The sequence below is a fragment of the Coffea arabica genome, chromosome 6e (genome assembly GCF_036785885.1).
Source record: "Coffea arabica cultivar ET-39 chromosome 6e, Coffea Arabica ET-39 HiFi, whole genome shotgun sequence".
NCBI classification, from domain to species: Eukaryota; Viridiplantae; Streptophyta; class Magnoliopsida; order Gentianales; family Rubiaceae; genus Coffea; species Coffea arabica.
The window spans coordinates 12,895,525-13,037,392 of record NC_092321.1 but is presented as its reverse complement, the minus strand read 5'-3'; the positions used below and the strand labels follow the sequence as shown (position 1 = coordinate 13,037,392).

General features: G+C 34.9%; 12 protein-coding genes, 1 long non-coding RNA gene and 1 pseudogene across 28 annotated transcripts; 8 read left to right on the top strand and 6 right to left on the bottom strand.

Annotated features, from left to right (window-relative positions):
- Positions 1-9,325: 9,325 nt before the first annotated feature.
- On the top strand, positions 9,326-16,772 carry LOC113697202 (uncharacterized). 5 transcript variants are annotated; one of them, XR_003449807.2, is made up of 8 exons: positions 9,326-9,657; positions 10,816-11,914; positions 13,101-13,274; positions 13,367-13,468; positions 13,604-13,642; positions 13,772-13,971; positions 15,262-15,316; positions 16,134-16,201. XR_003449807.2 is itself a non-coding variant. In XM_027216711.2 (8 exons), exons 2-8 carry the CDS (start codon positions 10,823-10,825, stop codon positions 16,230-16,232), a joined length of 1,626 nt encoding a protein of 541 aa, XP_027072512.1. In that variant the 5' UTR covers positions 9,326-9,657; positions 10,816-10,822; the 3' UTR covers positions 16,233-16,772. The 5 variants fall into 5 exon arrangements, 3 of the variants coding, with proteins under 3 accessions (XP_027072512.1, XP_027072513.1, XP_027072514.1); XR_011816955.1 differs by having other exon boundaries at positions 13,772-14,942; XM_027216711.2 differs by having other exon boundaries at positions 13,772-13,836; positions 16,134-16,772.
- Positions 16,773-20,378: 3,606 nt separating this feature from the next.
- Positions 20,379-23,239, bottom strand: LOC113695399 (protein WHAT'S THIS FACTOR 9, mitochondrial-like). The gene is made up of 2 exons (XM_027214484.2): positions 22,540-23,239; positions 20,379-21,591 (listed from the first exon to the last, which is right to left on the bottom strand). The coding sequence occupies exons 1-2, from the start codon at positions 22,933-22,935 to the stop codon at positions 20,950-20,952; spliced, it is 1,038 nt and encodes a 345-aa protein (XP_027070285.1). The 5' UTR covers positions 22,936-23,239; the 3' UTR covers positions 20,379-20,949.
- A 1,894-nt stretch (positions 23,240-25,133) lies between these two features.
- LOC113695839 (uncharacterized) lies at positions 25,134-26,643 on the top strand. Of its 2 annotated transcripts, none has more exons than XR_011816953.1 (2): positions 25,134-25,275; positions 25,489-26,643. It is a non-coding gene; the product is annotated as an uncharacterized lncRNA (long non-coding RNA). The 2 variants fall into 2 exon arrangements; XR_011816954.1 differs by lacking the exon at positions 25,134-25,275 and adding an exon at positions 25,311-25,362.
- A 10,911-nt stretch (positions 26,644-37,554) lies between these two features.
- LOC113695161 (probable LRR receptor-like serine/threonine-protein kinase At2g24230) lies at positions 37,555-39,848 on the top strand. The gene is made up of 2 exons (XM_072055326.1): positions 37,555-38,046; positions 38,156-39,848. The coding sequence occupies exon 2, from the start codon at positions 38,931-38,933 to the stop codon at positions 39,630-39,632; it is 702 nt and encodes a 233-aa protein (XP_071911427.1). The 5' UTR covers positions 37,555-38,046; positions 38,156-38,930; the 3' UTR covers positions 39,633-39,848.
- Positions 39,849-48,996: 9,148 nt separating this feature from the next.
- On the top strand, positions 48,997-52,178 carry LOC113697475 (eukaryotic translation initiation factor 5A-4). The gene is made up of 5 exons (XM_027217113.2): positions 48,997-49,228; positions 50,684-50,806; positions 50,914-50,970; positions 51,660-51,734; positions 51,821-52,178. The coding sequence occupies exons 1-5, from the start codon at positions 49,106-49,108 to the stop codon at positions 51,920-51,922; spliced, it is 480 nt and encodes a 159-aa protein (XP_027072914.1). The 5' UTR covers positions 48,997-49,105; the 3' UTR covers positions 51,923-52,178.
- Positions 52,179-52,957: 779 nt separating this feature from the next.
- LOC140004370 (probable purine permease 5) lies at positions 52,958-56,012 on the bottom strand. Of its 2 annotated transcripts, XM_072055324.1 has the most exons (3): positions 55,771-56,012; positions 55,618-55,655; positions 52,958-54,236 (listed from the first exon to the last, which is right to left on the bottom strand). In XM_072055324.1, exons 1-3 carry the CDS (start codon positions 55,851-55,853, stop codon positions 53,164-53,166), a joined length of 1,194 nt encoding a protein of 397 aa, XP_071911425.1. In that variant the 5' UTR covers positions 55,854-56,012; the 3' UTR covers positions 52,958-53,163. The 2 variants fall into 2 exon arrangements, with proteins under 2 accessions (XP_071911425.1, XP_071911426.1); XM_072055325.1 differs by lacking the exons at positions 55,618-55,655; positions 55,771-56,012 and adding an exon at positions 54,792-54,941.
- An 11,020-nt stretch (positions 56,013-67,032) lies between these two features.
- On the top strand, positions 67,033-72,548 carry LOC113697473 (probable WRKY transcription factor 32). 3 transcript variants are annotated; one of them, XM_027217108.2, is made up of 5 exons: positions 67,033-67,456; positions 67,728-67,780; positions 69,426-70,132; positions 70,242-70,400; positions 71,865-71,983. In XM_027217108.2, the coding sequence occupies exons 1-5, from the start codon at positions 67,063-67,065 to the stop codon at positions 71,902-71,904; spliced, it is 1,353 nt and encodes a 450-aa protein (XP_027072909.2). In that variant the 5' UTR covers positions 67,033-67,062; the 3' UTR covers positions 71,905-71,983. The 3 variants fall into 3 exon arrangements, with proteins under 3 accessions (XP_027072909.2, XP_027072908.2, XP_027072907.2); XM_027217107.2 differs by having other exon boundaries at positions 67,035-67,456; positions 71,924-72,548; XM_027217106.2 differs by having other exon boundaries at positions 67,040-67,456; positions 71,912-72,548.
- Positions 72,549-73,792: 1,244 nt separating this feature from the next.
- On the bottom strand, positions 73,793-78,419 carry LOC113697471 (uncharacterized). Its single transcript, XM_027217102.2, has 5 exons — positions 76,882-78,419; positions 75,545-75,602; positions 75,344-75,427; positions 74,986-75,127; positions 73,793-74,398 (listed from the first exon to the last, which is right to left on the bottom strand). Exons 1-5 carry the CDS (start codon positions 77,465-77,467, stop codon positions 74,033-74,035), a joined length of 1,236 nt encoding a protein of 411 aa, XP_027072903.1. The 5' UTR covers positions 77,468-78,419; the 3' UTR covers positions 73,793-74,032.
- Positions 78,420-83,936: 5,517 nt separating this feature from the next.
- On the bottom strand, positions 83,937-88,119 carry LOC113697472 (uncharacterized). 2 transcript variants are annotated; one of them, XM_027217104.2, is made up of 5 exons: positions 87,459-88,119; positions 87,302-87,362; positions 86,072-86,170; positions 85,379-85,700; positions 83,937-84,209 (listed from the first exon to the last, which is right to left on the bottom strand). In XM_027217104.2, the coding sequence occupies exons 1-5, from the start codon at positions 87,597-87,599 to the stop codon at positions 84,188-84,190; spliced, it is 645 nt and encodes a 214-aa protein (XP_027072905.1). In that variant the 5' UTR covers positions 87,600-88,119; the 3' UTR covers positions 83,937-84,187. The 2 variants fall into 2 exon arrangements, with proteins under 2 accessions (XP_027072905.1, XP_027072904.1); XM_027217103.2 differs by having other exon boundaries at positions 85,379-85,709; positions 87,459-88,112.
- Positions 88,120-89,754: 1,635 nt separating this feature from the next.
- Positions 89,755-96,972, top strand: LOC113694950 (leucine aminopeptidase 1). The gene is made up of 10 exons (XM_027213876.2): positions 89,755-90,127; positions 92,264-92,678; positions 92,783-92,977; positions 93,199-93,424; positions 93,554-93,680; positions 93,825-93,920; positions 94,653-94,730; positions 95,409-95,469; positions 95,793-95,980; positions 96,610-96,972. The coding sequence occupies exons 1-10, from the start codon at positions 89,879-89,881 to the stop codon at positions 96,736-96,738; spliced, it is 1,764 nt and encodes a 587-aa protein (XP_027069677.1). The 5' UTR covers positions 89,755-89,878; the 3' UTR covers positions 96,739-96,972.
- A 1,671-nt stretch (positions 96,973-98,643) lies between these two features.
- On the top strand, positions 98,644-103,580 carry LOC113697613 (uncharacterized). 6 transcript variants are annotated; one of them, XR_011816952.1, is made up of 7 exons: positions 98,644-99,108; positions 99,396-99,472; positions 100,832-100,914; positions 101,066-101,476; positions 102,850-102,972; positions 103,065-103,113; positions 103,240-103,311. XR_011816952.1 is itself a non-coding variant. In XM_072055320.1 (7 exons), the coding sequence occupies exons 1-7, from the start codon at positions 98,967-98,969 to the stop codon at positions 103,491-103,493; spliced, it is 933 nt and encodes a 310-aa protein (XP_071911421.1). In that variant the 5' UTR covers positions 98,653-98,966; the 3' UTR covers positions 103,494-103,580. The 6 variants fall into 6 exon arrangements, 4 of the variants coding, with proteins under 4 accessions (XP_071911422.1, XP_071911420.1, XP_071911421.1 ...); XR_011816951.1 differs by having other exon boundaries at positions 103,065-103,159; XM_072055320.1 differs by lacking the exon at positions 102,850-102,972 and having other exon boundaries at positions 98,653-99,108; positions 99,396-99,437; positions 101,062-101,164; ... (1 more) ...; positions 103,065-103,159; positions 103,240-103,580.
- A 4,801-nt stretch (positions 103,581-108,381) lies between these two features.
- LOC113695248 (transmembrane 9 superfamily member 9-like) lies at positions 108,382-112,879 on the top strand. The gene is made up of 7 exons (XM_027214267.2): positions 108,382-108,784; positions 110,395-110,559; positions 110,659-110,768; positions 110,891-110,996; positions 111,110-111,222; positions 111,306-111,456; positions 111,541-112,879. Exons 1-7 carry the CDS (start codon positions 108,659-108,661, stop codon positions 112,696-112,698), a joined length of 1,929 nt encoding a protein of 642 aa, XP_027070068.1. The 5' UTR covers positions 108,382-108,658; the 3' UTR covers positions 112,699-112,879.
- A 3,445-nt stretch (positions 112,880-116,324) lies between these two features.
- On the bottom strand, positions 116,325-128,786 carry LOC113697432 (probable cyclic nucleotide-gated ion channel 5). Of its 2 annotated transcripts, XM_027217039.2 has the most exons (9): positions 128,569-128,786; positions 127,505-127,719; positions 127,045-127,131; positions 125,941-126,526; positions 124,760-124,972; positions 124,313-124,623; positions 122,991-123,102; positions 117,956-118,192; positions 116,325-117,208 (listed from the first exon to the last, which is right to left on the bottom strand). In XM_027217039.2, exons 3-9 carry the CDS (start codon positions 127,101-127,103, stop codon positions 116,501-116,503), a joined length of 2,226 nt encoding a protein of 741 aa, XP_027072840.1. In that variant the 5' UTR covers positions 127,104-127,131; positions 127,505-127,719; positions 128,569-128,786; the 3' UTR covers positions 116,325-116,500. The 2 variants fall into 2 exon arrangements, with proteins under 2 accessions (XP_027072840.1, XP_027072839.1); XM_027217038.2 differs by lacking the exon at positions 127,505-127,719.
- Positions 128,787-133,760: 4,974 nt separating this feature from the next.
- Positions 133,761-139,575, bottom strand: LOC113696398 (acetylornithine deacetylase-like; annotated as a pseudogene).
- Between the last annotated feature and the right edge of the window lie 2,293 nt (positions 139,576-141,868).

Here is a 141,868-nt window from a genome sequence, read left to right as displayed (position 1 = left end):
CAACCGCTTGTCCCTCAACTGGGAACAACGTGCACAAATCATTGAGGGAGTGACTCAATGGCTCTTGTATCTCCAAGAATACTCGAGACTAACAGTAATTCATAGGGACCTAAAAGCTAGCAATATTCTATTGGATGATCAAATGAAACCCAAAATATCAGATTTTGGAATTGCCAAAATATTCCAAAAGGACAAGGTTGAAGCAAACACCGATCGAGTAGTTGGCACCTAGTAAGTGAAATGATTCTACAACCAACCTAAAGAATGCTGTCATGAGTTGCTAAGCTTATGATGTATGCTGCAGTGGTTATGTTCCACCTGAATATGTACGAGAAGGGATATATTCCACAAAATCGGATGTTTTCAGCTTTGGAGTTCTACTTCTTCAAATAATCAGTGGAAGAAAAAATACATGCTTTTATGGACCTCGTTCAAATATAAACCTCCTAGAATATGTAAGTTATTGCAGAGGCGCTGGTAGAATTACTAGAACTTGCAAACAATTTGCTCAAAGTATAACTGGATTGCAGTTATTTGACTTTTGAACTTTTATACAGGCATATAAGCTATGGAAAAATGGAGAAGGCAAAGAGTTTCTAGATGAAACACTGGATGACACACATTCATCTTGCAAACTAATGAGATGCCTTCAAATTGCTCTTCAGTGTGTTCAAGAAGATCCAAATGATAGACCTAACATGCTAGAAATTTCTCATTTGCTTAGGAACGAAAATTTGGATATGAAGCATCCAGAAAGACCAGCCTTCTCTATTAAAAAAGATGAAGATGGAGATAAGTCCTCCACACTGTCAGAAGGAACAGGACAAGTTGATACTGCAACCATCACAAGACTAGTTGCTCGATGATGCTCATTTGCTAGCAACACAGTATAATATATTAGCCATCCCATACAATAGAGTTTTGAATATGTAATTAACTACTAAAGTCAAATACATGATATTTAGATACTTGTTTGTTTCTTAAAAATATTGAGATAGTTCTAGGACTTCAGAAATAGAACCAGACCTTATTGTGTTGAGCACATCACATTAATCCTTTTATCCCATTAAATTTTATTCAAGACCTGCTTTATGTGAGTGGAGAGAGTTGTGTCCTTATCTATTCTTCAACTAACTACAAGTAATACCATCATTTTCAAGTTACTCTCTGTCATTGTGGCATCTAACATCCCTCTTTGAAGATATCCTAAACTTTTATCTTATTCTGTTCTTCTATCATCCCATGGAAGTTACCTTAACATTTTCAAGTTCAAAACTTTCCATGATGTCTTAGTTTCATTTCACCATGCATCCATTTAAATTCTTGCTAGCATAAAGCTAATATGGTCCTTTGAATTCATTAGTATTTAGTATAAGAATATATACTACTCTCTCTTTAAAAAAAATAATAAAGAATTAAAAAAGACGAAGAAAAGGCAGGTACCACTGAGAGTTGAATTGATTATCCAAAAGAAATATATCATTTCCCCAATTTTCATATTCTTTTGCTTGTTTCGACTAACATGACAGAGAGAGAGAGAGAGAGAGACTATTTTTTACCAAAAGATGAAAATCTTGAGGAGGTATTTTGTATTTAAAAATTTTTAAAATGTAAAACCTGTTGCAAAACATATGATCGGTGACACACATCTAGTCCGAAATCCCAATGCAGTGTAGATAATAGGCAAGACCAAGAAAAATGGCAGAAATTGAAGCACTCCCAAGATTTACTCAAACCAGGCAACTGACATTTCTCAGATGGTTAGAGATATTCGTTCGATGCTGATTTGCATCTTTATTTGCAACACAGAATGACTTGAATAAATACTTGATAAAATACTGTGTGTGCACCAGAGGTGCAAGAGCTCATAGCTGTTGGACCAAAACAAGTGCATGTAGCACTGCAATGTAGATCTCAACAAACAGAATATTGCACCTCATCCCCAAGGAGAGACATCTCTTTCATCATCAAATAAACCATTCTCCTGCATGCTTAGTAAGAGAATAAACGCTTCTGGAACTTTAACATCAGCAACAAGAAGTAAAAAGGGTCAAGTCCCAATCAGGCATGATTCATGAAGATGCAGAAGGGTTTAATCAATATGAGCATAATAGAAAAGCAAACGTAAGATCTTTAGTCGACTCAAAGAACATATGCTCCAGAGACAGACAGATTAGACAGAGAGAACAAAAAGTGAGATAGAATTAATCTGTTTATCTTTAATTATATTATCCTGGTTTAATATAATTGCTCTTCATGCTTTATTTAAGTTGCAGTGATCATATAGTGTCAAGACAGAGAGGGGGATAGAGACAGATAGTCAGAAATCGTTCGTTGCTGCAACTTATATCGCCAAATTCACTTGGTACAAATATGCTTAGTGACTGCAGGTGAAAAGTTGCTAACGTGGAAAGTTTCATTAGAGTAGATTTGGACTCAAGTTTTTTTCTTCTCCCCCTATAGCTCCAATTTCTGCAACATTGGAACAGCACTAGGATTTTAGAATCTCATATTAGATTAAGCAGATGAAAGAGGTGAAACATAATGCCACACAATGAACAAGGTCTTGTCATGTATGTTTCCATGAAACTGTGGAATACTTATTTGTAATTGGGATGCCAATACAAGAGTGAAAAATTGAGATGCAGGAGCAAAGTTCTTTAAAGATTCTATATAGATATACATATTATATTTGTTTCTGGTTTCAAAACACCATAACCTGACTTTTATTGAGAATAATAATCGAAAATCCTCAGTAATACATCACAAAGGCTCGAGCTCCCATGCTTGAACTTCAAACAAACATGTATTGAGTGATTATGTCCACTTATATTAGTATTGTTTTGTTATTACCATGGCTTCTACTTTTGATTGATTCTGGGGATTGGTGCGGGTTTTTTTGACTCTTGAGGGCAAACGTGGAGGCTTGATCGAAGTAGCCAAGTACTTTTGAGTGACGGAACCTAAAGAAGCAAATTCCAGCCACTGAGAGTTCTTACTTCGCCAAATTTCAGATCATTCGACAGCTGAAAGATTATGGTCTAACCTTGCCTTGCTACGCACCATAGTGAGTTAAATTTGTTTTTAGATTCTATTACTTGATGATAGGGATAATATGTAGTAATATTTCCTGTCGAATATGTACTTATTTTTTTTTTTTTTTGCCCCCCAGTTTCAACACCAAAGCATATGTGTGTTGGTTGCCTGGAAACGCCATTAATTCACACCGTTAGCTGGCTAAAAGTTTGTACATTCCTTTAAAAAAAAAAAAGAAAAGTTTGTACATTCCTCCATTTCACTCTTGGGGTGTTTCATCTATTTCTTGAAGAAGAAACTAGATTGATTCCAGTATAACATTACAACACTTCATAATGTCAAGGTACCTGTACCATTCTGGAAATTGTAAGGGAACTGAAATCGACACATTGTAAGTATGAATATCCTAGAACAACTATCCGAGACATTTTATAATTAACCAAAATTGACGAGGAGCTAGGGTAAAATTTTCACTCTTTTGTCTCGATGTTGAAAAGGTTTAACTACATGTGCGCACCATTTTCCATTGTTTCTTTAATCTTTTTCTCGGAGAATTTGCCCACTTCAAATACTAAATATCCCAATATTGGCATTCCTAAGGTTCAATGCTCACCTAGGCCCTCTGATGCTGACTCACAGAATTAAGTGTAATACATTCGTAAATATACTAACTAGTTTTGTACCCGTTTGTTGAACGGGAATCATCGAAAAATAATAAACTATTTAGTCAATTTTATAAAAATGTCGATATAAAATACAAATTTAATGTATAATCTATTATAACTTGTCTTAAATATATTACTATGTGCATATTGTAATATAAAGTATTCTTATAATATAAATTTGAACATCTAATTCAGTGAATAATAATTCAAAAATGGAAAAAATAACATTCAACAATACCATAACAATTCAAAAACTTTAAAATAAATAAAAAAGTGCAGTAAATAGTATCAAATAATATTCTACTCTTCAAAAACTTTTTTTTTTTATTTTTCTTCTGTTTGAACATTCTTCTCGATTTGCCCGTGCAAATAAGCATTTATTGATTTTCCATTATCACTGCATGATAGCAAAGCAGGATAACTAAGTATAAAAAAATAAATAATTTATCGCATTCAAGGTTGTATATAACAATACGTAAAGATTAAAATTTAAAAAAGTAAAATAGTATATTAAATCTACCTTCTCATACAAATCTTTTTATGAGGATTCCCTTCCTCTGTGATTTTTGTTGAACCCTCTGATGAATGATTCATATGAAGTGTATTGAAATGTTGTTGATTAGAATTATCTGTTTTACTAATTGGGGTCTGGGAAGAAGATGTTTCAGGTTGGTATTGGTTGTCGGTTCCATCAATCTGATAATGATTTATCAAAATTAAAGGAAAAAAAATTATGTGAGATATAATATGTGAAATATAAGAGAAATTTATTGCACATTACCTGTGAAAGCATGCAATGCGTTTCTCTCCCGAAATCACAGTGGAACCATCTAGTCACTGTAAATCTATTACTACCTTGTTCCAGATTGTAATTGTTCAACTTGATTTAGAACACAAAAGGTTTTCACGTGATCTTATTTATAATTGATGACACGATTTCCTCTAGCAAACTTCAGCCATAGGGGCCACAAAACTCAAATGACAGCATCCTTTTAGATGTCTCATTTGCTCGTAAATGCATCTCAAATAGGAATTTATATTTGATCGTACGGGTTTATAGGAATTTACAAACCCGTGCTCAAATAGGAATTTATATTTGACCGTACGGGTCAAATACATAAAGTTAATTGGATTCAATTAACTTTTTCTTTTCCATAAATTTCGTGCTATGCACTATGTCTTGATAACGCACTTAATAATAAAATTTATTAAGAATCCTATTTCCAACATCAGATATTGACTTATGTTATTAATGGTTCCTTTTGAAATTAGTTACTTTTCTACTTCTTGTAGTGATAACAATTCTTATTTACTTTAGTTCCCTATACAGAACACAAATTATTGGCATGAATTTGGAGATATATCTAATAGAGATATTTATGTCTCTTTTATGTATATCGCATTACTTTCCGGTTCCTTTTTTGGTAGGGAATAAAAATCATATAATATTAAGAATTCTTATAGGAAATAAGAATTGATATACATCCAAACAAAAAATGAGCAAGCCACGTAGAAAACTACTTGCCGTCTCGTTAAGCCACGTAGGAAAGAGAAACATGAAGGGATAAAAATTAGATTGTAGAGAAAAGAAAAACATGAAATAAAATACAGAAAATTAAGAGTCTCAATTAGATTGTATAGATAATATTTGGGAATATTCATAGAGAACGTAACATACTTGTGCAAAATATCAACTAGGAATTTGGCATCTCCAAATCAATGTCCAAATGTGACGCCCCGAAAAAAAAAAGAGTTTGAGAACCTGAAAATTTTCTAATTTTCTAGGGTTTATTTTTTTAAACGCTCGCCTTTTCTACATTTTTTTGATTAGAAAAATTCCCCAGATAAAGTTTATGAGCAAAGATAGTTTTAAAATGATTTTTCTAGTCTCAGTTAATTTTTCAGAAATTAAAAGCGTATTTTGAACGTGGGACCCACGCACTACCGGTTAAATGCACCACTTGATTCCACTTTCTTGCCATACAAGTTTATCATTAATGGAGCAAAATATCTTCCCTCTCTTGGCCATCCTATTGGCCGAAATTTAAGGCAAAGAAAAAACAAGGAAAGAGAAAATTTGTATGGTTGAAATTAGACCAAGTGTTAGCCAAACTTGTGGTGGAAATTAATCCTTATTTTTCCTACCTTCTTACCTTATAAACTAACTTAATCTTCTTCATTTTCTGGTTCTTCTTGGCCGAGCAACATAAGGAGAAAAGAAAGAAAATCCCTCAACTTTTGCCTTCCATTTTCTTGCTCAATCTCTTGATCCAACCGTTAAAACTTCAAATTTCTCCATAAAACCTCTTCACTTAGTGTTTGTGAGTTGTTTAGTGAAGTTGATTTGAAGAGCTAAGGTGTCCACAATCCCTATCTCTCTTGATTTCTTGGTATGTGATGCTTGAACACCCTACTACATCTAATGATGCTTATGTTTGGCTTAGAAGTGGCTAAAGTGATGGATTATATGATTTATTTCTTGATTTGAAGAGTTTTGGTGAAGTTTTCCATTTTATGATGAATTTGCTGGTTTAATATGAATGGGATGTTGTGGTCTTGTATGATGAATGGTAATGGTTTAAAATGACTCTTGTAGGTGTGAATTGTTGTTAAATGCAATCAATTTTGAATTTGGAAGAATTTCTGGAAAATTAGGGTTCTTGAAACTACATTCTGTCCGAAATTTTAGGTCATAGATAGAGGCCGAATTGGACTTTGCTCAAAACATAAAGGTTGTAGGTATTGATGAGGTTGAAGTGCCTGCAAAATTTCAGGGCATTTGGAGCAGTATAGAGTGAGTTATGCCATTTTTACTGTTGCTGTTTTTGGTGATCAGAATGTGCGAACTGCGATTGTAATCGTCTGTTTTGACTGGAATTGGTTTGGATTTTGTTGTTGGTGTCTTCTGATGAAATGTATCTTGATGTCTTAGCTATCATATGCCTTTGGAATCAATGCATTTGGACCTGTGTAGGCTGAGTTGGACGAATTACAGCATTGTGTGATTTGGGAACCTGCAATTACGGTTCTGGTTTGGTATTCTGCATTTTTGACCTAGTTGTGCTAGGATTTGGACTGAGTGGCCTTCTACATTGTTGTAGCCCTGTCTTTTAGCTTCGAGATGGTGGGTCTTACACCCTAATCCGATAATCGTAGTGCAAGTTGTGCCATTACCGCAAAGTGACGTCCAAAACTGTTTTTCTGGTTTGAGCTTACCTTCATTTTCAGACTTTTCCCTAGCTTGACTTGTACTAGTACTACTTGAAGCTTGCTGAATGGCTATTGGATGAGCTTGTTGTTGTGTGTGTACCTTTGGGACTGGCTGAGGATATAATGAAGCCATGATGGCTGGAAAAGTTAGCAAATTCAGGGGAAGTGCTGTCCGAACTTTTAAAGGACTTGGTTGCTTTGAGTTTGTGATCTAAGGTTTGGATTTGAGCAAGGCAATGCTATATGATGGATGGTTTCAGAGCCGTGGAGGTGAGTGACCTCAAACTACTTCTAAAGTTATTTATGATCCGTTTCTTACATTATTTACTTTTGAACTGTTTCCAAAGTTACTTTTGAAATGTTTTCTTGCATATCATGCGTGCTGGCATGTGAGTGTGCCATGTTTGCTATATTTCTTGACTTCATGACTTGTATTTTGGTTGATAACGTGTTAAGCGCTTATAATGATTTCCAAAACGAGTTTTCGAGACGAGTGTGTACTTTATCGCACTCGACCTCGATAAATGTGAAATTTTCGATTGAAATGTTACTTGCGCATGAATGTAAGCCTTTTGGGCTGAACTGGCCATTGCCCCTTGTTACCGGTCGTCTTGAGCCAGAAGCGGACTCGGTCAGGCGATTAGGAACTTGGGTGAACGTTTGGTATACTCGAGTATTACCTATGTAGGTTGGTGGAGCCTGGCCAAAAGCCAGGGACGGGGTGAATGAAATGAAATAAATGATCAAATGAGCGAGGAAATGTCAGGAGAATGAATGTATCCTTTCATGAATGTTACTATCGCTTTCCATTGTACATGTTTCTTGAATTATTGATACTCCATATTTAATGTTTTGTAAATGCTGTAATCGTTTCTGGACTTATCATTTGATTTATGACATCATTGAAAAGAAATATTGTGAAACCGATTTGATTACTGATTTTAATGGTTACTCGCTGAGCTTCTAGCTCACCCCAAAAATGTTTTATTTCCCCCCCCCACAGGGCTCAAGGCGAAGAAAAGCTTGGAGTGCTTATTCACGTGACTGGATGGCTTATATCGTGTACAGTTTAAGTTTGGATCTATTTTATGTACGAGTTGGTCTTGTATAAATATTTGAAATTGATATGGATGTAAGTATACGTTCTACGATTGGAATCAGTTTCCGCTGCATTTGTAATATGTAATCATTGGAGAATTTGATGAAATTTTGAGATTTATATTGTAATTGGGTTGAGGACTGTAGTGAGCGACTGAGTCCCGGCGAGAGCTGGGCAGGCGGCCCGCCGAACCCTCTGGTTCGCCTTAGGGGGAGGTGGGGCCGTTACACCAAACATCTTTATTTCATAATTTGAATGGTGAATTGCTTGTAAAGAAGTTGGAGTCTAGGAATTTGCCCTCCAGGTATGGGAATTCTAGACTTCTTAATAAGGCAAGAAAGGTTTTTGATAAAATGTTTGTGAAGGATATTGTTGGTGAAGGTAATATTTAGTTGCCAAATATTTTAAGTATGTTATTATTAGATTATATAATATATTACATTTATTTATATTAATAAATTAAAGCTGGGAATGGGGCGGGGGTATCGTTCCTCGCCTCCCGTCCCATTTAAAATGGGTTTCCGCCCCGGTTGCCATCCCTATGCAAGGCATTTTTATGGCAATTAAAAGTTTGGGTGGGTTCGGTTCCGATCATCACCACGAGACCGACAAGCTTTCGGAGCCATAGGTTTAGGTCACTTGCAGAGATACTTTCAGATTACTAACCAACATAGCCTTCACATTGGCAGAAAATTCGAACATACGATCTTTTGTGAGTAAGTGTTCCGTTTTTACCACTGAGCCAACTTGTGTTAGTGGTTGTATGAATCTTAGCAAGTTCTCTAGTTCTCTAAAAATAGTACCCAAACATTGAGCCAACTTGTGTTGGCGGCTGTATGGACCTTAGCAAGTTCCCTTGTTCGCTAAAAGTGGCACCCGAACACACAGCCCAAACAAGAGGTTGTGGCGGTGGCAAGGCTTATCAACAGATCTAAATCCGGACTAGATCCATCAAATTATTTTGGATACGGATAGGGATATAATTCCGAGACTCTGACTCGGACTCGGATCCGTTTTGTCAAACAAAAAACAGAAGGGATACGAAATGTGGTATTCCGACCCATATTCGACTTTCACACTCGAATATAAATTGATTAATAATTTAAAAAATTATATATTTATTAATGTAATATCCCAAATTTACTTTTCTGACTATTATCCAAATAGTCAAACACACCAAACCCTAAAACAGGCTTTTGACGGGCCTTTTTCAGGATAGGCCCGACTCGGATCCAAGATCCATCTAATCCGATTACGGGAGAAAAAGATCTTTCCGATATCCAGGCCAAATCTGGAGCGGGTATAGTATAACAGCTCCGAATCTGAATTTATTAATTCCAATGTGGATCCGGGGCCTAGACGGTGGCGGTGACGGTGGCGGTGGATTAAACGATTAAATCAAAAGAAGGCTCTCGGCCAGCGCAAAATTAGGGCGTCATCAAATCTTAGAATCAGCAATCGTCTCCCTCTTCTGCTGTCCAATTCCAGCAAAGGCTTTGCAAGAGATATTTTCAGATCTAGCCGTCGCCCTTTTTTCTTCTGTTCTAACTCGAGCGCTTTTGCTAGAGATATTTTCATATCTAACATCCTCTTACTGCTTACATAGCTCCTAATAAGCTTCTGTTTTAGAAGATCACAGAGCAAACGGTGAATGCTTGGTTATTCGCTTTTGTTCGCTTCTTTTTTTTGGCCTTTCTGTCTTCCTATTTGATCTTTTACAGGCGAAGTAGTCTACTTTATTCTGTTTTATTTTGTTATAATTATTATTGTTTACTTTTGGTTGAAGTCTGGGCTGGCCTGATGAAGAAAACCAAAGTGTATCCCTTTGTTTTTATGTTCTTTCATTGATGGTTATTTTGATTGCAGTTTTGTTTTTGGTTATTTATTCCGTTTTTATTTTTTTTCCTTTTTATTTGAGATCTTACCGGACTTTAAGATCCTTATCTTGCAAATCGCAACTGCTAAATGATAAATGATATTTTCGTCCAAGAGGGAGTTATTAGAGTTAGGGAGAGTTGTTTCATCTAGATCTGTCATGGGGCCAGACTGAGCTATAAGGAATTGCCAATGTGATAACAGAAATTGGTAAACAAACTTGATAAACAATCAATTAAACAATGGGGGTAAGCTGGAAGATAACTCAGAAGTTATTTTATTGATGAATGAAGAATTACAGAAAAGGGCGGGAAAGTTGAGAAGATGAACAGAAATGAAGGAATTTGGGAAAAAAGGGAATCAGAATGAGGTTCAGCTCAATTCTGTTGAAATTACACAAGAATTCTGCCCCCTATTACATTCACCCGATCCCTATATAAACTATCAGCTAATAACTAACTTCCAAACCTTCCAATCATATTCGCCCACGTGGCCAAGTGGCTGAGAATCTGTTTCATCCATTTGAAAGTTTGCTGCTGAGCTTCTGTTGTGTTCTTGTGCGTTTGTTGCAGAACTAATTCCCAGCAAAAGCGTGGTTTTTGGAATCACGCTTTGCTTGTTTCTTCTTCCGATTTCACGCCTACCCTCCTTCTGACTTCACGCCTTTAATTGACTTCATGACAAGATCTTCTTAGATTTGTGCAACTGCTGGCCTTCCTGTGTGAGCATATTTGTTCGATGCCTTGACCTGGATGACATTCATTTTTTCTTTTTGGGGTTGAAATTTGGGCGTGTCTGATGCAGAAAGTGAAAGAACAAATTGTATTATTCGTTTTTTGGTTTTTCATTCACGGTTATTCTTTTGTACAGCTTCAATTTGGCTGTTGCGTCACTCATTCTTCTGTTGCTAAATTGATTTCTTTTGCTCAGATTAAGCATGTCGCGAACAACAGAGAAAGGGAGAATTGGGAGACTGTCCTTCAGCTGTATTTTTGGAAAGCATGAAAGGAAAACAACAGGAAACCTCGTGGTGTGCTTAACGCAAGTGGATGGTTATGCGGATCCAATGGTTTATTCTTTCAAGTCTTTTCCAATTCGGAAATTGATTCACCATTCTTCAAGCAGGCTTAAACCGAAAGAGGAGTTTGTCTGGCATGAGATAAAGGATGCATTTGATGCATGCACTCCACATTACTTTGCTATGAGTTTGATTCATACTGGAGGTTTGGTTTATGTTGTTGGTGGTGTGAAGGCCGATGAGGAAGAGAGGCACTTGTATGAGCCAGGCAGGTTGCCCCGAGAGTTCAGTTGCATCTCTCTCTCAACTCCTCTAGGAAACTCTCGAGCAGAGATTAAGTGCCCAATGCATGGGGCAAAGTATTTCCCGCTTATAGAGGAAATTGATGGTTGCATCTATGTTCTATCTGGCCCCCTGCCCAGCTATGGATCTCCTGATATAATTGACATCGGCTTTGAGGTTTATTATCCTTCAGAGGATAGGTGGGCTGATCTGCCGATTCCTCCTTTTCTCAAAAAAGGTAGTTACTCCATTATGTTTAGGGGCTTCTTTTCATATGTAGTGATTGGTTCAAGGTTGTGTGTTTCGACTGGGGAATACGCGTGTGCTTTTGACACTGTGCAGTGGGAGTGGGAGGCTTGTGAGTTATTTTCTGATTTCCCGATTCAACCTGCCGAACATTTTGTGCGACACCTAGATGGTTGCGGTCCTCCATTTCCTTTTGAGAAAAAAGCCATCCTATATAAAGACAATATCTTCTTGTGCATTATGCCTGCCGTCCATCTTCCTGTCTGTCTCTTTCAAATTTGCGATGGGAAAGCGGTAAAAATGCCACTTTTATTGGATGGCATACCAAATGGAGGTGCTGTTGATCTTGTTGATTTAGGAAATGATTACTTTGCTGTAATGCTTTTTGAATACGAAACAGAGGGACAGGCCGAAGATCTGACAATTGTCACTTTCAAGCTGCTTTCAGAAAGAGGGGGAGATGGAGCTCTGAGTTGTGCATTGGTAAGTACAAGGACTTGTAATGCAACAAAGAATGGCTCTATTGTGCGTCCCATCTGTTCCTTCATATTGTAAGTTAAGAAAGATTAGTATGAAGGCCTAGCATAGCTAGAGCTGAAGCTGATGATCATGGAAAAGAGACAAGTGCAAAAAATGCTACTACTAGCAGCTTTCATGGTAGCTGATCCCATTTTGTTTTTGTTTCTGGCTAATTCTCGTGTTTTCCAATATATAGAAAATGGAGCTTTTGATGAAACTGCTATAGCCAACGGTTTCTTGTTTTTGTGGGGTTTTATTTCCTTTGGATTGTGTCATATATATAGTCTTGGAGTTTGCTTCATGATCCAGAAGGATTGAGGTTGGATCCTGAACTTGCGCTATTGATTGAATTTTTGGTATTACACTATTACGCTGATCCAGTTAAGGTTGAGAAGGGAAGCCTCCCTTTGACAATTTCAGTTTTGTTCTGGTCAGCGCCTGACAAAACAGAGCCTTCCTAGGTGACTCGTTCAAAAGCAGATATAGTGGGCTGATACATTGATCAGTTCACCTTTGCGCGTTAATCGTTGTGTTATTTGATACTTCAACTCGACATCTTGTGCTTGAGCCATTTCACAATCTCACCTCCTTGTATATTACCTACATTTATTGGCGTATAAAATATGCTGCATTATATATATATATATATATATATATATAACAGAAGCCCTAGAGAATAGGCTGAGTTATTCGGTTGTAGCCCTCTGCTCTCATGGGGTAAACCTATATCTTGAGTGCCTAAGTGGTGCTAATGTTGTTGTCTGCTGGGTCTAGTTCTACACTTACATCATTACACTGGCATTCAGAGATTGTATGTCTCTAGTGTCTGTGTGTGTTTGAGGTAGCAGTTCTTAACTGCAGGGCTTGTATGTTTTTGTTTTCAAGATGATTTTGTTGAAATACTCTCTGACAGGATTGCAAAAATTCTTGCAGTTTGTAGCGTGTTCAAACTGATTACATAGACTTGTATCAAATCCACTGGCCTGATCGGTTTGTACATTGACCTGACCTTTTCTGTATAGATACTATGTGGCAAATGGGTAACCATTAGAACAAATTCTGTTTCCAGAATAATAAGCTGACGTACTAAAAATGTGTAACTGTCCTTTGCAAATCTAACTGAAGTAATCCCACATATTGTCCCCTGCAGAAAAAAACAGAACAAAAAAAAAAAAGTTTGTTTTCGTGGATGATGTCCACTGGGATTTCTTGCAGTTATGTTCCAATGTTTGGAGAAACTGACTATGATCCTGGCCGTTATATTTCACATATAAGTTTTGATGAACAACTTGATGCTTTAGGCAGAGCTGTTGATGCTGGTAAGGTTAGTAAAGATGACCTAAAAGTTCAGCTCGTATTCAACTTATTGCTTTAGGGTGATATATTCCTGTTACAGAATGTTGACTGTTATTGTAGATCAGATACATCGGACTAAGCAATGAGACTCCGTATGGAGTCATGAAGTTTCTGGAAATTGCCCAAAAGCAACCTCACTATCCAAGGATAGTATCTTTGCAGGTGTTGTATGGGTAGCTTCCTTTTGACAATTGAGTAATATGAGTTTGTTTTGTTGTCTATGCTTGCATGTGTTTGCTTGTCTCTGTATTTTAGTGCACTCTATGCTTGTGGTATGATTCACCTCCCTACTTTCAGAACTTGTGCAACTTGCTCTGGCGGGGCTTTTTTTTCAAGGTGGCTTCTTTAGATAATTGAGTAATTTGAGTTTGTTTTGCTGTCTATTCTTGCATGTGTGTTCATCTCTGTACTTTAGTTGGCCCTATGTATGTGAAGCTAATATATGATTCACTTCCCTATTTTCAGAATGCGTACAACTTGCTTTGCCGGAACTTTGATTTTGGGATGGCTGAATGCTGTCACCATGAGAGGTACCCCTTAGTACTGAATGTGTGTATGATCTGCACAACTGAGTTAAGCCTCACTTATACTGGGAATACTCCTTCCATCCACTAGGAAGCTCCAAAAATTATTGAGAAAGTGATTGCTCACTAATATCCTATGAAGTATGTATTTCAATATTCAGTTATATACTGTACTGTCAACATGTTTAACTGCCTTCTGCTACGAGTTCATTACATTTTTGTTGTGATAAATATGTATGTCACTCTTCATTCTTGGTTTAGCCACACATCAATGGTTGTTTCTTTTTTTGTCTAAATTCCAAACCTGAAGCCTCTTGTCTTTCAAGCCGCATTTATTTGCTTCATTTTACCTCTTTCACTTAGTGTATCTTCTGGCAAGTTATCATTCGTCATACTCATTCCTTTTGACCATCTTGTTTCCATGAACCGCACTTATTCATGCTGTACTTGACTTTTTCATGGTCTTAATTTTTGTCTGTTGTATTCACAATTACTGGCTTCGTGCATCTTCTTGAGGTTTTGGGTACATGGCAGTTATAGAGATTTTGTGAATTTTTAAGTGGAATGAGAACATAACCTGTAAAAGAGTTTATACTTCAAATATATGAAAGGAGTTAAGTTTCTTGGCTTAAATGTGATGGTCTTTGTGAAAACATCTTCTTTGAAGTTTTCATCAGATATGCACTACACCAACCAGAAATAGAACAGAGGAAACTACTCTTATCTAGTTTTCTGTTGGCCTTCTTATTCTGTATTCCAGTGGAAGAACTTTCCTTCATGCTTATATATGCATATGATCGTCTAATAAATTATTCTGATGCTGGCATTTTCCTGCACTGACCCCCCCCCCCCAACACACAAAAACAAAACAAAATTTTATATTTAGGGTTTGTCTGTTAGTACACAGTCCTTTAGCTATGGGCATTCTCTCCGGCAAGTATTTCTCACTTGACAAGGGTCGGCCAGATGCTCGTTTTAATCTTTCAGAGGTTACATTGGTTTCTTCTATCAAATCTTGGTCAAACAGTTGTCTCTTCCTTTTGTCCGGAAGATATGCTGAAGGAGAGTCGAGATACAGCCTGTCAAAGACCAATATAAAGGCAGCCACTGAAGTAAGCCAATTATTTTCATAGGAGGAGAAGCAAGCTGGTTTTGTGAGATCTTTGGTTGATTGTAAAGGAAACAGGAAATAACTCATGCCTAGATATTTTGCAGGCATTGCTAAATTCATTTTCTTTCTGCAGCTTGATTCATTGTTTGATATTATTTGGCAGTTTTATTATGCTTGCAACTGTTTTTATTGAACATTCTGGAGGATTCTGTGGCCAAACAAGTTATAATGTTATCAACTGCTCTTTTAAACATATAGGGTGATTGTGCATAGAAGCACATTTTCTTGTCTACTTATCAAGATTTTACTTTATTGTGCAGTCATATCTTGAAATTGCTGAAGAATACGACGTCCACCCGGTGTCTCTTGCAATTGGTATAACTCTCTCTCTCTCTCTCTCTCTCTTGTCTATATATTGGGATGCCTAGCCTTGCATGGGTTGATTCCAGCTTACATATCAAATTTTCCTGAATTTTGCGTCATTTTATTTTCTTCATAGTGGTTAAATGTCTCTTTAAGTGCATTCTCTCTCTCTCTCTCTCTCTCTTAATTTCTATTCACCCTTTCTAACCTGATCCACTGACTGATATATGGAAATTGACTGAAATTCTTTTCTTTGAACTCTCAAAAAGAGTTCTTAACATCGAAAACCACCAATAGTTGATTTTGCTTTTTATATTATTTTATTTTGTTTTTGTGGTCCAGGACCATTAGTCCTTCGAAAGGTGCAAATAAAGATGCTTTTCCCCTGAGAATATAGAAAAAAGAAAAAGTCAACAACCAGTTATATTCAACCATCAGGCCTTTTGCAGTGATACTGCATATTGTATTTGCAAGCTTATTTTGGAGGTGTTTCTTATAAACAAGCTATACATTTTAAAAGTGCTAGTTGCTGGATGAGTTGTTATTATGCTAATAGTTGGTGTCTCGGAGTCTCTGAACATAATGATACTGAAGAAATTTCCGAGTTATAAACTTCCCCTATGAGTTGTTTATTCGTGTAATGAGTAGGAGATTTTCGGATTATCTGCATTTGGCTTCACTCAAGGTGAGGTACCTCCTGCTGATGGTTTGGCTCAAGTGTTGGTGGTTCTAAAAAAAACTATTATGCTCATACTATAGTATTCTATATAAGATAATGCTTCTTTAAAGATATCCTCAGCTTTGTAATCGTGAAGTTTTCTCTGTGCAGCCTTTGTTCTTCGACACCCTCTTGTTGCAAGTGCCATTTTTGGAGCTACAACAGTGTGACAAATCCAAGAGGTTCTCAATGCCTGCAGTGTCAATCTGAGTGATGACATTATTGGAGATGTTAACAAGGTGCATTCAAGGTTCCCAAATCCCTGCCCCTGATAAGTGCCTTTTGTTTTGTAGTATAACCATTGGAAGGTTAAAGATATTGGTGTCTCTTTGTACATTATGGAGGAACTGATCTGGCTTAGAGATTGTTAGCATGGTAATTTGAATCTTGAAAATCTGGCTGGGATTTTCTGTCACCGATCAATGTATTTTTTTCAAGTTTTGGAATTTTATGGAACTTGGCGAGGAGCTAATTACATGGACTTTGTTGGGGGAAACTTTTGGCTCCTTACAAGGCCTGTGATGTGCTGCGGAAGAGTCAAAAATGATTCAAGGGTCTTTTAGGGACCAAAGGGATGTCTGGAACTCAAGATCAGTGCAATATGTGGCTTCTAGATGATGTTGCGGGCGTACAAGTCCCCACTGTACACATATATTACTCTATGATTTGTGAAGATTTTATTTATTGCATATATATATTTATTTATTAGCGGACAGTATCTCCCTTAAATTGGCTGCCGCCTGCTGGAAACTGAATCCCTCCTGCGCATGTTTTGGCCTTGTTTGGAAGTTAAGTTTTTTTGCCAAGTTTGTCGCTATAAGTTTTTTTTATCTCCCTTAAATTGGCTGCCGCCTGCTGGAAACTGAATCCCTCCTGCGCATGTTTTGGCCTTGTTTGGAAGTTAAGTTTTTTTGCCAAGTTTGTCGCTATAAGTTTTTTTTAAAAACTTTAGTTATAATAATCTCAAAAAATTTCTCAAAATTTTTAAATTATACACTTCAAAATATTTAAAAATCTACACATTTCAAAAAATTTTAAAAAAACTTCTACAGCAAGTCACAGTAAAATTTTAGATAAACTCTAAAAAAACTCACCTTTCAAACAAGGCTTGCTAGAGGAATTTGTGTGTCGAACTAAATTTACAAAGTTAACCAAATCCCTCCGGAGGAGTTGGCCACCACATTAATTGTGAGGTAGAAGGTCAAGGGTTCAAATCTTACCTCCTATTAATATGCCTCTCTACGAGGCTTGTTATAAATTCATACGAGAGTGGGGTGCATCCGTCTGGTCTGATAGTAATTTAGTTCCTATCAAATTTCTCCGATTTAGTTGAGCCACTCTCTGGAGTAGGCTCCCCCCAGTAGGAGTAGGCTAGTTTAGGCTAGATATGCCTACAAAAACTTTACAAAGTTAAGAAATTCATATATAAGCCTAAAAAAAAAAACTGGATGGAATAAAGAAGATAAGAAAAGAAAGATAACATCAGGAGCTTTTTTTTTTTTGGTATACTAATTAATGCTTACTATAACATTTCTCTACCAAAATTGTTCCATTATTTGCAGTCCTATTCATATTAGTAAAGAACGTTGACAACAGTCACAACACCTGTGAGCCAAATGATTTATTTCGCCAAACCTTCTGTAATTAAAGGACTTGAAATGTTGCCTTGATTGGCAACTAACATTTATTGACAGCTATAAGAGTAAATGCGCCATATTTATGTGATTAATCAACATCAACAGTCAATCCTTGGCGAGAACGTAGGAGGAGGAAGCTTGGCATGTATCATTTCGATCAAAATCAAGATAAGTTATACCATGAATGATGGACAGTTCTTTTTTTTTTTTTTTTATGTTTGCCTAAAAAAAATGATGGAGGGTTTTTTCTAGTGTACATGTCTTACTATCTAGAGTTAATTCCACTTTGCACTCTTTCAATTATACTTGTATTTTTATTTCGTTTTCTAAACTTCAAAATAGGATATTTCAGTGCCCAAAATATGAAAATTTTTTTGACAAGTAAAATTGTTAGCAGAAGTCAAATAAAATTTATAATTAAGCGGGATATATTTTGTACCTAGGAATTAAAGTAGGATAAATTTTATACATTGGAGATAAAAGTGAGACTGGTTTTTAATATTTTAGAGATTAAATAGGACAAATTTTGTACCTTAGGGATTAAAGTAAGACAGATTTTAAAGGAGGACTATTTTCGTACTTTGATGACTAAATTGTCCTACTTTAAAATTTAGTGACTAAAATAAAAATTAATGCTATAGTTTATTACACCACCTTACTTTTTTCCGAAATTGGCCTTGTAGATGTTTGGAGCCAAAATTAATTAGCTCGGCCAATCATAGGCTTCTCAACAAATCTATTCCATTAGTAGTGGTTGTCAATCGAAAACCGAGGATCTTGTTTATGATAATGACCTTCTGCAACCGTTCCTGACAGTTATATGCATTTTGCACACGACATAGCTTTGTTTGCACATGGTGTAACTTATTTTTAACAACATATAATTTTAGAACAAAATTTTGTAGGTCCCACACATGTTGTTAAAATCGAGATACAAGATGAAATCTGGACTGTATAATTTTTTTTGGCCAAACCTTGGTCGTGAACTGTCCAGGGACGGTCCCCTGCCCTGTATCCCACTTGGAATAACGAGTTTTCATTTTGATATTCTTTTAATCATATTAATTAATTAGTGTGCATCGTACGATTTTTCTAACGGGTGTCCAATAAGCACTCGTTAACACATTTAAATTTCACCGAATCCATTACACACATACACATACTAACAACTATTATCCTCTCTCATATTTATAGACTTTTCCTAATTAATTTTACCTTTTCAAAAATTCTAACATCTAAAACATATCCTAATGAGTTTGAGCACCCATTAGACAGACCAGCATCATATTGTTTCCTTCAATAGACACTTTTGCTTTAATTTTCAAAGAAACAAGATCCCAGAAGAAGAGGGGAAGAAAATAATAAGAGTGAGAGAGGGATGTTGTTGAAGTTGAATAAAGAGATAAAAGATAATTGGTTAATTATTATGTGAACTACTTCCCATATTTGCACAAAATGGACATTTATTTACCATGCGGCTGGAATCAATGCATGCTCATTAGCGATTACCCAAAATTTTGAGTGATTCCAAATCCTTTATCCGCATTCATATTAAAATTAGCGTTAACCAACAAAAGTTAAAATTTCAACCCCAGTGAACCACTCCAACGTTTTTTCTCTAAGCGAAAAGGAAAAAAAAAGGAACAACATTACCATCTTGCATGTAGCTCCAGGGCGTTTTCTGATTCAAAGAGTTAAATTTCACTGAGCAAAATGACATAGACCAAACTGAAAAACCTTCTATATCTAGTCATCTTATCATTTTACTTTTTCGAAACTATCCATGTAATAGCTTCGATCGAGGGGCATTACGTTCGTGTAGTCAACAACCTTCCAAACAATTCCATTCCATTAGTAATGTGTTGCCAATCCAAAGATGAGGAGCTTGGATGTCACACTCTTCGTTTCAACGATGATTTTCGTTGAAAATTTCGTCTAGATTATTTCGAGACAACGAACTTCATATGTCTATCATTTCCAGAAGAGTAAAAAACACAGAAATTTCACAATTTTTAACTTGGATTTGGCTTGTTATATACAGGCTCAACAAATGCACTTGGTTCGGGAAAAGGTTTTTTCTTATTTTTATAATAGGCTGATAAAAATGAAAGCGTGGTTGTAAGTCACAAATTGTATTTTTGTTTTGTTAGTAGAAAAGATGAACAAGACAATTACATACAATTGCATCAAAGATACTTTACCATTCATTTTCTTGCAATTCTTATTAAAGTAGGTATAATTTTATGTGATTATTAAAATATGTACAACTATAGTACTTTTTTAGCAAGTCCTTACCACAACTTTGGTAATGCTGGGTGCAACTATTTGTCCATTTTCGCATCACTATTGAACAATTATGCTGGAGAACGTTTTGTCAAACCAGTGCTTTTCTTTCTTTTTGTCAAAGTGAAAGAAAAATAATTAAGCCATCAAACTGCCAGGTTGATACCATCCGATCTATGACAGCCACAACTAGCGAGGTAGAACCTGGAGTTTTGATAAGATACAGAAGGGAGAAACAGCTTCCCTGGCTCTTAATGCAAGGCACCATGAATACACAGAAATAAATGTATTTTCACGAGAAAGCTCCATTGCAAGTGAGATGTATGTCTGGTAATTGGGAGACTGCAGCATAGTCTTGGAGCTCCTCAAGGAAAGGATGAAACTGTCTGGGAATCCGGGTGAAAGTCTAACACATCACATGCACACATGACGAAAATCTCAAAACAACACATTTCCATGTTTTTTCATTTCCTCAGGTAAAATGTTATACAGCATCAAGTCTTTAGTTCAAGTAAGCCAAGCAATTGCTGCATCCCAGTTGCTGGCTCTCTACTAAATGGCAATGCTAAACATGAAAATCTTAGCAAACATATCTGTAAGCCAATTACAAAAATAAATACTATTCTCGCTTTGAATGAGCAATGAAGCCATCTGTAACACTTGTATACCAGACCATGCATCAAGCAAGAATACTGAAATACAGATCTAGAATGTTACACAGCAGGACCTATCTACCTATAGAGCTCAATATCTCTTAGCCCAACCCGACAAAAAAAAGGGGTCATTCAGACAACTCAATGCTAATCCTCATCAGACGCACTCTCCACCTCCGAAGTACCAGCTTCATAGCATTCATCACTTGTTTCAATCTCTTCTTCTTCGCTTTGACCTTCAACTTTGTCCTCTTCGGCTTCATCAATCAAACTGTCCAGCTGAGGTAGAACTTCAATCCCTTTACATCGGTATACCAACCCAGTTCTCATTACATGATGAAACTTATCCCTGTGTCAAGCAATAGGATGTCGTTCCGCTAGTCTTCCCCTGCGGTACCCCTCTCTCAGTGCAACAGTAGTTGTCTTACATTTTAGCGATAAGTAAAATATCCCTGGGTACCTAGTAAATAGTCGAGTAAACCTGTGGGGAAGAATTAACTCCTCTCTCAAGGACCTCAAGTAATTCCTCTTTGTCTTCTTGTAAATAGTCAAGCTCAAAAATTCATGGAGCACTCCAACAACTCTCTTCTCCACAAGTTCACTATTTGGGTCAATCCTCCTGGAATCCTCATAAGGAGAGATGTAGGGTAGCTTTTGAAATTCCTCCATCCATGCCTTCACCTTCTTTTGAGCTCCATAGCCTCTGGGAAAACTCATTGCGAACTCTAAAGCTGATTTTCCCCTCTTGAATTCCCGATACTTATAAGCATTTCTTCCATCAGCACCATTATCACTTTCTAATCCTCTCTTCTCATTGCTCTTTTGCAGCTCAGATACAGCAAATTCTTCTCGCCACTGAACAAGCTTCAAACAAGCCAATCCATTTGTTCCTTTAACAATCTGAAAATGATCTGGGAACCTTTTGACTAAATTCTTGTCAAAATCATCTGGCAAACCAAAATCCCATTTCAACGGATGTATTGATTGCAGAGGTATCTGCATATAAAACAAACAAAACTCATAATCCATGAAGATATAAAGCATCCAAACTTGCACATTAATTTGATGGTGCAACATCACCGCATCATACTAGAATTCGACTAATACAAGAAAAGTGATCATATTTATTCATGTGTTGTCCTCTATAAGTATTGACACAAGATCAAATCAGCTAAACAAGGGCAGATCTCGTCTATTCTAGCTCACAGAATTCCATGATATATATATGCATAGGATGCAAAAGCGAAGACAAATATCACCATTGACACCACTTCACATCATTGTTGATTCTTAGGACAAAATCCATAAAGGTAGCACGAGAAATAATTCATCAGCTCTTCAAACAGTAACAGCTGACCGTCAACAAATTTTTATACAGGAAGACACATCTCAACACAAATAGACCTCCAAACTATTCACATCAACTCCTTGGCATTGGCAGACGAACAAAAGCATAACAACCAAATTGCACAGGAACAATCAAATTGTTTGGTTCATATGTTTCTCCTTCACCAAAGATAGTCCGACGTCCGCAAAGTTTAAAAATCCAATATTTATCATTTTGATGCCCAATTTAATTAACGGAAGAATAAAAACCAATAAAAAGAACAAAAAAAACTATTAGGAAATACAAATCACATTTTTATTCAATCTTGATACCTGATTAAACCTTTTTGAAAAAAAATGTCATAAACAACCTCAATTACCCAATAACGATAACAACTTTAGTAAAATTGATTTCCCAAACGACAAGCCCCACAATTACTTTATACATAAGCAAAATTACTTACAGAAATAGCAGCAAGCTTGACGTCTAATTAAATTAAAAACGGCAAAAGCATAAAACATAAAGCATATTTACCCAACTAAAACAAGACATAAACCAAAAAAAAAAAAACCCACACAAAATTTCAGTAAGTAAAAGTGAAAGCAAAATGAGCATACCATTTGGGACTTGGACATCGTGAGGAGGAGGCAAAGCCTTTCAACCAAATCAGTCTGGCATTCATCAAAGACCTTCATTTCTTGCTGACGAAGCAATTTGGCAACATGGGTCAGCTCAAAACGGGCCAAAGAAGGCCATTTGGGGTGAGGGAACTCATGGAATAAAGTCGGGAATCTGCGAATGAAACGCAGCGTCGGGACAGTGATGCCCAATAGCTTCTGGGTATTTTCCAGTGATTTGGAGGGCAAATAGCCTGTGGAGAAGCGTGCTATAGCGTCCTTGAGAAGGCAGGCGGCTTTAAGGTCTGTTTGGACGTCGATTAATGGTCTAAGGAGCTGTTCTTCACCCATTTCAGCCGGACTTTTACTATTGTTCTGATTTGTTGGAAATTGCATACAAGAAATTGGCCCTTGCTTCTTCCGTTCATGAGTGAGTCAAAAAGAGAAAAAAAAAGGCGGGAAGAAGAACGAAACGCCGCCGTAAGGAGGCGGGAGGGGTACCTGTCCTCTATTTGAGTGTGTGTGAACCGGAGGAGGAAGAAGAAAGGTGGAAACAGCCAACGACGTCGTTTATTTTTTTCTCCGAATGTAAAACTTAATTGGACCTTTGTTTTGTTTCGCGTAATGATTTTTTTTTTTTGTCGAAACGATAGTTTTATAATTCGTCGTAAAAACTTTATTGTAATTAGACAAGGATCCAAACAAAAGGAACAACAGTCTCGTCCTATTCATTGATGCGCTAGCATTTAAAATTGAGATTTATCCATTCTTCATCTACTCAAATGTTAAGAGCATAAATGCTCAGCTTAATACTATCTAATTTCCCAGCATTAGCAAAAGAGAAAGAGCACTGGTGAAACAAATTACAAATAGACTGAATATCCTTAATTAGTGTTGCAACCCGCCAGTTGTTTCACTTTATGATGTTAAGTCTAGTTTGGGCCAACTCACGATTCCAAACCTGAGCAAGTACCTTTTAAAAAAAAAATGGTTTATGACGTTATAGTAATTTACGTATATGAATTTTTTTTTACAATGTTAATCAGGAACACTACCCTATTCGTGTGCTAATATATTATATATAGTAGGAGAAACTCGAACTAAGTCAAGGGAACTAAAGATAAAAAAGAAACACTTTCAGATTGCACCCTTTAGATTTAATTACAGTTGTCAAGAAGTTTGAACTTAATTCTTTCTAGATTTAATTGCAATTGTAAGGAATTCTGAATTTAACTCCTTCAAGATTTAATTACAGTTGTAAGGAATTTTAAATTTAGTTGTTAACGTACGAGTTTTATGTAGTCATAATTATACATTTCTTAATTGTGAGAGTATATGAATTTTTTAAAAATTGAATATTGTCAAGCACCGGTACTACTTGAGTACATGGTAAGAAGGCACACTTGATTGGACGAGGAGCAGGAACGGTCATCAGATGGATCGCTTCTGAGCTATTTACGGCCAAAAAAATTGTACGGTCCAAATCATTTCTTGTACATCGTTTTTAATAACGTGTGTGGGATCCATAAAAATTTGTTCTAAAGTTATATGTTGTGCAAATAAAATTACGCCGTATACAAACAAAACTAAACGGTATGCAAAATGCATAAAATCACTAGAAACGGTTGCAAGGTGCAACAATTCCTATTGCACCTGCAACCATTCCTGCCCGTGGCCCTGCTTGATTGAAACGAGCCAATCTTTATTTTGGCCAAAGATTAATTGCCAAAAAACTGAAGGGTTTGGTTGGATAGGGAACTTATCCCAAAGAATATTTTACTTGCATCATAAACACATTTTTCAACCCACCTTTTTATATTCTCAATCACCTTTTTATCTCACATACATCACATCACAAAAAGTGCTACAGTAATTATGTAAGAAATTAGATACACATGCATGTGATTTTTTTGTAACTTATCTCTAGGGGCATCATCTCATGCTTTGGAGAAATTTGGAAGATGAAAATTGGCCACGGCGACATAACGGGGAACAAAATTTTTGTGGCCGGAGAAAAAGTAAAGCTGTTCTTGATTAAATTTGATTGCAGAAACAAGGGAAAAAAGGAGTGGGAAAGCTGCAGTCTGCTTGATATGAACTCTCTACATCAAATGTTCAACGACTTACTTCCACAACCTCATCCTAGCCTTTTACGAGCGGAGTATGATTCATTTTGTAGTGAGAGAGAATTTCTGCAGTGAGTTTCTAACTTTCTGTAATGTTTCTGGAGTTTAGTGTAGTGTTTCGCTCTTCCACTAAATTTGTTTTATTTCATTTTGAGCAGTGGAAAGAGATTTATTTCTGACTTTTGGTCCTGTTTTTGAAGTTTAGTGTGCTTTATTCTTTTACTAAATTTGTTTTATTTCATTTCTCTATGCCAAAACTGAAGTACCATCATTTCCTCTTGACGCAAGTAGAGCGTGAGGAAATTGTCATTCGTGCTGAGCGAAGGATGAAAAAGAGAGCAAAGAATTTAAGAGTTAGTTTCGGATCTTGGACATCTCGAATTCGACAAGCTAACCGACCTAGCATCTATACCGCTGTATTTAATTATCCTTCAATTCAGCGGCAAAAAAAGCAGCGGAACTAAAATTGGAAAGTGTGTCTAAGCCAAAAGATTACATTGATAACTTCTGGTCTTATGTAGAATATCTAAGAAATTTTGGTGCTCACACTGAGGATGCGGACACACTCGCTAACTATCAGCAGATAATACAAGACTTTAATGCAGATATAGTAATACTTCTAACTTTATTTCTCTATTAAGTGAACCACCACCTCCTCACATCCTCACATGTCGTAATTGATCTTTCTTTGTTACACGTAACAGCCATCTTTATCGTATAATTAATGTTTCTTTTATTGTTTTTGGATATGTAACAGCCATGTTTATCGTATGATTAATCTTTCATTTATTGTTTTTTCTTTTGCTCTTTTTGTCTATAATAGCCATCATTGCCAGAAAGGAATTTAGCTCTTGCACGTCATTTTGGGGGTTCTTATCTCCTAAGGCTTTACAACATTGCTACGTTTGAGGAGTTAAGTCCTGAAACCCGGCATTGAAGTCGTATTTTGTGGTAAGTTTTTCTTTTCTTTTCTGTCAAAGCTATTCTCTGATCAAATGTTTGTTCTTGACGACTTTAACGCTGTTTTGTTTAGCACAATGAATGCATTTTTTATTTTCTGTCCCTAGAAATGTTTGCTATCATTACTTATTGTTGTCCATTTGATCGATTCTGGTAAATTGCAAGTCTTGGAGTTTAGAGTCTTACTTCATGGTCAAACCCTGGTTTCTTGATTTGGCAGCTATCTTAGGAAGCTTTGCAGATCAAGTTTGAAGTAATATGTTGTACCTTCAAAGTATGGGCAACAATCCTTAATATATTCTTAAATTTAAAGTTTCTTTCAAATGGTTTGGGAACTTCTCAAATGCAGAATTGACATGTTACGTGGCCAAAAGAAGAGGCTTAAAACTGGTAAATTCTTTAGGCTGTTGCTTCTTGACCATGGACAGCAAGTTTTATCGTCACACTGACTTGCCTATGTTTGATAGGTGAGGTATTGGTTGGTCCGTCTAAAGTGCTATTCATGGATGAAATATTAAATGGACTTGATATTTTGGTTTTTCTTTTGTTGTTTGTATTTGTACAAGTCAATAACTGATGGCCCCTGTTTATTGCATTCCTGATTTCCAAACTTAAATTTCGTGGTGGGTGCCGTGGGATAAAGAAAGCTCTTGACAAATCAGCTGATCAACTTGACAAAGAACTGGAGAAGTATCATGCTATGCAATCTTAATTGACCCATGTGCTCTGTTATGCAATGAAAACTGTTAGTGAGAAATTGGTTGTACGAAGTTTGAGAAGCTGAGTGCTTGTTAGGTATTTTGATGTATTAGGACAACTTTATGCTTGGTATCATGTACTTTGCAGTGACTCAATGAAGTTGGCTAGTGTTTAGATTTTAAGCGGTTAAGTTTCTAGTGCCTTTAATCACCTTCTTCCACTTTTAGAATGTTGTGTTGAAGTGGTTATATCCTGCACAATTTTTCACTTTTAGAATCTACAATATATAAAAGGGGGAAGAGGGTTTAGCTACAGTGCAGCCATGGGCCGGTTTTGATGGTAATTCTGATGAATTCGTGGGGTATTTTGGTCTTTCCAACGTGGCATAAAGGTGAAATTTGTGGCTCCTGAATTTTCTGATATTGACTTTGCATTTTCTTTCTCTATAATGCCCTTGGTGGTCAGGTTTTTGCCCGTAAATTTGGAGATTTGTGTGTCCGTTTATTAATGTTTGGATAGGTTTTCTTGTAATTTTGACCATGTTTGTGCCCTTTTATTGTTCTTTACCTTAACCTTATCGGGATTAGAGATACTATCGAGTCGAGTTCGAGTAGCACCATGCTCGAGATCGAACTCGATCAGAATCAGTGCTACTCGAGCTCGAGCTCGAACTAGTAAACAAATTTGGACTCGAGCTCGACTCAATAAAATAAAATTAAACTCTAACTCGACTCGTTTGAACTCGAGTAAGCTCGAGTAAATATCAAGCCTGATCTACTCGAGTTCGAACTCGAGTTTTGAAATAAACATATAAATTTTTTTAAAAATATATAATATAAATATAATATGAAAACTCGATTAAACTCGTTGAGCATTTGAGTATTTATTTTTGGAGGTCGAACTCGACTCATTGAATGTAACGAGTAGCTCGAGCTTGAGCCAAGCTTTTTACCAGTGTTTTTAAACTCGGACCGGACCGGCCGGTCCGACCGGTTCAACCGGGAACCGGTCAAGTGTCCGGTCCGAGCTGCTCTAAAAACTCGGATGACAGAAACTCGGTCAAGCCCGGGTTTGACCGGAAACCGGTAAAACCGATGAGAACCCGGTTTTTTTTTTTTTTTGCCATTTTTGTTGCTTTTTTTTTTCTTTGCCTATCTAAATTCCTCCTGATCTCTCACCTCTCTAAAACCCATTTTCACCTCCTCAGCTCCTTCAATTTAGCCACCACAATCAGTGCTTGATATCTTTTTCTAAATAAGATTTAATCTTAGATATGGGGAAAAGACCAAAAAAAAAAAAAGAAAGAGAGATGAAGAAAAGAGCAGATTGAAGAAAAAAGATAAAAGTTTGATTATTTGTTAGTTTTGAAAATAAATACCTAAGGATATAAGAATGGAAATCCTGAAAAGAAATAAGAAATAAGAATGGAAATAAAACTAAAAAAAAACAACGAAAAGCAGAAAGAATGGACAAGACTAGCTTGTCCACTTTGTTCTTGAAGTTGCAGTTAGAACCCAGAACAGACAAGACTTCAATGTCTATTGTAAAGCTTACTCTTGCAATGAATCCATGTCAAGAGAACTAAAAAATCAAGAGCATCGTCAAAAATTCGCTGGAAAAACTTAAAGATTGCTCAACCTCTTCGAATTCGTCCATCTCAAAACACAGGGGAAATGTTTCTCAAAACATTCGGAGTGGCTGCCTAAGAGCTTTTGCCACCGATGGGCTTGAGACTTGAGAGCTTATGCGGCCTTCCATGTTCTATCCTTCTTTGGATTTTTTTTTTTTAGAAAAAAAAAAAAAGAAAAAGGAAGAGAGGAATGAACGGAGAACAGGAACAAGAAAAGGTAGCATTAGTTTAGAAAAGCCTTTGTCGGCGGTTAGAGGTAAAGGAGGAAGGAATTGGGGGAATATTAATGTAGGGTTCAAAAAGCTTTTTCAATATTGTATTCTAACCCCTTGGATATTGAAAAACTATTAACATACCTAGAAATGTTTCATAGTCTATAAATATTCTCCACAAATTTAACTTTGAACTTGTAAATATGCATTAAATTATATGAATTACTATTTGATTGTTCTAATTTCTTTGCACTTTCTTGTTAAACGGCTTTGAAACATCAAACACATATGTATACACCTTTATTGATATTAACATGCTTTTAGATATTTTACATAATATTTTAATTTCTAAATAATTTTTATTAATAACATTGAAGTTATGACAAATCTAAACTTATGAAGTTGTAAACCACCAATTTAAAGATAAATTTTATATCTTATTTTGATTAAATATTATTAATAAATATTTATGACATATTTATAATGTCATTTAATTTGACCCCGGTTGAATCCGGTCGAACCCATTGACCCCTGACCCCTGAGCTCAGCCGAGTCAATACCCGGTCCGAGTCTGAAAACATAGCTTTTCACCAAGCCGCTCGCGAGTGGCTTGACTTGTTTGCTTACCTGATGGGGTGGAGACCGAGGAGTCAGAAATGCCCATTTTTCGTCTCCTTTCTTCATCGTTGTCTCACTCTTCAGCTCATTTTTCCATCAATCATCCTCTTATTTGTCTCATCTTCTTCCTCTTTTCTTTTCTTGGGCTTTTTTTTTTTTTATTCTAACCGAGAGCAACAACAAGAACAACAATGGTCTGGACTTGTAAGACTCTTTTTCTTTCTCATCATCAAGACTTCTCTAGCCTTTTGGATTTTTTGGAGGGTTTACGAGTCGAATTTTAACATATAATATGTATATATTTGTGATGTTGCAAGTCCAAAAATTTGGAAATGTCTTCCAACATTCAGCATCCTGATGAGAGTGAGATTGTGTAAATTTTTTTCCCCGGTGTAGAAGAAATTAGAGTATTACGGGTCTCCTCCGGCCTCAAGAGGGTTAAGGTTGGACTTGCATTTTTTCTCTCTCGACTTTGTTCTCTATATTTTTTTTGATTGTTTTCTTTCCTGTCATTTTGGCCATGTTTGTGGCTCTTATATGGTTCCTTTCATTTTCTTTATTGTAATAATACATCCAACCAACTTGATCTGAAAATGGCAAACAAAAGCACGAGAACGGAAAGCCAGCAATCCAAGCATAAAAGATTTTTTTTTTTTAAAGAGAGGATGGGAGGTTATGATTTCACTTTGAAAGTGTGAGAGCATTATAATTCATAGCATCAGTGGTGCAGAAGAAATCAGAGTATCAAGAGTCTCCTCCGGCCTCAAGATCCTTAAGGTTGGAGCTAGATTTTCTGTTTCTTAGCTTTCGCCTCTATATTTTTTTTTCCCGCTTTTTCCTGTTAGAAGTATCAATCTATGTTGTTTGCTTTCATCAGAAAGGTGGAGCATCAAAGTTTTTTCCCTTTAATAATCAGTTCCTAAATTTTTCCTTGAATTCTTTCCTCGCCATCTTTTTTTTTTTTTAATAAATATCTTTTTGTATATATTGGCTTTCTGGATTTATTTTTAGATGTGTAGTTGAAAATTTAGATAGATGTTCCCTTCAAGTGCAATCTTGGAAATTTTTTTGTACATGGTGGTCTTTTGCTTTCTTTTTTATCGTTAGTATTTCTGTGTATTTCTATGTAGATTATAGTTCATGTCGATTATCGTTAGTATTTTTATGGTGGTGATTTTTTTCTGTTTTCGTGTATGTTGTCTTCTCTGCAGTTCTCTTTTACTGTAATTGGTCTTGCTCCTGATTTTTTTTTTTTTTGGTTTCTATGTTTTGCGGGTCATAGATTCTATAACAAATTGTTCATATTTTAGGTTTAAATAGTTTGGTGGACGATTTGCATGTATTTCATCTGCATTGCCTTGCATTAAAGCTCTTGCCTTTGCCGTCTTTTGGCAGATAGCTTTCTAATTTAGTGCCAGGTGGCCTATGTTTGCTTATTTGTTTTAATCTTTCCCACGTATGGAATGTTTTAGAAGAAGTATTATGAAATTAGGTTCTCATGTACCACTAAGTTGTCTTTGCATTAAACTTACTCTTCGATTTTGCTTTTCAGGACCAACTGGTTATTCAATATTGAAAGACTGCATAGGGTTCATATAGAGTGATTAATTTTTGAGGTAACCCTTTTTTGATCTGTCTCCACTGTTTAATTATCCACTTTTTTGTGTTTTTATATTTTGATTTTCCCCAACTCTTCTATTCCTGACACACCTACTCTTAATGAATAAGTTACTTGCGATGGCTTTTTTTTACATGTTTCCAAAAATTGACTTTGTCTTATGGGCCTAGGTGGTTAGATGAAAAGTCTGAGCTTTAGGAGGTTGAGCAAGGCAAATGTCCCATGACCTTAGATCACTATTATTTTTTACAGTGAACGTTATAGGTTTGTATATTGTGTTCTCGAGTCAATTATGAAATCATGACCTCAATTTCAATGGTAATTTTGTTGATAGCCCTTGGTTATTTGGGTTTTTCACAAACATTGTGTGGACTGATGGTGTGTTTTCTGCGCTGAGATTGTGATATGTTATTTTCAAAAGACTGAGGCGATCCTTTATGGTTTGTGTTTTCTAGTGAATTAAGTGGATTAGGTAGGTTTTTTCATTAGTACTTATTGTTGGCTGCATGCATGTGTTGTACATTGTACAAAAGTTTTAGTGAACCTTGATTGGTTGCCTGCTTTTTTGCCTATGTTATTAAATGAAAAGCATGTGCTAATGGTAGACAGACATTATTACGATGTATTGGGGATGATGACAGCCTAATTTTTCGTTTGACGAATGTTTAAAGATTGTAGCAATTTGATATATGTGAAATAAAAAAATAATTAAAAAAAATGTACTCATTTTTTAATTAAACGATATGTAAAGTATATAGATGGATTGAGTTGCAAAAACTATTAGCATCATGATAACCAGTTAACCCTAGAACATTTGCATACACTATTGTTGACTGATTACACTGCAAGAACATTTTTTTTTCATATATATCCTAGAAGAACATTGATAATTATTTCTTTGCCAAATACAAGATTGAGAGATTTGAAACATCACAAGCACAAAATTTGAACTTACTTAGTTCAAACTACAAATCTCAGGAATGGACAATTAGCATAAAAGGTAAATGCAATCGATTGAACAAGATTGAAAGAGCATGATTTGTTTCAAGGAGGACAGTAGTGTCTTTTGGTGAATTATAACAAAATTTCAAATTACTCATATTTTAATTTATGAGCCAATATGACAATTGATAAAGTTCCGTTTGGATTAGTTATTTTTTAGGATGTTTTAAAAAAAATTTACTGTAACAATGTAAATGAAATTTTTTTATTATAAATGAGGTTATTTTTAAAATATTTTACTGTAGTAATGTAAGTGAAAAATTTTTACTATAGATGAGGTTGTTTTTTGTGGTTTTGGTATTTTTGAAGTTATTTTTGGTGTTTTTGTAATTGTTTTTGTTTATATATTACTGTAGTATTGTATATGAATATCTTGTTTTTCAAAAACTGACCAATCAAAATTTCCTTGCATTTCTAAATGGTTTCTTAACTTGCATGATGGTGCGACATATAAAACACAAAGTAGAACTTTCGATCAAACATGGTCCACAAAGCAAACGGTTCTGATGGGGCGACCCCAATGCATCTGGTCCCCTGATCTGATCTGCTGGCGCAATTTCCATCAAATGCTGATGATGGAAGAGGGTAAAAATCCAAGTTGGAAAACAGAAGCAAATTACTTCCACTTTCTCAAAAAATGGTTATGAACAATTGCAAAAGGGTGTATTTCCTGATCTAGGAACTAACCTGAATTGGGAATTTATTCACATTTCCAAGAAACATATCTTCTTTTAGACTTTAGTCCATCAGGGCCAACCTTGCCATAAATTATATAATACATATCTTGAGGAAAAATATCACGGGCAGAACAATGTTCTCTGCCTTTCATTCAAGTATTGTACCAAAAATCAAGTAAAGAAGAACAAGCACATTTTGATACGTAATGGTTCATGTACAAAAGGACCAACCAAACATGCTGTACAGTACAGACAATGTCTGCTAATAATTCCCATAATTCAATGAATTGAATATCTTCTTCTTATTGGGGGCTAAAGTAATCAGCACTCACATGGCGAATGGTACATGCTAATATGCTCTACACTCACTAATAATAATAAGAGATCAAATTCTTGACTTTTTATGATGGTGAACCAATTTCTCCCTGTCATGATATGTGTTGGCCAATTTGTTGTCTTTTACAAGCCGCTAATATTAAGTGTCAAAAATGCCTTTCCACTTAACTTACTTACCACTATTATTATTATTATTTAAGGACTAACAAGAATAAAATTAAATATGACAATAAATTAACTATTGTGTCCAAATTTTCATGGATTATTACTAGTCCAAAGCCTCTGGATTTTTCTCTATAAACACTCAATCGCTTCAAGTTCATGTCTGCATCTAAATACTGAAGTTTGCATTGTAACGATATCCTTGAGAGTTGGAATTCCAACTAAATATTACAAAAAAAGGGTAAGTTAAAATTGGAAACAGATTTTTTGTGATTAACTTTCCCTATTATATCCATAAAAAATGGGAAATTTTGGGGAATTATTTTGGAAGGTAATTGAGTTGATTCAGCAGTCAAAAGCAGCACTTTTTTTTTTTTTTGGTGGAGGGTTGGATTGAGAGGGGCTGGACAAAGAAAACAACCCAAAATTTTGTACTTGTTATCTAATTAGATAATACAGTGGTATTTGCCATTTGTCTAAAAAATATCTACAATTCTAAAATTATGCTTGCCTAACATAAATTGTAGAGAATTCTAACCGGTAGATATAGCAATGAAAAGTAGTTTTATTTTGTTCTTTTTGCCACATCTTTATTGACTCCCCAAAATTACTTCACCAAAAGGTACTAATTGATGGGATTTATTTTGGAAACAGATGCCACTATCTTAAATGCAGAATCAATGCATTGTTCTTATCTGAAATGTGGAAAAAAAATAATAATTGAATCATTTGCCAACAGCCCTTTGATAAATTCCACCAACCAGAAAGACATTTCTTTCAATCCTTTGTCATTTATTAAGCCCACTTCGCACCACTCCATACAGCCGTACAGCACTGTCAATTTTCTCCTCCCAACAAACAGCACCCCATTTCACGGACAAGGTCCCGGACAGTTTTGGTCATTTTTAATTGTGCATAACTTTCTTTGTATATCGTATAACTTTTTTTGCACGCCGCATAATTTTAGAGCAAATTTTTATGGGACCCACATATGACGTGAAAATCGAGTTATAACTTGTAATCTCAACCGCATAAATTTTTGAGGCCAGATCATAGCCATTAACCGTTCAGGGACGGTTCACTGACTTCACTCTCGCTTGTTTTAAGGTAGTCTGGCAAATTTCTTTCAGTGTTTGATATTTGTTTCTTGGGATAATTGTAGAAACCTCCCCTGAGGTTTTCGAGATTTGCACTGACCTCCCCTGTGGTTTAAAAAATTACACTGACCTCTCCTGAGGTTACTAATCCTTTGCAAATTTAGTCCAAACTCCCTAAATATTATTTTAGGGAGTGAAATTAGAATTTTGTACAAAATTTGTCCTTTGTACTACATGTCCAATGAATGACAAAATACTACAAATCAATTAACAATTAATAAACTTTAAGGAGTATAGTTTATAGGCAAATAAGTATTACATATTTAAAGTACCGGCTCTTTACGGGTATTTTACTTTCAAACATTTAATTTAATACAAATATTTACGCTCAAATACAGATTTGTATTTACTTTCAAATATTTAATTTTTATTAAATATAAGAACTATCAATCTCTCTTCCGTAAAAATATTAATATAACACTTTTTCAATTTTAGTTACAAACATTTATGTATTTAACATAAATTAAAGGGATAATTGCAGAAATCTCCCCTGAGTTTTCTGACATTTGCACTGACCTCCCCTGTGGTTTGAAAAATTACACTGATCTCCCCTGAGGTTACTAATCCTTTGCAAATTCAGTCCAAACGATTAAAATATTATTTTAGGGAGTGAAATTAGAATTTTGTACCAAATTTGTCCTTTGTACTACATGTCCAATGAATGACAAAATACTACAAATCAATTAACAATTAATAAACTTTAAGGAGTACAGTTTATAGGCAAATAAGTATTACCTATTTAAAGTACCGGCTCTTTACGGGTATTTTACTTTCAAACATTTAATTTAATACAAATATTTACGCTCAAATACAGATTTGTATTTACTTTCAAATATTTAATTTTTATTAAATATAAAAACTACCAATCTCTCTTCCGTAAAAATATTAATATAACACTTTTTCAATTTTAGTTACAAACATTTATCTATTTAATATAAATTAAATGATACAAAATAAAATACCCATAAAAGGCAAATACTTTACTCATGTAATGGATGAAAGCCATAAAGAATTAAAACTTTATGAATCATTTCTTTTTTTAAAAAAAATTAATTTATATTAAATAAATAACCTACCGATTTCCTTTTTGTAAGAATATTACTGTAACACTTTTTAAATTTTACTTACAAACATTGATATATTTATCATAAATTAAATGTTTGAAAGTAAAATATCCATAAAGAGCTGGCACTTTAAATGAATAATGCGTGTTTGCCCATAAAGGGCCGGTAACTATTTAAAGTATCGGTTCTTTACAGGTATTTTACTTTCAAACATTTAATTTAATACAAATATTTACGCTCAAATACAGATTTGTATTTACTTTCAAATATTTAATTTTTGTTAAATACAAAACTTACCAATCTCTCTTCCGTAAAAATATTAATATAATACTTTTTCAATTTTAGTTACGAACATTTATGTATTTAATATAAATTAAATGATTCAGAATAGAATGCACATAAAGAGTAAATACTTTACTTATGTAATGGATGAAAACCATAAAGAATTAATACTTTATGGGCTATTTCTTTTTTTTTAAAAAAATATTTAATTTATATTAAATAAATAACCTACCGATTTCTTTTTTGCAAAAATATTACTGTAACACTTTTTGAATTTTACTTACAAACATTGATATATTTATCATAAATTAAATGTTTGAAAGTAAAATACCCGTAAAGAACCGGTACTTTAAATGAGTAATGCGTGTTTGCCTATAAATTATATTCCTTAAAGTTTATTAATTGTTAATTGATTTATAATACTTTGTCATTCATTGGACATGTAGCACAAAGGACAAATCTGGTACAAAATTTTAATTTCACTATCTAAAACAATATTTTAATCATTTGAACTAAATTTGCAAAGGATTAGTAATCTCAGGGGAGGTCAGTGTAATTTTTTAAACTACAGGGGAGGTCAGTGCAAATGTCAGAAATCTCAGGGGAGGTTTCTGCAATTATCCCTTGTTTCTTTTGGGATAATTGTATGCGTCAGTCTTGATTTTGACTTAAACAAAACCGCTTTTAGTGGTGGTTTTCTGTGTCCCCCTTGTAATTGAGTGAAACTGCAAGCCCAGAAGAAACAAGGGATAATTATAGAAATCTCCCCTGAAATTTTTGACATTTGCACTGACCTCCCCTCTAGGTTTAGAAATTGCATTCATCTCCTCTGAATAGTAACAATTCGTTGCAGAAACCTCCTTGACAGCTTTTGTAGAAGTGAGATAAGAATTTTCTTCCAATTTTGCCCTTACTTGCTTGACAATTATTATTTGTTTGACAATTGCTTAACTAATTATCTAATTAGTTAATAGTTAAACTAATTAACTATTAACTAATTATCTAATTAACTAATTAACTAATTAACTAATTATCTAATTATCTAATTAACTAATTAACTAATTAACTAATTAACTAAAGCTGTTGTCTGTCCGAAACTAACAAACTATTTGCATGTTAAACTAATTAACTAATTAACTGCTTAACTAATTAACTAACTAACTAATTAACAAACTATTTGCATATTAAACTACATGCAGTACGCATTACCTATTTAAAGTATCGGCTCTTTATAGGTATTTTACTTTCAAACATTTAATTTATGATAAAAACATCAATGTTTGTAAGTAAAATTCAAAAAGTGTTACAGTAATATTCTTACAAAAAGGGAGGGGCATAGGGCCATAAATTAAATGTTTGAAAGTAAGAATATTGATATTACTGTAACATTTTTTGAATTTTACTTACAAACATTGATGTTCTTATCATAAATTAAATGTTTGAAAGTAAAATACCCATAAAGAGCCGATACTTTAAATAGATAATGCGTACTGCATATAGTTTAACATGCAAATAGTCTGTTAATTAGTTAGTTAGTTAATTAGTTTAACATGCAAATAGTTTGTTAGTTTCGGATAGACAACAGTTTTAGTTAATTAGTTAATTAGATAATTAGATAAACAGAAATTAGTTAATTAGTTAATTAATTAATTAGATAATTAGTTAGTTAATTAGTTTAATATGCAAATAGTTTGTTAGTTTCGGATAGACAACAACTTTAGTTAATTAGTTAAGCAGTTAATTAGTTTAACATGCAAATAGTTTGTTAGTTTCAGATAGACAACAACTTTAGCTAATTAGATAATTAGTTAATTAGATAAACAAAAATTAGTTAATTAGTTAATTAATTAATTAGATAATTAGGTAGTTAATTAGTTAATTAATTAAGTAGTTAATTAGTTAATTAGTTTAACATGCAAATAGTTTGTTAGTTTCGGATAGACAACAGCTTTAGTTAATTAGTTAATTAGATAAATAGAAATTAGTTAATTAGTTAATTAATTAATTAGATAATTAGTTAATTAGTTAGTAGTTAATTAGATAATTAGTTAATAGTTAATTAGTTTAACTATGTAGAAATAGTTTGATTAGTTAATAACTATTAACAATTAGATAATTAGTTATTAATTAATTAAATTATTAGTTATTTAGTTAATTAGTTAAACTATGCAGAAATAGTTAATTTAGTGTAATTTTTATTAACAAATGTTTTGTTGGGTTTGATGAAAGTACTCATCATATTCATTTGGTAAAATTAAATCATGTCAGGGGTACTTTAGTAAATTGACCCACTTTTACCTATTAAATTGCCTCCAACTTTTGATAGGGGAGGTCAGTGCTATTCAAAATTGATAGGGGAGGTCAATGCTATTACTATAAAAGTCAGGGGAGGTTTCTGCAATTATCCCAAGAAACAATGCTCACGTTCGTTCTCTCAAGACCATCCCCCATATACTTACAACTTTTGTTCCCTCTCGCAGGAAAAACAATAAAATCCCATTTTTGTTCTTGATAAAGAGTCTCCAGTCATGTGCTGCTCACTGCACTTTCTGGGGTTATGGGCACAAAAAGACCACCACAAAGTTGAGGCAAAAGTGGTTGCTTCCTTTTGCCCAATGGTAAGATTCCCTTGAAAGCTGAATACCACTTCCTCACTGGAGTTTCTGTTGAGAGGTTGGGGGGTGGCTATGGAATTAATGTTGGTGTTCCAGAAGTCAGAAAAAAAAAAGTGATCTTTCACTGCCCTTTATGCAGCAGAAAGGCTAAAAAAGATTAGTCGTTTGAAGTGACTTTGGGGGTGTTCTGCTGGTGTTTTTTACCATTTTTTCTGTCCCTTGGTTTATGTGGATTTATCTGAGAATCAGCTTAGTGGAGAGTTTTTCAACGACTTAAATGAAGCTCAGAATCTCAGACACCTTAATCTTGCACACAACAGATATTCCAAAGAACAGTTGCTGCACATTGGTATGCTTTCTGGTTTAGAGTATCTGAATTTGTCTGCAAGTAATTTGATTGGCGAAATGCCTGGTGAAATTTCGATGTTGAGTAATCTGAAGACACTTGATCTCTCTAGGAACCATCTTAATGGCCATATTCCTCTTTTAAGCATCCAAAAACTCCAAGTACTAGATCTTTCCTATTACAATTTAAGTGGTGACATCCCAATGAAGCTCATAGACAAGCTACCATGGATGGAGAGGTTTAATTTCTCTTACAACAACCTTACCCTTTGTGCATCAGAATTCTCCCCTGAAACCCTCAATTCAGCTTTCATCGGCTCATTGAACAGCTGTCCAATTGCTGCAAATCCTGATCTTTTCAAGAGAAGAACTCAAAAGCATCGGGGCCTCAAGCTTGCCGTGGTGTTAACCATCTCCATGGTCTTTTTGCTTTTGGGATTGCTGTTTTTAGCCTTTGGTTATCGAAGGAAAACCAGAATGTGGGAAGTGAAACAGAATTCTTACAAAGAAGAACAGAATATATCTGGCCGCTTTTCATTCCAGACGGATTCAACCACTTGGGTTGCCGATGTTAAGCAAGCAACATCTGTCCCAGTAGTTATATTTGAAAAGCCTCTGTTGAATTTCACATTTGCAGACCTCTTGTCTGCAACTTCTCATTTTGACCGTGGCACATTGTTGGCTGAAGGTAAGTTTGGACCAGTGTATAGAGGATTCTTGTCTGGTGGGATTCATGTAGCTGTCAAAGTTTTGGTTCATGGATCCACCATGACTGACCAAGAAGCTGCTTGAGAGCTTGAGTATCTTGGTCGAATAAAACATCCCAATCTTGTCCCATTGACTGGATACTGCTTGGCTGGAGAGCAAAGGATTGCTATATATGACTATATGGAGAATGGAAACTTGCAAAATTTGCTTCATGACCTCCCACTTGGGGTTCAAGCTACAGAAGACTGGAGCACAGACACGTGGGAAGAAGATGATAACAATTCCATTCAAAACATTGGCTCCGAAGGATTGTTAACAACTTGGAGATTTAGGTACAAAATTGCACTTGGCACAGCGCGTGCGCTTGCATTTCTCCACCATGGCTGTTCTCCTCCTATTATACATCGAGATGTCAAAGCAAGCAGTGTCTATCTTGATCTGAATTTGGAACCAAGATTATCTGATTTCGGACTAGCTAAAATTTTTGGCAACGGTCTGGAGGATGAGATTGCTCGTGGGTCTGCAGGATATGTGCCACCAGAATTTCTTGACCCACAGATTGGGCCCCCTAAGAATCCAACACCTAAGTCTGATGTCTTTGGATTTGGAGTCATTCTTTTTGAGCTGATCACTGGGAAGAAGCCTGCAGACGATGATTATCCAGATGAAAAGGAAGCAACTTTAGTTAGTTGGGTGAGAGGATTAGTGAGGAAGAATGTAGGGTCAAGAGCTATTGATCCAAAAATCCATGGTACTGGACTAGAGACTCAAATGGTGGAAGCTCTGAAGATTGGATATTTGTGCACTGCTGACCTTCCCTCAAAGCGACCAACTATGCAACAAGTAGTAGGGCTCCTGAAGGATATTGAACCTGTTTCATAGAGATTGAGCCAAAAATTTAGAAAAAATGAAAAGTCCACTTCTTGGCAAATTTACCTATCTGTTAATTTTTGTTATGAGCTCTGTGCTTGCTTCCATTAAGAGGTTGTACAGTAGTATGGATTCCATTGAAATGTTTCCGCGTTTCTTATTGCCTTCTCATTTTAGTGGGAGGAGGACCTAATTTATGTGCACAGGTTTTTCTTTTTGAGTTCAAAATTCTCTTCATACCACCCTCACTTGAAGAACTCGTTTCTCTTCATTTTCTGAGTTAAAAGGCACTAATGCACGTTCTGTTGTACAGTAGCATGGTTTCCATTCTGTTTCTTCACAAACTTTTTGATGATTTGGAAGCATTCTCATAGATGATTGAAGCACAATGGCGGACAATAAATAAGAACTCGCAAGATTATGAATAGAATTGGCAATGTCTCTCATCCTCACTTTTTATGCATTCGTCCTTCTTTCTTCTGTAACAAAGTATTCACTTCTAGATTCTGGTCCCTGGTGCAAGTTAGTAGCGGGCAGCATGACACTTCTGGGAGACATAATCTGCAGCGCACTGCAGTGGACCATTTGGACCATCGTCGTTTACATTTGCAGCCATACATGTAAGACAAGGAATGATAAATTGATACCTTGCTTTCCTTCAAATTTGCTTTGTCCATATGCCAATGCTAGTCCACTGGGTCCTGGATTCGTGCAACTTCGTTTGGCTATTTCTGTAACTTGTTCTGTCTTTTGTGCCTTACCTGTTGCGCAGGGAAATCAGATTTCAATTTCTTTGATATTTCAATTTCTTTGATATCAAAATCTTTGATATTTCAATTTCTCAAGTCATTGCACGCTTTTTGTTGTACTTGCTTACTTTGACGCTACTTGTGCCTTGTGTAACTTTTAAATGGTGAAAATCGAACACAAGTTGAACTGCAGCCAAAGGTTATTCACTCTTCCCTGTCCTTACCTCAGCCAGCCCCTCTCCCTGAAGAAGTAAAAGAAGAAAAAAAAAAAGAATGCTCAGGCAAAATGAAGAACATATCAACATAAACCTTAATTAATGGCTCCGGATCTTCCATACTCGACATCTATATCAAGCAAATCATGATTAACTAGCTTCAAATACTATGTTCCTCCTCCATACTTGCTACATGCTATACACTAAGCCAACAAATGTTTGCTTTCCAAGTTTGCAGCCCAACATGGTTAAAAGGCTATGTTCTTGATTTCAAATGGTTTATTCTAATTTGCTCGGTTAATCATAGAAGTATGTACTAATTAATAAGTATGTACTAATTAATAGGGTAAAATACCAAAAACTCTCTGCGGTTTGACAAATATTTAATTTAATTCCCTCTGATTTGAAAACCTACACTATAATTCCCTGTGATTTTGACTTTTGACTAAATTGAAAATTAGACAGAAAACATCAAATTTAATGGTTGTGTGTGAAATGTCAATACTACCCCTACTATACGTGAGATGTTTTCCATTCAATTTTCAATTTAGTCGAAATCGTAAGGAGTCATAGTGTAATTTTTCAAATCAGAGAGGGTTAAATTGAACATTCAACAAACCATAGGGAGTTCATTTATATAAGGGCAATGTTGGCATTTTACGTATAACCGTTAGATTAGATACTTTCTGTCCAATTTCAATTTAGTTGAAACCACATGGAGTTATAGTGTGGGTTTTCAAACTAGAGGGAGTTAAATTGAACATTTAGCAAACTACAAGGAATTTTTGGGTATTTTACCCTAACTAATATATAATCTCGAAAGAGGTTCTTCTTGTGACCAATGATGTACTCTGGCCAGAACTCCCCTCGCTATAAATATAATGTGATCATAAAGTGCATGCATGGCAGATGGGCTAGTGGTTAAGCTCATGTTGACTACATTTTTTGAATAGAGTTCCACTGGTTTGGCTGTTGATCTAGCATGTCGGATGCTTCTTTGCTCAGTCAGTCTTACTGGCACGCATTCTATATTCAATTCTGTACAAGTTAAGGGAGGGAGCTTCAAGGTTCAAAGCCTGCCTGCACAATTGCAGGCTCTAGTAAATTACACATTTAGGCAGTCGTGGAAGACATAGTGTAAATTTGCAATGTTGTAAGAAACAAGAATTAGCATAGTTGATGATACGTTACTTTTACCCCTTTTTTCAGTCACCAATGATGCAAGAATTACTTGTGTTTTGGGAAAATCATTGCTCAGCTGGTCGAATGATGAAAAGTAGAAAGAAAAAAAAAAGTGCCAAAAAAGTTATCTAATCCACAAAATACAACTAAAATCCTGAAGGCAAAAGTGCAAAGTTGGGCTTTTCTTCAACAACAATTTTTCAAGTACAGTAAACGGTTGCCCCCTCCAAGTTTCACTGAAGTGAAGTAGTTGTCTTGCAAATGTGAATGAATTATGGTGCATCAGGTGGATGATGGAATGATGACTAACTGCGGCAATCATTTTGTCCAGGGGTGCATAGGAGTGTGGCACACTTATAATAAACTCACTTAAGAAGTAGATATTACCCTTGCGGAAGAATCGAATTATATAATGTTGTTTGGAAAGCCATTTTCCATCAAAAGAAAAAATTTCTACGTTTGCGTGAATATATTTTTCAATCACCATTTTATCTCACATATATCAAATCGCTACAATACATTTTTTATAAAAACTCCAGAAAATTGCAATCGAAACTCCTCAACCGAAATTTCTAAGTTAATATTGTTGTCATTTGTTTAAGGAAGAAAAGGAAAGAAAGAAAAAAGACTAACAATTGGAATTCTATTCTGTTGGAATAAATGCTAGACAACTTCAAAGGAATTAGTGGTAGTTCACTGCGTAGAAAACTAGCCTTCTTAAATAGTAATTGGTTAGAGGGGTTCAAACTTCTCCTTCAACAAACTATACAACTGAATAAAAATTAATTGGTTATTTTCACTGGCATAAATTTAGTTTTGATAAAGCAAATAAAATTTGTTAATCTTATATATACTGACGGTGCATACACTATCACGATTAGATATACGACACATATGTAAAATTTGAATTTCAAATTCAAATTTGGATTATGTATCATGCATCTAATGGTGAAAGCGTATACACTATCAGTGTATAGAAAATTAATCCATAAAATTTTCTTGTCACATTATTTCTCCTAATTTCATCACAAATCTTTCGGTTCGACTGGGATGTATTCTCGCAGCAGCAAAGAGGGAACGTGATTTCAAAGCCCACGAATAGGTCCAAACAAATTGTATTTGGCCCAGACAGAAAAGAAATTTAAAAAAAATTGATAATGGATGGCCTTGGGTAGATGAGGAATGGTCACTCGAGTCCAATATTTAGAAAGGGTTTCCTCGAGCGAAAACTTTTCGAAACTCAAAACTCTAGAAAATAAAAATTCGAGCAGTTGCTTGCCTGGTTTTGTCTAGGCCCTGTATCATAAAATTGTTCAAAACTCCCTTACATTTCGCTAAATAAGTTTATTCATCCTCACCTGATAATAGATTGAGCAAGTTCTATTAAACAAAAAAGAAACAAAGGGTTGATAAGATGGTGACCAAGATCCATTAATCCCTTCTAGTGATTTCAATAGAATTGTAAACGAATCGAATTGAACTTTTAAATTGTCAAATTTGATTCAAACTTTTGGGTATGAATCCAAATTCAAATTTGAATTTTATACGAGTTTAAAATTTAAAATTTTGTTTGATGCAAAGGCATGATGTACTATTTAAATTTTTATATGCATTTAACATCTATAAAATAAAATAACAAATGCATAATTAATGAGCGAAATATGTACAAATTTGAATTACATTCGACGCCTTAATCGAATTCTAGTTTGAACTTGAATCGAACCAGAACATTTGTTTAGGACTTTGATTTATTTACTCGCTAAAAGCACAGTCTACTTTACTAAGCACAACCCTATATCTTATGAACTTTCGTAAAATAACAAATTCTCTAACCATATTTTTTCTCTTTTCCATATATTCCTCTTGAATACATGTTTTTCAATAAAACATCATGTAGTAGCATATTTCAAAAAATTCTCCAAAAATTTACAATCCAAATGAGACTCTCCATAAAGGTAATTAAATTCTCTGCAACTATGATAGTAATTACAGAGTACATTAGATGGTTAAAAACAGCAACTATGATAGTAAGTGAAGAGTACACTAGATGTTTAGAAATAGACGAAATTATAACTAGATGGATGAAAATAAATGCAAATTTATGTATAAGTAGAGCTGGCAATTTGTCCCAAGTCCCAATGGGCTACCCATGCCCAAAGGAACTTTGGGCGGGATGGGTATTATAATTTGGTATTGGGTTTAAGTTGGGACACATCCCAACTATACCCATTAATGAATGGGAAAGGATGGGAAATACTTGGGTACCCATTGGGCTCAAATGGCAAGGGCTCCGTTTGGATTAGGTGTTTTTGGTAGGTGTTTTTGAAATATTTTATTGTAGCAGTGTATATGAAAAATTTTTACTATAAAATTTTTTTGAAATATTTGATATATTAATATGGATGGGATGTTTCTTGATTGTATATTACTGTAACATTGTATTTGAAAAACTTATTTTTTGAAAAAAAAAGTCAATCCAAACGGAATCTTAGATTCAAAAATAATCTTTAACAATTTTTATAGTCATACCAGCGAATATAATCTAGTAGTCTTCCTAGTCATTATCCACAAGAATTTCCAGCATTTCAGTTAGTTTAGACCTGTCATCCTTGGACAATGATAAGGATAAATATTCAACATCCTAAGGATCTTGGCCATCTTGATATATGTTGGAATATGGCTGTATATCTATCTTTTCCTTTATTTTTTAATCCAATTTTTGGTGGGAATCTTGAGTATAAAGCACTTGCATGTTTATTTAATAAAACTAAAAGAAATTTAATAAATCAAAAATATTAAAATTATATTAAAAAAAATTGAATTAAAGGAAAAAAAATATGTAGAAAATGGATTTGGGTATTGGGCGGGATCAATCTAAACCCATCCCAAAATGATCCCGCCCAAATTAGTCCCAAAACACATATGGGTAAGGTTGGGCCCAAACCCATATGACTCGGTTCCATCTCAAACCCAAGCAAATCCCGCCCATCCCGCCCATTTTGCCACCTCTACGTATAAGGAAATATATGTGCTTTTACACATTAATCTTTTCGCGTATGATTTAATATTTATAATTATATTTTGTTTATTGAATTTGGTGATAATGTGGGAGAGATTATAAGTACGAAGTTTCAGATTGAAAATCTTCAACCCACTTATACATCCATACATATATATATATATTTTGTTGGAACTACTTCATAAGCTGCGAGGCAATTGCAGAAGCCTAAGGGTTTCCAAGTTGAGTGAGTCCAGGTAAATCATTTTTTGAGTTATTATCTGCACCGTCCAACGAGGATAAGACTCAAAGATGGCGGTTAACGCCGACTGAAGTAGCACTCCATCGGTCCAAGTCCAACTAGGCATGGAAAAAAGCTGGTCGGCTGGCTCAGGCGTACGTGCCAGACATTCTGCTATCCAGCTGGTAATTCCAAAATGTTGATGATTTGAGCTCCATTTTTTGTGGCGCGTGGTTAACGAGTGCTCTGTCGTTAAGAGAGGCTTAACTGTTAATTCTCTCTCTCTCTCTCTCTTTTTTATAAAAGTAATACTCCCTCCGTCCCATTTTGATAGTCCTATTTTTTTTTCACATAATTTAAGAAAAAATAGTTAACTTTATTGGAAAAGTAAATTTAGATTGCTATTTTTCTAAAATACCCTCACATTAAATATGGTACAACTTTATGGGAACTTGAATTGATGGTAAAAAAAGAATTAACTCTCATTAAATGGAGTAGGTTTATAGTAACAACTACTTACATTGAATAAGGGTATTTTAGGAAAATTAAAATACAACTACATTCTTTAATTGGAAAATGGACTACAATTTACGACAGATGAAAAAGGAATACAGGACTATCAAAGTGGGACGAAGGGAGTACTTACTTAAGATAGTGTTTAAATAATATAATGGTGTGCAAAAAAAAGAACAAACGCCCTCTAAAAAAATGAAAGAATGTAAGATCTATTCACAAAGTTTTAATGAGCACAAATAGTCATAAGAGTTGACATATAAAAAGTGATTAAAAATCATGATATGTCTAAATCACATATATATAAATGAGAATCTCTAAAATAAAATAAGGTGAGATATCACTTAATTTGTGTCTATCATATAGTAAATTGAATGTTGTTTAGAGTAAAATTTTCTTAGCCATAAATTGTCCCTCTATGCATTTAAGTAGCCACTTTTTTTTTCTTGTGACCCAGTCACTAATAAGAACTGTTATAATACTAATGTTTATAAAAAAGTGCACGAGTTGTAAATTTTCCAGGGAGGCAAGGAATCCTTTATAGAATGTACAGTTGTAATTGAGAGAGCAGAATAAACAATAAAAAGCAAGAGATCAAGTGTAAGGGCTTCCCACCACATATAAGTCTTTAGGATTTGGTGGGATGGGAGGTTTTTTTTTTTTTTTTTTTTCTGTCAATCGGTACTTGTATACCCTCCTTCTATTTTAGCCTACACTAAAATGGAGGGCTCAACTAGGTCATGATTGGGACGAAAAATCAAGAGTTCAAGTCTTGCCTCTCATTACTTGTCATTATAATGATTTGCCATTTTAACTGACTTAAATTCATACAGATGCGTAGTGCACCCGTCTGATTTGATAATGGCTCAGTTTCCATGAATACTCCAATAGTTAGTTCTCCAATAAGTCTAGTTAAATCCAACTCTTTTGAATAGGCTAGAATAGGTGTAGGGTAGACAATTGACCATTGGCGATTGATAAAATAAAGTGTAGGGGCTTCGCGGTCGTGCACCCAAAGGTGGAATAATTCCTGAATTTGGCTGTCTTTATCTGATGGCATCTTGCTCCTCCACGGCTACCAATAAGAAATTCTATAAGGTTGGCCTAGCTTGACTAACAAATAACAATATAGATGATAAGTTAATCTTTATTGTTTCATTGAAAATTCCAAAATTTCTGGCTTCACACACCAAAATTAAAAAGTTCCCACAGTACCTGAATACCCTTTCCAAAGAGTAAAAATGATACCCAACTTTTTTTTAATGAGAAAAAATTTAGATAGACTTAATTTCGATCATCTCCATAGATTAAAACATACTTTCAATATCATAGATTCTTTATCTGAGATCGTATAAATTATTTATCGACACAATTTTCACATCAATAATAGGATTCGAATGCAGTCATGCACGGCCTTTTTACGAGAAAGTGATCCATTCCTATCAATTAAATCAATTAGTATTTGTTGATATCCTCCCTTTCCTCTTTGTGACGGTGCGGTGCATTATTGAATCTTTGTTGATGTTATTACAAGACAAATTCCGGAGATGATTCACAAGATAATTTGAGCCTTGATATTAATGTAACATATTGTTCTCAGTTTGACTTTGCAATGGAACACCATAGGTGCATTGAAAGAAGATATTAATATAACTGCCACCATGGCTCGAGTTTGAAACTTTTGAACGGGCTACTTTGTCATGCTAGAAATTATCATCAAGATTCCTTTATCAACCAGTAGTGTTTATTGATATTTCAGTGATAGCTGCTTGTTAAAGGGGAGTGTACTATAGATATCACCATCCAATACCTGGGCCATAAAATAATCATTGACCTTAACCCATTTTTTTTCGATAATTTATATGTTTTTTTTAATCAGCTTTAAGCCATGAAAATAACTATATCTCTTTTATCTTGATTATTTTTCTTTTTTTTTTCTCTCTTCTTTTTCTTATTTTTTCTTTCATTTCCTTCTTTATTTCCTATGTCTCTTACGTTGAGAGCCAATTTAAGGGATTAAAATGCCAATAAAAAGGCTTCAGGAGATAAACTGCAAATCGGTGTAGAATTAAAGAGGGTTTAGTACATTTAACCTAATAAATAAAAACCTCGTGATTGCTTATCCAATGACTATTTATCACTCGATTAGTAGACAGCACCATCAGCTTAAATTACGTATCCTATCCTAACTTCTAAGACTCCAAATCCAAATCCATAATTATCAAATAGAAACAAAATTGAACTCGAAGAATTTAGGACTTCCCAATAGGGAAGAAAAATGGAAAAACCAGAGATTTACAAATTAGGGATTTTTTTTAAGGGATAATTTCAGAAACCTCCTATGAGGTTTGTTATAATATCACTCAACTCTCCTGAAGTTTTTAAAATCTCACTTACCTCCTTTGTCAATTTGACAAGACTAAATATTTCTATCAAATGTCACAAATTGACAACATTATCTTTGCTCTTAATAACTATTTAACCAAAAATCCAAAACACAATAAAATTTTAAAACCAAAAAATGTAAATTAAAAAAATATAAATTACTAGCTAATAATGGTTCATCTTTCTTTACATTGGGATCGTGGCAGGTTAGCAAAGGACGTGGATAAATTAAATCTAATCAAGATCAAACACTTAGGTGGATTTTGGTGAGTAATTAATACTTAAAAAAATTTCGTGCACAGTTAAGTTACAATTAAGGAAATCAATATATTTTTTTGGAAAAATATGTTTTAATTCATAGTGTAGCTTAAGTTGTATTGAAAACTAAAATAATCTCTTTATACACGTGAATTTTTCAAGATATAAATTTTGCTTTTGTTCCAATACAACTAAAATAAATAGTTTATGTCAAGATATTTACATCTTATAAAAATTTAATCTTATTTTATTTTTTATTCTTGTTATAAATTTCATAAGTAGGATAACATAAGGATAGTATTGGAACAACAATTTTATCTTTCTTGTATTTCTTCCAAAGGGGTTATAAATTTCATAAGTATGATAACATAAAGGTAGTATTAGAACAAAATTTTTATCTTTCTTGTATTTCTTCCAAAGGGGTTAAAACCTTAAAATATTATAAGAAATGTCAATTCAAGAGAGGTAAGTAAGATTTTAAAAACTTCAAAAGAGTTGAGTGATATTATAAGAAATTTTAGGAGAGGTTTTTTAAATTATCCTTATTCTTAAAATCTGAGGGGGTATTAAGTGATATTAAGAAAGACCCAAGGGAAGGTTTCTAATATTATCCCTTATATAAAACTTGGAAAACGAATTACTTTATTTTAGATATTAGTAAAAATCAACTTTTTTCAGAATAAAAAAAAAAAGAGAAAGAGATAAAGACAAGTAATATAGGGATTTCGTGTACCCCTAGAGTAGGAAAAGTTTAATTGCCTTCCGAAAAAGACAAAAAAATTTAAAAAAAAAAAGAAAAAGGTGCGAAAATGGATTCCCTAACCATTTTTTTTTTTGTGAGTCACATTTTCGCCCCTTAACTCATATCTTCCTCCTTAGGCTTTGGAGAGAGACAACAAAAGAGAGAAAAAAGAGACTGTTCGATACAGAGAGAAAGAGAGAAGATGTCGGACGACGAGCACCACTTCGAGTCCAAGGCCGACGCCGGAGCCTCCAAGACCTTCCCCCAGCAAGCTGGTACCATTCGTAAGAATGGCTACATCGTCATCAAGGCCAGGCCTTGCAAGGTCTAATTGCATCCTCTTTACTTTTTCTTATTGGAATTCCATATCTAGATTGGGTTTTTTGCTGTATTCATGGGTTTTCCCAAGTTTGTCGTGTTGAATTTGAACTGGGTTTTTGTTCTTATGCCCGGATCTTGATGGGTTTTTACCCTATCAAATCCTACCATCGATTATGTTATTTATTTTCGTGTGTGTCTTTCTGTGTGTGGATACGAGGAAATATGTTGGCAACAAGTAAAACTTCGTGTATATGTTATTTGTTGAAAATTCCGTTTTGATGCTACCAGATCCAGTTGACCATCTTTTCGTTATTACAGTATTAATTAAAAGAACATCACAATTAGTAGCTTGGCCTCTTTTCAAATTTTGAACCGAAAGGGTGCCCTGATATCATAAATTATACACTTAGAAATACGTGGTCATGAATTTGTTAATTAGTGCTGATTGGACATCATTAAACTGGGCTTTTCATTCTTTTGCAGTTCAGGTCTTCAATTTGTATTTATTGATACTTATGTTTTAGTTTACTTTTTTTTTTGGGTCAGTGGCACATTAATTGGTTTTAATTCATCCACTGGTCTATGGTGCAATCTGAGAAGCCAGTAAAGTAGTTGAAATATCTGTAATAACAGAAGTTCAGAAGCACCAAGAAACTTCGTTGGTCCTAAGTGTCTGTTAATTAGTTGGTTGTAACTTTTCATAGCCAAGAATGTTGTGAGGCCCTTTCATTTGCTTTTGAAATTGCTTTTAGGCATCATAAGCTGAATTTGAAAAGCTGACTACCATAAAGAGCTCTTGTGGGTGCTTTTTATAAGCTGTTTTGGCTTTTCAATGTTTTAAACAGCTTTCGAAAATGTTGATATGGACATCATTCCTTAGCCTTATTGAGACTATGATACACTTAACACAGCAGTTCAGCAAAACAGGTCATTCCAAATATTAGGGTTTGACCTTTTTTTTTATTTTTGTGTTTGTGCTGCTATACGGTGTTCTTAGGTTAAGTGATGCTGTCTTCTCTATCTGTTTTATTATATGGTGTATGTCGGAAGTGCTCAAATTGGAAAACCGGTTAATCTTATCTGATTAGATCTAGTGTCTTGCTTTGGCTTGTTCACTTGTGTATGTCTCTGAGGGCCTCTTCTTGGTTGCTTGATCAGCTTATTGTGGCTATCTTGGAGCTAAAAGCTGTTTGGAGCTATTCCCCATTGCATTTGACTTAAGCAATAAATATGTAATTTGTTAGCACTCCTCTCTACTCTTGATACAATTTAATGTGAAATCATGTATTCCTTGTAACATTGTATAGTTGTTCTACCGATCTAATCTGGTCTTTCCACATCATCCTGTCATTTTATTAGAAACCTGGGTTCAAGAGTAGAGTTAAGGGGCTAGGAGAATATTTGTTTCTTTTCTTGTGCATCATTATTTGTCCTTTTACCTGTTTTGTTTTGTTAACAGGTTGTTGAAGTCTCCACTTCAAAAACCGGGAAGCATGGACATGCAAAGTGCCACTTTGTGGGAATTGATATTTTCAGCGGCAAGAAGCTTGAAGATATTGTTCCGTCATCCCACAACTGTGATGTAATGAAATTGATTTATTTTTTCTTTCTATCACTTTATTCTGATGCATGCATGACAAGCGACTTGTTGAACGTGAAGGTTTTAATTTTTCTCGTGACATGTTTCAGGTGCCCCATGTTAATCGTAGTGATTATCAGCTCATTGACATCTCTGAAGATGGTTTTGTAAGACATTTATCTTTTACCGCTGAACACTGAATTATACTGATTTTGTTTGAATGAAATGTTAGCAGCTAATGACATAAGTAGCAAAACATGACAATACTTCAATATGGGTGATCGTCTCATCTTGAAATCCTGTGGTTTCTTTGGTCATCATCCATCTGATAAACAGCACTTGTTGAGACTAAAGCACATGATATCTTCAGTTTTTTCAGTTCTAAATTTCTTTTATTCAATGATGTGAATTTCCCTGTTTCCCTACTAATAGTTGGCAATGGGTGTTTAAAATTGTCATCTGTTGGTAGAAAAATTTATAACATAAGCTAGGAGATTTGAAATTCAAGGTAATATTAAGCATTGAAATTTTGCAAAATCTAGAATACTGATCTCTGTTTTTAAGTTTGTTTTACTAAAGCTGCTGCTCAGTTTTAGAGGAAACTTAACTTGAACTGTTTCAATGAAAGTCAAAGGAAAATATTTAGTGGAAAATTCTCTTTATCGCATCTTCTGATATCTATTATTGCTTTAGACACTAGTGCCCTGTGGGTTTTTGCTTGTTTAACTGGACAAGTTGGTTTCATGTTATATTGAGCATTGAAGTTGACATCGTGATTTGCGTGGCTTTGTTGCCAATAGCCATTCTATCTTCCCAGTTTCTGTTAAAACCTGTAAGTGAATATTTTGTTTTGCAGGTGTCTCTTCTCACTGAAAGTGGAGGTACTAAAGATGACCTGAGGCTTCCTACCGACGATACTCTGCTTGCACAGGTACGTAGCGTACAGTATTATGTACATTTTTTTAGTTTCTTTCATATTGGAATGGTTAAGAGTAATGTGGTTTCCATTATATGCAGATTAAAGGTGGGTTTGAGGAAGGAAAAGATCTTGTTGTTAGTGTCATGTCTGCAATGGGGGAGGAGCAAATCTGTGCTGTGAAGGACATTGGCAAAAATTAATAAGTGCTATAGCATACCCAGTAGCTGTAGCAAAGGCAACTATGTGTTTAACAGGGAATCTATATACTCTCTGGATGCTCTTTAGAACTACAACTGTTTAGATGGTCTTGGAAGTGTTTTATTTGAACTTTTCTTGGACTTGTAACATACATAAAAGATGCAAAACGGCTGCCTTGATCCTTCTAGGGTGGAAACTTCAACTTTCATCATAGCTTTTATATCTATATACATGGTACCATCTGCTGGTTTGCCTTAATATAGTTTCAAGATTTTGCGTGCCTGCTCTATCGTGCTGCTCTTTCTTCAGCGGCCACCAATTCTCTGACAAGAAATATCTGTTTTGTTCCAAGATCTGGCTGGTTTGTATTCCACTTTCGGCCTAACATCTCCTCAGCTCAACTAGGATAATAAGAAAATGAGATATGGTCCGTTACCGGTCATTGTTCTTGTGATTTGCGGAGATGCAGATGTGCGGTGCCTGCTCGAGTAGCTTGCTTTTATTCACTTGGTGAAGCTTCTAGTATTGCAATTTTCCTCGGGTTTTCTTCTGTGTTTCGTTTTTAACTCTCTTCGTGCTTTCCGGGTCGGTCACTCTTTTATAATTTCCCGTGTCCGCTAAACGCGATCGATCAGATGCAAGCAAACGCCAGTGTGAAATGCGTTAACCAGCAAAATCACTCAGGAGATCCTCTTTATTTCTTCCTCCTCGTACATTTGGACCATTTCCTATAATAGTTGCTGATTGAGGTAGGTTTGGTTGGCATTGGTACAGTCGGATTGGTGTTATTGTATTTCTTTCAGATTCCGTGAACAATTGTATTCGTCTGTCGAATTGGTGTGCGTGTAAAAGTATAACAACAGCACCAAAGTCACAATTGCACTTGCCCCAAACCTTAAAATGAAGACAGCCAGACATCTCCGCTAGATAAAGCTGTTCGAGCTCTATGAGCAGCAGTTCAAGTTCCAAAAAAATTACCAGCTCCTTGAGACATTGATGTTGAATGGGAATGAAAAGGGTTAAGAGGCAACTGCATATAAGCCAAATTTAGCATACTTTTAAGAAACTGAAGCTCATCGTTGGCGTTTCAATGGTAAAAACGATTATAAGGTATAGTTTTATACATTACGAGTTCCCAGTACTAGTAAGGCAATCCTAGAGCTGAATCTTCTCAAGGAAATGGATCATGCTATAATTGCTTGGCACAAACTATTCGGATCTATGTGCAAAACTTGGCAATCGATCATGATGGTTCTTTACTGGCAGGACGATTCCCGTAAATGTAGCAAGCAAATCCCCAGAAGGTAATAATCAGAGACAGAATCTTGAAGCCGCTCATGGGGTCCTTCAACAATATAACTGCTGCAATGCTTGTGAGTGGCACTCTTATTGAGTTCAGAACTCCAGCAAACACAGTGGAGGCCAGAAATAAAATAGCAGTGCTTCCCAGAATCCCCAACTGAAAAGTGATTACACCCCAAGTAAGAACCAAGTAATAAGCACTTTTACCACCCTTGAATCTTCGTGCCTCAGATGCCATTGCTGGGAAGTCTTTGTTCGCAATGCAACCAATTGTAGTGAAGATGAAACCGAATAGGGAAACCATCACTTGTTGCTCTAAAACAACATGGAATGATCTTCTCCCTAGAAGTTTTATGAAAACCAACTCCGACAGTGCAAAAATAAGCCCATGAAGAGCAGATCCCAGAATGTCCCACACGTATCCCATAATGTACTGAGAATCAGTGATATATCCGTACCTGTCCGAATCTGAATCCAGCGCAATGATGACCATTCCAGCAGTAATGATCACTATGGCATTTATGATTGAAGCATTCATTTTGTTTTTCACAAGCAAATACCCGAAGAGTGAAGAAAACACCAGGACTGTTGAAGCCAATAGGGATGCGGTTGATGCAGGCAGATAGGCATAGGCATATGCATACATAAGATTGTCAGCACCAGTCAAGAAGCCCAGCACAATATAAGACACAACAAGTTTTAAATTTAAAGGAGTAGGATAGACTCCTAAAATGAAGTAGGTAGGAATTAAGATTAGTGCTGGAATAGGCCACCCTGCAACAGCCACCCACGAAATTAGCCATTTGCTCTTGCCTCCATTGGAAAAATAAAGACGGGAAAGGAGACTAGAAGCAGGGAAGGCCACAAGCATAGCAGCACTACTCAAAACCAGTAGAATCCAATGTGAGATCGGTTTGCTTCTGTATGCTTCCCAAGCCATGGCTTTGTATGCAGAAATTCTGTCCCTTAAGGATTTTGGCAGTGTTTTTGGAGGCGACTCTTCCATTCCTTCCCCTAGAAAGGATCAATTTGCTTGATCAGTAATGTCCCATAATCATGTCACATAAGCAGATATTTCTAAAGAATGAAGCGACATGTTAAAACAAGGGCAGGATCAGATTCAATAAGAAAAAAGGGAAATGAAAGGAATCAAATTATGGCACACATTGAACACTGAAGGCAAATTAATAATGATTCCGAGTATTATCTTCACTGAGAATGATAAGCCATAGTATGATGCCTTAATCACTGCTTCAGGGCCACAAAAGCTAAATTGCCTCAAATACTACTGATAGCACTTTAAAGTTCTCTTCTTGGGTTGAGAGGATCGGAATTCAAATTTTTCTGGATTTTCAAGAATGACTTTTACATGTAAGCAGAGGTGCGGCAGTGGAGTGCAACAGTATTCAAGCTGACAGATGATAAAAAAAAATCAATTAAAAATCATTGAGCCTGTTGTAGTTGTAAAATCAAGCAACCTGAGAGACAATGAAATAGTGTAACTTATTACAGAATTTGGAAGCTTAAGGAAACAGTAGAGACTAATTACCGCTCCCTTTTCAGAATTACCTCTCATGACCACTGAATGAAGAACAAACCTTCAAGAAATGGTAGTTCTCCTTTTTATTCGATATTTTCTTGCTTTATCCTTTTCTGCTTTGCACTTATGCATTATTGAGGCCCAAAAACTATAAAGAAGAGTATGTGGAATTCCAAATTGGATAGACATAATAAAGGCACAAATTGACTAAACATGAAAAGGCATGAGTCGTTAGTCAACAATCAATTCATTTTCGCGTTTTATGGGCAATTACGTTATCAAAACGTTGTTTACCATCTTAGACTTCTATCCCTCAGGTTTAAGAAACAACAGCCTGATCCGCTAACCAATGTCCACCAAATGTTAATTCCATCTCGCTAAGTACATGCATTTCAACAAACATCAGCGCCTGTAATACCACCTCCTAGGCTCCCATACAACCCATGAAAACCTAATATGCTGACTGATCCCAATCCCATTGGTGTTTTTTTTTTTTAAGTGAAGTCTAAATAGTTAACTGAGTCAAAGTTAAAAGATACAACAATCTGAAAAAGTTTCAACTTTTCACGATAATCAAGTCAAAATCCAATTACTATCATAGTGTCTCTGTTTCTAGAGAAAAGCTTTTAATTTCAAGATTAAGTCAACATCCAGCTCTTGAATAATCTTCTACAACCCTTAAAAGTATCTTTGTAAATTGAGCATTAGAACACAACCGACAAACCAGAATCCACACAATACACCACAAAATACACACTCAAACACCCTTCATCAACTTTTTGTTCAAGGAAAGAACACATAACATGTATCAATCACAATAAAATACCAAGTTTGTATGCGTTGAATTGAGCTAACCTGGAACAAGAAGTGGCTGCTGCATGAACCCAACTTTTCTGCAATGTATTTTTCAAGAATTAAAAGGTGAGAATTTTGGGCAAGACCTCCGGGCGTATACCAGACTACCAGTTAATACAACTAGTTCATTTGGTACGACTTAAGACATCTTACTTTGAAAGAGGAAGGATGCATAATAGTAGAAGTTTCCCTGTAAAAGGACGAGACTTAACAAACAACGAGGGGCCGGGCATCATTTTACAAGGACAATGATTCGCGATAATTGTCTAAGCGCTGCGAGCTAGTTGACCTGACGTTTGTGGCGCCCGGCGTACCACGAGAACTTATAACAAAACCAACAAATGATGGTAAAACCTCGCCTTCGGGAAGCTCGAGTCTGAAAAGTAGTCCGTGGCCCATTCTAATCAAGGGTTGTCGACGAATCAGCTTTTAAAAAGGGCAAATAACCAGATTCAACCCTCACATTTTACAAAAAAAAATATTTTTTTTAATTCCTCACTTTTAAAACGAAATAAATTCATTTTTAATATTTAAAAATTGAACCTATTGCATTCTGAAATCAACTTTCAATATGAATTGAATCACCTAACAATCCAATTACAAATTTCAGGAGTATAATTGGAAGATCACTTGGTTAATTCAACTTGATATTCATGTAACATTTAATTAATCCAAAAAGGAAAAATAAAAAATTATAACATAAAAAAGAAGGATCAATCTTTCTTGCATTATCATTATATACACTGACAGGTCTAAATACATGTTACATCTTTTTAATTTTAATTTAAATACCAAACTTTGTATGTATGGTATACACTTAGACTCACAAGTGTATATATTAATGGTGTATAAAAAGATTTATCCAAAAAAGAAACCCTACTATTCTAAGAAAAAAATGGCCTTTTATGTTATAATTTTTCAATTTTTTCCTTTTTTAGTTCAATAAATGTAATGTGAATGTGATCAAGTTGATCGAGTGATTTATCAATTTTATCTTTGAAATTTATTACTGAGTTATTAGATGGTTTGATTCAGATTGAAAGTTGGGTTCAGGAATGTAATAGTTTCAAATTTTAAATGTCATGGACAAATTTGCTTCGTTTTAAAAGTGAGAAATGCAAAGAATATTTTTTGCGAAATATGAAGGAGGAAACATGTCATTTTCTCTTTTAAAAAATACTTTGCCTTCGAATTTGAGAAGTTCGACCTCAAATTCGAATAAAAAGTAAAATTCGATTGAAATGTTGAATCGAATTCAAAATTTGTATAGATTCGACTCCTTAAGGCTTAATAATGCTAAAATAAATTTAATATTTTATATAAGATTATACATTTATTATTGGATTTCATTATATATATTATTGGTAAAGTAATTTTAGAAATTAAAATATAATTTTGAGTTCTGGAATCGGAGCTTATCGAGTATTAGATTCAATCCAACTCAATCTTAATTTTTAATCTCGTACACAAACTCGAACCCAAAAGTTTGAATTGAATCTGACAAATTAAAAGTTTCAATTTGATTCGTTTGGAACCCTACTGGCCTTAGAATGGAGTAACTTTCTTTTCCTTCTAAGCTTTTCTTTACCCAAAATTTTTTTTAAAAAAATAGAGAAAGAAAATTCTCAACTTCCCAATTAATTGGTTGTTTTGGCGCTTCGCGTTGGTTTGTAATCGTCAATTTGATAAAGTTAGGATACAGAAAACTTCTCTTACCATCGTTCTTAGTGAATGGAATTTTCATTTTATTGCATATAGTCTTTAAATCTAGTTAAGAAAATTTAGTTTTGAGGATTGATCCTTTATAAGTTGACAACGCCAAAAATGTGCTTATTATAACGTATGGGACATAAATCTAAAGATATAAAAAGATTCAAGTTGTTTAAAGAAATACAGCTAATTTCCATTTGTTTGAATTGTATTTTTCTGGGTTTTTTATAGAAAAATTACTGTAGCGATTTGATATATATGAAATAAAAATGTCATTAAAAAATGTATCCACGGAAAACGTAACAATTTTTCTTTGACACACTAAGGGTCTGTTTGAATTAGCTGTTATTGGAGTTGTTTTTTTGTTTTTAAAAAACAACACTGTAGCATTTCGTTTTTGAAATACAAGTTCGTTTGGATTAGTTGTTTTTCAAAAACTATATGAAAAATTTTTACTGTAGATGTTTTTTGGATTATCTTTAGAGGTATTTTTAAAACATATTTTTGAATATTTTATAATTTATAATTTTTATAATTTTATATTTATATACATTTATGCATTTATAATACATTTATAAATATTTATAAATAAATATATTTATATATTTATATAAAAATATAAAAATATATTATAAATGTATTATATTACATATAATACATAATATAAATATATTTATAAATGTATAAATGTATATTATTATAAATGTATAAATTATAAATGAATATTATATAAATGTATAAATTATAATAAATAATTTTTATATTTTTATATAAATATATATTTATTGTGAGACCCGAAATTTTTTTTTTTTACTTTTTAGGCTTTATTTTATTTAATTGCACGCTTTTCTACATTTTCTTTATTAGAAACATTTTCTAGATAATTTTTATGAGTAAATATAGTTTTTAAATTATTTTTCTAGTAGCAGTTAGTTTTTGAGAAATTAAGAATGTATACCGGATGTGGGACCCGTTAGTGCAGTAAGTGCGGTAAAATTCGGCCAATTAGGTTAAGTTTTGTATACCGAGAGTAATTTACTAGGTGCTAAGAGATAATTAGAGGTTACCTAGATGGATTAATATTTGAGAGACAAGAGGATAAGTTTAAGTTTAAAAGGTGACAAGTGTCACCATCCTATTCAATCTTGGACTTTGACCATTTAACTTTACCTTTACCATATATCAAAATTTACCCAAAAATCTTTGGCCGGCTCTCTCTAGAAAGAAAAGAAAAGAAACCTTCAACTCTTTTACTCTCAATCTTCCTTAAGCTTGCAATCCAACCGATTAAACTTGAAATTTCTCCATAAAACCTCTTAGTTTAGTTGTAGTAAGGTTGTTACTGAAGTGGTTTGGAAGAAAGTGGTACTAAGTTGGCTCTTTTCTTGAGATTGCAAGGTGAGTAGTTAAGGAATTCCTTCTTTGGTTTTGATAATGTGAAATTAATTACTTGTGTTAGTCATACAGTTGGTTTTGTGTAAGATTTTGTGACTTTTGGTAGAGATTGGTGAATTTTTATAATTATTCATGATTTTTCTGATTTTATATGTTTAGTGTTGGTTAATCATGGATTGATGGTTTATTATAGTGAAAAATAGAGTTGGTATATGTTGGAAATGATTAGTTGTGTAGAATCATTGGTTTGAAGCAAAAATTCCAGATTAGGGTTTCAACCAACCCTGTTCTGCCTGGTACTGTTTGGATAGGATGAAGGCTAAATTAGCCTTAGGTTAAAACATGAAAGTTGTAGGAAATAATGTTTTATAGTTGCCTGTAAAATTTCAGCTCAATCCGAGTTCGGTAGCTTGTGAAAAGACTGAAATACCCAGACTGCCATAGGTAAGAGTTTGGTGACAGTATTGACAGTTCACCCAATCTGACCGCGACCGTTCACTCTGATGTGTACTAAATTAGATTTTGGTCAAAACACAAAAGTTGTAGTGCTGTGTCTTAGCTTTCTAACGGCCCTGGAAACACCTTAATTGGATTTTGGTAGCCTGAGTTATGGTCGTTTAACCAGAATGCGGTTAGTTGACCTGTTTGTGCGATTCTGGTTTAGTACGTTGAAATTTTGACCTAGCTACGCATCGAACTGGACTGAGTAATCCTCATAAAAATTGTATCCCTTTATCTTAATTTCGAAATGGTATAAATTTCACCCCAATCCGATAATCGTAGGTCCGGTTGTGTCCAATACGCTAAATAACGTCAAATCTGCATTTTGGATTTAGGGCTTAAACTTTATTTCCGAACTCTCCCTAGTTTGATTTTGCACTTATACGTTCTATTTGGTCTTGCTCTCGTAGTATGTGGATTCGGTTTATGATTCGTATTCGAATCTCATTGTGTTTACTTGAATGTTTTAAGGCGTGCCGGTGACCCAAGGCGCTCATTGGACGGAAATTTGTGAAATTCCTTTTGTTTGATTGGTGAGTGTACTACTCACATGATTGATACTTCTTGGCTTTGTTATACTTGAGATTTATGATTGGAATGTTTGTGTTTACTGATGATACTGGTTGAGATGAGGGTGTACTTTATCACTCTCATACTCTATGGCCTAATTGACTGTTTACTGTATCACTTGAATTGTATTGATTATACTTGAATTGGTGTCGTTTGGACGTGTATCCAACGACTTATACTGTTGATTCTGAGTTCAACCCCATTGGTGGTCAATTGAATCGAGTCAGTAAGGGTTTGGTCGAGAAAATTGATAAGCCATAGGGGACTGTTTCTAAGGAATCGATGGGTACGAGACTCTTGATTCCGGTATACTCGAGTATTACCATTACTGAACTGGTTGGAGTTCGGGTCTGGTAGGGGTATGTGAGGTAGAAGTAATTGGAGAAAGTGGAGTTTACGGTATTGGTTACTCCTTAAACGTTGACGGAGGGTCAATGGGGCGAGATCAAGTACGGCAAGCGAGGAAAAGGACTCTTGAGAGCCGACCGTATCTTTTTAGAAATCTTTATTGAAATGTGGTGCTAGTTGATTCATTTATTGAACGTATTTGGATTGAGCAACTTTGTCTTATGTGAATTTTGTTTACTTGCGTGATGGTACCTTATTGGGCGAAAGCTCACCTTGTTGACTTTGTTTTCCTTACAGGGAGTATCTTTTGAAGGTTATGAAACTTTAAAGTATGAGTTGAGTTAGTTTAAATATTCTTTTATATAGCTCCTCAATGGGTCAAAAACCTTAAATGTATCTTGATCGAACATTTTCTTTTGATCTGTAAAGTTGTAACCTTGTGTATATTGAAGTATTTAGTAATGTTCATGTGTTGTTTTGGCTTGGAATTGTTCTTTCCCTATGGTGGTAGAATCGTTAAGTGCAGTGTTACACTTTGGAATGTTTAGATTGTGTTAATTTTGTCCTAATAGTCTTGGCGAGAGTTGGGCAGGCAGTCCGCTAACCCCTTTGGTCCGCCTTAGGGGAAGGTGGGGCTGTCACATTTATGCATTTATAATACATTAATAAATATTTATAAATAAATATATTTATATAAAAATATATAAATGTATTATAAATGTATTATATTATATATAATACATAATATAAATATATTTAGAAATGTATGTGTATATTATTATAAATGTATAAATTAATATATTATAAATATATATTAATATTATGTATATTAATATAAATGTATTATATTATATATAATACATAATATAAATGTATATTATAAATATACATAAATATATATATTATGTATAAATGTACATTTATATAAATGTATAATATATAATATATAATATATAATTTATATAATATATAATATTTATATAAATATATTATAAATATATAAAAATATATTTTAAATAAAATAAAATATTTGTAATATGAATAAATAAATAAATAATATATAAATATTTAATATATATAATATACATTAATATTAATTATAAATATTATAATATTATAAATATGGTGTTTATATAATATTTCAATTTGTAATATTTATTGTATATTTCATTATATAAACATTTATGTAATATATAATATAAAATTTTTAATTTGTATAATATACATAATATTGTATATATATAATACAATATACATAATATAATATATTATACATAATATACATTTATACCTTATTACATATTATGTATATTATATATTATACATAATATTATTATAAATTATTATACACAATAATGTACATAATAATGAAAGTACATTAATAATGTATATATTATAATATAATGTACGTAATATATTATGTATAAATATTTATACATTTATGTATACAATATTACATATTATGTATATTATATTATGTATAATATACAATATTATGTATAATATTAATGTATATAAATATTTATATAATATATAAATATATAAATGTATAATATATAAATATATAATTTTCAATTTGTATATTTCAATTTATATTAATATAATATATATAATATACATAATTGAAATATACATATTATGTATATTTGGAGTTGTTTTTGATATAATGTTTGGATATGGGTGTTTTTGGAATTGTTTTTGAAATACACATTTACTGTAGCATTTGGAATGTGAAAAACAGTTTTTCAAAAACAGAGACAAAAACAAGGAATCCAAACTAGGAATAAGATTTTTAGTACATCTGTACAAGTGATGTAGATCTATATCACTTCCAAAAAAAAAAAAATCTTTGCATCCTAGAGAATTAACTTTTAGGTTAAGTATTAAGTGAGATTAAGATGGTCTTATTTTATTTGTTTAATCAAAAGAGGTGAAGAAACTTGGGATATTTTATTTCTTTAGGTACTTTGTTTGGTCAGCATAATTGTGAAAAGCAAGCATTTCTTTCCACGTTGACAACTGGGCCTCTCATAAGTCATAAGCCATGCATGTGACCTACTCGGGCCAGTATAATTTATCATCGGAACTAGGTTATTTTATTTTATTTTATTTTTTAAGTGTAAATAAAAGGGTTAAAATTTGAGATTTTTCACTCATATTCTTTTTCTCTCAAACCACCTAACCCAGCCCCCCTTATCATCGGAATTAGGTTGATAAATTAATTAGACACAGTTTTATTAAAGTTTCAAAACTCAATTACAGGTTAAGGCACCAAAACAATTATGAGGAGAACAATGATGCAATTCAAGTCAATAGGGGCCGACTGGGTACAGGAAAAAGTACAAGGGGTTATAAGGAATTAACCCAAAGAAGGATGAACGATGTAGACCGGTTCACTTCCCGCAGACTGCGCCATTCCCTGCCGGGAAAAGTTCCAACAAATAGCACACATTTCACGAAGATTTTGCTTGACCAACTGAACCATCTCATGCTGCAGCGATCAAACAAACACTGTGCAAGGCTAGGGAGAAGCTCTGGCAAGAAGAAATGAATGTGCAAGTTTCATCACCTCAGTTGATACGTTGTTTGAGGACGAACAAAGCACAAGACATAATACTTTTTGCTCATCTGGAAGACATTCAAATGCTAAGATCTTTGCTTATGAAATGCTCATTTAGCTTGATAGACCACCAATGTAATATGATAAGTAGAAGGATCAGTGCTTATGCTGCTAAGTTAGTACAAGATAAGGAATTCTCAGCGTCTAAGGACACTCTTGTAAAGCTCAATATGGGTCTTTGATCAAGTTGTATAGTTTGTTTTTTATACCCAATTTTATTTATTTACATCATCATTACAATTTCCAATACACCTTTTTATCTTTCCAATTACCTTTTTATCTCACATACATCACATCACAAAAAGTGCTACAGTAGAAATATCCCAAATAACTTACAATCCAAACAAACATATTTCTAACGTTTCCATAAAAAAAAAAGCTGAACCATCTCATGCACCATTCATGACCTCAACCTTATGTGCTACTTATAGCTATAAAAGATTAGAAAATTCTTACTTTCGTTATTATTTCAATTTTTTTTTTCCAAATAAACTTATATCCAAATAGAGCTATATGCGAGTTGAACCACTCGTACTCATAAGCCGATCACGAGAAGTTCGAGTCAAAACTTAATTCGAGTTCAAGTTGATCAAATTAAGTTCAAACTCAAAGATATTCAATTCGTTAGTTCGTGAGCCAACTCAATCATATATATATATTTTTTTATTTATTTTTTATCTTAATAACAAAATTACGTATATGTATCCCTATGTTTTATTATTTATTAAAAAATTTACTATTTTATTTGTTAAAAAAAATAAAAATAATTATTTCTATTTTTTTAAGATTGAATTCGAGTTCAATTCAACTTGACTTGAATTTGAGATTGAATTCGAGCTCGAGTTTTACATTGAGAGTTCATCGAACTCGAGTTTGGTAAAATTAAGTCGAGACTTGGCTCAATTAGACAAAAAATTGGACTCACTCGACTCATTTGTAACTCTATATCCAAACACATCACTGCATAGTATTTTGGTTTATCATTGATTTTTATATAATTATGTTGATATTTCAATATAATCATAGTAATGATTTACAGTAGATTTTTAGTATAAGATTATGTTTGTATTTCCTTAACTTGTTTCCCAATATGATAATTAACCGTGAAATGTGATGGTTTTGTGCTAGTATATTGACGTTAAATTATTGCTTTATCGACCACTTCAAAGAGATCAGGACAGAAGACTGATAAATAAAAGAGAAAGAAGGACATGAATAACTTCCTTAACCAAAGGAAATAAATTTTAATAACGTGATGACAAAGCGGTCCAAAAAGGCCAGATTGGGCTGATATAAAATATGGGTTTTTCTAACTGGTTCCTAAGCCTCCCATTAACATATCTAACATTTACCTAACATATAATATATATATATATATATATATATATAGACACACACACATATATTAATAATTATTGTCTTTTCTTGCAGTTATATACTTTCTCTATTTAATCTTACCTACTCTCTCTTATATTTATTTACTTTTTTTTAATTAATATTATATTTTTAAGAACATAACACCTGAATTATATTTTAACGATACACCCGTTAGACAAACCAACAAAATATATATACTTGTTGTATAATCATTGAAAATAAAAATGTAGTACATGCGAAGTGATTACACCCGAGCCGAGACATATTGTAGAAGAAATTTGATATTTTTTTGTGATGCTTTGATGTTGTGATGTAATGTTCTATGTATCAAGACGACTATTAGTTTGTCTTTAACCAAAGTGTTAACACTAAATCCATTTGTGAGATAATAAGTTAATAATTGGTGCATTAATGGAATTTGACCCAATAATGTTTATTTTGGAACCAACTGACCTGAGTCTTTTTCTATAACGGAACCTAAAGCATCAGATCACCATCCTACTTACATTGTACGAATCCCTTTATTAATTAACATTAAATTGTTGAACATGTATCAGAAATTTATGACGATGGACTAGGGATGCAAGCGAGCCGAGCCACTATTGAGTAGCTCGATCAACGACTTGACTTGAACTCGGTCAAATCGAGTTCAATCCGAGTCTCGAGCTACTCGAATATATTTTCGAGTCGAGTTCGAGTCAGGAATTTGCGGTTTGTGGCTCGACGAGCTACTCGTCGAGCCGGATATATTTAATTAATATATATATAATTTAAATAATATATATGTATTATAATTATAAAATGATCATTATGAGTATAATTTATACTGAATTTATAAGTATACATTTTTCGAGTTGAGTCAAAAAGCTTAATTAGACTCGACTTGATAAGGCTTGATCAAAGCCTTATCGAGTCGAGTCTCGAGTTTAAAAGAATTTCCTCAAATCAAGCCTCGAGTTGCGATTTTTAGGCTCGATCGAACTCGAGTCTAGTTACATATAGGTCGAGTCGAGCTCGAGTATACATCTCTACAAGGACTATGACAACAGAAGATAAAATAAATAGTAAAACAAAATTTTTGCTGCTTAAACTTTCAAGATGGTAGTTAGAACTAATTAATCAATTTCTTCAAGTTGATCCAAGAGGGATTTCTTACGCGTTTTAGACATCTCGTTTGTTTTGTAGAATGAAGAAATGGACAAATTGTAGTTAAAATTTTAGATTTTTTGCTTAAATGGAAAAAAAATTCCCTTGCAAGTTTTCTCTTTTTGCCGGAGGGGATGGAGAACTTCACTTGACTTCTTGTTTATCCAGCACGTTAATGAACCCTTTTATGAGTATTAACCGCCGAGTTTGCTTCTCCACCTCAAAATACTCTAACTGAATTTTCTATAAATTATGATAAACTAATTTTAGATACAATAAATAGAAAAAAGAGAGCAAATTTCATTCCAATTGTCTTAATGGTCGCCAAGATCCAAATTGTTGATCTGATAATAGGAAAAGTTCTAAAAATCCTTCCTGACTACTTGAAATGATAGTTTGTTGGAATGTTTTTAAATTATTTTTTCCTATATCAATCAGTGCAATTTTTTTTTTCACACAAACAAATGTAGACACATAAGACATGTAAAAATAAATAAATAAATTTGAACACATATCATATATCATGCATTCAGACCTAATATTACCAAAGTTAGTACATGCTCTTCTATTTTTATTTACTCCACAAAAATATAATAAAAAGATCGGTAAGTCTAGGATGCAGTACTTGTTTATAATATCATTAATTTAATTACTGGAAGATATAATATAAACTCATGTGATATATATTTCAGATATTTAGATTAGTCATATTTAGAAAAGAAAATGAAATTAGTTTGTAAAAACAAAAAGGAAAAAAATGTGAAGAGACGAATTTGATGAAATCGTGAATTTTTCAGGTGCTAGTAGAACGAAAACGTCAACGCGCCGGTCATAGATAGTCCTGATTGAGCCACCCACCAATCTAACGCCTAACGGAGAATCTAACGCCCGTTTAGAAGATGCCGGCATAAGTAATACAGAAAGCACCTGAGTCAACACCAGTCAACAACACACTTCATTAATTCCCCTTCCTCGGATCTTTTGTCCGGTTCATTTTTATATTAGGCCTTTAACAGTTAACACCGGTTACTATTCTCATTTCTGGCCGCTCCGGTCCACTCATCCTCTTTCTTCCCTCTCGAATGACTATTGTACCCTCATGCCTTTGTATTGCACATTTCTACTCGCAAAGTCTCTCCTAAAAAGGAAAATGACAATATTACTAATTCAAGTTTCAATTGAATCAGTTGCAACTTTTAGAGTAAATCCTACTTGAATCCATGAGGCTTCATATATTGAAACAACGTTAATATCTGCAATTAGCAGTGTACTTTCGTAATAATTTATTATTCATCATAAATTTTCGAATATTGCAAAATAATTCTGTTCCAATTGAGTGATAAGTGATAACACGACAAAAAGATATAATAGACAAAATTTGACTATCTCTTAATAGAGGTAAGGAAAGATTCTATTTTAGAGAGCATCTAAATGTGTCTTATTTGACTTAACAGTTTAACTAAATATATTGCGTGCACAATTTAGTTTTATTAAAACTTTTTAAAGATTAATTTTAAGGACCAAAATTTTAAACCAACTTAGTTATTTTCAGCCATCTATGATCCTTTTCATTTTCAACTATTGGAATTTGCCCTTTTCTATTTTTACTTTATTTGTCTCCTAAATTTAGCAATATTTTTTCTTGATTACACATTTTTACTTTGTTTTAAAGGACAATAATGTCACTATAGCACGACAATGGGCGCGCCCCCACAACAATACTAATCAGAACCCATGTTTGTACCCGAATTGCTAACCACGACCGCTAAACCAAAACTATGCGGTTAGATGCAAAAATTAAAATAACGTTCCAAAAAAGAAATTTTATTACCTTTCCTTTCTCTCTCTATATTACACGCACTAACTGTGTGCTGCAGCTGCTGCACTCGGGCGCCATGGACGCCAAAAATTTCAATTCTGATAATAATAGTAGCAACAAAAGCCCGAGCTGCGAAGAAGAAGATGAAGCAGCAGCTCAGAATTCAAAGTCCAGGGAAGAATTTGACGAAAATTCTCGAGGTGGCGGTGGTGATGGTTATGAGCAAGTGAATTCTAAAACTGTTGACAACAGTTCAATTCCAGTAGTAGTAGCTCAGATGAGTAATAACAGAGCTTCGTCTACTCCCGAAACCCTAGCTACCGCCGCCTCGAGTGATCTCCACTGCAAATTCGGTGCTTAACTCTCCCTCCGTTTTTTCTCCTCGAACATTACATTTTTTTTTCCTGTCTAATCTACCGTTTGTTTCTGTGCGGTTTGTGTATATTGTGTGTGTGTGAGTGAGAGTTTTTCTTTTTCCCTTTTTTCTTCCGGTCATTCTTTAATGCTAATTTCCTGTTTCCTGTTTTTAAGTGTGATGTGTGTGCCATGAGTGTCTGCATGTTGTAAGGTTAGTGGTTTGAAATTGTGCGGAAAAAATATTAAGTTTAGTGAGTTGTAAAACAGAGGTGGCGGTGGACAATGAAATGCAACGGTTGGAGCCGGCCGAGGAATTGAAGGTTAGAATAAACCTTTGTTTTAGTTACTTTTGATTTTAAATTTACTAGTAATATGTTTCATGATTAATTGGATGTTCGTGAAATTTTTTTGGATAATTTCTGTCCTTGTTGGAGTTTGCACCTGTGTCATTCTCGTTGATTTTGGATAATTTGTCCTTGATTAATTGTCATTCTCGTTGTCTTATTGTTGGTACTAGCTGAATTATTTGGGTTCTGGTACTAGCTTGGCTGTCAAATGATCTGCCCCGACCTTTTTTTAGTTTTTAGGGCTTTGGTTTTTGGAATTGAGTATTTGTTCAGGCCCTCAATTCATCTGATCTTCTTAGCTACGAGATCAGATCTGCCAAAAAAGAAGTTTTGCTTCTACTAGTTGAGTTAGAGCAAAAAATTAAGGACCTGGAAATTAGAGTTCTAGTGATCATAACTTTGCTAGAAGGTCTTTTTAAAATTAGTGATCTTGTTGTATTCAAGCTTCAACTAAATAACAAGATTTTCTTGGTTTTGCATGATTTTCATTGACACTGAAGTTAAGATCCACATCAGCTATGGTAATTAAGTGTAGAAGCTTGGGAAAAAAATATATGGACAAGCATAAGAAGAGGAGTGGTGCAAAGCAAGATATTAAAGACATTTGTAGAATTCATGAAGTTATCATATCTGAGGCTTGAATTTGTAGCCTATGTATTAAAACCGCATAATGGAAGAAAATAACTTGAAATTCTGAAAGAGAATCAAAGAATTGAGATAAAAAAAAGCTCTATTTCAAGTCCCTTAAGAGTGGTGACAATTCCCAACACTAGTCTTTGAATGCACCAGACTGTAGGTTTTGTTTTCCTGTTTGGCTGGACATATAATATGAAGCTACATGTGGAATTGTGATTTCATCATTAGCATTCCTTATATGTGAAAACTTGAAATTTGAGAGGATATTTTAGTCTTGTATTTCTAACTTCTTTCGTATTACATGAAGATTACCAGTTAATTACTTTAGTTTGACTTTTGATTTTGAAAGTGTATTTTGCAATAATTGAAGAAAGAAATGTGTCCTTGCAAGACGGATGGACAAAGTGTAATTTACCTTATCCAGCAAAATATCAAAACACGTGCTGAAATAATTCAGATAATGTGGCCAAAAGTCAATTTATCTACCTTTTGCTGGCTCTTAGTTTTCCAACATGCTTCATAGTAGAGAACCCCCCATACTTGCATGTATAATTTTTTGGTATTTCAAAAAATTTGTCCTATGAAAGTCGAATGAGAAGCTAAATGTACTCTGAGAATGCTCATCTATAGGAACATGCAACTCAAAACTCGAGGTTACCACATGTAACTACATGTGCAAGCCAATTCAACATGTTAATTATGAATTAGTGTAACTGCTATCTTTTGATGGCATTTTCTGTTGCCATGTTATTATTACTGTCTATTGAAATTTCTGCATTTACATACATTCAGAACTTCTTTAGTGGCTGCATGCATATTATAAGTGGAGCAAGTAGGATTTTGTCCTTTCTTCCTACTTAGAACACGATGGAATTTACATGTTAAATTTTTCTCTGTCGAACTAAAGAACTTTGATTTAGGTGCTTCCTGCATTCTGTTGTATGTAATTGATTCTCATTTCATTTTTATTTAATTTTTTCAGGATCAAGTTGGCATGTCCTACCAAGAAGAATTCAGAATCATTGCAGATCAAGCTGTTCCAGATCAGACACAGAATCAGCAAGAGCCACCTAATGGTCCACGTTCATCAGAACCATCTCCAACTTCTGTTACTCAGCCGATTTCATCCGTTCCAAGTCCTACTCTTCCAGAACAAAAAATGTCACCTGGAGATAACAGAAACACCTCACACACATCAGAGGCAGACAAAAAGAATTCATTTGACCCAAAAACTTTATCTGTTGTGTCCATTCAAAAAACACCTTCCCCTGATGGCTACAACTGGCGGAAGTATGGTCAAAAGCAAGTTAAGAGTCCTCAAGGCTCTCGGAGTTATTATAGATGCACGTACTCTGAGTGCTGTGCTAAGAAAATTGAATGTTCTGATGATTCTAATCGTGTTATGGAAATTGTTTATAGAAGTCATCACAATCATGATCCTCCTCAAAAAGTAAATTGCACAAGGGGAAGCAGGCATTCATTGTCAATTGCCCCTGCAAATGGGAGTGACTCTTCGGTTGCTCCAATTGGAGCTACAGCTGATTCAGCTCCTTCCACTTCTTCAAAAGACTCTGTACAGGAAAAAGTTAGTGTACCAGATCCAATACAAAAGGATTCCAGTGATTCAGATGATAATGCTGAAACTAATATTAAGCAGGAGCGAGAAGATGAACCTGAACCAAGCAAAAGGTAATTCAACATAAGCAAATATCTGTCTATTACTGATTACATCTAGTTAGTTTCTCTCTAAGCTGATAATTAATACATACTAATATATATTAACTCTTTGGATTACCAGATTGAAGAAAACTGTTGCTAGCTGCTCTGCTCCTCTTTTAAAACCTGGAAAGAAACCAAAAATTGTGGTCCATGCTGCTAGTGATGTGGGAATCTCAGCAGATGGCTACAGGTGGCGGAAGTATGGGCAAAAGATGGTCAAGGGGAATCCTCATCCAAGGTAAAATGTTTTCTATTATGATATGAGATCTTAAAGAAATTCTTGTGATGTATTATTCTGCTTTTGTTTCTCACACTTTGCTGTTAAAAAGTGAATGTTGGAATATCCTTTGAGTTGAGTTTAACTTCAAGCGAGGGAATCTTGATGTTCCTTATAGTCTACCCATATATGACAAGAAGCAAATGCTAGAAGTATCCAGCTTATCCTCCTTACAAGTCTTGCTCAAACGTTTTCCTTTGCCTAGGTCCTGTTAGAAGGAATTAGAGATTAGAGATTTGCTCCCTTCACAGGCATAAATTGGTACTTGATGTTGTGTTGTCATGCACTGTCTATTTGATACCTGATAACTGGAGGGGGATGATTTTCTGAACTAAACACTGGAAGAAAAGTTAAAGGCAAGTTGTGAGAGTAGAAACCTGTGTGTAGAGGTCAGCATTCTGATTAGTAAGATGGCCAAGGTTTACAAGAAATAAACATGAATTCCTACTAGAAAGTGAAAAGGAATGGTGCAGTTGGGATTCTACTTTCATACAACTTTTTTCTTCTCTGAGATGTATCCTGTCCTGCTTATTATGTGTGCATGATAGGAGTAATCACTGACAGTGCTAATTGCTATATTACTAAGCTTTTATCCATTAAATAGTTTAAGGAGAAAACTCAAGACATTTCAAGTCCTATCCAAAGAAGAACAAAGATTGACTTCATGAGGTACTAAAATTGTTAGATTGCAGGAACAAAATTAGTTGCTTCCATGCCTTAAGATGAATGAAGATTTCTAAATGTTGACTGATTGTGGTGTTATCCTAAGACTGCAAAGGAAAAACTATCTGATACAGTTTGTAAACTGAGGACTTCAAGAGAAACATTGGTGGATAAGTTGCTGCTAAATGTGATATCTTAGCAGTTAAATGGAGGAAAAGAGAAACATTTGGAATTAAACTTGTAGGGTTTTAGAAGTGACGGCAGTGAGACATGAAGAAGCTAGCAGTTAGTGGCTTATTGTTTAATATCATACATCAAGGACTTAATACTGGTCATACAACTGAATCAATGGATGAATACGTCTCAATTAATGTGTACAACTGTATATATATTTAAGACACGAGCGGAGCACTTTACGTGTAGCCCTGACATGCGCCAATGCTTTAGCCTTTGTTGTTTTTGAGACAGATATTTTGCTAGAATAATGGAAAGATACAGTGATTATTGTGCTAAATTTCACCCGTAATCAAAAAACTATATACATTCACTGGATATCCCGAATTCCGTTTAGGTTCACCAAGAGTGTCTTTTTGGTTGTATTGATCCCCAAAGTTAGATGTCTGTGAAATAGTGTCAAATGAATGTAATGAGAGACCTTGTGCTTGCCAGTGCTTGGATTCGATTGTTTTCTTAGCTGAGCAATAATTGGAAGTCTTCTGACATTCTTTTTTTTTTTTTTTTTTTGTTCTTGTTGTCTACCAGACCTACATGTTTATTGGTTGGTTTCATCTCAAATCAATGAATTTCAGGAACTATTATAGGTGTACTTCAGCAGGATGTCCAGTTCGAAAGCACATTGAGAGGGCCAAAGATAACACAAATGCTGTCATAATAACCTACAAAGGTGTACATGATCATGACATGCCAGTACCAAAGAAACGTCATGGCCCACCTAGTGCTCCACTTGTTGCTGCCGCTGCTCCTGCTTCAATGAGCACTGTGCAGGTAGTAAAATCTGAAACCATCCAGAATCAAGTATCTGCCACCCAGTGGTCAGTAGACAAAGAAGGTGGACTGAAAGGTCAGACATTGGAATGTGGAGGTGAGAAGAACGTTGAATCTGCTAGAACTCTCTTAAGTATTGGGTTTGAAATCAAGCCTTGCTGAAATTCCAGTCTCCAGTCTGAGCAAAGATAGTGAGTAGGACTGGATGGCATAAAGAAAAAGTATCTTTTGGATAAGATGCTTTCTTTGCTTGATTTTATCTCCTTGTGTGTTTCCTTGTCAAATATAGGTATGCTTCATTTATCTAGCTGTTTGTATGGCTTTTTAGTAGGTTAGACTGATTGATAGTGCTGGAATAGAATAGGATTGGCTGCTTCATCATGTACATTGTTGTGCACTAATTAATCGAAATGGTAAGCTAAACAGAGAGTTTCTTGTGCTTGTCAAGTTTAGTTGACTTTGATATGGGCAATCTGAGAGCAATAGAGGCCTGTTATGTTTTCTCTGTACTTATCTTGAGAAATTGTTTTATGCGTAATGTTCAGCTTTGTGCAATTGCTGCCTTTGATTTTATACAAGCTTAGAGGAAAAGAGCACGGCTTCCTCTTACATCAATATGTAAGTCTTGTCTTGCATGAATAATTGCAGAATGGCTGTCTAGTATGTTTGATGTGGTGTGGTGCCTAAAGTAAATCCAACAAAGAAGATGGCAGAAATTTAAGCGTTAAAACTTTTTGATTCAAATGAAGCTGCTTACTGCTTGAATTTGCATGAAAGGTTTCGGTTCTTGTTATCCTTTGTTCACTGTGTGTAGGCAAAACATCCTATTTTCCTTCAATTCTTGCCTTCTACTCGTGTTGACTGAAGCATAGGTTAAAAACATCCTGTTTTCGTCATCCATCTTTCATTACTGGGAAGTTTTTATGATAGATTACAAGTTCGCCAGACACCCGGGTACATTGCATCACTGTTCCTTGAACCTATCATGTGGTGACACTAAAGTCTGGAGCACTTGCTGACAAGGTTTTGGTTGGCAAGTGAGATGAATTGCATAGTAATGTACAAGTTAAGAGCAATTTCCCTCTTTCGAACTCTTCCATGCTGTCTGTTACTTGGAAGAAAGCTCCAAAATTGTCACGACAGCGATGAGTAGTCACAACCACCATGCTAAAAAAGTCCGACTGTTCAAATATATTGGAACGACTAAAAATAGCTTATATTTAAATGCCGTAAACGTTTGGTGTGGTGACGGAGGCAGTGGGTTGGAGGCGTCTCTAAGCCAGCCTCTTCTCAAGTGTAGCCAGGCACACGCGAACGATTGCTCTACTCAAGTCCGCGCCCAAAACTTCACATCCTCAGTAGAGTAAATTCACTTGGTCCCTGTCCTTGAAGGAATTGGGGTCCTGTAGATAAGTTTTCCAATCACATTTAAATGAGGCCAACAACTCCTAGACAAAGTTAATAGTATAATGTTGTCACGTTAGTTCCAAAGCAGGCATTAAAAGCTGGGCTAATGGAACAAGTTTTGACACCCTCTTCATGAACAGCATGGGAAACTCGCAACCATGATAGTACTTTGTGTCCCAAGACAGGTGCCTCACAAAGCCAGTACCACGCCTAGACCAGCAAATTTTCAGCCGGTTTGATTCATGTCAAAATGGCCCCTACTTGTAATCTGGATTAGATTTTGAGAAGAGTAGAATCACAACACTAGCTTTTCTACTATACAAGGGATTCTAAATTGAGATATCCGTTGATTAATCATGGTCCCCAATCTAGGAAATTCTTGATGCATAAATTCTATATACACAACCATCTTTGCAGCTAACTGCTATATATATGAAATTATGGCTGAATAGCAGTTGATAGAGGCGTTACAGAAGAAGTAACATTATCATTGCCTGCCCCAAAGTAGATAAACCAGGTCATTCGGATGAAATACTCAACTCGTCCATTGATACACATAACTCGGATTTGATGATTTCGTTGACTTTCTTCTGCTGGGCAATATCCTCAACGCTAGCTTCTGCTTTTCCTTCAGGAGTCATGCAGTCCTGGAATCTGAAGCAACTAACAAGATGGTCATTTGTTAAACCAGCAACCTGCATAAATGAGTAGACGACCGTTGGCCCCACACACCTAAAACCTCTTCTCATTAGGTCTTTGCTGATAACATCAGCTTTTGGGGTCTTCACCGGAATCTGGCGAGGATAGCGGAATCTGCTAACCAAAGGCTTGTGGTTCACAAAGCTCCAGATATACTTGTCAAATGACCCAAATTCATCTATGACCTGCCATTGGCAAAACCTGAAAAAAGTTAGTTGCAGTAACACTAGCTAAAAGAGCTATAAAAATCTGTTCTTTTACTCTACCAATAAAGTTAGGTTAGAGGCAAGCTGGCACGGTTAATGAGAGGGACAGTTATGTTAAGTGATCATTTTGAACTTTACAGTATCAAGATCAAAATGCAAACTTTTTAACTTGCCATTTGCAGTATAATAGAGAACAGGGCAAATAATTTTCCCATGGCCCTTAGTACATAAAACGGATTGGAGATGGTCAGGACCACCACTAAGTTACTTTCCGCCTAATCTGACTGATCAATTAGTCCTAAACCCATCTATTGGACAGAATGACATGAGCAAAAAAACTTAGTGGGTCCGTAAATGCTGTACTACAACAAGGCCATGATCATTTTGGTGGACAGCAAGATTAATGACAACATCCATAACAGTCTAACTGCCATAAGATCAATCACTATAGCTATAGCCAGATTTGTCTTGGAAACCAAACCAACTAATAACTCAAGGGCCTGATCTCAAACTAGTTGACCTGGTGGACAGAGTTACCAGACAATGTGCACCATTAGACAATCTACCTTGGATATTTGACGAGCATTTTCAATTATGGCTCGCAATCTAAGCTCTGATAGTAGCGAACTTGCAGTGCTTCCAGGTGCTATTATTTTCTTTTCATTCAACTTTGCAACCACAGTGGGATCAAAATCTGCAAATACTTCCCTGCGTAAAGAAATTTTGTCAATAAAGAATGCATCAAAATAGCTCAAGCGAAGGCAAAACAACAAGATCAGAAAACGTTAAGATAGTCCTCTTCTTAGAAATAGTGTAGAAATCAACAAGCAGCACAAGATATTACCAAACTGATCTATGTGCTTTACACTGACAGATCACATTCACTAATCATAGATAACAAGGAAAGCAATATATGGAAGATACCTAAATATCTGCCTTCTACTGAGGATAGAAGGCCATGTAAGTTCAGATAAGGCTCCACAAAGAACAAGGAGCTCGAACAGTCTCCTGCACAAATCAATGGGCACAATCATACACAAAAAGGGGGAAGAGAGCAAAGAAATCACCACATAATTCAGATTTAGACTATAAAAAATAAATGCAAACATCATTTCAGTTGCTCACTTGTCATCATGAACTGGAACCCCCCATTCTTCGTCATGAAAAGTAGCATATGCTGGATCTGCCATCAGCAATTGAAAGCTATAAACAAATAGACAGCTCAAGAGAACTTAAAACCATGGCCATCATCATCAGGAACCTGTCTACATAATATACCTAGCTAACTTTGCAGCCAGGAGGTAGTAAATGGACCCCCTGATTCTAGGTACAAACAGGCTTTAATTGTTTAAAGAATGTGTTTGCAGTTTCAGTTAAAGGAAACTAAAACCCCTTCCACCATCATTTCAATATAAACGTCAAATTTTCACCTGTCGGATCAATTTATGTTGCTTATTTATTTAGACCTGGAATACATCTTCTGAAGATTGTTAAAATGTCAACTAAAAGTAATTTGACAAAAACTTGATCATTTTCAAAATAAATTAATTTAAAGGAAATAAGGAAATCGTCCACATTTTGACCAAAAAATTCTATGTTGGGACTCAGTTTCCTTTTAAAGAGAAGGGGGGTGGGGGGGCGCACAATTAAAGATCCAATTTAAAATTGCCAGAATACCACCTCCTCTTATTATATGAACATAGGCTAATGATTTCAAGCAACTTAAAAGATAAAATGAATAGCCTGGATATGTAGAGCTTGCACTTCATTTCTAGCATTTTAATGCAGGCGCAAACAGCCAAAAAATTTCACCAAAATTAACTGATATGGAATGCAAAATTTTCATCCAAGCCTGTAATTTTAATATTCAGTTGTTTTGATGTAGCAGATATTGTCTCTCAACAAATTTAATTTAAGAATAGTATGTCATAGAAGATCCAAGAAAAATACTATACAAGCAGTGGTACAAAAGAGTTGCCAGCATTAACCTCCATAGGTTAAAGAGGGAACTTCCTCTTTATAAAGCAAATGCTGAACTTACAAAATTTTGATGTATCATTGGCAGAACAATCGCTATTCTAAACTATTCTAAAATGTATTGAATCAACAAACCTTATAACACTCAGAAGCCAATATTGTTTCCCTTCTTAGTTCTTAAAAGGAATTCAGATTCCAGAAGAAAATTAGAAATAACCTTGTAATTGCGAGCAAACTGAGTTTATGAAACACATTCCTTAGTTCTTTGCAAAGCACTAACTGCTGAAATTTTGAATTTTGTTGAACTCACTAGTTTCATTTCTGCCTTAAGCAAACCTAGCGGAGCAAACTCTAGAACCTAGAACCATCAAACTACTGACCCCTATACACTAATGAAATCTGAAAAATGAAACAACACGAAATGAAATATAAACGGAAGTGACTATACATCAGAGTTAACTTCAAATTTCAAAATCAAGACTTACCAGTAGTAGGTGTCACCCAGGCACAAGTTCTCTTGGCCGGCAAACCATCAGATGTTGATCCTGAAACACCATTTGGACCAACTATTTTTGCCTTTGATGCCGAGTGCTTTTTCCTATTCGCAATAATTCTTGTTCTATAAATTCTACCGGTTGATGCCCGACTATGAAATGAATCTGTAGAAGCATCAGAAGAGCATGAAGCACTGAGTGATAAACTAGAGTGCAACAATGAATCCTGTCTACGAAGTATTGAAGGAAAGCGTGTAGAATTCAAGGGAGGCGATAAATCAGTAACAGAAGTTGGTGATGAAGGGCCATTTTTATCTTCCACGACCTCAACTTCGTCAGTTGACTTCTCTGCCTTTCCCCAAGCCTTAGTGACAGGCTTTTTCACCCTAAGTGACCGCTGTGCCTTGTTCCCACCTGGTACTAGGACAGACCTCCCTTCTGAATCTCCCACGCTCATTGGCCTCATCCTTGGCGCCCCTGACATTGAATGAGGTACTTCTTCTAACTTGTAACACTTGCCTCTGTTCCTATGCTCCCAGATAGTCAAGAATTCACCAAATTTAAGGTTGAATACCATCCATTACAACCACATTGCAAGATGCTCAACCCCACTGAGAAACCAAGAAACTCTAACCAAATCCCTTTTTGGGTTTAGTACAATTCTCTCAAAATCCCTAGTTAACTACAAAAGGATTATTCATCAGCTAAGTTCCACGCATTACCAAACCACATTTCAGCTTCCAAAACCCCTCTCCTCCCCCGCTACTCGAACCCCAAAAACGCCAGAGTAGAACGCCAAAGAGACCCAAACTTTCCTGCCTTCCCTCAACAAATAAAAAAAGTAGTGCTTTTTACTCTTACCCACCATTTCCTTGCTTCAAAATTCAAAAGCCCCAGAAACCCATTTCTCAAAATTTCAAGTATACCACCCTTATTCATATATGGGAAAAATATATATCACCTTTTTGACCAATGCCTAGATTTGCACGCACGCCATAGAATAAGACGCACTTATAAGTAGAGGAGGGAGGAGTGGCAGCAGTTACTGATTTAAGTATAGCAGACAGCTGTGAATAGGTGGTTTTATATTGAGCCAAGAAAGGTATTAGAATAATAATGAGCCTTCTTAAAAGAGAGGGTAGATTCCAGTCTGCAAATGTTTCTTTCTCTTTTGATTTTTCTCAGAGCTTTATTAGCACTTGTTGAAGCACAAAAGCTGACATTTTTTAACCAGTGCTAAGATGAGAATGATGATGGCAGTAAAAACAAAGAATTTGGCAGAGCACTTACACTGCACTATATTCTATTATGGGCTGTAAATTTTGGGAAAGTTGTCATTTTTACCTTTCGGGAGTGTGGTAAAGTGGAGACCTGAAATGTGAAAGAACAATGTGGGAGAGTGAGAGATGAACCATGAACTTTTTTCACTTACCACAACAGGTGAAGAAGGGAGAGGATTAATTGATGAGAGAGATTGGGAGAGACAGGGAGGCAAAGAAGAAAAATGAGAGGGAGAGGGAGAGGGAGAGTGAGTGGAAGAGGAATGGGCGATGGAGTGTGATTGGAGATGAGCTTGACCGTTTCAACTTTCTTTCTTTAGCCAAGGCAATTTAAACAATTTTTTTACTACTTTTTAAGTCCATAGCTAATGTAGTTTAGTGGCAGGTCCAAGTGAGATTATTTTATGGGTTAATTTCAGAAACCTCCCTGAGGTTTAGGTTTCTAAAATATCAGAAACCTCCCTGTCAGGTCATTGGGGTCCATTTGCTACGTCTATCACGGTTGTGTTTGGATTGCATTTTCCGTTATTTTTCATAAAAAAATTACTGTAGCGATTTGATATATGTGAGGGAAAAAGGTGATAGAGAAATGTGATCACGGAAAACGATAATATTTTCCGACGGAAACAAGCAATCCAAGCATGGCTTAATTACCCACACAATTTAAGAGATATTTCGCAATTATGCTCACATTCTTAGTTAAATTGTTATTAACTGGTTTAATAGAAATAATGACAATTTATAAGTTTTTTTTTTAAATTTCTAATATGCCATTACAAAACGGGAGCCAAATATAGGTGCATTTTTGAGATTGATAATTGATGTGAATGAGTAGAAACAATAATTCAGACTTTAGTGGTTTTTGTGGAATAAGAGAAATAGATCTAAGGATTTAGGAGACTTGAAGAGGAAATTTACTCTCAAAATTTTCTCAAAATTTTGGTGATTGTGAAAATTTCAAGATCGACCTCTAAGATTTTTCTGCTCTTAAATTTTGGAATTTTTATTATTTGATTGCAAATGTTACGGTAATTCTTGTTGGTCATGCTTAACAGTGACCCGACAAGTGAAAAATAATAGCTTGGATCAAACAAAAATTGGAAAATATGACATTATATAGTTTGTATTATTTTCTATATGATCTGCTCCATTTGATGATTGATATTCAATTATAGTGCTTTTTCTTTTTTTATCCTAATTGTTACTTTTATTGTCATGGAAAATAGGTATTAGTGTTGTATGAAATATAAGTACAGATTGTTGGTTGTGTGCTACTAAATTGAAAAATCTTTTAATGATGATAATTTTTTTCTTGTTTGTGATTATTCAACAAATGGCCTTTTTTAAATTGAAATGTTGGCTGTAGCAAGGTTTACATGCTTTGTTTCTCCTGAAGTAGAGTATGCAACTGATGTGTTATAATAGATGTAATAGTGTGATATTACACGTGAAATACATAGATGAGACTTTGAGTTGCTAAACTTGACGTAAAGTTAGAAAACTGATCTTTTGTTTACACTCTGTAAATGTAGTAATAGTTACACAATTTTGAAATTGGAGCCTTGCTTTTGTAAGCAATTTCATTTACAACACCTCACATTTGCTAAATTTAAAATAGATATATATTGTTCATAATGAATTAAATACCCAATGCAAAATTTAAGGGGTAGTTATGGAATCAAATCGTCTTCTCTCTCCTAATACCAATTTTATATTATTTTTGTATTTGAATTGGGTTGATTTGTTACTAGCTAATTAGGTTTATGAAAGATTTCTGATATTTTGAAAACTTTAGGGAAGGACAGTGAGACTGTCAGAAACCTTAGGGGAGGTTTCTGAAATTATCCCTTATTTTATCGAGTTGGTGTAATTCTTACAAGTTTGGTGTATACAAACAAGATAAAATACTTCCACAAACAAATATTGTGTGGTTTTATATCAAATCTTGAAAATCACACAAATTGGACAGAATTGGACAAAACTCAATTGAACCAATTATAAGAGGTTTGATTTCATTAAATCAGAAATAGTAAGGTGGGAATGGACAGAAGTTTGTTTTAAGAATACTTGCCTCGACCAAGACGGTACACATCTGAAACCATAAAATTAAGACTGAACAGCATAAGCTTCCAGAAAAATAAGAGTCTTTTTGAACCACAGAAATGGTTAAGATTTACTTGTGTAATGCAATTTTAACTAAACTTGATTTCGACAAGAAACCATCAGTTTAGCTTTCGTTTCTCCCTAACATTTCGAGTCAGAAATGTTCCATAATTCCATCTTACTAATAAACAGTTCTCTCTCAAACTTCAATTTAGCCAATTAGTTGGGTTTTGTTTGTTAAGGTTCCAAGGAGTCCCTGAAAGTTGCAAGTGAGGGGTGCCTGGCTTTGGATGGACAGTTGAATCGGAGGTGATGCTTACATTTGAGTCATTGGATGCTTTGCTTCCCATCTTGGACTTCTCTTAAATGTTTACACAAATCCAAACAAACGACAAAAGATTGAAATGGAAAGCAAGACTTTTAAGAAACAAATCAATTTTGGCTTAATAGGGTAAACATCTCTCTTAACTAACAAATATATTCTTTTTCCCTGAAATGGTTTCGTTTAATTGTCCCTTCACGGATTATCAAAAACTTGACATTAGTCTGTTACACAGCTTAAAACGCCATGATTTTTGTGTTGAAATGCTTCACTGCTCAAGTCTATCTTTTTTTTTTTTTTTTTTTTGTCAACACAGGGGTGTCCGGGTCAAGACCCGAAGGCGGCCCGACTAATCCCCTGCGCCTGGAGTACAGCGCCACCCCAACCGCACCCAGGCGTTAGCACTTTTAAGTCTATCTAATTAATCCCTTATTAAGCATATTTTCGAAAGCCAATCAATTATCTCCACTCTTGTTGGCAAAAGTCATCTACTTAATGAAAGGTTTTCATGACAAGACAGTTCTGGCCCTTTTGGAATCTCAACAGAGGAAAACAATTTCACCCGTTTCATATCTGGTCCGATGGTGATTCAGTCTCCATCGGGTGCCTGTAGACTCAATTGACGATGAAAAAAAATATATATCGTGCATGAATTAGATAAACAATGCTAGAGTTTTGTAATGAAGCTTAATTGACTGTGACAACAAAAAAAATAAAACAAAGCATAATTTGGAAGTTGATATAATTATTGTCTTCTTGTTTTTCTTTGTTATAATCAAGACACTTCTTTTTTTTCCTCACTCCCTTCTGATCAATCCAACAACCGGATTGTTAATAGAACTTCTGACTTTACCTTAATAATTTTGTTTTGTGCCTACTATTATTGTAGATAATTGTACTGATACGAGTACTTTTGCTGTCTGCTACTCAAAATATCTTTGTACTTTCCGGAAGCGCAAAAATCGATTAACTATTTGATCTTATTTATTAGAGTACTTGGCTACGAAAGCCTAGAAGAGAGAATCGAATATAAGGAAGCAGATGCAAGACAAATAGTTCACAAACTGCCAAATGGAATTTGGACCTTTGCTCTAACTAAGAGGAAATGAATTATTTTATCAAATTTTGTGACAATGACATTGCTGGCAACTGGCAAGTCAGTATAGTTGATCCGTTTCTTTCAGTTTTCAATGTATTTCGTGATGGATCAAATAATTGTCGATGGATGGAAAGTTGGAAACATTTACACATTTCGCCGGACCATTAATCACGGACTCGAAAAGATAAATGCAAGGTTGAAAAATTAGGCAAACAGAACTGTTTTGCTGCAACAATTTATCTTGCATGCATAAGATGTCGACAAGATTTGGAATTTGTGTCCAAAATGAGAATGGGAGACAAAAGGACTTGAATTCTTTCCTGCTGTGACAGCAAGAATGTATTATTGATTGACACTGTAAATTTCTGTAATTCTGCTGCTTGACTAACAGTGCTCATTACTTGATTTTTAGCAACTCGGTTATAGTTTTATTACTGTCATTTCCATTTGATAACACGAAAATTATGGTACCAAAAAGCCTGAAAGCAGCACTTAATTTACGTGTAACGCTCTTTTTTTTTTTTTAATCGCTCCTACTTTACCATCCAATCCGACCCACTTTTCTTACGTGTAACACTCTTTCCTGCTAAAACATAAAACGTTTACCATTTTCTTGAATAAAGATACATAGGCTTAACCTCTTTACTTGTTCCATGGTGTTCATCATCATTGCTCGTGTCATTGGCTTTGTCTGGCATGCTAGTATAGTTTCATTGTTTCTAAATCATGAAGAGAAATTTTCCACAAATATGCAGTTTAAGGCCTCATTCTTGAGCCCCTGCATATATGCATACATAACATAGGGATCATTTAAGGGACAAGCCCTTTCTTTTTTCTTTTTTCTTTTTTTCATTTTCATGTGACAATTTGGAACAACAACCAACTTTAGGAAGCTGTCAAGGTTTGAATTAAGTATCATATATGGTTACAATTAGTATCTAATCCCCAAGTTTTCTAGAAGTTAATTTCTGTCCGTAATAAATAAATTAATTCGACTGCTACATCTGGTATGTTGCTGTGAAACGGAGAAACATACATCTTCCTTTTCAAGTGCTATATTACTCTTTTAAGTGGTTGGTGCAAAAAGGGTAATCGGTGTGTCTTTTTAAGTCCCATCTAACAGGACATGAGGGAGAGAATTAACACAATTTTGGTTGGTAGAAAAAGTTGTCTTCTATTTTTCCCAATCCAAAGACATAAAAGAAACAATTTACAACAATTTCCAACAGTTGATTACATTGAAAAGTAAGACAGCACGTCAGCCCTTTTTTTTTTTTTTTTTTTTTTCTGTTTTCCATGTGAATTGAGACACATGATTATATGACCATACAAGAAAGTTCAAAAAAGCTGAGGCAACAATATGCTCTCAAGTCATAGTACAGAGAGGAATCCATGCCATAAAAGTATAAAATGGTAAAAAGACATCAAATTGCTACTAGTTTGATCCCTTGCGATAATCCACTAAATAGCATGCATAATCATTTGATTTCGTAAATTCCATGATTTAGATTGCTAAACAACATGACCAATCCCAGCTTTACTTCTTGAATTCAGATCTCAGCAATCAGATTATTGTATTTTATATCTACCCAAAAAAAAATGTTATACTCTTCCATCTCATAAAAGAAGATGCAAAAAAAAAAAAAAAAATTAAAACAATGAAATGCAATTTTATAATAGTCTAAACAGGCACCAAGTCTACTTTGTAATCTTAATGTTAGTTTCAAATGGACCATAACAAATTAACAATATTTTTGCACTTAATCTTATGCCAAATGCAACTAGAATAAATATTTCGATTGCAATACCAGCTTCGTTACGTCCAATATAGCATTTTTAGGGTGATCTTTTTGTTGACGGATGCTCAAATTACATTTGTCATCTCTGAAATGCTCATATTACACTTGTAATCTTTGAAGAATGAAAACCAACCATATAGCATCTACATCAGGAATTCAAGTATTGTATACGTCACTAGTCCGATCCTTTGTAAGAATAAATTTTGTAAGAAACAACATGGCCCAAGGGACATCCACACTAGTGAGAAAATTGATCCCTATCGTTCGAGCGGGGGACCAAAATGGGTTGCATTTGTTTTGCCCAAAACATATCTAGTCCCTTCTGTTTGGAACCTTGCGATTTTACAACATTAATCTAGCTTATGTTTTGGCTAGTCACTCAAATGTAGGACATGTTAATGGAAATTAGAGTAGGAATTGTAGGCTATTGATGAAAGCTAATCTTTGCCTGCCCAAAAAGGTTATAGATTTTTGAATAAAAATCCACGCATCATGCTATGAGCAATCTATGTTTACAGTACTTTAAATCTAATGAGTACAGCAACATCATGGCTATAATTTTTTGTTGACAGATTAACTTTTGAAGTTTGAACACGACAGAAGTATTTCCTTCTTAGATGGTCAAAGTTTCACGCCTTTCACTTCCATGGCCTCAAGTTTACCAAGTGGAGCCTGTAGGCGACAGCGTAATCAATTATATTATCTGTATATGCCACCTGCAAGCATCACCAGGAAATTGAAGGTTAATAGCATTTTGTTTGGACAGTTAATTATTTTTCCAAATATATTTACTTATATCATCATTATAATTTTTAATATATCTTTTTATATTTTTAATTATCTTTTTATCTCATATACGTCACATCATAAAAAGTGGTACGGTAAAAATATTTCAAATAACTTACAATCCAAACAAAATGACCGCAGTAAAAGCGACATTAACAAACAAGAAGTAAAAGCAGTAATAAAAATACGGAATAATCAACTACAGTATTGTTGCTTTAGCAATGAGATGACTATCTACAACTGGAGGCGTACTCTGGGCAGGGACCCCATGAGGCCAGAATGCGTGAGGGGACACTGCACTTGAGGTAGCAACTGACCGAACATTTATCTACTTTTATCTATAGCATATGTGGGGAGGCAAGAATAGCTAACATTATCAAAACAGGAAAAGCCAGGGAGCAAACTATAGCGAAATTCTCTCAAAAAGCCACCCTTTTGAACGCCATAAGACAAACTCTCCGCGCATTAAATCTTAAGGTCCTTAGGAACCTGTCCAATATCTAGTTGGACAAATAGAAGCAGATAAAAAGATGAGACCGGAAGGACAGAACTCGTTAGCATCTTGAACACTACAGCACTATCAAGCCCCAAGTCTTGGTTTACTTGGGATTTTTCTGACCTAACAAAAATCATTTTTTATCAGAAAAATATTTTCCCAGATTCCCTATTTCTTCAGAGAAAGGGGTAGGAAAGGTGGCATTTAAATTGTTCTCAGCCTTCTTTGGTACCGCATACATCCTAGATAACACGGAACCAAGCAACAATCAAACAACTTGCTAAAATCGCCCTCATAGGATTCCAGAAGAGAGTCAAATCTGAAAATGTACAATCTATCTCAAAAAATTGGCAAACACAACAATAATTTTCATTTTTTCTCAGGAAAAGAGAACAAAAGAAGGGCAGGGAGTTGGAAAGAAAGAAGCTTGGTAAAGATGTAACACACAAACAGCTATAGTCGATTCTTGCATTTACTGAGAAATTAAAGCTTTCACCAACCATAATGAGGTTGATGATTCTTAAGGCCAAAAATTTTAAATAGCTAGAACTATTTTAGACAATAAAGAGATCCATAAGCAAGGAAGAAAAAGTTTGAACGTACCCCAATAAGCCACGTCCCTGCCATGGTCTTGGTGTTACTGCTAAACTAACCCGAGCACCCTGCCTGAGAACCACCACAGGTATTGCACGCCCCTGATTTGTCTGCGCTTCAGCAGCAAGCCTTTGCAACAGGTTTTCACCAAATTCCACACATCCAAATTTCACAAGTTGATCCCCAAGTTGTACACCGTCTTCTGCGGCTGGAGAACCTTCAGTTATTTCATCAACCACTGCAAAGGGCTTGCTTACAACTACATCAACATCCATGGCCCTTGATGCATCCCTTGTGGCAGAATTTACAGAAGGATTTAAATCAATCATCCCTGCATCACCTTAAAAAGTACATAAAATATTGTTAGCTGAGTAACTAGCAACAAATAGCAGAAATACATGCAACTGTTGGGACCATGACATAGTACAATCCAGAAGGGGGCAGAAGCCCCTTGGCATTAACTAAGATTCTCAGTTGTGAAATATATAAAGTTTCAGGTGACTCAAACAAGGCAATCAATTGTTCAACATTGACGCAGAATGAAAGAATAAGAAAGTTACACCAACTGATGAGTCAATAACAATAAGTTTTTGGAAAAAAATGTTCACATTGGAAATTAAAATACTAAAAATAAACAACATAACTCATTCACAAGCTTGATCAATGCGAACAGCAAGAAAGACATAAAATTGAAATGATTACCTGTATCTTCAGTTGTCGTAGAAGTAAGCCTTGCTGAATGCAGAACTTGAATATTTTGGTTTATTTTCTCTGTGATATCTTTATGATCATTGCGTACCTCTGAAAAACAAACAGAGAGAGAATTCACAATCTCGCTGAGCAAGTAAAAAGACTGCACAATGATGGCCATCATAGCATCAACATGACAAAACCATTAGGTTTCCAAAAGACATTGCTCAGTGAACTTACATCAAATATACTAACAGTTTTCCCAAATAGTAACTATGTAGATTTAATCCAAGTGGCCCTTTACTGGATGAAGATCAATTGAACAAAACTGCATGGTTCTTTTCAGAGATACTATTCAGATTAAGAAAGAGGTTCAACTTTTCATCTAGAAGGGTAGATACAAACAACTTAACCACATCATAGTGCATGTCAAACTGAAACAGAACAATAAAGAACCTTCCATAATCTCATCATCTTATTCACAAGTTTAATAATCAAGACTGCAGAGCAGGGTCCAATAGAGAATACAGTTGAGTTACTTGAGAGCACAAATTATTGGGAAAGGAGGTGGGGGTATACCACCATTTCTTCCACATAAACTTCCACCTTCCCATAGTTGTCATAAATGCTGTACCACAAAAATGAAAGCAAAAACCAAATATAACACTTCCCCAAGATTTGATTAAACAGTTTCATCACACCAAATCCAGGTATGATATGGCCTTGCACAAAAAGCCTTTGCTTTACAATAACTACTCGTGTCTCTTCAAAACCTGAGACTACCATTTACTGCTTCCAATTTTCATGACCAGTTTAGAATTCAAACGGCAGCATGGCAATGAAGATAAAGGCAACCAAATAACCATCTTCTTAGACAAACAGATTGTCTCTCTTGTGCAGAAAACTCGCAAAAATTGCTAACTTTTTCCAAGTTCTACATCTCATTCAAGATGCAAACATCCTGCTCAACTCCTAGTTGAAGTAACTTAAGATTTACCAAAAACTTCTATGAACTTAAAACAAGCAACATCATTTAGCCACATTATCGGTTTAATTTGGGGCAAGATTTCCCAAGAACTCAAGCTCCACTTAGTAAGAATCCCACTGAGATATTAGCCCATCACAAACCCTCGATTAATCTTGCTCTGCTCATAATTACATCACTTGCACACCAAAATTTACTCACCTGAACTTAAAAAGGAAGAGAATTGACCATACTAACCATTTATGCAACATATTTACCTGCAAGCCTATGACGTTCAGCTCTCACAGCAGGAATATCGATATCAGCCCTTGGAAATCCCTGCAAGATAATAGCAAACATTACTACCTTAATTCATCAATAAATGATATCAGCAAATAACTCTAAATCTAGAAATTTCCAAAAATAAAAGCATGCCTCGGAATCAAGGAGGTTGCCGGACAGACCGGGGCCACCGGGACGGCAGAGATTTTCGATGATGACGTTCATTTCAGCCTCAATTCCGCTCCTCTGCTCCATCAGCTTCATTGTCTCTGCTTTGAGATTTGTTGCCACCATTTCTTTCTTTTTTTCTTTCTTTTAGTACAATGCTTCAGAATTTAGCTCATCTAGGGTTTCAGAAGATATACAGCTCCCGAGCCCCAGAATCGAAACCGGTGACTTCTTCTTCTACTTCTTCTAGTAAGTTCTAGACGGATGTACAATAGGCAACTCTACGCACGCGAAGCATGAGATTCAGACGATATATATATATATATAGTTTATTTATTTATTTATTTCTTCATTTTCCCTTTCCCGGTGGAAGCGGACCAACCGACCGGAGCGAGCAAGCGGTGGTTGAGCCTTGGAACAGAAATATACATTTGTTAGAATTACATAAATAGTCCATTAGTATGTTATAAATACATTAATGACTCTAATAATCTTTCACTTTCTCACTAATCCACACCCAGTCATATATCGATTGTCACTTTTTCACTAACCGCTATCATATATTCATATCAGACGGATGGACGTCTTACCCATATTTCGGTGAGTTACCTGAGAAGAAGTCATAGCCAAGGCTCTGGTTTGAGTCCCCCTAATGATTTGTATCTAACTCTTGTACTATTTGGTTTTATTATCTCCCATTTCATATTTTAAGAAAGGAAATGAATATTAGCACTATTTAAAAAACTTTTAAACACTCCATAAATGTAAAAGGAATGAGTGTTTGAGATTTTTTAGGAGTTCTAACGTCATTTCCCTTCAAGATTTGCTACATTAGATTCAAAATACAAATGATTTATTTTTATCTAGTTGTATTTATTGAAGGCGATTCAAGTCCAATTACATATAGTTGTTTGGATACCCCAATTATCCCAAATAATATTTTGCTTGCATCATAGACACATTTTTCAATCCACCTTTTTATATTCTCAATCACCTTTTTATCTCACATACATCACATCACAAAAAGTGTTACAATAATTATTTCAAATAATATTTTAAATAATACACTATCCAATAATACTGTTTTTCCCTCTGGATAAGAAAGATATACTTACACTAAAACTTCAAAAATAAGAAATAAAATCATTGTGCTTGTGACAAAATCATGGCAAATGTATTGTGAGATACTAATGTACAACAAAAAATAATTTAAAGCGTAACACATCAACAAGATAGCATGCTTTTGTATCTCTATCTCTGGTAGATAGCATTCAAGAATATAAACCACTAAACCAAGATTCAATCTTTGATCGATGAACAAAATGTCTTGTTTTGGAATTATTACAAAATTGAAGGGCTAGAATGTTGTTTTTTTCTTTTTGTCAAAATTTCAAGTTGAAAGGTGTTATTCCCTCATTGCGTTCAATTATTAGAGATATTTTTACTGTAACACTTTTTGTGATGTGATGTATGTGAGATAAAAAGGTAATTGAGAAGGTAAAAAGGTGTATTGAAAATTGTAATGATGATGTAAGCAAATAAATTTGGGGAAATAAAGCCCAATCCAAACAAACCAATTCCTTTTTGTTTTTTTGGTACATGTTACAGTACTGTTGTTTCCTCCTTATTTACCACAAAATAGTAAATTTGGTGATTCAATTCCTGCACATAAGGGCTAGGATATTATTTTTTCAGGTTTATTTTTCGTATGATTTCAAAATTTTAGTGAATTTTACCTATGTCAACTTGTGAAATAATGAGATACTCTATGCAATAATTTATTTCAGCTGATTTTACGTTATTAGGATAATATAAGAATCCAAGAAGAAAGGACACAAAATTACCTTTTATTTTATAATAAACATATAGTTTGATTACTACAAGTCAAAATAAAAAAGTGCAACAATTTTGGTTGTGGAAAAAGCGTGGCAAAGGCATCGTAATAAAATGATGATGTACTAAAGTATACCTCAAACAATTAAAATGTGAAGGTAACTAATGAACAAGATAGCATATTTGCTCAAAAGAAAAAAAGAAAAGAAAAAGAACAAGCTAGCGTTATTATTCTTTTTCATTTTCGTAATGTTGATAGATGAACAATATAACATTCAATAGCATATCGCAGTAAAATACTCTAATACCAAGCCAAGATTCAAAATAAAGAACTCTACCAATGGATAATTTAAACAGATTAGCAAAATCCCAAAAAGATAAGGGGAAAAACCAAATCAAAAATCAATTTTAATCATAGGCTGATAGGAAAGATGCTGGAGCTGACATCAACAGGCATTGGTGACTGAGCCCATTGAGCAACCCAGCCCCACATCACACTCTCCATTTTTGATGATACGATTTTTGTTCAAGACTTCTACTAGTATAAATAGATTAGCCCCCCACTCTGCAGAATGGCCGCCATCAGAGCATCAGCATCTTTAGCCTCTTGTTCTCTTACTTTAGTTGCTTCCACTTCTTATACTTCTGCATCATCTGGTTCCTCGGTTTTTACGAGATTTCGATCTAAGCCCCTCTGGGGTTTCTCTGTTTCTGTTGCACCCTTGTGTTATTATTCTTCAAGAAGAGCAAAACGGATGGCCCACTCCATTGCTCACGCCACTCTTGGCCTTACTCAGCCTAATCAGATTGTGCCCCCTAAGGTTTAAGTCCTCCAACTCAATCACACTTGCTAAATACTAGTAGTTCTCAGTGTAGGTTGATTTTCAGCTGTGCTCAATGCTTTTCTTGTTGTTTGATGAATTTTTGGTTGGATTCTTGGAATTTAGTTTCATCTGTTGTTAGTTTTGGACTGATGTATTAGTCTGGATGCTGCTCAACTGATTGTACTTATGAATACTTCTTTTGGTACTGCTTTGCAACATGGCTTTTGATCAATTAGTTTGGATTGGAGTTTTTTTTTTTTTTTTTTTGGGTCTATTCCTGATGCATCAAGTTTGAGTCTTTGTCGGAAATTTAGAAATTTGCATCAACTTTTTTACCTGTTGTTGATCATGAGAGTCCAAAGTTCAAATTTTTATGACACTATAGGGTTCTTTTGTTGGTTCATTGATCAATTCTGGAACTAAAAATGCTTCTTTGTCTTGATTCCTTGACGCTATATAAATGTCAATATATTTTTTTCATCATATACGCATGAATATTGCTGTTTGATTGGTATAAGCCGACCTTAAGATACCTTATGCGAGCATATGTGCAATATTTTACTCAACTCGTTTACCTGAATTAAATACGATGGCAAAAATGTTGGCTTTATTAATGTAGCGATTATTTATGTGTCAATGAAAACTAATCTGTATTTCGGGATTTCTGTGGCTGGCCAAGGCTGGAAGTTAAAAACACAGTCCTCCACATTTTTCATTAGCTCGATTTGACTTGTTATTATAATTTTTAAATGATAAAAGTGATCTTCTTTAAAAATAATCACGCTTTAACTAGTATAATTCTGAAAGTAAAAAGTGAGCGTTATACTCATTGAAAAGGCATGGCAAAGCCATTGTGATAATGTGATCTACTAACTGTACCCCAATGAAAAGGTAACTAATGAACATGATAGCATTATGCTCTTTCATTTTTATAATGTAAATAGATTAAGAATACTATACAATACTAATTCTATCATTCAACTTACTAAGAACTCTACCAAGGGATAAGGTAAACAAACTAGCAAAAGCCCTTAAAGATAATGAAAAGGAAAACGAAATCTTTTTAGTCATAGTCTGGCAAGAAAGATGCTGTCGCTGAGGTCAACAAGCACAGTTGATCAAATCCATTGAGCCTGAGGAACCCCACAACATACTCTCCTTTTGCGCTCTGATTTTTCATACGTTATTGACGATATTATATTTGTTCTAGACTTCTAGTAGTATAAATAGATTAGCCATGCCACTGTACAATTGCAGCCGTTAGAGCATCAGCATCTTTAGCCTCTTGTTCTCATACTTTTGTTGCTTCAACTTTTTCTTGTTCTTTTTCATCATCTTGTTACTCAGTTTTTATGAGATTTCGATCTAAACCCATCTGGTGTTTTTCTTTTTCTGTTGCACCCTTGTGTTGTTATTCTTCAAGAAGAGCAAAATGCATGGCCCACTCCATTGCTACATTGCTAAGGCTGGTCTTGGCCTTACTCAGCCTAATTAAATTGAGCCGCCTAAGGTTTAAGTCCCAACTAAAGAATACTTGCTTAGTATTACTATTTTTCTTTGTAGGTTGATTTGAACTGTGCTGAATGCTTTGCTTGTTGTGTGATGAATTTTTTATTGTGTTCTTGGAATTTAGTTTCATCTGGTGTTAGTTTTGGACTAATAGACAATCATCACTTGGTTGAATTAATATATGTTATTCTGGATGTTGCATAACAGATTGTACTTAGAAATACTTCTTCGGACAGTGTTTTTCAACATGATATTTTGATATATTAGTTTGGATTTGGATTTTTTTGTACATTTCTGATGCATCGAGTTTGAGTCTTTTTCGGTAATTTAAAATTTCTATTTCAACTTTTGTTTCTGTTGTTGATCATGATAGACCTTAAGTACATTTTTTATCTTTTTTTTTTATATATATGTAACTCATGTTTTGACATTGAAGAGTTCTCTTGCTCAGTCTGGTTCTTTTGATCAATTTCGGAACTAAAAATACTTCTTTGGCTTGATTATTTGAGGTCATATAAATGTAGATATTTTTCATCCCATGTGTATAAATATTGCTGTTTGATTGGTATTTTCATGGTTGATGAATTGCTGAATTTTTTAATGTGTTGATGGAACTCTTGGAAGATCTCTTTTGCGGCAAAAGAGATTGATTTGGTTGAATGGAAAGGAGACATACTTGCTATAGGTGTCACAGAGAAAGACGTAGCAAAAGATGAAAGTTCAAAGTTCCAAAATCCAATCTTGCAAAAGTTAGATTCCAAGTTAGGTGGTTTGTTGTCTGAAGCGTCTTCTGAGGAGGATTTCACTGGAAAGGCTGGGCAGTCAACAATTCTCAGAGTTCCTGGCCTGGGGACTAAAAGGGTTGGCTTGGTAGGGCTTGGACAAGCAGCATCGACTACTGCCGCTTATCGCAGTCTTGGTGAGACAATTGCTGCTGCAGCTAAGTCTGCTCAGGCAAGTAATGTTGCCATTGCCCTTGCTTCTTCTGAAACTCTCTCTGCAGATTCAAGGCTTACAACTGTTTCAGCCATAGCATCTGGTGTGTTCACTTGTCCAAATTATTTTGCTTATGTCTGTGTGTATTTTTTTCCCTTTTTTGGAACTTGATTGATTAAACAGTGACCATATAATGTGTTTTTTTAGGAACTGTGCTGGGGACTTATGAAGATAGCAGGTTTAAGTCAGAGTCAAAGAAACCAACTCTTACATCTGTGGACATTCTTGGTTTGGGTACTGGACCTGAGATAGAAAAGAAACTTAAATTTGCAGAATCTGTATCCTCAGCAGTTATTTTTGGCATAAACCTTGTCAATGCGCCAGCCAACGTACTCACCCCTGGTTGGTGAATCTTTCATTGCAATCTCTTTTTATGTACTAGTTGAGCGATGCAGATTGTTACCTTTGTTTTGATTCCCATATTCTGCCTTTAACCCCTGCCCGGTATTTAACGCCCAAATGACTTTATGTTTTTCTTTTTGTCCTTGTTTTTCTCCCCAAATTTATGCATGTTGGAAGACGAGTGTTCCCCTCATACTTCACCTCTGTCTCTTGTACTTCAGCGGTACTAGCTGAAGAGGCCAAAAGGATTGCTTCATTGTACAGCGATGTACTCACTACAACAATCTTGAACGTGGAGCAGTGCAAAGAGTTAAAAATGGGATCCTATCTGGGTGTTGCTGCAGCTTCTGCTAATCCTCCGCATTTTATCCATATAGTTTACAAGCCTCTGGGTGGATCCGTCAAAACTAAGCTGGCTTTAGTTGGAAAGGGATTGACTTTTGACAGGTAATAAGTGGCACAAAATAAATTTTGGTTGCCTGGAGGGTCGCTGCTTTTGTCATGTACTATAATGTTCTCATAGTTTCTCTTTGTGGACCATTGATCAAGAACATTTGCCTTTCTTTATTGTCACAGTGGTGGCTACAATATCAAGACAGGACCAGGATGTTCAATTGAGCTCATGAAATTTGATATGGGAGGCTCTGCAGCTGTGTTGGGTGCAGCAAAGGCTCTTGGCCAAATCAAGCCAGCTGGAGTAGAGGTGAGTTGTTTACCAGTCTTGCTGAATTGTTTTTATCCTTAACTAACTTTTATCACCTCTTGCGGGAAGAATATCTAAACAATTTCTTATCAATTGTACCTTCTAATGGACGCTATGGGCTAATAAAAAGTTATTTGCTTGTAGGTTCATTTCATTGTTGCAGCTTGTGAAAATATGATCAGTGGAACAGGTATGAGACCTGGAGATATTGTCACAGCTTCAAATGGAAAGACTATTGAGGTAATGCTTTCGGACAGGAATGACTTCAGTTACTACTATCTGATCTGATGGGGCCAGAAATATACTTTTATTTCTTCTTTCCTGGTTCTACAGATGGTGTGAATTATCATAGTCTCTGCACAAATTAGGCTCTGTTGCCGACCTCAACTCATTTTCCTTGTTTAGACAATCGATATACATATGCTTACGGGTTCATACACTTTTGCTTGCATGCTTATATACTGCAGCATGATGAGATAATTAGACAATTGACTATATAGGTTTACTTTTTTACCAGGTATTCAATCTGATTTTATGTTATATGCTCAGTGGCCTAGAAGCATTTAACTTTTATGTGAAACTATTCTTTTTGTAATTCTGATGGACTCTGTTAAACCTTATAAAAGCTACAAAATGTCTCTTTTTGTAATTCTGATGGACTCTGTTAAACTTGATAAAAGCTACAAAATGTCCAGTAAAAGACCAGATTTTCTTTTCACTCATGGTTGACTCTTGTTACATTATGATGGTTCTTAATTTGTAATAATTTAACCATGAATATATGTGTTTCAAGAGTTTGCACATTGATTTTAGCAAGTCTTTTGCTTGGAAACATTGACAGAAAGGAGAAGAGTTTGCAACTCTCATCTTTCAAGTCTATTCTTTTTATCACATGAGTGAACAAGTTTTGTCCCTATACATCTGGTAGATGAATTTATATAAATTGCTTTCTTATGTATATCTTCATCATAGGTTAACAATACTGATGCCGAGGGAAGACTCACTCTCGCAGATGCTCTAGTATATGCTTGTAATCAAGGGGTTGAAAAGGTATGATTCAGATGCTGTGTATGCTTGATAATTTTATGTTTTTCTTCTTCCTTCTGCTCTCCTTATTAGTACAAGTTCCTTTTTTTTTTTCGGGTGTGTGTTTTTAATTTTTGTTGTACTCCTCTTTCCAAGCGAAAAGACAAGCAGCAAATCTTGCAGAATACTTAGGGGAGAAGGAATGAAGGAACTACCTCATTTTTGTATGCTATCATTTTGAAAGCTACAATGGCAGAATCTGATAGGCTGTTTTAAGGGAGATTGAAAGTTGAAACTGCTATTCTGTGTAGTTATTATAATATTTTTGTTTAATTATATTTATTTGCAAAACTTGGAAAGCTTGGACAATCATAAAGTGCTCGACTTGACTTGCTGGGTAATAAGTATTGTGATCCTGTTGGAAGTTGATTTTTCATTTTGGACAGTTCACTATATGCAAAGTAAACTCCTGTTTGGTTCCTTGAATTGTTCATGGTGGGAATCTCAGACTCCTGACGTTACTCATTATATCATGAAGTTTCTGTCTCAATGTTAAAATGTATAGGCATCAGGTCAGATACATGACCCTCACCACCTTTAAACGTCCTATGTTTTGCTTTTTGCCAGTAGAGTTAATATCATTTCAGTCTTCCCTTAGCAATATCTCTAGCTGTCTGAGTGACGAGTTACCTTTTTATGCAGATTGTTGATCTGGCTACATTGACCGGGGCATGTATAATAGCTCTTGGGTCCTCAATTGCTGGTTTGTACTTCTTGTTTCTCTCTGTCTCTCTCGTTCTTTTTGGTGAAAATCATTACGTGGTAATGCATGTATGTCTTGCGTGAACAAGTTTTTATACTCTTTCTTATAAAGATGTGCAAAACTACATGTACATTATGATAAACTGTGTCCTAATCTTTTATGAAATTATCGAGGAAGTAGATTTTTTAGATTTTGACGCATTTCTGGAATACATCATTTTTGCATTGATAATGCTTCCAGTGGCATTAGCCACACCCCAAAGATAAAGGAAGGGAAAACAGTTTTATGATTGCAGTTGTATTGACTTTGGAAATTTGACACAGGTGTTTACACACCTAGTGATGACCTGGCAAAGGAGGTACTTGAAGCATCTGAAGTTGCTGGAGAAAAACTCTGGAGGATGCCTTTGGAGGAAAGTTACTGGGAATCTATGAAATCTGGAGTAGCTGATATGGTAAATACAGGTGGTCGTCCAGGTGGTTCTATCACTGCAGCTTTGTTCCTGAAGCAGGTATTGATCTGGAAACTTGGCTTTGCCTAATTTGTCATCTGATTTTGAAACTTTCTAGATCAAGTTAAAACAGAAGCGTTTATGGTCAATAAGTGTGTAAGAAAATCAAACCACTCTTTACTTGAAATCATACCGTCAATTGACAGCATTGTTAATGAATTCTGTTTCATGTGTTACAGAAATTATACAATGCCTTTACATTGCTAAGATCAATAGCTGAACATGACTAATCAGAAACTTCTGCATTTCTTCCCCCTTCCTTTCCCTCCCCACCTCCCCAAAAAAGAAAAAGAATAAAAAAGTATCAGGGAAAAGGTAAAGAAAATGTAGTGGTATCTGAAATATGATCTCTGTGTCAATTTGGTCTTTGATATCTTATTCTGCACCAATGAAATGAAAATACTTTCTGATGCATAATTTTGGTTCCTAAACCGTTTTGGTCTGCATCAATTACACATGAGCTTTTGAAAAAGGAATTGAGCAAGTTTCAGGCCATTAGGAAACATGAAGGTTTTCTAAATGTCTAATCGGGTGTGTTCTTAAAATTGGAAAGCAATGATCGCATGCTGCATTTTTTTCCCTTTTCTTTTCCAATGGTATATTTTGTGGCTTGTTTGTTTGCTTCGCAGTTTGTTGACGAAAAGGTACAGTGGATGCACATTGACATGGCTGGTCCTGTTTGGAATGAAAAGAAGAAGGGTGCAACAGGATTTGGCATATCAACTTTGGTGGAGTGGGTGCTCAAAAACTCTTCTTAGTAGCTATCTATCTGAGTTCTGTTTATCAGGAGAAAGTAAAGTTGAAGGGGATAAGCTTATCTATAAAGAAAAGAGAATACGTTGAGAGCTGAGAAGCGAGATATTTAATGGGCTTTTGCTTGATTTTGTTGAATCATCTGGATATTGCTCAGGTTGCCATTTGCCCATAGCAGGCTCTCATGTTCTTGTGAAATTTGAAATTTGTGTTATATGCAGTGTGAATTCTTCCGTGGAGTTTTGCTTTGGTAGGTAAACTTTGCTGACAGTAATGCAATAAAAGTACTTTTAAAAACAAACATGGTTTTTCTGTGTGCTGCAGCCTGCAATACTGAGTGCTGACACCTTTGAAAAGCTGAAACTTGGTGTCCCACTTTGTGTATTTTTCAAGCTGCTTGCGTGTCATTTAGCCTTCTAATTCTTATGCTAATCCCAATTATTGGGTTATCTAAGGATTGGTTGCGTCAATAGTTGATAGGATGTCAAAATATTCAATAGGGAAACCTCTTATTATACTTTTTAATCAACTGCGTCCCAGAAGCCACCTTATGGTATGACTGGAAGGAAACATAAAAGTATGAAGTGCATTATTCTGGCGATGTTTCGAGTATAAGCAGAAGAGATGCTTTCCTTAAAGTTAAGCAAAGTTGATAAGTGGAAGTATATGCAACTCTGGCTTAGCTGCTCGCGCCTGGATGGTGGTTCTGTTGTAGGAAGGTTCTGATTATTGGACACTTGTTAAAATATATTTCAAGTGTCATATTTTTTTTAAAATGTATGATTAATTAGGAAAAGTAAATAAATACAAAGGAGGGTAGATAAGATTAAATAGAAAAAATATATATAAATGCAATGGAGGGTAATAATTGTTAGTATGTGTATATATATGATAGATTAGATGAATTGTAGGTATTAACGAGTATTCGATAAGAATCTATTGAAAAAATCCTCATAGAAAAAGAAGTATTTATTATGGTTACCAATTAAAATTTTGTCCTGCTGTTTAATTTTTTGTTATAAAACGTGTCTAAACAGGTTAAGATCTGAATATATTAAGTTTAAATATTGAATTGGATTATTAAACAGGGTCTAAATTATACAGTGTAGAAGCTTTAGGAGTAGTTGAAACTATGTATCAAAAGAAATGGATCAATTGAGGTCCTACAATAATTGTATTTTGTGTTACAGGTGGATTGAAATGGAACCTGGCTAACTATTTCCGTGTGAAAATGATACAACGTTGGACTTCTTGGGTCATTTTTTCAAAGAGATTTTGTCAATGTTTGGAATTTTAAGTCATCTGACGAATGTACTGTATTAGTATCATTGATTTTAGTGGTACAGAGAATTATAACATGGGTTTTTTTTTTAAAAAAAAAGCAAAATATTTTGGCCTAATTGGTATAATTCTTATAAACCCATATTGAAAAAAGAAAAAAAAAAAAAGAAACACCTTATGCTAATAGCAAATGTTTCCAACCAAAATTCTCTTTTCCTTTTGTACAATTTTTTTAGGAGAGAGGTGAAAAGAAAAGACGTGATGGTGGACAAAAGATTAAAAATGGAAACAGGGAACTTTTAGAAGGGAAAAGAAGAAGGGAGACGTGGAAATTGAGTATAAATGATCGAACTTCATAATTATTTAAGAACTGTTATTGTTTATTGTAGATATTGTAAAAATTAATTTTCAAAATTGATTATCTAGAAAAAATTAGAATCAATTTAAGCTGTCCCTTTACGGATTCTGAATTTTAGCTTTTTTATCTATTAAAGAATATAAAATTCAGATGTAAAAATAAATGAGAACATTAAAAAAATAACTGATTATTCAAAACTAGAGTCTAAAATTAGTTGAAATAATCAAACGAGATTATTGTTCACTGGGCTATATAACGCATGATATGTAGCAAAAGCTAATAATCTCTTTGGGCCTCATGCCCCTAGGATTCGGTTTTCAGACACACACCTAGACTTCATGTTGGAAAGCCCCGTTAATAGAAGTTTCCCAACAGCAGGAGCTGCGTTCTATTTGACTCAGGCTCAACTTTCAACTCCCCAAGTCCCAAGCTGTACAACCGTGAAAAACCAAAAATTTCTCTGTATTGTGTTCCCACTCTAGGATCACACCTTTGGGAATAGCAAAATGAAACTCCAATAATTTCTGGCTTCATTATTACCATGTAGAAAAGAAAGCAAAGAGAGAGAAGTAGCTGCAGCAGAGGCTCTGAAAAATGAGTGTCTCTCTAACAGTAATGACCTTTAATCTTCTTGAGGATCAAGCAGAGGACAGTCCTAACTCATGGGACAAAAGGAAAGACATATGTATAAGTGTCATCACCAGTTATTCTCCGATGATTCTCTGTACCCAACAAGGTATGAAATTTAATGGGATTAATGTATTGAGTGGATCTTGAATCTTGATTGATTGTTCATATGGCATTTGTTGAAATGGTTGATCTGGGATTTTTTGTATTTGTCTTTTGGACATGGGTATTGTACACTTATTGTTATCGTTAGTGTTTCTATTCTCAGGTCATTGGCCAAGACTGGATTTTTCTAGTGTTCAAGTTCTTAAATGGTTTAATGCTTTTCAGTTCTTTTGTTAACTATGTACATAAATGTTTGGTTTTGCAACTTGACATGTTGTCTTTTGGTTTTAGGTGTAAAGTCACAGTTGGACTATCTTCAGCAGTGCTTGACAGGTGAAGTTTCTCACAAAGAGTTGAGGACTTGTGGGGTATATTGTTTTATGATGCAATGACCAAATTTCATCTTGCATTTCTTCTGCTCTATCTCTCCTTCATTGCTTAAATTAGTTGTCTACAGACAGGTTGACCTCATAGTTTATACTTGAATAGGGAGCCCTTTAATGACACGTAGGATGTTGAGATTCACACAAGTAGATATCAAAGAATAAATTTATTTTTTTTCCGTTAAGGAGAAGATCACTAATTGCGTCCAGGATTATAATGAAGATAATGGTCAGGTTTGCAATTGTTCATGTTGAAGGTTAAAGTGGACGAGACTGGCGTCTAAAAGAATAGGGAAGATTAAGGGTCATGTCTATATGCTGTGGGGAGGGCTTATAGTCCATCAATTGAATAGATGCAAAAGAATGTTGAATGCCATCCTTCAGTGTACTGAAATCTTTATGCTTTTCTGCTGTGTTTCTCACTTCTTGGATTTATGCTGCATATACGTGCTGATGCCAAAAGGCAAAGAAATTTCATTTCGAGATATAGTTGAAAATTTGATGATATCATAGTACTGACAAACTCTAAACATTAACCCATAAATGTTTTGAGAGCTAACCTACAGATTTTTAGCTGCATGATCTTTAGTTCCCTGGAAAAATTGTGGTGCTCAATGAGTTTGAACGACTCTTCATTCTGCAGCATCTAAATGAACTGAGGGATCATGGTAGCCAAATGAAAAGTTTTTCCCTTCTTTTGCTTTTAATTTATGGAAAAATATATTTATGCAACCTAACAAGAGACGATTTAGGACATCTTGAAAATAAGATTCTAATAAATTCTACTTTAAGGAATAGTTTTAGGATCTATGTATGTTTTAGTATGTATAGGAATTAAGTCTGTGGAAGGTAACAGCATTGCCTTCCTGGTCCTGAACTCCCTGAGATGCCCAAATTTTCGTTGCATTTTAGTGTAAGACAACTGAGTTGGTAGCTTTGCTTTTGCAACCATCTGATTCCTGGCAACCAGCATGGGCTAAACTTTTTCTTGACCTCTAACAGTGCTTTGATATATATATTGAGCATGCTTTGATTTTATTACCTGCGTGATTTGTTGCAAACATGCTAATGTGTTTTATAGATAAGACATCTTTAGTCTTTTATTTTGTCAGATCACAGCTACGAATTGGCTCTGTATGCATCGTGTTGCAATAAGCTTATTTCTAATTAATAAAAACTTGCAACTTGACATCTTATATTTCATAACGAGAGAATGCTTCATTTGATTTTTTTTTTCATATCAATGAGATAAAGACACCTGCACGGTGCAATAACTCAGTTTGGATCAGTAACATGTTATGCAGAATTCTAGCACTTATAATGCTTCAACTTTCATTTGAAAAGGTTACAACCAATTTGGAATTTCAAGGAAAGGATCTGAAGACACTTCAGACCAGTATTGCACCATCTTCTATGACAAGGAGAAGGTAAAACTTCTCTATATCTTAGCGTGACATGGCTGAGCTAATTACTCGTAGAAGGAATAAAACCTACTATAATCCCAGTGCTTTACGGAACACTGAACATACAAAGAACTCGACCTGTATTTTCATGTATTATGTTTCTGGATGAAGGTAGAGCTGTTAGAGGGTGGGACTTTTTGGTTGTCAGAGTCACCTTCGGTACCTGGAAGCATGTCTTGGGGTTCTATTGTTCCATGCATTGCAACATGGGCAATATCCTTTTACACATTATACTGTCTTCTCTATATCCATTTGTTTCAATGCTGCATCACAGACCATTTTACACTTGGCTTCCTTTACAAATTGTGTACACATTCCAACTGAAAGGCGTGGAACCACCTGGTTTTTCATTTGAAATAGTAAATACTTGCATGGATGAATTTAGTCCCCGGGCTCGTAGGCGAAGTGCTTTGCTGACATGGCAACATATTGCCTCTTTGCCTCCTAGCTTGCCTGTGGTATACTGTGGAGGATTTAATACACAAAAGGAATCAACCACTGGCCGTTTTCTTCTTGGAAGATCAAGGTATTGATTCAATTTTAGCCTGAAATTGAAATTTTACATTTTCTCTGAACTCTGCTGCTGATAACTTCAGTTTGTATTTAAGTCAATTATACTTGTAATTTTGCTTTGACAACTTGCCTTTTTCATTTGAAATTTTTTATTGCATACATCCTGGAAACAACCAGCATGAATATTATCGTATACGGTATTCCTCCTTGGAATCTTCTCAATTTTATGTGGGTACATTATTGGTTTACAAATATCCATTCCAAGCCTAGGACAGTTTCCTTTATGAAGAATTGTCATTCTGTTCAGTGCATCTAATGTCTCAAGATTTTTTCCAAAATCGAAACCAACAAAATGCAGCATAAAAATTTTAAAGTGCAACAAAATTGCACTTCCAAAGAAATTGATAGAATCTAAAGGGTGTATGCAAGGAGGATATTTTCTGTGTATAAATTTTGAATAAATAATGCCTCACTGAAGCTTCATGATCTGTGTTTCAAATGACAATATGGCTGTATTGTGCCAGAATAATGAGTGGGCTTCTGGTTTAATCAGGACTGGCTGGTCCAAGCTGGCAATTTGGACAATTTTTCTGTACAAATATTCCTTGACTTTTGCAAAGAAGATAAATCCGGAGTAACGGAATTGTGTTGAGTGAAAGTTCTGTCTTGACATCGTTTCTTTTGATAAGTTTAATCCCCTTTATCAAACATAGAGGGAACATTCCTTCTTTTTTTTTATTTGTTGCTACTTGATCCTTGAGAAATTCTATTTTTCTTCAATGAATTCATAGTGAAAAGGCTGGATGAAATGGCCTTGGACCCTGTGATTTCTGCTAAAATACTAAAACACACAGAGAAATGGACTGGAAATTGAAATCGTAGACCTCTTGTACATTGCTTTGAAATAGTTTCTTTACAATTTTTAGCACTGTAATCTAAGTGCGTTAACTTGGTATAGGTACAAACTTTGTGAGTCAAATTGCTTGCGACAGTCTTCGACTCTATGATAGGTCTCAGTATCAAAATAATGCTTCTCGATTATAAATTAGCATCATCAGTTCTCAAAAAAGTGCTTGTTACGTTACAGAGAGAAGGTTAACCCACTATGATTTTCTGTTCTTTTCGAGGTGGAAATATCATGCTCCATACCGCCCATTTTTGCATCTGCTTTGTTGGTCTAGGTGTTATTTTTTGTGTTTTATGATGGGATAAGAGGCAAGATAGGAACATAAAAGTATTATGTTTAAAAAGTTGGGTGTGAATCTGCATTTTCAGTCATGGTCAGACAATGAGTTGTCACCTGCTGCAACTCTACATATTGTCTGATTGGTTTCCTGGCATCAAGTGTCCTGCTTCCATTGCCCATAATCCTGTTAAATCATGTAGGAAGCAACCACTTGCACCAATAAAACCTCAGCTGAGTGGCTTTGTCATTCCCGAGTCAACCTTCACTCCCCCAAGCACAAGATAATGTTTTACAAATGGTGAATATGTAGCTAACTCATCCTGGTGGACCCCTACTCTCCAACTCCTAAATTTGTTTAAAGTAGTTTGTGTTCTGTATAGCTGCTAAGTTCTTTGAAACATTGTTTCTTTTACAGGGAGCATGGTGTTGTCGGTGATATGAGGGATACTTGGCCAAATGCTCGAGTAAGGAAAAATGTTTCCCTAATACGTACTTATCATGGATTCAAAGGTATCAACATGCTAGCTTTCGAAAGGCTAATCTGAGTCTGGTGTATTTTCCAGCCCTCAATCTTTATTTTGTTCTGTCAGGTGACAAGCAGGGAGCTGTTGAATTCCTTAAGCTGATCTTCAGAGCACTTTGCCTCTGCTGGGATCGCCAAACTCAGGATCTGCATGTCGACTGGATTCTTTTTAGAGGCAGATCTTTGACACCAGTCTCATGCGAAGTGATAAGTGACAATATTGATGGGCTTTATCCATCATCACACTACCCAATACACGCTGAGTTTATGCTCCCTCGCACTGTCAGATTAACTGATGCACCTACTCAAGATGGAAATTAAGTTGTTTTGTGATTGCTGTTGTTAAAGGATGGATGCTAAAGTATTTGCTTCAGTTCCCTTAATTGTGGAAGTATTCATTCTTCGAAATTGCACGAATCTTGGATGCTAACCCCAGAATTTTTTTGGTTGGCTGCCCCGCCGGGCACCGGGGGGTGGGGGAGGAGCGGGGCGGGGCGTTGGCGGGATTTAGACGTTACGTGATAATTAGGTGGTGAAGCGGAATTTTCTTTTCTTAATTCTTTGTTTCTCCATGCAGTATGAATAGCTAAGGATATTATAACTAGTTCGTTATCGAAGCATCGGCTGCAAATCTAAGATTGCAGACAAATTGGAAAACTAAGTACAAGATGATCATCATGATATCAGAGTTGGGCCTCAAGTTTTGTTCATCAACTTATTCATAGTTCCATTTGCAACTTAGTTGGGACATTCATAGGAACTAAGGGAGTCGAGAATCCTGTTGCACAATAGGTACACAACACTCGAGCTTTAGTAACCGGCGCAATGCCTCTTGGTGTGCAATAAGAAGTTTAATTCGGGGCTTGCGGATGCGGATGAAAACTATAAAGTGAGTTCTTTATGTGAAACGAATAATCCTATCCAACTAGAGCCCATCGTGCACCTGGTGCGAGGCAGCGTGCACCAGAACACCCATGCCCAAGCGAATCTAGGGTTAATGCAAATTAACAAAGTTGACGACTTCATGAATATAACTTAAAAGAGTCCCACCATAGATTTGATCCCGAAAAATTTGAGCTATTAGGGCATTGTTCGCTTGCATCTCGTACCGAACTATGTTTCATAAGTTTGTTTCGATCCATTTAAGAGAGGTTCTCACCAATATCAAGTCACGTATAAGAGAGGGAGTGTTAAGCCACCACTAATTGATTTTGAGAAAAAAAAAAGTAGGGGGTCCTTTATCGTTATTCTAGATCACTAATTTTACACAAACTATTCTCAAATTCTACCATCACATCTGCTCAACTAGTCTTGTTGACAAACTGACGATATAGAACGGTGGAAATTTGTGAAGAACTAGGCAAAACAGGCAAAGTCCTTTTGAGAGGTAAAGTCTGCGGTGCTGGGCTGTAGACTATCGGGTGACTGCATGCCCAAGGGATCTGTGTTGAATTAATTTGGCTAATTGTAGAGATAAAGTGCATATAAAATCTCAGTTCTTCAAATTAAGGGCTGGATTTTCACCGTGGAACGGAACCCACGTTTGGTGAATAATTCCACTCCTTATGACTTAAATAATGCGCAGCATAGGAAAAAAAAATTATGGAATATACGGCTTTACAAAGCTGGCACTTTAGCTTGCACGGATTATAAAGACTAATTAATGAGCTATTCTATAATACTAAGTATTACCAATTTCCCAAATGATAGGGATGTGTAAACAAGATGAGGAGCACCTTCTAACGTCCCATTATTTGTTTTAATATACCATCCACATAAAATATGCAATTTCACTTCTTGAATATGTTTTGCGTTGGTTGAAACGTGAATCAAATTAACCGTTGTTCTCCTGCCTCTTTTCCGCTTCTTAAATTCCATTCGTCCCTGTTTCCCAAAAAAAAAAAAAAAAATTGACCACTACTCGTTTAAAAAAAAAAATTCCTTTGATCATTCGATGGACTTTGGCTTTCTTCAATCATATACAGCAAGGAAAATGATAGAAATAATTAGACAGAGAAATGAAATAACTATATAGCATTTGTTGGGTGGGGGGGGGGGGGGGGGGGGCGGGCGGGAGGGGGGAGCTTAAGTGAACACCAAAGGACAAGGTGTCCTGATGAGGGAAGAAAATAAGAAAAATAAAAAAGAGAAACTACACAACAGCTGGGTTGTCCAAATCAAGGGTAGGTCAAAATTATAAGCCAAGCAAGCTCGAAGTTTTGTAGCTTTTAATATACTTGACTTGATTAATTTGTTGGATTATAATAATTAAGCAAGAACTGCCGCTTTGACCTCGTCATTCATTTCATATCTCGTATATATGGAAAATCTGTGATTTGTTACTCTTTTAAATTCACAACCGGGCACAGTCCTACTTCGGATTATGCCTAAATCTAGTCTACTTTTATTGGAAGTCAATGTTGTTGCAAATCATGGAAAAAAATATTTGGCACTTGTTAAAAAAAAATGAATAAATTTTATATGTACTAACAGTGTATACACTATCACTGTTAAATTCATGATACATGTGTAAAAGTTGGATTTCAAATTTAAATTTTGCATACCTGTCATTTATCCAAGACTGACAGTGTATATATTATCAATGTACGAGAGATTAATAGAAAAAAAAATAAATTTGGTTTATTATCAATTCATCACAAACCACATAGGACAAAAATTGAGTCACAGGCGCACAGAACGAAGTGTGTTTGGATTGGAAGTTATTTGTCCAAATATATTTGCTTACATCACCATTACAATTTCCAATACACCTTTTTATCTTCTCAATTACCTTTTTATCTCACATACATGATACATCACATCACAAAAAGTGCTACAGTAAAAATATCTCAAATAACTTACAATCCAAACACACTAGTGCTAATCATGCGCGATTGGCTCATAACATTTCAGTTGCCCAACTACTTCAAGAGTTTACCACAACAGCAAGTCAAAGTCAAGGACCATTTTAGATTGTAAACTTTCTTTTCGCCTAAGGTTTGTTTGATAGTTTAATTCAACACTTAAATTTAATGAATTCAAATCTTAATATGTTCAAATATATTTGATAACCAAAAATTGAATATTTGAATTAATTAAGTGACACCGAATTTTCTAAACAAAACTTACTTTCAAAAATAAGTGATAAGTTATTCACTTATCATTGAATGTGATATACGTTCAAATATATTAGATATAATATTTAACAATTCAATAACTTAATGAATTTAAACTTCAGATTTCAAATTTCAGTTTTTAGATTTAAGTTTTATCAAACGTATCGTGAAACTAGGCCGAATTGAAATCAAGCTGATGGTAAATTTAACAATCTAATGAATTATATTGTACAAATCCATCATCAAACCATGCTAAAACTACAACGGAATCATGTATATTCCTATTCGTTCTTTCTCATTTTTGTCTAGCATTTTAATTATATCTTGTTCGATACAAGTAAAATAGCATCTAGGGAGGAAGGGTTGAATTAATGGTAAGATAAATGATATTGTAGGTATAAGATTGGAATTCAAAACTTTCTACTTTAAAAAAAAAAACAAAAGACAAAAAAGCTTCTTCCAACTGTTTATGCCTTGTATTGACTAGCAAGATTGTCTTTTTTTTTCCTTGTTCTTGTCATCAAACCATAAAAGTAAGAACATAGATGACCAAAGTCAACTACATTGTTGCAGGTTGCTAAGCAGAGAAAGCCTGTGTAATAACGAAACTAGTAACTCCACGTGTTTGTTTTAAGGTTTTGATCAAGTGCCTTAGTATGCTTTTGTTACTAAAACCTCATGATTAGTCTATTTAATTACTTGATGATAATAAGGGGTGTAATTAAGTTTTATACCAGAAAAAAAAAACGAAAGATATAAAGGTCAACAAATTAACAAAGTTTGGGTGAGTTGAGCGAGAGAGGTCTCAAATTTCCTATACCACTAACTTCAAGCTTCAAGTTTTTTCAGCATGTTAATGCAAAAATTGGACTAATCAAAGGGCAAATGTGCAAATAGAACTTTCACCGACGGCGCGAAGCTTCGAAATCTAAAACACTTTGACCGCTACATTAAGCAACACTTTCAGAAATGAAAAAACAAGTCCCGTTCAGATTGAGAGTTTTTCACATAAATATTTTTTTAATCACTTTTTATCTCATATCACATCATTATAATATATTTTTCTATAAAAATTTAAAAAATCTGTAATTCAATGGAAGTCGAAGTTTTATGGATTTTTTTTTTCTATTTTTTCATCTTTTATACATTCAAGAATTTAGATCTAAGGTTTTGTTTGGATTGCATTTTTTTGAATTTTTTGTAAAAAAATTACTATAATAATTTGATATATATAAAGTAAAAAGATGATTGAAAAATGTATCCAACAGTTGTTGCTGTCCAAACAAAACAAAAGCATGATGAACTTCACTTGGTGTTATGAGTATGAATTTGACTAGATGTTATGCCTTAGACTCATGTCAATCATTTTAGTTGCAGTAATAAATATAATACTAAAACTAATGGAAAAACATGATTGTATTAACTATATTAACTCACACTTCTCAATGTGTGATTCTCAATGTGTGAAAGTAGAAGCAAATCTATCTTTATGGGATGAACAGAGTATAATAATAATTAAATACATGATCATTCCACTAATTTAAAGAAAGAATTTCCAATGTAATATTTGTTTACATTGGAAAGTGAAGGATGTTAGTTATTGTTCTCTTAAGAAATTTGAAATTTTTCTTGTTCTTTCTTATACATTTTTTTTTTGTATTTTGTAATAATAAATTTTGCAGGATCTTGAAAGAAAATGGTTAAATGGACGGAAGGATCTTAAGAATTGACACTAATTTTCGCTAATTTCCCATTTTGTTTCAAAAAATTTTTTTATGACTAAATATAAACTTTTATTTTCCTTTTACTTCAACAACTTTCCATTTATTCAAACATGCGAAAAAAAAAGAAGAAAATCTTAAACTGTTACCAAAACCGAGAAAGAAAAATCTTACTTCATTAATTACCATTCAGTCTTCGTCAACCCCATTTAGGTCCAATCTCAACTATTCACCCCACGACTTCTCCCTCAATCCAACGGTCCTCAATGCCCACAGCAATTATTTTTTTAAAAATTACTAATGATAGTTTAATTAGCCTTGAATCCAACTCCCCACATATCCATCTTCCTCCCCAGTCGTTTTTTCTTGAGTGCTGCAGGCTGTTCCTTGTTCTTCCCGTTTCCTCCCACTATATTATTAATACCCAAAATTAAGTTTAAATTCCCCCCCCCCCCCACCATTTTCCTCTCTCTCTCACACACTCACGCAGTAATTTCATTAGATTCGCGGAATAAATTAAAAAAGAGGAAATTATACATACGCATATTTATATAGAGGAGTGTGTGGATCTAGATCTTAGTGGAAGAGACTGAATTAGACAGAGAAAGAGGAGAAAGAGGAGAAGAGAGAGAGAGAGAGATAGAGAGAGATGGAGGTCGCAAGGCCTCAGCTAATTCACCGATGGATCTCGGTTTCGGTCGTTCTCATCGGTCTGTTCTTCGCCACCGCTCATTGTTTTTACCTCCCCGGTGTTGCTCCGCAAGATTTCATCAAGGTAATTAGATCTTCTTGATGTTTGAATTGGACTATATTGATTTAATTTTTTTGGAAATAAAAGTGAGAAGTTGTTTGTTGTAGTATTGGATCTTGTTTGATTTTATGAGTTTTGTGCCATTTTAACTGTTTTATAGCTTGTTTTGGTCAGATCTGGGTTAATAATTGTCAAATTTTACTTGATTCTAGTTACGTGTGTTGATGTTCTGTAAATCCAGGTTTAAGTTGAGCTTTTGAAGTGTGCTACTGTTTAGGAAATGTGGTGCAGTTAGTTATGTCAATGGAGGAAATGATGCATTTTTATGGAAATAAAGTTTTCCTATTTCAAGAATAGTAATTTGTACGATTTTTTTTTCCTGGAATCATTGTTGTTCTAGAAGTTTGGAAGTTTTGTGTTGATAAGTTTAATACCAATTAGCAGAGATGAAGAAGATATAGTGAATGCGAATGGTAGTATTGTTTAAACGAGCAGAAATTAGGATTTGGTATTCGTTCCTTGGCGATGTTTTAAGTTCATTTTTAATTTTTCGCGCATCAACGAGGAGCGTCTGTGCATTCTTTTAAATTACTTGGTTTTTTTTATGATGTAGAAATTGGAATATCAAGAAATATCTACTAATAATAGCTGTTTGAGTGATCAATTCACTCTATTCAGCTTACTTTAATACTAAATGATATGACTAGACATTTTCTTCTTATTTGAAACATGTCTGGTGTTTTTTGTCTGAAATATGATGAGATAATGATGCAGCTAATTTTCATAGTGAAGTGAAGTTGAGCTGCTATTGATGTAACAAGTTGCTTTGTTGTACCTCGAACATTTTGAGAACTCACATGAGGGAACAACAGTTTGTCGAGCTTAGAATCACGATTTGGCATTAAGGCTTGTTGGGATTGTCGGTTTATATCTGGATCTTTCCCGATGCTGGTCCACTTGAATTATACTAAGCATAGAAATGTTTATTAATTAGTATGTGGTGCAGTAATCAAATGCTTAGCGCTTGTGCATTATCAGTTTTAAGGGAATCAACTTGCACATTCTTTTGTTTTCAGTGTCTTCTTGTTGGTAGCATATGCTTTTATAGGAAAGATAAAAGATATCTATCGTCTTCATGCTTCTACCCTTCAGTGACTTGGACTATGTTGCTTGTGTACTCTATTTGTTGGTTTGCATGTTTTTAGGAGAATCTACATGCACTCAATGATGTTAGTATTCACTGTCTGTTTACTTGGACATGGGAATGCGTTCAAATTGTGAACTCTGGATCTTGTTTTACAACTGTGAATATAATGTGAACGGAGGAGTTATGTTTGTAGGCTTTTGCATTGGTCTTCAATATGAACAATTTGCATTTGTATTTCAGCAAGATCCATGGAGAACATTTATCTTATAAATGAGAGTTTGGATTCCTCCCTTCCTTGGTTTCCTATTTTGTAGAACATAGAATAGTATGGAAACCAGGGATAATCCACCATAAAAACCATTTCAGTAGAACTAAATAAGACCTAAATACTGATGTTCAAAATGCCAATGCCATAACTAATTTTTTTCCATGTTCCTTCTTTTCTTTGATAATTGATTTGCTAATTTTTTTTCTCTTCTGGTTTCAGGGAGATGAGTTGAAAGTCAAAGTGAACAAGTTGACATCCACAAAGACACAACTTCCTTATTCTTTCTATTCCATTCCATATTGTGCTCCAAAAACCATTGTGGACAGTGCAGAGAATCTTGGAGAAGTACTTCGTGGTGATCGTATTGAAAACTCCCCTTATGTGGTTAGTTTTTGTGCTCATAATCCACCTTTGGCATTTCTCAATTTTGTATTATCATGTACTTCCTGTATCCTAAAACTGATCTGTAAATGTTTTTTGTAGTTCCGTATGCGGGAGCCACAAATGTGCAATATTGTATGTCGTATTGTACTTAATGCAAAAACTGCAAAAGAATTCAAGGAGAAGATTGATGATGAGTATCGGGTGAACATGTGAGACAAGTTTTTCAATACTGTCTTTCTTTCCCTTAATTTCTCTTTCTTTCCGGTTCTCTATGAAATTTGTTATCCTCACAAAATGTGATTCATTTCTTACATTCTGCTGCATTGTACAGGATATTAGATAATCTACCTCTTGTTCAGCCCATAAAGAGGACCGAACAAGACCCTATAGTCTATCAACATGGTTTTTATGTTGGTCTTAAAGGATTATATGCTGGAGTAAGACAGTTCCAGTTTGCTTTCATTGTTTAAGTTGTTTGCTTGCAACGTATGAAGTTGTGGAGTGAATGGAGATTTTAACCTTTTGCTTCATCTTCTCTAATTCGTGACAGAGCAAAGAGGAAAAGCAATTTATCAACAACCATTTATCATTCACAGTAAAGTATCACAAGGATGCACAAAGTGATGCTGCAAGGATTGTAGGATTTGAAGTTAGACCTTTTAGGTATTGTATTATAATCAGGATCAAATTTTGATGGGAAGTTAATGCATTGCATGTCATAATGTTGGTTATTCTTTGTTGATCAGTGTGAAACATGACTATGATGGTGGATGGAACGATAATGTTCGATTATCAACTTGTGATCCCCATGCAAAACGTACTGTAACTAGTGCAGACCCTCCTCAAGAGGTTGATGATAAGAAGGAAATCATTTTCACATATGATGTCGAGTTTCAGGTGGATTAGTTACTATGTGAAATTTTAGTTGTTCAATCTTGAATTTAGCTGTTAATTATATTTCTTTATTTGATGAATTTGCAGGAGAGTGATGTTAAGTGGGCATCTAGGTGGGATACTTATCTTCTGATGGCTGATGATCAAATTCATTGGTTCTCTATAGTTAATTCTTTGATGATTGTTCTTTTCCTATCTGGCATGGTTGCCATGATTATGTTGCGGACACTGTACCGTGACATTTCAAAGTACAACCAATTGGAGACCCAGGAAGAAGCTCAGGAAGAGACTGGGTGGAAGCTGGTTCATGGGGATGTTTTCAGACCTCCCACGAACTCGGATATGCTTTGCGTTTATGTGGGGACAGGTGTTCAGTTCTTTGGAATGACATTAGTTACCATGATTTTTGCCTTACTTGGGTTCCTCTCCCCTTCAAACCGGGGAGGCTTGATGACAGCTATGCTTCTTCTCTGGGTCTTCATGGGCATCTTTGCTGGATATGCATCTACCCGTCTTTACAAGATGTTCAAAGGGACAGAGTGGAAGAGAGTTGCTCTTCGTACCTCATTCATGTTCCCTGGAATTGTCTTCGTCATTTTCTTTGTGTTGAATGCTTTAATTTGGGGCGAGAAGTCCTCTGGGGCGGTGCCGTTTGGAACCATGTTTGCTTTAGTAGTATTGTGGTTTGGCATCTCAGTCCCACTCGTCTTTGTGGGTAGTTATGTAGGGTTTAAGAAACCAGCTATTGAGGATCCAGTGAAGACAAACAAGATCCCAAGGCAAATTCCGGAGCAGGCTTGGTACATGAACCCGGTCTTCTCCGTCTTGATTGGAGGCATACTTCCATTTGGTGCCGTATTCATTGAGCTTTTTTTCATCCTCACCTCAATCTGGTTGCATCAATTTTACTACATTTTTGGCTTTCTCTTCCTCGTATTCGTCATTCTAATTGTCACCTGTGCTGAGATCACAATCGTGCTCTGCTATTTCCAGCTGTGTAGTGAGGATTATCTATGGTGGTGGAGATCGTACCTCACTTCAGGGTCATCAGCTCTCTATCTATTCCTATATGCAGCATTCTACTTCTTCACAAAGCTGGAAATCACGAAGCCAGTGTCCGGTATATTGTACTTTGGGTACATGCTGATTGCCTCGTATGCCTTCTTCGTACTGACTGGTACAATTGGCTTCTATGCCTGTTTCTGGTTCACAAGGCTCATCTACTCATCTGTGAAGATCGACTAAGAAAGAAAGATCAGGAATGTCTAGGAAAATGGTTTATACTTCATTAAAAGACTGAATCATCAGGTTGGTTTTGAACTGTAAGCTAGCAAATGCTACCACGATTACTTTTTGGTTTGAGTTTCAAATCATTAATTATAGAATGTTGCCGTGACCTCAATACCGGTCATTTTGGGTTTGACCATCCTTTTTGCTCGTCTGATTTTAGTTTTCTTTTCTATTGGTGCAAGAAAAGTTTCTAGAGAAATTTCCGGCGAGATACTGCCTATTTCGATAAATTGACTTATTTGTTGTACGTATACTCTTAATGCATAGTGTTACCGTGTGGGGCAGTTGTCACTTTTGCATACTAGTTTGACAGGAAAATTTAATTGATTAAAAGTGTTGTATTAATATCAATCTTCTCATTCAACAAATTATGTAAAAGACTTTTTTAGTTTTTTCAATAAAATTAATTGTACGTCTCCGGGAGAATATTCTCATTCAATAATTTATTGAAGAAGTTAAAAGGCGAAAAACTCTTCATCACTATGCCGATTAATTTGCCTGTCTAGTATCTTATTATTTAACAAAAGAATTTAATAGTCCATTTAATAACTTAATTATATTTAATGACCAATAATCTAATCGAAGTACATTGCTCATGTTTGATAACATTTTAAGTGTGGACTTGGAATACAAATTAGAAACTATACTCCTTCCTGTCCTCTGATTAATTCAATAATAAAGTTTAAAAAAATTAAGATACAAATATACAATGTACAGGGTTATATTGGTTTCTTTTCCTTCTATGTTTCGTGCTGCAAAACTTCCTCGCCCTTGATCATATAATCTAAAGTGCATTAAAGATTTGGACCTAACTGTGTGGATTCAAAATCACTTTACAATATATTCCGTTTATCCCATTGTTAATATCATGTTTTCGCTTTATTTATGTCTCAAAATAAAAGTCACCATTTCAAATTTAACACATACTTTACAATCTTGTCATTTGAAAATGCAATTTTTAAAATTCTAATACATATTTAACAAGGAAATATTTTGAATTCGAAGGATAAATATGTAAATTCACTAATGCCATGTAATCTAAACATAATGATTAATATATCTCTATAAAAAAGTTAGATTCTCAAAAAATGACTCTAATATTGGAATGGAGGAAGTAGCAAACCATAATCAGTTGATTTTGTTAATAAGGACGGATCACTTATTCACAAAAAAGTCGTTTGCTTGAATCTTGTTGTGAAGGTAAGAATTGTGTTAATGAGAAATCTACGAATCCCTCTAAATGACTTATGATCTCAAAACATACCTAATTCATTCATGGTGGTGACTGCAATCAAACCCTTCCAACCATTTTTTGACCGATAAAGAATCATGATCATAGAGCACTCAAATAACTCAATCACAATTGAGTATGATATAGACATCACAATCAAGTGTCTGTCTAATTATGTTTTTACACAGCTACAAGAAACCTGAATCTTAGAGACCAGATTGAATTGGCCATATTTGACATCGTTAATTCTTATTCCCGTCTGGATAATATTCAACTTAAGAAAGTCTTGTTGCTTGCCTCTAACAATCTAAAGTTGTTTTTGTTCTCCAAAATATTTCTTCTATCAAGTTGGCAGTCCCTTTTTAGTGATATGGTTTCCTTTCTCCAGCTTATTTCTAAACATGGATTACTTTGTTGATTTCTAATTGCAACTAAATATTGTATACATTTCCCGATGTAATATATAATTCCTGAATTTTTTGGTTTAACTTTTTTTGGAATTCTTTTCCTTCCAGAATGCTAATAAGTAGCAGATTTGGAGTATCCATCAACAAATAGTATTTGAAATCTAACATATCCCTCATTCTTACACAAGTTCTTGCGCTTGAGACTGGAACTAGTCACAATATCATCTACCATCTACCTGCGCTGTTCTAGATGAAACAACTGATCGTTGGTGTTCTTCATCTACTATCTACCTGCGGTGTTCTAGATGAAACAGCTGATTGTCGGTGTTCTAGATGAAGCAGCTGATTGTCCAGATGTCTAGTAGTTTGTATAACTCATGGACTTTAAAATGGTTCATGGAGATTTGATTTGGGTGCAAGAAACAGTTTTATATATCGGTTCAAATGAAGAAGAACAATAAAAATAGTGTAGCAAGCATCCGCCTCTCCCTCTCGAGTCTCGACGTATTTGTGGGTGAAGACTGGAGACTCTTCATGTTTCATGTTCTTCCTGCAAAACGCAGCAGAAATAGTGAAGGCATGATTCGCCCATTGTTTCATTCATATGCACGCCTGTTTGCCTCCTCTTACTTAAGGTAACCATTCCAAAGTAGTCATCGGATACCTATATATATATATGTGTGTGTGTGTGTGTGTAAAGTTTTGGTGCATATCCAGGGAGTTTTGATTGATTTTGCTGGATCAGAGGGAACAACAGTTGTATTGGTTTCTACAAGACAAATGAAATAGGACACAATTCTGTCCGTCTGTCTCTCAGTGCAACCTATGATTTCTTGGATAACCCATATTTAACACGAATATACGTACTTAACAGAACCATCTGAATTAAGCTTGAACATGGGAGGGAATAGAGAAAGCAATTTGAGAAAAAATTTATTGATTCTGCACTCTGTCCAAACGTCAAGGTCTCAAGAGTAACATACAGAATTAAATCACCCGATTGAAGATTGCCTCTTGGAACCATCTACTGAACTTCCAAGGTCCCATCCCAAGAGTTTAATTCCCTGGTTGAAGATTTACCTCTTGGAACCATCTACTGAGTTTAAAGATTGCGCATTTATTTGTATGTTTTGACCAGGACATTAAGGCACAGATTGCATTTATTTTGGCAGATGGATCAGCTGTATGTCAAACCATTATATGGTGAGGGTGTGCGCGCGTGGGGTTGGGTCACCATCCCATATCGGAAGATCGTGGGGTCTTTACTCTGAATTTAAGGTCCATAAGGGCCTCGTTCTGTCACCAATTGGCCGAACGTGGTTTCTTTGTGGATTCCTCTTAAATTGCTTTCGGGCTGGTTTATCCGTTAACTCCTGTGTTTGTTCTAATTATGTGTGTTTACTTCCGTTCCCCGGAAAAAAAAAAAGATTAGCTGTATGTGACCCCAAGGATTATTTGATTATTTGAGGCTACATTACATGTGGGGTGTGGTGGGTGCACGGCCTATACACTTAAAAACCTCTGGACAGAAGACCCACTTAAAAAACTTCATAACATTGGCAGGATGTCAATTGTACTCTCAATGTCTTTAATAACCAAGTAATTTTCTATCCAAACGCAGCCAGCGTTTAACAATGGTCCACTGGATTTTGCAGATTCCCAGGTAACCTATGGACTTGATTGTCAAGTAGAACCTTTCAATTGGCTCAAAATCAAGTAGTGCTTACTGCTTAATGTAGAGATACCAATGAAAAAGACCGTGCTGCTTTTAGCCGGGAACCAAGGGTAAAGCACACTTTTTTTGAACTTTTTTACTTTAAAAGGAAGGCATGTCTTGCTCACACCATTTTCACTAATAAAGCTATAAAAATGTCAGAAAAGAAAAGAAAGAAGCCCAAAATGCACATTACTTCTGCTTTCTCAAAGCTCTAGAAGAAGACAGGTAAGATGAAAATAGTGTCACTTCAAGCATATCTAAATACAAAATAAGTTGGGAGTTCCAATAACGGTAACACTCCTGTGATATTTGCATATTATACAATGTTTAGCCCTTACGAGCTTGCAAGGTCAGTACTTAGGACCTGAGGTAATAACCAATTGAGTCAGTCAGACTAACAACTTAATCTGCATCAGCAGTGAAATCAGGTTCTGGTGGCTTCTGTAATTTCATCAACTCCCTTGCACTCCTCAGGTTCCTGTTCCGATGGACACCACGAAGTGCATTAGCTGCGAATCTAGATGCCAAAAAGGTTGCGCCGAGGCTATATGAACCTCCGCCGGCGTTATTGCTGCCCCCAGCTGCTGCTGCCGCTGCTGCTTCTTCTTCTTCTTCTTCCTTTCTTCTAAGTTCCATAAGCTTCCTTTTGCAGTAGCGGCGCCAAGCTGCTTGAATAAAACACGCAGCCCAAGTCCTCCATTGCTGTGAGTAAAATCGAAATGTGTGTTGAACTTGTCTAGAGTGAAGCCTCCTAAATTGACCAGCTACAAATTTCAACTCATCAGCCGTCAGAGCAAAAGCCTCCACTTCCATCAAGGCCTTCACTGTCCGGGTGGAAGATGGCAGGTTGGAACCAGATTTTGGGTCCAGTGCCCATGTCAGAAGCTCCTCTCCACAAAAGTCCCCTTCTTTTAACAAACTACGGTTGAAAAATCCACTTCTTCCACCATCAGTTGTCACGCTCTCAAGGCGACCACGTATGATAAAAAGCATTTCATCGACTGGATCTCCCTCTCGAACAATATAAGTATTCTCAGTGTACAAGCAGGGCTTCAGCCTCTCACAAATAGCATCAAGCAATCTCTCATCCATATTCTCAAAGAGAGGAACCTGGGGAACAGTTAACAAAACGTTTGAGCAAACAGCAACCTCAGCATCCATTTTGGAGAAAGCAAAACCAAATATTTTATAAGATCCAGAAGATTAAATTAAGGCTGAAAGCAGCAGCTAGGAAGATGTGTTCGCTATGATCACAAAATAATCTTTTACAACCTCCTCGCCAACTCCCCCACCAATATGCTACTTTGAAGAAATGTTTTAATGACATTAAATCTGAAGATAACTAAGAAAAACACTAAATCACTACAATTTTCTCAGGTGATATCATGCAAAATGTACCTAGCAAGATGGCAAAAGCATCAAACATGTGGCTAATACATGTCTGAGTGTGTCTGGCTGCGTCGCTGTATGTGTGTGTGTGTGTGTGTGTCTACTTAAATACACTGACTTTGACATGCATCGAATAGGACTTTACAAAAATCATTTATAAAAGATTATTCCTCTTTCCCTCTGGGGTAAAAAGGTTGCATAAACACATATCAAAAAATCTCATCTGATTCTTCCTTCCCAAATGAGTAGCCCATTTATTTCTCTTACTAGTATCTACTACAGTGTTGTCTGAATTAAAGAAACCTCATGTAATCTTTGAAGTAAATCTTAATCTACAGAAACAAGGGAAAATATTTCTGAAACATGCTAAGGATCTGTGAGTAACAAAGCTTGGAAAACCTGCCACAGGGAAAACAAATTAATTGGTAGCCTAGCAATCAAAACATTCGAGCAAACATAGCAACTTACCCTCTTCACCAAAGCCAGACAAAGATGGCGCTTTATGTCTCTTCTGAGATCTTTTGGCAGACTCTGTACCAAACTCTCTTCATCCACCCCACGTGTTTCTAACCATTTGTATTGATCGTATCGTCTAACTCTTTCGCGCAGATCTTGTGGAAGTAAGCGATGATGCATCCATTGCTCTGAGTCACGCCTTTTAACTCTCATCTCTTCAAGTCGGATGGTAAGAGACTGGAGATAGGTCTGTGATAGCATGAAGCAATATTATTAGGACTGACAGATAGCCAATCTGTAGTTTGCACTTGCTTCTCAATGAATTATCTCTCTGATTACAAGATAGAAGCATATAGAGTTCATCCATCAGTATGCCTAATATTTGCCCAACACATATCTTATATTCTTAAAAGATGTGACACTTTTTCAACAAACTTTAGGCCCTTTTGGAGGGGGGCTGAGCGAAGAGGGGCAGGTTAAGCCTAGAAGGTAAATTGTGAGTAATCTTAATAAAATGACCAAGAAACTAGTATTAACAAGAAAACAACGAAATTAAGGAAAAAAATTCATAAAAAAAATGTGAAGAGATAAACTGAGGTAAGAGACAAGTTGCTGATATTAATATCTGAAACCCTACAGTGCCACCCTTAAGTCAATTATGTAATTGGTGTCTCTTCACTGAGAAAACTGCAAGTTCTTGGATCTTTTTTATTCTGAAAGAATTTCATAGGCTCTTTTGCTGAATCTCTAGCCGCTTTCAAAATTCTGAGCAGCTGTTGTCTTCTAACTGCAAGTTCTTGAATCTTTTTTTATTCTAAAACTATGAAGCTCCTTAGAATCTCTCTCATTCAAGGAGTGGATGTTTATCAATCATGATGCATCAAATCAATCCCAGTGTTACAGCAATGTATGTTATTAATTACCAAGAATGCCATTCACTAGGTCATCCTCATTGCCAGAGCCAGCAATGAGAACCATTCAGCATGGAAGACCATTGCTCTGGGCTTGGCAGCATGAGAAAATGGAGGTGTTGTTAGGTGTATAGCATAGAGAGATTCCAAGAGAGACAGATATTCAAGAGTATTGTGACAAATAGACCCAGCTGCCGTATTGTTTATGGAGTGGATGTTTATCAATCATGATGCATCAAATCAATCCCAGTGTTACAGCAATGTATGTTATTAATTACCAAGAATGCCATTCACTAGGTCATCCTCATTGCCAGAGCCAGCAATGAGAACCATTCAGCATGGAAGACCATTGCTCTGGGCTTGGCAGCATGAGAAAATGGAGGTGTTGTTAGGTGTATAGCATAGAGAGATTCCAAGAGAGACAGATATTCAAGAGTATTGTGACAAATAGACCCAGCTGCCGTATTGTTTATGGTGCTAAGCTGGAAATCCATGCTACATATTGTCATACATGGTGCCATGAAGTGGGGAATACTCGCCTTCTACAAAAATTGTGAGTCTACTAATCTCTCACAAATTCTGACGGTATATTTGCAGTATCATTATCAAGCAATATAAATAGGTGAATGTTGTAAACCCAAAACAAAATAATTACCATGTAAACAGCTAACTCTTAAAACTCATCCGTTGCTACAAAGACCTAATTTCTAAAGTGTTTGCATTCCACAAAACTGACCAAATTCACCATAAAAATTAAGAGTTAATTACATTTACCACCCCTGTGATTTGACCAAATTACTAAACTAACCCCATGATTTAACCAAGTTACAGTCAAACCCCTTGAATGCCAAAACATTTATCAAATGCCCCCCTCATGTTAACTAACATTAAAAATCCTGCTTGCATCAGCAAAATATATGTCTAAAAGCCCCAACATACCCTTCTGCAAATTGTGTTGATTACAATTACCTCCCCTCAGATTTATCCAAATTACATTTACTTTCCTTGAGGTTTGTCCAAATGAAAAAAATAAACCCCATACTTCGTCCATATTAGTCCAATGCTTTACATAGTCAATCATTTACTCAATATACGTTTTCACTTGTCAACATCAAGTGCAACAAAAGTTTTGATGAAAACCTTAATATTCCCAATAATTACAAATATTTAATTTTTTCGATCATCTTTTGCTCCAAGTTACAGTTAGCATAACCAAAATTCTAGTCACATGGCAACACAGTGAATACTAATTTGATCACTGATATAATTTCTTTAGCCACCACTATTACATTTTTTATATTGAAAACCTTATCCATGTCAATATGCAAATAATTAAACTCTGTTTTCCAAAAAAAGAAAAATAAAATATTTATTGTAAATGTGCCTATATGCATTTAATTTTAGGGTTTCTATACAAAGACATAAATTTAAAAATCAGCAGTAAAAGTCCAAAATAAAACACTTATATAGAATTAAGGATAAAAATAAAATTCATTTTATGGATAAAAAACCATATACTGTAGTTAAAATTTATTATTATACACCAAATTGTATGTTTAAATAAATTGGATAATTGTTGTGCAAGAAAAGTGTTGGAGAGTTTTGTAGTGGCTGAAATAAGTCGTAGGCACAAGTTTTCTCAACTTTTTATTTTCATTTTCAGTAATGTAATATTGTTTTACTTTAATTTGGGTTTGATTTTTTCTTGGATCACAATAAGAGATTTTCTTATATAGTTAGCTATTCAAAAGTCAAATTGCACTCAGGTCAAACTATAGGTGTCCTTTTTTGTAATTTGGACACACTTTGAGGGAGGCAAATGTAATTTTTGCAAAGGGCAGTTCTGTCATTTCCCTACTTGCATTAGTTGGCTTTGAACCTCATAAGGGGGTGACTGTAATTTAGCGAAACCACAGGGTTGGCTTGGTAGTTTGGTCAAACCACATGGGAGGTAAATGTAATCAACTCTAAAAATTAAGTTAGCCATCAGGATATGATGCAGTTGCTATTTCATTATTTGAGAAGTCTCAACCACTTAGGAAGTCTAACATCACCTCTCATAAAAGTAGTTTTTGTTTAAAAATATCATGTCCTTCATGACTTTCAGATAAGTACCTTGTTGGCCATATACTGATATTCATGACATCATTAGGTGTTAGAGATCTCAGGACCATAGTGGTTAGTGAAATTTTTCACAGGTCATCTCTAGGTCAAGTTACTTAAGTACTGCATTTACAAGTCAACAAAAGGTAGTGGCGAAAAGAGTACCAAAACGTCTTTAAATAATTAGCTCCGCTTTACTTCTCAAATTCTCCCAAGTCTTCTGCTCTCCTGTATGATCGTTTCATGTTTCGTGTTGAAAAGTGACATAAGAGTTAATTGATGTGATGTTAAGTCTGTCTTGATAAAAACTCATTGAAAGTTTCTCTTCGTTCTTCTTTGCCTATGTTAAACCTTCTTGTAGTAAGATCTGTACAAGCAACTGAGGAAGACAAACCTACCAAACATAGCATCACGACAACATCCTACCATCAATTTAACTTAAAAAAGTATTAACTTTTGTAGCTTCAGTTCATCACAAAGCTAGTTCAATCTGATACAAGACATCCTAACAACTCATCTTTTCTACTCAATGCTCTTCAGATGTTACAAGAGTTACCTTCTGACCTTAACATCCCCATTCTTTGCCAGGATTGACAACAAAATCTTAATGAGAATATTAACCAGGCATTTAGCATTTTAAACCCACACCAAACACAACAAAATACAAAGAAAGCACCTGGATGTCAAAACTTCAGATCTAAACTCGCTATGTCCCCATACAACATGTCAAAACCAAATAGATCTCATATAAAATTGTCAGCAAGACGTTACTCAGCATTATATACCCAAGCAAAGGCATATTGATGAATGAATTTACCCAAAACACGCCATCAAGTAGGTAGATAACAATCTGGCTTCAGTTGCGAAAAAAGGGAGTGGGGAAAAAAATGATAATGCACTAAACAATGTGAAGTACTTTCAGCTTAACAACTTCGAAGAAGTGACCTATAAAAATAGTTAGTGGAGACCTTTTCTAACCTCAGTTTCGACAAATATGAGTAAGCTTCCATGTGGATGGTAACAAACATGACATATTCATCTTGTACCAAATTATTCAAAGATAATTGGTAAGGACTCCTAAAATCCTGGTACAACTCATACGCTACCGTTTGAAATTCATTAAATAGGTTCATACAAGAAAGGATGTACTCGCTGAAAATTTAGATCAATTTTACTAATAAAACACTCCCTTAAATCAGGAACGAACCATATGCCTCTGTCACTGATACACAGAAGGATTAAAGATCTACAAGTGCAAAATATGGCTGGGAAAAACAATAACACTAAATGCTGAAATGATGAACAGTAGCAATAGCATGCAAGTCATCTGTTACCATAAATACTTATAGTGAGATTGGAGTAATTTATGGAAATTTTAGTTCCATAATCAAAGTGTTGAAACTTATTTCCTAACTATATTATCACAAAAATCAGTATCAACAAAGAAGCACTAATACACCACATATTAGATTAGTACTTCCCTATTCCTAGAGATTTATATGCTAAGTTTCTCTTGACCATAAAAAGGCTCCAAAAAACCCTTTTACAAATACTTCTGCCATTCTGGTACAATGGTTTTTATACCACTAAGGGCTTTTATGGAAATAATTTGTTATTAAATACAGGAATAATAGGATATCAAATTTTGGAACATAGTAATTTGGAAATTTACCTAAGAAGTTGACACTATCTAGGGATTTGGTAGTGGCAACACTATCCACATCAATATGTGTTTTCCTAAAACATGATCAAGCAGAGGATGCAACTTTTTTTTTAATAATGCAGGGGATGCTTGCAACAAGCACAAGAAATATCAGACCAAAGTTCATAGGAGAATTTGTGCATAAAACTTGATGCTGCATTTAAATACTGCAAGATCCAAGTCAACTTATTCTCCACATCCAAAAAGCTAAAAAATATGAACCCAAACCCATATTAATCACAAAAATGAAGTACAATAACATGTAGCAAACATCAAGTAAAGAAGGCAGCAAACGTATATGTACATCCTCTGGTCAATGTTTGTAGTTTACCTGCATGTTGCCAATTAAGAGTGCAAAGAGAATAAGGCCAAATATTGCAAGTGCAATAGAGAACAGAGACTCTCCAGGATATGTACTTGTTTGAAGCCCCTGGCCAAGTGTGCTGCATGGTGTGAAATTGGCTCAGAAAAATGTTTCAAACTGCTCATTAATTGCGATAAAAACAAGGTAGATACACAAAAATAACAAAAAGCAGGATTGTAGAAGAGTCTAAGACATTCTTAATGATCTATGCACAAATTTTGAGATCAACAAGTTAAAGCATCTCTCTCTCTACCTCTACCTCTCTCCCTCTCTGTTATTTTTAAACTTCTTAAGCTTATTCACCAGTGATCATGAAAAACTAAAAGGTTGGCAGTCCAGGAACTCAACTTCAACATATATCTCTTAAGCGGTTTCTTACTGATACAGAAAAGACAAAAGCATATTCCACTCCTTTAGTCATTCTCCACCAAATCCATCTAAATGTGGATCTTCTGAAAGAAGTATGCTTCAAATAGACAACTTCAGAGTGTTTAAGCTACACATAACTAGACCTAGGACCCAGTATAGAACAAATCTCTAGCAATTTAACCTCAGACTAGAAAGCATCCCCACATTGTGCTCCAAGACCCAAAGACACTAACAAGAAGGGAAATCAAAGCATGTAAAATAAGGGAAATCGAAAATGCCCAAGAATGCAAAAATAAAAATTCTATTACCCTATTTGACTCCAGCCAACCAAAGCTTTGACAGGAAGAATAGGCATTATAGGGCACTATCACCACAGATAATGAAGCAGATTGTTTTTGAAACTGTATTACCAGATTAAGGATTACATCAGCTACTCCAAAAAGTCAGATTTAAGGAGCCAATTACTTAGACAATAAAAAGGTTTAAAATCTACAGGAGAGTTTTATATTACTCTCTAATTGAATTCATAAACAGCCTTGTTTCAGAACCCAGATGCAGAAACTTCAAATTTTAGCATTCTCCAACACAGAGAAATAGTAATTTTAGCAGAAAACAACTGAAATATATTAGGGCCTGCTCCCATTTGGTTTTGCTATTGTAGAATTTATTATGGAAAAGTGAGTAATTTAATATCTAATGCATGTCTTGGGTTCATAAGTAGCTTAAAAGTATAAGTGGAAAGAAGAAGGAACATCTCAAAACAGCTTTTAGCTGAAAAAAAAAAGGTCTATAATCAGCAAGTACAGTGAAGGAAAGACCAGGCACAAATCTTCATGTACTGTTAATGAAGAGCATGCATAGAAAAAAAAAAGAGAAACTCATATAATATTGATTCAATTGAAGCATGATTGCTCATTCACCTCAAATTCTGTAGCCCCCACCAAAGGCAGTAACAGTATTTAGATATGAATTTCTTTGAATAGACAATGCCCGATGACAACGCCTGCTCAAAAATTCCAAAATCAAATGGTGGATTTTCAACACCCACTCCACAAGATGCATTTAGCACTGATTCGCTGATACCGCTCCAAGAATTAAAATCTTTCATATTCTGATTGCCGCAGTACAAGAAATTAGTTTCGCATTTTCCAAGTCTAGTAGTTTTGCATGCTTTCTGCCAGCAGTAGTCATTGCGTTCTACAGATAACAAGTACCAGAGTGCCCCAACTATCTGCAAAGCCAATCCAGTGGAAAAAAAAAGGATACTGTTATTTTTCTAAGGGCCAATATGGCTAATTATTACAATTTCAGTATTTGAAACGTGAAAAATTATGAGACTGAAAATATATCACACTGCAAAGACATACGTGACTGGCTAGCATGTATAACAACAAATAATATACAGCACCAGCCCAGGCAGTTTGAGCAAAGACACCAGCTGTACGTTTCAGCTCTGAAGTGAGGGGTAAAACCCGGATAAACCTCGGAATATACTGAAGAATAATAATAACAAGCAATGCTTGTTTTGTAGTGTAGACATCTGAACCTTCGGATTTCTGGAGAAATCTCCACACAACAATCTGCAAAGATGCAAAACAGTAATGTTAAAGAGGAAGTGAAAAAGTTTTCCATTTTCTGACATTTACTACTACTCAATTTCAATCAGCTCACAACAAGAAGTCTAATGACATAGCTGAAAGAGATTCATATTCCATATTAAAAAAGCACACTTTGGTGCACAAAAATTGTTTAGACCAATCTAAAACTATTATTCGGGTTAAAAGTTTAGTTCTCAAAACATTCACATAACCACAATCTGGAAGCAATACCCCAAAGAAAGCAGCCTGAAAGAGTATACATGCAGTCCAACATAAATAGAAATAGAATAAAATAAGGAAAATGTGTAGCATCAACCAAAGAAAGATACCAACCACAAAGAACAAGAAGATAGTGAAAACCAAGTTTGCATACATATGAATGCTTATTACCAAAACATGTATGCACTTAGCAGAACTCAAGAATAATTTTTAAATAGAATTACTTTTTTAGTGTTTCGAGCAGATTTACCAGCTGAAAGAAGGAATGTAGTGTCACTCGGGTGCTGATTTTCAGTGTGCTAACCCACAAAGAGAGAGAGCAAGGGAGCAATGAAGAACTGATATTTTTAAAGCAAAAACTGGAAAGGTAGAGAAATGTGAGATGGTGCTAAAAATAATTAGCAATTGTATAACACAATGGATACACATATCCTTAACTATAAAAGCAGTCAATTCTTGACTCCTGAAAAGAGAATTGTTCACAAACAGGAATAAGCTCTTTCTTTGCTTTCACAAAGAAATCTAACAACTAAACGAAGGAGAATCTTATGAGAGAAAAAATTTGAATGGAGAAAAGCAACAAGAAAATTTTATATTGTGTGAATTTGATAAACTTTTACCAGTTAGTGCACAACATTTGAAGATTATAAGATTCTCATTCCCAAAAATCGAAAAAGAGGATAAAGCTAGCACTCAAAACAACGTTGTCCAAACTAAAAATTTCTCCAAACCTGAGGTAGCGGAAGCACTGAAAGAAAATCAATTATAAAGTAGGACCACACATATCGCTTGGCAATTTGAGCTGGATCTATTACAAGTTCTCCTCGCCCAAAAACTCGAGATGATGGTGCGATAAATGCTGTTCGAAACTGAAGAGCCATATGAATTAGATAGAAAGCATCAATGACCGTACGCAACGTAGTAGCTATGATAGCTAATGATCGATGGATGCCCAGGCAGTTTGCTTTATTATCAAAAACTGGAAGGTAGAAAAAAATTGGATCCACAGACACCGCTAGAATACATGATATGACAAAAAATCTATTCCACCGAAGAAGGAACTTGGCTTGAGGATCAAATATTTTCTTCTCTGAAACTTTTAGATCTTCTGGAAACACAGCCCGCGAAACACCAAATCCAAAGGATCTACCAATTGATTTAAGCCCTTCAGATCCTTTTTTCATTCCTCTCTTAAACGATTTGGATGTAGTCGTAGTTGAAGAACCAACTCGCCCTATGCCTTCAATGCCAAAGCCACATTTATTTGTAGCCACTGAAGCAGATGGCGATGACAGTGTTGAGTCCAAGTCATCCAATCTAAACACCCAAAAAAAAAAACAATTCAGTTTTAGATCAGAGTAAAGAAAGAGAACAATCATTGAATAACTCAATCTCCAATGCTACAAGCTATAAAAGAAAGATGGGAAGAAGAATTTCCTTAATGGTACCCATCACATTGCAAATAAAGACCAGATTCTGAAAATCAAAGAAGGACCTCTCCAAGGCAAACTAGGCAAATCAAAAAAATTTAATTAGGACATATCTGTTACAAGTCAAAAGAATTTCTTCGAGTTGAAGCAGATGGAGAAGAGAATATGCTAAGGTAAACATATAGGTTCATAATAGAGTTATTTCAAAGTCTAGCCATTAAGCTAAGCAAACGTTCAGCTTAATAACCCATACTTTTAAAATCTTTTACTGCTAAATGACAATGAATGAAGCAGATTCCAACCACATAGCCCAAACAGTAGTAGCACCGCAAGGAATCAGGATCTGTTGGTCAGGCCATAATAAATCTTAATCATATGTGCACAAAACTACAAACCAACAGCTACCTCACAAACTTCTCTCGCTGTCCACCGATGTACTGTGACTTTGCAGCGTGGTCAAACATCTTAGAGTACCAAATGCATTAATGTGCACTGCAAGGAAGACAACATACACTGTGAGGGCCTATTCCACTGAAGACAAATCAGAATGAACACTAATACTTTCATCATTCACTCCAAAAAGGCAAGAACACATTAAACCATATGTATAAGGCCAGACTAGGAACCATATTTATCTAACATAGAAATGATAAGCTACCAGGGCCGACAATAATAACAAGGAGTATGTTCGGATAGGAGATTATATGGAAAATTTTTTTTGGAATAACATTGAAGCACTTGCTTTGATGTGATATATGTGAGATAAAAGGTAGTTGGGAAGATAAAAAGATGATTGAAAAATGTTCTTATGATGCAAGCATTTTTTTTGGGTAAATAATCATATATTTAAACAAACCAGGTGTACCTAAGTTCCATGGCATACGTGCTGTTGGAATCAATAGGGTTACTACTTCCCATTAGCATAGAGAGAGAACGGCTTTTGCAGCAAAATGTGCTGGAAATCCATTTCCCCTTCTTTACTAGAGGACGAGATTGACTCTAATGTAGTGCAAGTCAATTTACAACATCATCCCAACCAACAATCATGGTATAATAATTCTCCTTCCCAGAGCTATTTTCCTGCATAAGTTACAGTATCTTACACTTGCCAGATTTTCAGAGCACCTCAACACAGAATACGGTCACCATGATTCACAAAATTCAATAAACAAAAAGAGGTTCCCATCCAGAAAAATGAAGAAAAAAGGTTAACAGATTCACCACTAGAAAAGTGCAGTTTCATTTTAATGAATTATGCTTTAAAGCAGCCGCTCCCCGAGATAAGGAAGCAGCATACCAAACGTCTCCAAACAGTAGTTGGAGGTGACAAAAATATTGCTAGCTTAGTTCTGCACCATTTACATTTTATGCAATCCTGCCAAACTTTCACAACCCAATTGAACTCTTCCCATATTCAACAATGCCTAAATCAACCCAACTGACAAGATGAAAAATCATCAAAATGTACAAAGAATATAGGAAGAGTTTCTAAAACCAAACTTGAGCTGGGGTCTTTAAATCTCCCTTATTTCAACTTTTTCTACTGTCCTTTTGCTTCTACCCAAGAATTTCATCAGTAGCTAATTATCAGATAAACCCTTTAAATTAAAAGAAAATTTTGCCAGTAATTACAAGTCCACTCAAAAAGACATGAACTTTATGAACTCCAGCATGAAAATTATATTTTGAATTGATCACTGACAATCAAGACTTCCACAGAAGGGGAAGCACCAGCAAAACTAAACTCCATATTCACAAGCAAAAGCCGGCTATCTTTTATTGACCAGAGTTTATTTTTTTAATCCATCTATATCATCATAATCCCAGATAAACAAAACAATAGATACACAAAAATCTACGAGGAAGAAGACAAACCGCGTATCATATTTAGATTTAGGAAACAAAACTAGATCAGACGAAGAGACTTACAGTTACCAAATCTTCAGATAACTTGAAGTAAAAGATCAAGTGGGCAGGGAGACTCGGAAATTGCAAGGAGGGTGATGAAGTGAAAAAGAAATATTCCGTATAGATGGAATTTATTGGTAAATATCTGGCGCTTTTTGGCCTAGTGCTCTTTCGTAGGAACCAAACTGGAAAATGCTGAAGAAAATGGTGAAGTATCTGTCACTGTCAGTGAAAATGTTGGTCAAGACGGACGATGACTTCTTTTACCTCTTTTTTTTTTCTGGATTTTGGTTTGTTCTGTTTTTTTACTTTTTGTTTTGAAGGACCGATAAACGGCAGCAGTTTTCATAGTAACCGTACTAAATAACTACTAGTAAAATAACTGGTACGGTACAGTCCGGAAAAGCCAACCAATCGAGATTTTTTTTTTTTTGGGGTTCCTTCACTTGTTAGATTTTTGTCTTTTTTTTTTCTTTTAAAAAAAATTACAAAATGGAATTCTTATGCTAAAACCCTGTGTGACAAAATAGACGACACGAATTAATTATTTTTTCTTATGTGGTTAATCAAGAAAAATGGTTAGGAACAAAAAGAAATTTTTTATAGTAATAATAATTTTTTACATTGTTAAAAATGTGCATGATTCTGAATAAGAATATTGAAGATCTGGTTTAGTTGGGGTTCTTTGAAGTTTTATGTAAAAAAAAAATTATAATAATGTAATATATGTGAAATGAAAAGATAATTGAGAAATACACTAAAATGAATTTTTAAAAAATTTCTTGAAATACTCAAACAGATCTCACTATTAAAGAACTAAGTAAAATTTGAATTTGAATTAAACTTTTACACACATGTCATGAATCCAACGATGACAGTATATACACTGTCAATGTATATAAGATTTACTCTTAAAAAATACACCTTGTATGCTCTCGTTTTCCAACTTTGCTTAAAGAAAAGTTGCAAATGCACTATATATATTGTAGTTGGATTAAATTACATATAACCCTCTTCGTGTTTCGTCTATGATCATATGATTCTTCAAATGGTTTAAAATGTGATTTTATGTTAAGTGAAAAATTAATTTTAAAAAATAGCCTATATAATGTCATGAATTGAAATACCAATAGTGGCCTTGCTTAGATATTAAATTAATTGATAGCTTAACTATATTGTATACAAATATAAGAAGATTACGTAGATAAATATAAAAATCACTGAGAGGTAAAATTGATATTTATATAAACCATAAGGGGATTACATGTAGATTAAGATTTTATCGCAGATGCTTTTAGAGCGCGTTTCGTATAAACATCGTAACCAATTATATATTCCGTTCATATTCTACTTAACATAAAATCATAGGGGTTAATGTTACTATTTCGAAACCTTTAGAAAGGTCATCTTACATTATACCAAAATCACAAGGGAATATAAGCGATGGACCCACGTAGTTGTATTCACTGTTTTTCTCAATTCCGAAATGTAAAGTATATGTTCAGATATTGAAGCAGTCTACATTCTTATATTAGTAGACTGAAAGAAAATAAAAAGTATAATAACCATGTCGACATTATTAGTAAGGGGCAGGCCTTGGCCTTTTCTTTTTCTTTAGATTGTCAAGCACTGGCAAGTGGCAAGTCTGAATTCTCTGTCAAAAGAATTCATATGTGCTTGTGAAGCTGAAGTATATCTGTATCCTCCTTTGAATTTTTTAAATCTACAGCTGTCTTTTGTCACTACAGAGGCAATAATGTCAACCATCCAGTCCAACTAACAAAAGAATCTATAGATTGTTGACAAAACATTTTGCTCTTAGATTTGGAATTTTGAAGAATTGAATTAAAGGATAAATTTTATATCCACCGATAATATACATGCAGATAAAATTAGATGCATGTCATGTATGTGAAATCAAATATTGAAATTTAAATTGTGCTTAGTTATAACTTGTCATGTAAAAAATAATTTAGGCACTATATAAATTTTATCCTAGATTAAAGTCGTGTAAAAGTGAACATAATTTAGGCAAAACAATGAAAAAGGTAAAACCACCCGCCCCCGCGGGGGGCGGGGGGGGGGGAAGAAAGAAGGTGGTGGCTACTGGCTGGCTGAGTCACGGCATCATTTAGATCACGGGAGTCGGCTGCACGGCTGTGCAATTGGATTGGTTGTTGTTGTTCATTAACATTTATTTACTAATATTTATTTATAATGGAGATCGAAATTGGAAAGACAAAAGTAGACAATAATCTTTAGTTTTAGGAGTAAAAGTTTTGGTCTCAAAAGCATTTTTTAGCAAAAAAAAATGTTAGAATAAATTTTATATTTTAAAAATGAACAAAATTTGTAATTTCTTTCGATTCCAAATGTTAGGTAGACAATAATCTTTTTCAAATGTGTTTTTTTTTCCAGGCTTGAAGGAATATCTTTCCTGTTCTTCCCATTCCAGGTGTCATGCAATTTACTTTTCTAAGAAATTTATCATGAATGCACCGAATAGATTTACTTTTCTTTTTAGTGTGTTTTTTTTCGGGCACCAAATAGAAAATGCCAAAAGAATTCTATGCCATGAATTTAAAATTATTGACTTTATTTGCTCGGCTGGCATGATCCTCTATTGTTCAGATTAAATTCTGAAGATGTGGAATTTTCTAAAATCATTTTCAAAAGATGTTGTTTTTTAAATCTCTTCTCAAATAATGAAAACTGAAATCTGAAATTTGAAATCTAAATCCATTAGATTATTAAATTATTAAATATTAAATCTAATTTATTTAGGTATATATCACATTCAATGATAAGTAAATTAATTCAGATATTCAAATTTTGACTATTAAACGCGTTTGAATATATTAAGATCCGAATCCATTAAATTTAAGTGTTGATTTAGATTTTCAAAATGCTACCATAGTGAATGCATTGTTTCCTCAAAAGATGCGATGTGTGATTACCCTTATTTATTTATTTCTCTGTACATTTTTCCTTAGAGAACGCGTTCAAAAGGCATTTTTTCCTTAAAAAAACGCATTCCGTAAGTAAATGCATTGTTTATAAGACAAATTGTGGGGCTCAATAATGAATGAACCCAATAGAATCCAAATTTAGTGGGTCTCAATGAAGCCAACAAAATCCAAATTGTAGACAAATATAAATAAAGAATCTCTGAAATTTGCAGTTGCCGTCATTTGCTGACAACTTTTCAAATCCATGAAATAATTATTTTTTGTTTATCAAAAACAATTTTTAAAAACCCCACTACCTAAAGTTTTCATCACTGGAGTACACCTATAATTCAACATGTCGCATTTTAATTCATTGCTATGCTACGAGAAATATATACAGAAAATATATCAATGTAATGGAGAATTTGGATCTGATTAATAACCGAGACATCTTCACTCAAGTGAATCTCATTTACTCCTTCCCAAAAATATATATATATATCTCATTTACAAAATCATTTTGCCCGTTCTCCTTAATTTTTTTTTTATTTTTTTTCCCACGATTGCAATGCAAGAACAACGTTCATCAGCATTATCCAGCCCAGCAAGCTAGAATTGCAGACTAAGGCCCAAGCTTCATCGGCTAAACAGACCTTACAAGCCCATCAAGGTTGAGCACGACGATCCTGATGGAGTTCATCATAGGCATTTATTGGGTAACTCCTGCATTTAGAGGACCAAATCAAATCTGTTTGAGTGAGTAGAAGGAAAGTTGTGTGGGAAAGTAAAGGGTAAGAAGGTGAGATGAAGAAAAATGAAAATTATTTTTCAGATTATATGTTTGGTTAGCAAGAAAAATTTTGAGCGAAAAATGGGAAGTTAGTGATAATAGTTAGTAGCAGTTGTTGAAATTTTGTATCTAACTTGACCTATTTTCCTTCAAAATTCATCCCGTAAATTTTGCAGGATTCAAGCTGCAAGAAAGTGAAGAAAAGTGCAAGAAAATGTTTCGACATTCTTGGTAACCAAACATACATGAAAGGAAACAAAAAGCAACCAACTTTCCTTCACTTTCCCACACACTACTTAAATCTTAGAGTTTTATGGTCAACTAGGAGGTATAAAACGCGCGATGCGCGTAGGTGACTAAAGATAATATGCCCTGCCAAATATGCGAATGCGAATTAAGGGAGTGATTGAATTTTGGTGCATTCTTCTTTTATCCAACATTGCACGCAAGTTCTTTTTTTTTTTTTTTTTTGTATATCAGTATGAATATGTATGGCAGTTGACAGAGGGAAAAATATCACTGAGCTATATAGATTAAGGTTGATAATCCAAAAGTCCATTAAACTTCAAGGAAATGCAAAGACTTCAAATCCATTGCATTACATGAATTTGGCAACGATGATGATAATGTACCTGGCTGCTGCACTGGATAGTAAAATCACAAACTATAAAGCGAGGTATTCTCTACATTTTCAGAAAACCTAATAACTTGCAGGTTGAAGCTTTGTAAGTTGATGCTATATCTTTTTAGATTCATCACCCGTGGCTTCTGATGTAATTTCACAAAGTAATTGAAAGCAACTAAAACTTATCCATCGCTGCAGAAACAGTTGTAGGAAAGACGGATAAATTCCTCAAGAAGATACTACTGGAGAAAACGGTGAATAACCTTACATTGCATTTGAAAAGAAGCATTAAAACATGGAAGATTACTGATACAGTAAAATGCCAGATTACTGATACATTACTGAAATGTACCAGATTAATAATGGCCTAATTGAGCTGAAGGTGAAAATTAAAATGCCATGGATACATTTTTTCGATGCCTTTTCGATTGAATACAACAACAACAAAGGATGGTCAGCCCAAAGATTGGCAAATGCTCTTAGAATGCATTAACTTGAGTAGATATCACAATGTAAAATATTCATGCGATTACAATCTTCCATTCATTAATTCGACCAAAAAAGGAAGAAAAGGAAAAGGACCTAACAGTCTTGTTCATAAAAGAATTGGAACCTGAAAGTAAATGATATACGACAAAATATCCTACTACAGAAAATTTTGACCAAAAGAGAGAACACTCAGATAATTTTTCATCAGAGATACTGCAGTAGTTTACAACAACAAAGATAGACATGGATCTAGATAGCCTAGCATCCCAGCCCATCAGCAACTCAAAACAATATCGAATTGTAACTAAAAATGGCAAATCTCATGTAACTGAACTGGGGTAACAAGCAACTGCTAGTATGATTAAACAAAAGAATTAGTTGCAAAATTGAATTTCTGGCTACAGTGTACAATTTACTGTTTAAGTTTAGCGTACACTATATAGAAAAATGATAAAAGCTTCCTGAAATGCGACATAAGAGAAAGCATCACTTAGAAACAATATTTGGCAGTAGTTCTGCAATTTTACCATGATCAATACAAAAGTATGGAGAAACAAACCTAAGAGACTTATTTAAATATGCAAGAATAACAAAAGACAAATCCTGAAACAGCTACAGCTGATGGATTTACACGCTTTTGTGAATGCAGAGGGCATAACATTCTATCTGGAGGCAGTGGAATTCCCTCCTTTGCAACCTGTTTCAAAATGAAGCAATAATCTGTGTGTGAATATCAAATGGCTATAGAAACACAAAGTTCATAAAGTCCTTTATATTTTTTCATCCCTATCATTTTCTTTCATTTTTTTTTTCAATTTGTGTAAGAAACCTTACCATTATACCATTTCTGCACCTATGATTGTTATTTTTTTTTCCATTTATTACCATCAATGGTGCTCCCATGCAAAAAATTTCCAAGACTTGGCAATGAGTGAGCCATATGTGTCAGATAGGAATAACTAAAATATGGAAACTATTCATATGAAACATAACAATTACCACGACTTTCTCACAAGTCACAAAAGAATATCCTACATGCTAGAAAATATACAAAAGAATATCCCACATGCAAAAAAATATAGTCTTAACAAGCCCACCAACCATTCGTGGAACTTCCTACACATTAAAAGAAAATAACCTCACCTTTACCACTATTCCATCATCTGACATTCACATCAATAATGAAAAGTCATGAATTTTATTCGTTATTATTATCATGACATGGGCACAAGGCACATGATAGCCAAGGCCTTGGTACTTGATAGCCAAGGCACATGATAGCCCTGGCACAAGTCAGTTAGAAGGCAGTATTCATTCTTGGCATGGTATGTAGCCATCAAGCCTGCATGTTTATGAAAAGAGCAAAATCCATTAATCCATCTGTTTTGGTGTAGCCAAAATTGACAGCTGCATATATATCTTTTGCATCAGAATGGGTATAGAAGACGTCAACCAGGTTAGGTGTTAGCCATATAGAAGAAATAATTATCAAGAAGACAGAATCTTAACATGCTTTCATCGAGTTCCTTCTAAGATAAGAAGAATGGTATAACTGGCAAGTAACATGCTCAAGAAAGGATTCAAGCAACCAAGCTCTAGGAAAAATCCTAATGCAGACCAAAACATCTTTTTCACAAAATACTACCAGAAGCATACAGCTATAAGCTTATATTATTTAAATAAAAAAAGTGGTAGGATATGGAAGAATCTTACCATAGCCTGCAGTTTGGACATCAAAGCCCTTATCCTGCCAAATAACAAAGTTAGAAGGATACCAAAAGATTTGAGTCTTATGACAAGCAAATTCATTGTACCTGCAATTCTATAATAAGTGGCAAACTACCAGTAATAGAATAGGGCTTTACATGCACCACTGCCGCTTCAGTTGCTTTACATAGGACATGGAAACCAGGGGATTGAAGATTGCAAGCAACTCCAGAATTTGCCTCGTTGAAACTTAGTGTGATTCTGAGGGTAAATAAATTGTAAAACTGAATATTACACAATGAGTACTGTACTGATATGCAAAGAAAACTGATTCCATAGGACCATCACCCTACTTCCATGCTTGAAATTATAATCTCAGGGTGCAATGCAATTCACAACATAAATACTTGATCAAGGAATGTCTTTATTAGTGGAAGGCTGTTCCATCCCCTATGTGGAAACAAAAGTTCTCATGACATCGGCATTTTTTTCCCTTATGTTGTTTGCCATCAGTGCTGCCCATTCCAACTCCCAAGGAAAAAGATAAAAGAGAACCCCTAACATGATGAAGCTTGTCTATGACAGGAAGCCCAAACCTAAATATCCTTCGATGAAATGCTTTGCAGTTTGCAAGAAAGATGTGGGACTTTCTTTTCTGTTTATTTGAACTTTGAAAGAGCATACTCAATTAAACTTCTGGGAAAGTGGAAAGATAAGAAGTAGAAACTGTAGAAAACAAGGGAGCTTTGGTTCTGTGATCCCTCCTAGTCCCAGATGAAGCATGTGGCTTTGAGTATAATGAAAGACCATTTACAACAGAGAAGTCTTAGTTCAAGATCTAAAATGTAGAATTTATCCCATATTCATAGATTGTATCCAGGGACAATTTTAACTTTTCTGTCAGTTTACAAAAAACATTTGCATTATATTGTTGACTGTTGGGCCTAATATGGTTTCTTGCAGTGATTATAATCTTAGGATGTGTAATTACCTTATGCATACTTCTTCTCTGTATATCAAAATTTTCTTGAATTAGTGGATAAATGATTTTCAATTTGACAAACTACAATCCCCTTTTACATTCCTACCAAATTTAAAGTGAAAGCAACAACCACTCAGCATGCTCCTACTAAACAAAGCAGTCAACAAAGGCATACCTTCCCCTTAGGTTTTCATCTGGTAGCACATATTTTGAAACAGGGTCCCTAGTATCAAGCTTCTCAATATTTTCATTTATGTCTTCTACATACTCCTGTAACTTCTTCAGCACATCTGATACACTGTTGACAAGTGAATAATATATAATGTCAAACTTTTGAATTGTTACCTGAATATCCTTCTAAACTCAACTGGTAAAGCTACAGCAGACTAAGTACAGGAAGATAATTAGTTTAAGCCTAAAACATAAAAATGAAGAGGGCAAAGGAATTAATTGTGAAATATCATAATCTGATAAATTAAATCATCCACAATTTAGTAAGGAGAAAAAAGGAAAAAATTTCCACCTGTAAAATGGAGTCAACCTGCAAAAGTAAAGAGGCATTGTTAGAAGGGTTTAGAAGTTCAAGTTCCTAAACAAGAATATATAAAGAAATATATACCTAACATCCCCTGAAATTGTACATTCAGCTGGAATTTGGTTAATTCCACCACCTGGATCTGTAATATAAAATGCTTATTCAGAAACATGGAATTCGATTGGCTGCTTATGACAAGTCAAATATCACACTCGTCCGAGTTCTTCCACAATGTGATCAAGACTTACAAGACCATTGAGTTGGTTTCATTGTTGATGGTGTTGCAAATCCATAAACTTGTTCCTTAGGATGAGGAAGGAAATCTTTATAGAACCGTAATTGGATCTCTTTGAGTGCTTCCATTGCTAGCTCCAAGGGATTAATAGCCTACAGAAAAAGAAAACTACTAAATGGAACACATTCACAGGTTCTTCCCAGTAATGGAGCATTCTTAATGTGCATGAACTTGCAGCAGTATTCCTCTTCAATCCTTCCAAGTTATTGTCCAGCTAAATTATCGTAACATTTATTCATCTACAGCCAAGCCCATCCCATTTATTTTTGGTGCACTGTGATCACTTACAAGGATTTATCCGTGAAAATAAGAATACTTCAAATGCAGTTGTTTCTGCATAAATAATTTAATTCAAGAGGAAATAATATTAAATGTATTTTTTGTGCTTGCAAAGTTAAATTTTTTTTTGATGCATCTCTTTTAGTTTAGTTTCATCATTCCAGAAAAATGGTTACTTTAATTACTTGATCTTTGTCATAATATGAACTGCCTGCCTGGTGACACAACTAAGAAAGTGACAGTATCTCTTTCCTGCACATGTGAGTTTTACACCAAGAATTAGTGCAGCTGATATGAGACAACAGAAAGCCAAAAAGCACCTTATGGGGCAAACCACTGTGGAAAAGCTTTCCGGTAACATGGAGTGCCACCTGTCCCAATGCAAGGCTGTTTATCCGCTGTATCTATCCAAAATCTGTTTTCAAACACATAAACCATTAACCAAATGCCAAACAATTTAAACATAACCAATTAACCAATAAAAGATTCTCATACTTAAATACTACTTTTATGTCCTTACAAAGGCCCTTGTTTCAACTTATCGAGCAATCCATCCTTAACCAATGCATCCACACCAACCCCAGGAATAGATGAATTCTCTTCACTGGCTATAAAAACAGCAACAACAGAGGACTTTAGCTGTGGCTTTGTCTCTCCCAGTTTCTTCATAAGTTCAGCTACAAGAGCGACATGCCCAAGGCAATCAGTAGTTCCACGTCCCCGTAGTTTATCCCCATCAATGCTCAGCGAAAAAGGATCAAAATTCTGAGGCATAGATATTGTCTTAGACTCTAAATACAAAACACTTGAATACTGAGGAGACAAAAATTTATACCCAGGTCAAAGAGCAGAACTCAAACTTAGTTTGTTTCCAATCCCTCTATTTACTTCCTTGAAACCTTGGAAAAAGATAATTACAATGACAGGTTCTAGCTAAATTCCATAATCATGCCCTCGAATTAAGAAATAGCTGGTTAAATCGCTTTAAATACTTTAAATATAAGTTACGAGCTGAAGTACTTTTGTTTTGATGGAATACAATATTTGCAACAACAGAATGAGATACCCATTAGTTAGTAAGGCTAATGAACTCATTACCCCAAATCATAGCACGGGCCTCATAAAACAATACAGAGAGCCAAAAATTTTCATTAAGGTACCAATTTAGGACTCAAGATTTAATTTTCTTATAGTGAACATCCTTAGACTACAAATTCGCAGCTACTGTAAAATAAGACTTGCATACATTCAATATCTACCAAAAATTAACTAAGTTCCATAGCTCGTCATTGCAAAACTGCAATTTCCATACGAGGTTCAAATTCCTGGGGAAAATGGATATGTTTGTAGCATTGTACATGCAACAGCGAGATCTAACCATAATAACAATGAAAAGATTCAGAAAAATATTGCCAGTGTATAAAAACACAAAAAGTCTCCAACTTTAAACCTTGCACCATCAAATTTAAACTTCCAATCAAAGAAACCCCTTTCATCATCAATTAAAACAATTTTTTTTTTCAGAATAGAGAGAGAGTTGCAAACTTAAAGTAAGAAAACCCAATTAACATATACCATTTTCTTTTGTCCTCATTCTGGCAAACTCACAGCACAAAACAAATTTACGATCAGTTCCAATCAAACACAAGACAAAACCAATCATCAGAATGTAAGAAAAATGCCAAAATGTATAATCAGATTACAAATAAATTACTCAAAAAAGCTAAAAGTTCAAAATTTGTTACCCAGTCAGAAGGGTTGGCAGTAACAACATCCATATGCATTCCAACAAAGGAAAGAATTTTATTGGGCTCAGTTCCGAGAGGAGCTTTGCTTCATTTACAAAACCACTCCTTGAATTGCTGGACACCATGCAATTCCATTTCTTGAAATATTGCAAAAGCTTTCTCCCAGTCATCTGCATATGGAATTTCCACAAGACATTCAGTTTGAGCTTCTTAATATCAGTAATTTTAAGCCAGCATATATGAAATAGTCCGACATAGGATTTTACCAGCAACACTATATGCATGTAGCATAGCAGTATATGTGACAACATCAGGATGAAAACCAGTCATCTTCATCATGGAAAACATTGATTCTGCTCCAGCAAGTTGACCCTGAGAGAGAGAGAGAGAGATTTAAGTATGGAAGAATCTAATTACAGGGACAGTAGTCACAAATCGATAGTCCTTGCCTGTTTACTATAGGCACATATAGCAGATGAATACATATAATGGAACTTTGAGGTCCAACATTTCATTGAGAAATTCAAGTGCATTAGAGAACTTTGACATCTTACAGCAACCACTTATCAACACATTGTAAGTGACAGAATCGGGTTTAACATTATGTTTCCTCATCGACCCATATACCATTATTGCTTTATCAAAGTCCCCAAAATTCATGTAACTTCCAATCACAGAATTATATGCAACCGTGTTCAATTTAATGTGCCGCAACTCAGTAGCTCGCAATATGGATTCAATCTTCACTTTTCCCTTTGAAAATATAGGCTAATCCACAAAAGCTCGAACAAGGGAAATAGAAAAAATAGGAAAAAACATCAGAACAAAGAAGGTGGTACCTTAAAAAAGACAATGGAACCAAAATTATAGTATAATTTTAGAACTTGACAGTTCTTTTCTGATCCAATGTAGTACTACTTCATTGCGACTTATGTGAATTTATGAACAGCTAACTAACGACCAATCCAAAACCTTTTGATTCTTGCTAAGAGGAAATATGGAACCACTGAATCCCATCAGAAGCAACAAGTGGAGAAAAAGAGAGAATCAAAATCAGCGTCCCAAATCAAAATCCTTCGCACTTTTTGTCCTTCTTTCTTGCTCTCTTATTTTTTTCATTACGTAGAAGCGCCTGCTTCCCCCATCCGTGCTTTCAATTTCAGGTAATTTCGAACAAGTCCCCGTTCCTCCACAATGCACAAGTTCAGAAGAATTCAGGGGAGAAAAGTTCCTCTGGTACGCACCTCACAGTGGGTTCAGCAACCAGTTGTCGGAGTTCAAGAACACGATTCTAATGGCCGCGATTCTTACCTGCAAGAACAGAGCAAGCGGGGAAAGATGATTCTGCGCTACCAACTCTATCTTAGATGGAGCATAAGAGTCCAGAAATTAAAAATCATTCCAACTGCAACCCAAAAAAAATGAAAAAAATTCAATGCAAAGAAGGTTTTAACACAAAACCAGGAGAATGGGAAGAAATGCAAAAGAATGAAGAAGAAATGAGAGATCGAATGTTTTGGAGAGGAGGAAACGAAGTAGAGGCGGCGGAGATTCTGAGGATGAAGCTGAGGCAAAGGAGAAGGGGAAGAAAGAGAGGGGCAAGCAGCGGAAATTTAAGAAAAACCCTAGAGAGCAAGTACATGTAGACGTCTGGAGTGGAGAGCAGAGGTGGAGTGGAGCGGAGAAAAAAACAAGAGTGATAAATTTTTACAACTGTCCGTTGAGGAGAATGACTCAGCAGAACCAGGTCTTGAATTCTGGCACGTGAGTAGCACGAGGGCTGACGAAAAAAAAGCCTGGCATGCGAGGAGCACGAGGGCCGACGAAACAAAAGGAGCCCCAGGCCGACGAAAAGAGCCTCAGACCAAAACCAATGTTTTCAGAACCGGACCGGACCGGCCGATTCGACCGGTTGGACCGCGAACCGGCCATGTCACCGGTCCGGTCTAATGTTAAAGCCGGAAGTTCATGGAGAACCGTTGAAACCCGAACGAACCGTGCGAACCGTGCGAACCGTTAAGAACCGTGAACCGGCGATTTTTTAAATTTTTCAATAAAATATCAAGAATGGTGTAGCTAAGATTCGAACCTAGGTCTCCAAGTTTAAATATGACAATCTTACTGCTAGACTGTACTTAAGTTTGTTGAGAATTCTACTTGACTAAAAAATATATTAAAACATCAAGTTCTTCTCTTATTTTTTTTTTCAATTTTTTCTTCTTAACCATTTTTAACCCAAATATCCACAACAAGATTTTCTCAAGTCTTCACCATTATTATCAGGTTATTATCTTTAGCAGATTGTAAACAAGTTGAAAATTTCAACTTTTCTTGTTTTCCAACATTTTAGTAAGTTTAATTTTTTTCTTTTCAAGGTTTTTTTCTATATTATTATCTTTAGTTGATTTTTTGCATTTTCTTCTTTTTCCCCTCAATTTTCATATGTTTCCCTCATTTTTGTTTTATTTTTATTCGATTAATTAAGGATGAAATTTTTACAAAAGTAGTGCACATCCGTGTAGGAATTGGGTAGGAATTACAAATAATAACATTGGGTTGGTCAAAAATATGGTAGTTGGCACATAATCGAAGCTATTGATAATTGAATTTAAAATAATTAATGGTATAGGATCATTGAATTTAATATAACATGTTAATTAGTAATGTTTAGTAGCAATTAATTTTTTATGTGTTTAACTGTATATTTGTTTTTCAAAAATTTTTAGTTTTTTTTAGTTTGAGCAATTAGATTTATATTTTTATAATAAAATTTTAACTTTTTCAGCTTAAGTTGATGAAATTGTGAAGGTGGTGTGGTTGCTTATCATGCCACTGATAAAAGTTTGCTATTCAAATAATTTGTCTTAACTTGAACTCTTTTATGAATTTTTTTAAGGGTTGTAAAAGAATTTCAATATTTAAT

Bases quoted from the DNA above. Each gene is read 5' to 3' on its own strand.
- LOC140004370 (XM_072055324.1), bottom strand. From the start codon at position 55,853: ATGATGCCCGGCCCCTCGTTGTTTGTTAAGTCTCGTCCTTTTACAGGG. The intron at 55,656-55,770 runs GTAAGATGTCTT...AATACATTGCAG, and splicing joins TGCATCCTTCCTCTTTCAAA to AAAAGTTGGGTTCATGCAGC. The intron at 54,237-55,617 runs GTTAGCTCAATT...GATCCTTTCTAG, and splicing joins GCAGCCACTTCTTGTTCCAG to GGGAAGGAATGGAAGAGTCG.
- LOC113695248 (XM_027214267.2), top strand. From the start codon at position 108,659: ATGGAGGTCGCAAGGCCTCAGCTAATTCACCGATGGATCTCGGTTTCG. The intron at 110,560-110,658 runs GTTAGTTTTTGT...TGTTTTTTGTAG, and splicing joins TTGAAAACTCCCCTTATGTG to TTCCGTATGCGGGAGCCACA. The intron at 110,769-110,890 runs GTGAGACAAGTT...TGCATTGTACAG, and splicing joins GATGAGTATCGGGTGAACAT to GATATTAGATAATCTACCTC.
- LOC113697473 (XM_027217106.2), top strand. From the start codon at position 67,063: ATGCGGTTAGATGCAAAAATTAAAATAACGTTCCAAAAAAGAAATTTT. The intron at 67,457-67,727 runs GTGCTTAACTCT...GTTGTAAAACAG, and splicing joins TGATCTCCACTGCAAATTCG to AGGTGGCGGTGGACAATGAA. The intron at 70,401-71,911 runs GTAAAATGTTTT...AATGAATTTCAG, and splicing joins AAGGGGAATCCTCATCCAAG to GAACTATTATAGGTGTACTT.
- LOC113697475 (XM_027217113.2), top strand. From the start codon at position 49,106: ATGTCGGACGACGAGCACCACTTCGAGTCCAAGGCCGACGCCGGAGCC. The intron at 50,807-50,913 runs GTAATGAAATTG...GACATGTTTCAG, and splicing joins CGTCATCCCACAACTGTGAT to GTGCCCCATGTTAATCGTAG. The intron at 50,971-51,659 runs GTAAGACATTTA...TTTGTTTTGCAG, and splicing joins ACATCTCTGAAGATGGTTTT to GTGTCTCTTCTCACTGAAAG.
- LOC113697613 (XM_072055319.1), top strand. From the start codon at position 98,967: ATGAGTGTCTCTCTAACAGTAATGACCTTTAATCTTCTTGAGGATCAA. The intron at 99,473-100,831 runs GTATATTGTTTT...TCATTTGAAAAG, and splicing joins AAGAGTTGAGGACTTGTGGG to GTTACAACCAATTTGGAATT. The intron at 100,915-101,065 runs GTAAAACTTCTC...GGATGAAGGTAG, and splicing joins TCTTCTATGACAAGGAGAAG to AGCTGTTAGAGGGTGGGACT.
- LOC113697202 (XM_027216711.2), top strand. From the start codon at position 10,823: ATGTCGCGAACAACAGAGAAAGGGAGAATTGGGAGACTGTCCTTCAGC. The intron at 11,915-13,100 runs GTAAGTACAAGG...TGTCCCCTGCAG, and splicing joins GAGCTCTGAGTTGTGCATTG to AAAAAAACAGAACAAAAAAA. The intron at 15,317-16,133 runs GTATAACTCTCT...TTCTCTGTGCAG, and splicing joins CCCGGTGTCTCTTGCAATTG to CCTTTGTTCTTCGACACCCT.
- LOC113695161 (XM_072055326.1), top strand. From the start codon at position 38,931: ATGGAGAATGGAAACTTGCAAAATTTGCTTCATGACCTCCCACTTGGG.
- LOC113697471 (XM_027217102.2), bottom strand. From the start codon at position 77,467: ATGGTATTCAACCTTAAATTTGGTGAATTCTTGACTATCTGGGAGCAT. The intron at 75,428-75,544 runs GTGAGCAACTGA...TGATTTGTGCAG, and splicing joins GTTCCAGTTCATGATGACAA to GAGACTGTTCGAGCTCCTTG. The intron at 75,128-75,343 runs GTATCTTCCATA...TTCTTTACGCAG, and splicing joins AGTAGAAGGCAGATATTTAG to GGAAGTATTTGCAGATTTTG.
- LOC113695399 (XM_027214484.2), bottom strand. From the start codon at position 22,935: ATGCAATTTCCAACAAATCAGAACAATAGTAAAAGTCCGGCTGAAATG. The intron at 21,592-22,539 runs GTATGCTCATTT...TTTTATATGCAG, and splicing joins CGATGTCCAAGTCCCAAATG to ATACCTCTGCAATCAATACA.
- LOC113697432 (XM_027217039.2), bottom strand. From the start codon at position 127,103: ATGTTTGACCACGCTGCAAAGTCACAGTACATCGGTGGACAGCGAGAG. The intron at 124,973-125,940 runs GTTTGGAGAAAT...GCATCTTTGCAG, and splicing joins CAGTGCTTCCGCTACCTCAG to ATTGTTGTGTGGAGATTTCT. The intron at 117,209-117,955 runs GTAAGTTGCTAT...ACTGTTCCCCAG, and splicing joins GTCTGGCTTTGGTGAAGAGG to GTTCCTCTCTTTGAGAATAT.
- LOC113694950 (XM_027213876.2), top strand. From the start codon at position 89,879: ATGGCCGCCATCAGAGCATCAGCATCTTTAGCCTCTTGTTCTCTTACT. The intron at 93,425-93,553 runs GTAATAAGTGGC...TTATTGTCACAG, and splicing joins AAGGGATTGACTTTTGACAG to TGGTGGCTACAATATCAAGA. The intron at 93,921-94,652 runs GTAATGCTTTCG...TCTTCATCATAG, and splicing joins CAAATGGAAAGACTATTGAG to GTTAACAATACTGATGCCGA.
- LOC113697472 (XM_027217103.2), bottom strand. From the start codon at position 87,599: ATGGTGGCAACAAATCTCAAAGCAGAGACAATGAAGCTGATGGAGCAG. The intron at 85,710-86,071 runs GTAATCATTTCA...GTACTTTTTAAG, and splicing joins TACGACAACTGAAGATACAG to GTGATGCAGGGATGATTGAT. The intron at 84,210-85,378 runs GTACGTTCAAAC...TGATGCTTGCAG, and splicing joins CAGGGACGTGGCTTATTGGG to GTGGCATATACAGATAATAT.